This window comes from Esox lucius, chromosome 11, assembly GCF_011004845.1.
Source record: "Esox lucius isolate fEsoLuc1 chromosome 11, fEsoLuc1.pri, whole genome shotgun sequence".
In the NCBI taxonomy this organism is placed as follows: domain Eukaryota; kingdom Metazoa; phylum Chordata; class Actinopteri; order Esociformes; family Esocidae; genus Esox; species Esox lucius.
Window position 1 is genome coordinate 36556949 of NC_047579.1, and position 107424 is coordinate 36664372.

The 107424-nt window shown below is 43.4% G+C and overlaps 3 protein-coding genes across 7 annotated transcripts; 2 read left to right on the top strand and 1 right to left on the bottom strand.

The window, feature by feature from the left end:
* Positions 1 to 8465: 8465 nt before the first annotated feature.
* On the top strand, positions 8466 to 56839 carry pvalb6 (parvalbumin 6). 2 transcript variants are annotated; one of them, XM_010905437.5, is made up of 5 exons: positions 8466 to 8664; positions 54920 to 54988; positions 55438 to 55570; positions 56020 to 56129; positions 56544 to 56839. In XM_010905437.5, exons 2-5 carry the CDS (start codon positions 54928 to 54930, stop codon positions 56567 to 56569), a joined length of 330 nt encoding a protein of 109 aa, XP_010903739.1. In that variant the 5' UTR covers positions 8466 to 8664; positions 54920 to 54927; the 3' UTR covers positions 56570 to 56839. The 2 variants fall into 2 exon arrangements, with proteins under 2 accessions (XP_010903739.1, XP_012991367.1); XM_013135913.4 differs by lacking the exon at positions 8466 to 8664 and adding an exon at positions 51284 to 51453.
* A 519-nt stretch (positions 56840 to 57358) lies between these two features.
* baiap2l2a (BAR/IMD domain containing adaptor protein 2 like 2a) lies at positions 57359 to 73218 on the bottom strand. Of its 3 annotated transcripts, XM_034295219.1 has the most exons (14): positions 72946 to 73218; positions 72193 to 72278; positions 71105 to 71180; positions 70441 to 70527; positions 64032 to 64093; positions 63856 to 63927; positions 62696 to 62776; positions 62303 to 62434; positions 61560 to 61743; positions 61067 to 61286; positions 60245 to 60310; positions 59895 to 60057; positions 58778 to 58821; positions 57359 to 58684 (listed from the first exon to the last, which is right to left on the bottom strand). In XM_034295219.1, the coding sequence occupies exons 2-14, from the start codon at positions 72244 to 72246 to the stop codon at positions 58606 to 58608; spliced, it is 1320 nt and encodes a 439-aa protein (XP_034151110.1). In that variant the 5' UTR covers positions 72247 to 72278; positions 72946 to 73218; the 3' UTR covers positions 57359 to 58605. The 3 variants fall into 3 exon arrangements, with proteins under 3 accessions (XP_034151110.1, XP_012991360.2, XP_019906725.2); XM_013135906.4 differs by lacking the exon at positions 72946 to 73218 and having other exon boundaries at positions 72193 to 72880; XM_020051166.3 differs by lacking the exons at positions 57359 to 58684; positions 58778 to 58821; positions 72946 to 73218 and adding an exon at positions 58859 to 59598 and having other exon boundaries at positions 72193 to 72885.
* Positions 73219 to 73357: 139 nt separating this feature from the next.
* LOC105031164 (neuronal pentraxin-2) lies at positions 73358 to 92681 on the top strand. Of its 2 annotated transcripts, XM_029123334.2 has the most exons (7): positions 73358 to 73442; positions 74771 to 75469; positions 78049 to 78343; positions 78664 to 78905; positions 80631 to 80810; positions 81172 to 81430; positions 92156 to 92681. In XM_029123334.2, exons 1-6 carry the CDS (start codon positions 73440 to 73442, stop codon positions 81418 to 81420), a joined length of 1668 nt encoding a protein of 555 aa, XP_028979167.2. In that variant the 5' UTR covers positions 73358 to 73439; the 3' UTR covers positions 81421 to 81430; positions 92156 to 92681. The 2 variants fall into 2 exon arrangements, with proteins under 2 accessions (XP_028979167.2, XP_010903737.3); XM_010905435.5 differs by lacking the exon at positions 92156 to 92681 and having other exon boundaries at positions 81172 to 86199.
* Positions 92682 to 107424: the final 14743 nt, after the last annotated feature.

A 107424-nucleotide genomic window follows, 5' to 3' on the forward strand; every position in this document is an offset into this window, starting at 1 on the left:
CTACAGTGCTAAGCCCTCCAGAGATGAGACTTCTTCATGATCCAGCCTTGGGAGAAGTTGCTTTCTGGTGACACACAACAGCTATCCACAGAGTATGTACAGTAGATGGACAGTGTGGCCTCAAGTTCTAATGTCCTTTCCAACCCCAGCAAGGCAACATATTCAGGAGGAGCGTAGAGCATTTGTGACAGAATTCCTGAACAGGGGCGTATGTCGCATGTCACTACTTTTCAGGAAAACCTTTTTCTGGGAAAATGTTTTAACGTTCATGTGACTTAATAACAAACTAGTAAGCAAAGTGTATATACAAATAAAATAAAAAAACTCAAACCCTTGTTTAACCAGTGGAAAATACAGGACTGTTGCTAGACATGGTTGGCTGAGATAATGAAGGGGCTGGACATGCTGAGTTTTGATTGGTCACCGACTTCTGTCATAATACCCGTACTCATTTAATAAAATTGCAACCCCGGGTTATTCAAAATCCACATTGCTGCCCTGAATTTAGCTGGTGTTATCAACAAATCTCAAGTTGTGAGTTACTACTACACTTTCTGGAGTAATATAATGCCATGACTCAGAAGATGAAGAAGAAATCCCAGACTTTGATACTGTTCAAAATGATCAGGCAAAATGTAGGCATTTCATCAATGCCAATGGTGGGAAAAAAACACTGACTCATCTTGTATAAAACAACTGTCCACAGATTACATTTACAAGAAAAGAACAACCGTGCCAGTTATGATAGCGACAATGAAACACCTTGAGTTTGAACGGTAGCGAAAATGGGCGTTGTAAGCAAGGTCCACAGACTAAACCCAAACAACAAAGGACTTTGATTTAATCGGAGGATATTCAGTCTGCCGCAAAACATTCCTGGATGTATACAGTTAAGTCGAATGTTAGCTAACTAGCTACATATAATTCCTTTTCAAAAAGTTGTCAAAGTTGTTTGTATTGCTAGTTATCTAGAAATAGCTACTGACGTTATAACTGAAGTACGTACGTTTTTTGCATTAACACATCGCTATTCTATTAATCTGGATCGTGGATGAATTACTACCGTATCAGATGGTCCGAGGCCTGCATCTGAAAAACATCTGTATACCGTGTACTGCTCCTAAGGAAAAAAGAGCTGAGGCTGGACAAAATAAGGAAATGGCTACTCTCATTTTGTGGATCAAGCAGCAAGAGAGACTAGACATTTTATTAAACAAATGGAGGTTCAGAATGTAACGATACCTAAGAAAATACGGTTTAGTTGAAAAGACAGCAAATCTGGCAGATAGAGGCCCAGCGGAGTGAATATTGGCGCAGCTGCCGATCCACGATGGATGGAACTCATGCATTAAATTTGACGCTGATGTGGCAATTCTTCTGTTAAATAATGAAGTAAAGTCAACTAAAACACTAGCTACCTAGTTAATCTCACACTGTTGTTAGTAATTGCCTTATTGGTGTTAATGTGGCTAGCTTTACAGACATGGTTGTAGTTACTGTACATCTATCCAGCAAGAATAGTTAGCATATTTTGCTACTACTACCAGCTTCTAATAATGTCAGCTTGCCAGCAAGGACAATGTTAGCTGCTTAGAATTACCTTGTTAGTAATTGGCTATGACTAATTACCTGGTAAAAAAATATTGGTCTATTTGGTTACCTAGCTAACTTTCTGTAGATAAAAAGGCAATCTGCCATCTGTACATGCTGTTTGCTTTGTTTACTAGCCCAGCTAGTAGTACTGTAATAGGAAAACATTACCTGGGCAAGTTTAGACTAGTAGGTACAGTAGTTATTCTCATATTTCCATATGTTTGCTACATCAGATACATTTCAGCAGGTCGCTATCTGTACATGCTGTTTGCTTTGTTTACTAGCCCAGCTAGTAGTATTGTAATCAGAAAATATTACCAGGGCGAGTTTAGACTAGTAGCTGGCTATTCTCACCTTTCTGTATGTGTGCTACATCAGGTGGACTCCTGTCGCCACTGAGATGCCCTTCCTCCAATGCCTTTCGGGGGAAGAGTCACTGGCTTGTTGTTGTCTCTCTGTACATGCATTTATTAATTATTCCAATTGGACTCTTAATATCTCACCCTGCACAGCCAGAAGAGGACTGGTCACCCTTCTGAGCCTGGGTTCTCTCTAGGTTTCTTCCTAAATTTCGGCCTTCTTAGGGAGTTTTCCCTAGCCATTGAAATTCAACACTACTGTTGTTTGCTCCTTGGGGTTTAAGGTGTTTCTGTAAAAGCACTTTGTGACAACTGCTGTTGTAAAAAGGGCTTTATAAATAAAAATAAATACAAATTTGAGATACATTTCATAACTAAACAGATTATCAACTTTTAAAGCTGCATATCTTTCCCATAACTTTATCAAACAATATTGTATTATATACCTATACAAAGCTCTGAAACTGGACTTTTATAGTAAATATATATATACTTTTTTTTCAATGCTTTGACTAGGGCACGGAATAGGTGCAGTAGCTGTCTTTTTTCGTCAATCACACCGGGATGTCATCTTCTGTTAAAATCATGTACATTCTTCTGTCTCTCTACTCAGGCAGCCACCCGTTTCTGCACTGGTTTACACACTAAGTGGAGGCAGGGACGTGAGGAGTCACTCACACACAGAATGGAGACAAGGAAGTGAGGAGTGGCTCACTTACAGAATGGAGGCACCAAAATGAGGAGTGGCTCACACACAGAATGGAAGAAAGGAAGTGAGGAATGGCTCACACACAGAATGGAGGTACCGACATGAGGAGTGGTTCACACACAGAATGGAGGCACCAAAATGAGGAGTGGCTCACACACAGAATGGAAGAAAGGAAGTGAGGAATGGCTCACACACAGAATGGAGGTACCGACATGAGGAGTGGTTCACACTCAGAATGGAGGCACCAACATGAGGAGTGGTTCACACACAGAATGGAGGCACCAACATGAGGAGTGGTTCACACACAGAACGGAGGCACCAACATGAGGAGTGGTTAACACACAGAACGGAGGCAGGGATGTGAAGAGTTGCTCACACACAAAAAAGAAACAGCTCAAACTAATATTAAAGTGTCTTCCGGTATGAGGCCATGGTTCTTGTGTACAAGAGGATCTTCTCCCACAAACTTTCAGGCAAATTATAAACTCTAAATCCCCACCCTATTCACTCAGCCGCCTTGGGGCTCTTGGCCATCCCTCAACCTTTTGTGTTGCCAGTTCCTGACCCACGCAGTCAAAACTGTTCTCTGTCCTGGCACCCTAATCCATTGTCAAAAAGCATCTGAAACTCTAACTTTTCATAGAGTACCTAAAATAGTTTCATTACCACCACCTCTGTTGTCTTTGTAAATGTTGTTCATAATAATTATTGTCTGTATGGTATTCGTTCCTGCATTGACTTTTGGTAATAACTAATTCACAAATTAGAATGCACTCACTACTAAACTGCAGTATTTGCAACTCCCTATAAATTGCTCTGTATTAGATGTACTGGTGCCTAAGCAAGATTTACAGGTAAACAAAGTGGAATGCCAGGTAAACAAAGTGGAATAACAATGCGAATGCTGCTGGTTGCTGGCTTAATACTAGCCAGTGCAACTGAAAGCAAGAACCGCTATCTCCGTCCGCCACTCAGAATAATTTGAGCTGACGAGAAAGAGTCAGGCGACAGAGCCCAAAAAGCTGTTGTCTCTTGCCATCCCTCTTGGTGTCCCCCTCAAAAAATTATGTATGGGATGATTTAGAATCAATTGATTGACTGGGATGAATGGAATGGGGCCGTTTTGTCCGCCCGTCCGCCCCCTGCTGCTGATACATTATTGTGATTATTAGAGACGATCCCTTTTAATCTCAGGGAATTGATGTAGGGAGATAAACTATGGCAGCTGGCTGGCAGGACAGAAGAGAGTAGACAGCTCTTTCAAAGCGCCTCTGAACTTCATAGATATAGGGGACAGGCTGCACATCCACACCACTGTGGCTTATTAATTACTACTCTGAGGTCTTTGCCCTTAATTTGCTCTTTCTACTAAGCTAATATATGGAATTGTTTGAAGGTGGACATGACATGGATAATTCAGCAAATATATTTTGAATTTAAGTGCCTATGTAGATATCAGGGCTGTCAAAGTTAATGTGTAAACGCATGTGATGAATTCAAAAGTCTTAAGCCATTTCGTTGCTGCTATTAAGGCATTTTTCTTTTTGTCTTTAACATGATAGACTGTTTTTTAAACACAAAGCATTATTTAGGTTATTTAGGTCCAAAATTGTGCACATTCTAAATATGAGATTTATCGAGATTAACTACTGCAGATTATGGGATTAATCATTATTAATTATTTAAATTGCACTAGGTTTAACATTTTTATTTTATAATTTGAAATGGCAATGAAATTGGACTTAATGCTATAGCACATAGACAATGCATATCTAGTAACATGTCTTAACAGGGCGCATCTGTGTAGGTATTTTAAGTTTCTGATGTTTCCTAAAAATGAGCTGGGACTCTGTTGTCCTAGTTTAAAAGGACAAGGTAGTTCCAACATTAAAGTACAGGGGCAGTGAAGGGTTTTGACAGGGCTGATTGGGAGTTGCCCTCCCATAGGGGAGGGACGGGCAAGATTCCAGAAGTGCCAAGACGAAGATCCTTGGTAAGGATCCAGGGGTTGAGCATGGAGAGAGTCGCTTACCATTGCTTGTGCGTATGTAAGCACCTTGGTTCTGTAGTGGACGCAAACTTCAACTGGAAGCCGGTGGAGTGAGCGGAGGAGCGCGGCGACACAGGAGAACTTGGGAAGGCCGCAAACGATGCAGCAGCCCAGAAGTGGGATTGCAAGTGCTTGAACTATTAAAGGCACCACCTTCTGTGTGTGGTGAGGTTGTCCAAGAATGTTGTAGAGCATGAACTTTTACAGCCACCACCTGAATGGTCTGTAAAAGCCTGTCCTCAAGCAGACAGGCTTTCCCCCGGAGGAAGAGCTGCTCCATCTGGTTGAGTTTGAGTTGTGCCGGGCCAACACCCAAGCAGAGACGTCAGCAGGGGAATACAGAGATGTGTGCTGACAACTTGTTGTCAGAAGGCAGGAAGAAGAAACATTTTAGTTTCGTCTGCTTAGTATTGTTAGGGGAAACCCATGTGAGGATGTGACAGAGCCCAGTAAACTGGTGTATAGAGAGAAGAGGACAGAGCCCTGGGGGACACCAGTAGTTAGGGACCACGAAGCAATCACTGATCCTCTCCACGTCACAGGAAGTAGCAACCCGCCAGGTGGGAATATGTGCATCAGAAAAAATTGCAAAGACTGCGATTCAATGGAAACAATGGACAATAAATTCCTTGTGTACCTTCTTTTTCCTCACACGCTCAACATGTGCCGGTGCAATCCCAAGATACCTTTCACCAATATTGTTCCCAGTCTTATAGTCAAAGTCTTTTATTTGTCAAGTGCACCGAATTACATGTGTCATTCTGAACAATTAATTTATTGTGACATGGCACACAACATCTACGCAGTAATTAAGAAATACATCAAACAAAATAATAACAGAAAATACAAAATATACATACCAATTGTGAATAGATGCGTTTTATAATAATAATGTAGAAATGAGAATATGGACAGTATGAAATAAGAAATCTTAAATCTTATAAATGTAAGTGTTATAGTCCCTATAAATGGACACATTAAAATGTGCTAATGTACATAATGTACATAGAAAGGGAGAGTACCAAGTACAGTGGGGAGAACAAGTATATGATACACTGCCGATTTTGCAGGTTTTCCTACTTACAAACCATGTAGGTACTTTTCAACTTTGAGTGACAGAATCCCCAAACAAATATCCAGAAAATCACATTGTATGATTTTTAAGTAATTAATTAGCATTTTATTGCATGACATAAGTATTTTATACATCAGAAAAGCAGAACCTAATATTTTTCTTCTTCCTCCAAACACGGCATTTTATCCCTGATGTCCTTACACAGCTCTCTGGTCTAGGCCATTGTGGAGAGGTTGGTGTCTGTTTGATTGTGTGGACAGGTGTCTTTTATACAGGTAACGAGTTCAAACAAGTGCAGTTAATACAGGTAATGAGTGGAGAACAGGAGGGCTTCTTAAAGAAAAACTAACAGGTCTGTGTGAGCCAGAATTCTTACTGGTTGGTAGGTGATCAAATACTTATGTCATGCAATACAATTCAAATTAATTATTAAAAAGATCATACAATGCGATTTTCTGGATTTTAGTTGAAGTGTTCCTATGATAAAAATTACAGACCTCTACATGCTTTGTAAGTAGGAAAACCTGCAAAATCGGCACTGTATCAAATAGTTGTTCTCCCCACTGTAGTAGACTATAATAAACATTAGCTATGTGCTTTTCATCTTTTCATGTAGATATATATTTTTGCTAATATAACAGGCCAAATCCAGTTGACATTAGCTAGCTAACATTAGCTAACTAAAGTTTACTCATACCTCGCTTTACATTGTAGAACACACAGGTTCAGCTACCTTAGAAGAACTTGTAGCTAGATTGAAATATAATAGCATGCAGGCTAAGTCAACAGCAACCTGAACAGGTGAATGATCTATTTTTTTGAATCAATGCAACTTGTTTGACACAGTTACCGCTATTTTCCACAGCTACAGAATCTGACGACAGTAGAAGTAGTGGAATGTTCTGTGTGTATAGAGAATTAGGCTCCAAGAAGATTATTTGATTAGAGAACTGAAAATACAACACAAGCAATGGGCCATTCTCTAAGACATCATTGTGCTGCAGATTCCATCTTTAAAGTTGCACCATCTCTCTTTCTTTCTCTCTCAATCATCTCCATTCGCTCTGCGCCCCCCTCTTCCGCAATCCCCTTCTTTCTTTTACATCTCTTTTTCTCACACCCACAAGCATATAGACACACAAACACACACTCACACATACATATGCCTTCATGCTTGATTACACACACACACACACACACACACGCGCAGACAGACACACACAAACATACAGAGTTAATTAATGTCATGTGCGGTTGTGAGTCTGTGTGTTCTTCCCCTCATCAGGTCCTGTGGGAGTAGAAGCAATAATGAACATGAACATGTTGTTCATGTGTGAAAGTCGATATCAGGGTTATAAGTGTATATAAAGGGTTTTGAGACGTTTTTTGTCCCCGCTAGGGTAGAGAAATGAATGTGTGTGTGTGTAGCTGTGACAGAATATAGCTTTCACCATATATCTTTTTATAGACCATTCAGGGCTCTTTTTTATTAAAAGAGGTTGTAAAAGGAAACTGTACATCAAGTAAAATTTCTGTTTCTGGACCCAAAAGCCTTTCCAAGTCCAATCTTATCGACATCTGACACATTGCAAATCAACAGCGCGAACAAATACTTCTCATGGCTCCATTTAGCCTTTTAAATCGTCTGCAAATGAACGGCTCTTTCCGAACAGCTCTTTTTGGTGAACGTTAGGAACTGAATTGTACTGGTGAAAAGAACTGCTCATTTGGCTCCATGACTTCCTAGTTTGTTTTTCTCAAGCAATGGATTATTTGCATCTGAGTTGTTTATGTATTCAAATGTTCAGCATGCATGTGGAAAAATTACATTACAAATCAATTTTAAAACACACTATTATCATTAGATTCATTTTGGCGGGGATCTAGAATAACGAACCAACAACTACACCAAGTTGTCAAATAGCAGGTTGCTCTGGGGATATTTCAGATTTCGAAGTTTTGCGGTTTGTGGTGGAAGTTATCGTTAAGCTCTGATCTGGGAACGGCCGACCCTCCCCAGTGCCTCATCTTCACCATTAAGGCGAATAAATACAAACCTCAGCAGATGGGGAGGCGTCGTCCATCCGATCTCTGTTCAATGTCCCCCAAACACCCAACCCGGCACCCAGCCACCATCAGCACCCCCTGATCAAAACTCCCCGCAGCTCTATGTTCTACAGGGATCCCAGATTGTTTTTAAAGCCACATTCAGGCTACATCCTCTCTGCCATGACACGGATAATAGAGCTCTTTCAAGGTCATCCTTCACTCACTTTGGTCCCATCTTTCCTCCCTCTGTCCACCGACCTGGAAGCTTTTCCTCTTATGAGCCTTGACCCAGAGCCCCGGGCCAAACTCACATGTCTGGTGTCACATCACCATTGCCTCTCCCTCTTATCAGCACTTCATCTTTAGGGGCTCATCTCTCGCTTCACTTGGTACTCCGCTAACACTCATTCCCCTTTTCATTACTGTTATGCCTCAAGTTCTCTTCCCCGGTCCTCTCCATCCTTCCACTATCTCCCTCCACTGAAACCCCTCCCTCCTCACAAACATCACGCAAATCCTGTCCTATCCAAATGCAGCGCCCCCTCCCTCTGGCCCTCCCGCAGTCTTTATCTCTCCCTTCCTCTCTCTCTCCCCTTCATCTCACCTCCAGCCACTCAGTGCTCCCTCTCCCTCTTCGGCAGCACCCCCTGCTCTCTTTCTCTCTCTCTCTCTCTCTACCTTTCTCTCTCTCACGCTCTATCTTTCTTCTCTTTCTCCTCCTCTCTCCAGCTTACAGAAGTCTCCCAGGCTCCCGGTTTGTCCGTCCGTACATCTACCTGATCGTCCGGCAATCCCACGGAAGCTCCAGCACCAAGCAGAGCACAGAAAGGTAAGATAAAGGGGAAGAGGAGAGGAAAGTTCCGCTGAACTATCTCAGACGCCAGGGAAGTGAGACAGAGAAGTGAGAGAGAGGAGAGGAGTGTAGAGGGGATATTCTGACATGGTGTAGACTTACCTGGGGGAAAACTGTAGTGTAACCAGTTTGAGTTATTGGAATCTGTGTGATTTGGGGAGACTGAAAACACACACAGAGACGAGTTTACCGCAGGACTGCAGAAAAGAGAAAGAGAGCTACACATGGTCAAGAATGTGGAGAAAACGTCAGTGTGTCAGCTGTGTAGAGGCAACGAGCCTCTCCGTAAAATCCCATTCACAAATTAAACCTGAACTTGGACGACTGCAATTGGTCTGTTGCGTGTGTGTCTCCTATAACGTGTGTCTCCAATAACGTGTGTGTCTGCTCTAACGTGTGTTTCTGCTCTAATGTGTGTGTCTGCTCTAACGTGTGTGTCTGCTCTAACGTGTGTTTCTGCTCTAACGTGTGTTTCTGCTCTAATGTGTGTTTCTGCTCTAATGTGTGTGTCTGCTCTAATGTGTGTGTCTGCTCTAATGTGTGTCTGCTCTAATGTGTGTCTTCTCTAAACGTGTGTGTCTGCTCTAAACATGTGTCTTCTCTAAACGTGTGTGTCTGCTCTAAACCTGTGTGTCTCCTATAACGTGTGTCTGCTCAAACGTGTGTGTCTGCTCTAATGTGTGTGTCTGCTCTAATGTGTGTGTGCACGGTTTTCGAGCGAGGGAAGAGGGGGAATGGAATGCCCACTACATATCTCTTCTGTGGTGCTGCTGCTGATGTTGTGCTTGACAAGCTGCACCGGCATCAAACACCATGTAGGATAACGGAGAGAGAGAGAAAGAGACACAAAGTGGGTGAGTCACATAGACACAGAAAGAGAGGGAGGGAGAGAGAAAGAGAGAACGCTGGGCTTAGGTGGAAGGTACTCCCTAAAACGAGTCCTTGCCTCTCGGCCACAACGAGGCGTAATGAAGGGAGGGGCTCTGTGACTGGAGTTACTGAGTGATGTTGTCGGGGCGGCTGAGTTTGCCGTGTCATAATGCAGATCTTATAGACAGGCACGACTAGTGTGACTCCGCGAAATACTTTGGGATGCTTTCCATTCTCCTCTTCCCATACCTACTCCCTCCTCCTCCCCTCCTCCTGCTCCCGGAATGCCATGTCACTCACTCCAGATCAGTCCTCTTTAGTACGGATATTTCAGAAACCAGGTACATGCATTTGTTGGAACAATGCTGTTGATTTCTCAACTTTAAGCAGAATCCATATGACAGATGGTCTTTTTAAAATCTCAGTTCATCAACCCATTTTCTTTGCTAGTTACTGAATCCAGGTGATCCAAATTCTACAAACAAATTGAAATTAGGCAGCAATCTGGAACAGCTTTAGTGGAAGGTCAATGTACATAGGAGGAACCTTTGTACCTCTTTCAAAGTAAACTGAACCAACATTTTCAGCTCTGCATTTCCAGAACATACATACAAGTAGCTTGGATCTCTTCATATATCGTACCTGACTTGAAAAAAATCTAAATGTTGTGGTATTTAGTGACAGCAAAAACAGTTTTCATATTTGCAACCTACTCTCTTCTGGTGAAAATACTGTGTTTACGATTTTACTATTGTTGTTTTGCTAAAAATTATATTCACGGCAACATCTGTTACAAACAGAGCGCTGGTTCTGGCAGCCAAACAACAGCCTATAAGAGTAATATTCTGCTGGGGCGGGAAAAGTCAGCGGTGCGGCACAGTGCTGGAGAGTGCATGAAAGGAGAAGGACAGAGAGAATATATGGGGAGAGAGAGAGACAGGAGAGGGGGAGAGAGACAGGAGAGGGGGAGATATGGAATGAGAGGAATAATGAGTTGGCAGGAGAGACAAAAGGAGGAGGGTGGGGTTCAGTTTGAAGGTCCTAGTGGAGGGAGACTGGTGGGGTGGAGGGTGAGAGGAGAGTGAGCGAGAGGGAGGGAGAGGAGGGAGGAACCGAGGCAGAAAGGGTGAGAGAGAGAGAGAGAGAGGAAAGGGAAGGAGGGAGGGACAGGGGAAGGTAGGTAGAGCGAGAGGAGAAATGGAGACACAAAGCCAAAGAAAAGAGAGGGAGAGAAAAAGATGGGATGCTTTGAGACTGGAAGAGAGGACTTAGCAGCAGGGAACAGAAACCAAAGAGCAGTCCGCAAAGGACAGAGAGAACTGTAGCAATGCTGTCTCCTCCTCCATCCATACTGAATCTCAACTTTTTTCACATACAGCAGCTCATGCCACATCACGTATCTGTCCTCAGTAGATGTGAAGGCTTGTGAGTCATGACTCTAAAAATCATATCAGGATTTCTTTCTGGGAAACTTTTGATTTAGAGACCAGTGGCTCTTTGGATTGTGACATGCAGCCTTGTGAAATATATTGCCGGGGCATTCGTGGCAGTTGGGGCTGTGAGGCGTTGTTAGGCTGCCCAGTACTGCACGGGATGGAGGTGATGTGCACAGGGGCGTGGTGGGAGGATGGAACAGGGGCGAGATTTAGGGGGCAACTGAATTCTCCTCTCATTTGGCAATGTTTTGGAGGGCGGGGGTTTTACCTTTTAGTTCGGTTTGCTCCTTTTTCCTGTCTCTCCACCAACACTGTATGAAAACCTAGTGGTTACAAGAGTGTGTATGTGTTTGTGTGTTTGTGTGTGTGTGTGTGTGGGGTGGGGGGGGGGGGTTGGGGGGGGTGCTGCAGTCAGACCAGAACAGACCAAAGCAGGTCTTTACAGCACCACGTTTCACCACAGTTAATGAAGTGTATCTCTTCCCCGAATATTGACTGACTCAGGCGTGGGCAAATTAACAACAGAGGATGGACTCCTAAAGCAAAGTAGATGGCCCTTAAACCCTACACCTTCAGCCCTGGAACACCACACTATCTGCCCCTAAACCCTACACCTTCAGCCCTGGAACCCTACACTATCTGCCCCTAAACCCTACACCTTCAGCCCTGGAACCCTACACTATCTGCCCCTAAACCCTACACCTTCAGCCCTGGAACCCTACACTATCTGCCCCTAAACCCTATACCTTCAGCCCTGGAACCCTACACTATCTGCCCCTAAACCCTACACCTTCAGCCCTGGAACCCTACACTATCTGCCCCTAAACCCTACACCTTCAGCCCTGGAACCCTAAACAATCTGCCCCTAAACCCTACACCTTCAGCCCTAGAACCCCCACTATCTGCCCCTAAACCCTACACCTTCAGCCCTGGAACCCTACACTATCTGCCCCTAAACCCTACACCTTCAGCCCTGGAACCCTACACTATCTGCCCCTAAACCCTACACCTTCAGCCCTGGAACCCCCACTATCTGCCCCTAAACCCTACACCTTCAGCCCTGGAACCCTACACTATCTGCCCCTAAACCCTATACCTTCAGCCCTGGAACCCTACACTATCTGCCCCTAAACCCTACACCTTCAGCCCTGGAACCCTAAACAATCTGCCCCTAAACCCTACACCTTCAGCCATAGAACCCCCACTATCTGCCCCTAAACCCTACACCTTCAGCCCTGGAACCCTAAACAATCTGCCCCTAAACCCTACACATTCAGCCCTAGAACCCCCACTATCTGCCCCTAAACCCTACACCTTCAGCCCTGGAACCCTACACTATCTGCCCCTAAACCCTACACCTTCAGCCCTGGAAGCCTACACTATCTGCCCCTAAACCCTACACCTTCAGCCCTGGAACCCCCACTATCTGCCCCTAAACCCTACACCTTCAGCCCTGGAACCCTACACTATCTGCCCCTAAACCCTATACCTTCAGCCCTGGAACCCTACACTATCTGCCCCTAAACACTACACCTTCAGCCCTGGAACCCTAAACAATCTGCCCCTAAACCCTACACCTTCAGCCCTAGAACCCCCACTATCTGCCCCTAAACCCTACACCTTCAGCCCTGGAACCCTAAACAATCTGCCCCTAAACCCTACACATTCAGCCCTAGAACCCCCACTATCTGCCCCTAAACCTTACATCAGACTTTTGAATAGTACTCTACTCTACTGCATAGACGGTATGTATATAAGTTACTCACTTCTTTGCACAAATATTGTTGCCTAATTTCAAGACATGGTTTGATTTGCTTGACCTGATTAGTGATGGCACAGTTTTATGTCCTACTGTTAGTCCAGACATCTTTCTCCTGGACTGGAACTGTTTTTTTTTTTTACAGCTGCTGGCACGGTGCATCAGTTCATACTGAAAGAAAAGAAGAACAGTTTTTTTGGGTTTTTTCTGTTGCATTTATTGGAATAATAAAAGCATTTTTGTATATTTCCCAAAAAAATGGGTTTGGGGGTTAATATGTTTTTGTCTTTTCTTGGGCAAATTTTGGCGGCACTCATGGTGGTTGTTTCAACCCATTTTTCTCAGTGTTTGACAACGTTTAGTGGACACCTCCTTTCAGAAACCCTGCTGAGAACAGTTTTTCTGTTTCTGTGTTCAGGATATTATTTGGAATTATTTTGTTAGTAGCTAACTGGTGAGATGTCCCTGAGAACAAACACAGGACTTTTAATATATACCTGGGGAAATCATTTAGAAAGTTTAATGCAAAAAACATTTCTACATGGAAACGTCAAACCTGAAATAAAATGTGGAAATCATTTTTGGAAGAGCTCAGTCGGGAAAGAGAAGGCTGATGTTCCAAAGCAAATCTAACTGACATTGCAAAAACCTTTGGCATCAGTGTACAGTAACATTTTCCCAGTCAAAAGCAACGGTCAGAAAGTAGCTTGAGGCTGATTGAAAGGTTTCTGGGATAACGCTTTGTCATTGTTTCCACTGTGTTACAGGCATATTTCTGTATACCCGCTTTAGAAATTATGTTTTGACTCAGTTGACCTGATTAGGGTTGGCGCTGCTCAAATTCATATTATTAATCAGCGTGTGTTTCACCCGTGCCGTTCAACTGATTATTCCAGATGTCATTCATGCGGACCAGGTCTATGGAAATTCAAGTTCTGCTGGCCCTGTGCTTCTGTTGCCAATCAGAGATGGAGAATACAATACATTCAGTTGTTTTCTTCCACTTATTGAGATGACACAGGCCTGAAATATTTGTTCCCACAGTTGGTTTTCCTCCACCTTTTCTTTACTTCCTATACTAAAGTGGTGTGATTATTCTGATGAGCCAATTTATGGGAAAAGAAAGTATGTACTCATGATCTTTTTCAATTCATGTTCCCTGCTGTTTGGCAGGACAAGCTATCCATATATCTCTATCTATCTATCTATCTATCTATCTATCTATCTATCTATCTGCCTGTCTGTCTGTCCATCTCTCTGTCTGCCTGTCTGTCTTTCTATCTATCTAGTGATCTATCTATCTACATATATCTATATCAATGTATATCTATCTATCTATCAAATCTACTCAATCTTTCTATCTGTATCTATTTATCAATCTACATTGCTCTCTCTGTCTAAAATTTTTTTTGTCTGTTTGCATGCCTGAATATATGCCTGTCTATCTGTTAGTCTGTCTGTCAATCTACATTTTACAGTTTTACATAGGTTCATGTGGGTGCATTTATGCGTTGGCAGTGCTTGTATTTGAGTGATTGTTGGAGAGTGGGTAGCTAGCAGTGTGCCAGTGTGTGGAACGATATGAAAATGTAATGATTACTTGGAAGAAGAGTATTTATTTGTGTGTGACTGTGTGTGGGAATGGTTCTAGGATGACAGGAGCAGCTAATCATGAGCTGGCTCAACCAAAGTGAATGTTTGAATCTGAAAGAGGGCATCCTCAGAAACAAAAGCATCACTGCATTCTGCAGTCTGACTGCCATCATTCCCTCATGAACACGCAAACACACACACACACACACAGCCATGAGCACACACAGGCAAACATCACTGTAGGGTTAAATGTACAGTTGAATTGTTATTTTCAGGACATAAGTCACTTCAGAATAACGTTGTGTCATTTATCTGTTGACTTGTGTAATTACTACCACCCGTTAATATGCATTCCTGAAAGGGAATAAATGTAAACTAAGCTATTGTCACCATGCACTGATAAACTTTGGCATTAAACATTTAATTAATGCAGATTTAATAACCCCCCCCCCCCTCGGATAATTGAAAGACAGATCTCCAACACAGTAAAGAGCAGATAAAGAGAGAGGATAAGAAAGGAGAGGATTTTTTTTATCTTTGTGCTGATGAGGCAGATTGCGGTTACACTCTTAAGTAGGTAAAAAAAAAAAAAGGCCTCAGTGCCTGCCTTGCTTTTCCTGCCTGTCAGCGTCGTAAGGGCTGATCCCAGAGCAGCTTGACACTCAACCTCATCTCATTATTGTGCTGAGACACACACTTACATTAACTCCCGTTTAGTGCGTGCACACACACACACTCACTCTCAGCCACTTATAAACCCATTCACCTCATGCAAACACAGCAGTGTCTCCCACACACACACGTTCCGGAGGAGGAGGACATCTAGTTTTTACATTGCTCAGCACAAACCTCACAAGACTATCATCCCTCCCTCATCCCTCATTGCCTCCCTCCATCTCTTCATCACGCCATCCTCAACTACATATACTTTTTCCGGCTGGGTCACCAGTAAAATTCCCTTAGACCTCTCCCCTTCAGCTTTCCTCACTTGGTGGTCCTGAAGTCCGTTTGGTCGGGCTGCAGTACCTGGGAACGTTGGGCTGACAACCAAGGTCAAGGACATCAATGTTACTGAGAGTTGATTGAAGCCAGATGGGAGACTTCGTCCGATTAGGGCCGCTGTCAGGATCTAGCTGCAGTTGATCAGATCATTTGGTGCTTTAAGGGCTTGCAGATCAGTATGTCTGCATGTGTGTGTTTTTTGGTCATGCAGGTAGATTTGTGATTGAGGGGCATTACTGAAGAAGAAATTAGGACTACAGACAGTGGGATCGAGATGTAACTTTGAATCACCTGCTAACAGAGAAGGAAGGTGGTGGTATAGCCCAGACCCAGACTGTTTGTGCTGCTGTCTACTCTATTGGCATGACACTTCCTTAAGGAGTTGGCAAAGAAAAAAGAAATAGAGACTGTCACCAGGCTGGAAACAGACTGTCACTAGGCAAGTGCCAATGATGCATTGTGCTGTGTTTTCTGTGGTCGTGTCTACATTTGCTTAGATTTGTCTTCAGGCACGGTGGTTGCACAAACTCTTCCTTTTATTCTCACTTTTCCTCTCCTTCTCACTTAAATGTAAATGTGTTTCTAGGATAGGCCTTTGAGATGTAGCATCTAATTTCTGAGGGAGTCCAATAAACACAAATAAAAAATAAAACACATAGCATCAACTAACCCTCTCCCACCCATACCCCAGTCCTCATCTAACCCTCTCCCACCCATACCCCAGTCCTCAACTAACCCTCTCCCACCCATACCCCGGTCCTCATCTAACCCTCTCCCATCCATACCCCGGTCCTCATCTAACCCTCTCCCATCCATACCCCAGTCCTCAACTAACCCTCTCCCACCCATACCCCAGTCCTCATCTAAGCCTCTCCCACCCATACCCCAGTCCTCACCTAAGCCTCTCCCACCCATACCCCAGTCCTCATCTAAGCCTCTCCCACGCATACCCCAGTCCTCATCTAACCCTCTCCCATCCATACCCCAGTCATCATTATTGAATTTTAGAAGAGTCATGGCAGTAGAAAAATATGGTCTAAAACCTGATTGGGATGGAGATAAAATATTGAACTGATTGATGTACTGTGATAATTGATTAAACATACACAGATAGACAAAGACAAACATCATACACATATGCACACAAACAATGTATCCTAAAATCACACTTCCCCACATTGTTCATTTCAAGTTCATTTGATCTATTTCAGGGATTTTGCATGTTTTAAGGACAACGCATTTTTATACCGTGCAAGTCTGGGTTGCTGGGAGCTAATCTAACTTTAGCAGTGACACACAGGTCAACGCAGCGCTGCAGGAGGTAGGCCCGGCAATTAAAACATCTACAACCTCTTAAATTAGATCATTAGTGCGCTGGGATGTCTACCAGTCATCTGGGAGGAGACAGACGAGAGGAAAGTGGATTGACATTGTTATTTTTATGGGTCACAAGGGGAGGGAGTTTTTGGGTTAAACAAAAATGGGATAATAATGTAACACTGTGACCTATTTTGCCACTGGCTTCACCTAAAGTCCATATTTTTTTATAATCCCTGGATTTGGATATACACACACACACACACACACTTGCATGCGTGTTACACCTATCTATCTATACACACACACACACACACTGTGTCAACTACTATATGTTCTATCTTTACAAGTTACTGTCCCTCTCACTCCTCTGACAAATAATTTGTGAATCCTCCTTTTCCCTGTCTTCCTCTCCTCTCCTCTCAATTTCTTGTCTCTCCCCCGTTCTTGCTCTCCTCCTTCATCTCTCCACCCTCTCTCTCCTCCTTATCCTCTCCTCTCCATCTCTCTCCCTCTCTCTCATTCTCTCCTCTCCATCTCTCTCCCTCTCTTTTTCCCTTGGAGTGGATACGGGTTGGGTTGTACCCAGTGAGCTCCACTTGCCCCAGGCTCCAGTGACCAGGCCCAGTAGAGTGTAAAGACAATGTGTCAGTGGGAGGACAGCAGGAGAGGGAGAGTGGGAGTCCAGTGGAGAACTGGCTTTATGGTGCAAGGTCAATGGGGACACTGCATATATATACACACACAAAGACACACACTTCGGCTCAGCAATTCTACAGATAGTGGACCGCTAAGTGGGTCAAATATACAGTAGATTGTGCCTAATTTACACAGCTTGGTATTTTTTCAAGTTTGTCGAACAATGAGTGGGTTTGACCAGGGGGAAGTGGATGAGTGTGTTTGAACAGGGGGAAGTGGATGAGTGCGTTCAAACAGGGGGAAGTGGAGGAGTGCGTTCAAACAGGAGGAAGTGGATGAGTGGGTTTGAACAGGGGGAAGTGGATGAGTGTGTTTGAATAGGGGGAAGTGGATGAGTGCGTTCAAACAGGGGGAAGTGGAGGAGTGCGTTCAAACAGGAGGAAGTGGATGAGTGTGTTCGAAAAGGGGGAAGTGGATCAATGTGTTTGAACCAGGGGAAGAGGATGAGTGCGTTTGAACAGGGGAAGTGGATGAGTGCGTTCGAGCAGGTGGAAAGTGGATGAGTGTGTTCCCTACAGAGACCTTTTCTCTTTCAACTCCTTAGGTTCATCATGAACCCGTCACTTAATTAGCTGCCTGGTCCCTGCCTAGTCCCTGGCTGAAAAGTTCAATTTTAGATCTGCCAATCTGTGCACCTTGAGTAGAGAAAAGTAAGTAGAGGTTAATGAAATGCGAAGTGTAGAAGTAAAACTATGAATTCATTTTTTTTCATTTAGCAGATACTTTTATCTGTGGAGGGAATTATGATTTGTGCTTTCATGATAAAATAGCTAGGTAGAACAACCACAGAATTAATTCATACTACATAGTGGTACATTTCACTCAATGAGGTAGCTATCAGCAACATCAATGCTAGACGAGGCTGTGTATTCCAGTATGGGTCTTGTTTTTCTTGGTTAATACACTTTATAGTTATAGTTAGAGATATACAGTGGATATAAAAAGTATACACACCCCTGTTAAAATGCCAGGTTCTTATGATGTAAAAGAATGAGACAAAGATAAATCATATCAGAACTTTTTCCACCTTTAATGTGACCTATAAAGTCAACAATTCAATTGAAAAACAAACTGAAATCTTTGAGTGGGGAAAATACAAAACTCACAATAACCTTGCATAAGTGTGCACACCCTTAAACTAATACTTTGTTGAAGCACCTTTTGATTTTATTACAGCACTCACTTTGCAAAAGCGCTCCAAATCTGTCAGATTGCTGTGCACAGCCCTCTTCAGATCACCCCACAGATGTTCAGTTGGATTCAGGTCTGGGCTCTGGCTGGGCCATTCTAAAACCTTAATCTTCTTCTGGTGAAGCCATGCTTTTGTGGATTTGGATGTTTGCTTTGGGTTGTTGTCGTGCTGAAAGGTGAACTTCCTCTTCATCTTTCTAACGGACGCCTGAAGGTTTTGTACCAAAATTGGGCCCCAGTTCCAGCTGAAGAAAAACAGCCCCAAGTCATGATGCTACCACTACCATGCTTCACTGTGGGTATGGTGTTCTTTGGGTGATGTGCAGTGTTGTTTCTGCGCCAAACATACCTTTTGGAATTCTGGACAAAAAGTTCAACCTTGGTTTCATCAGACCATAAAATATTTTCCCACGTGCTTTTGGGGGACTCAGCCGGGCTTGGATGTTTTTCTTTGTGAGAAAAGTCTTCCGTCATTCAACCCTACCCCAATAGCCCATACATAGAAAGAATACGGGAGATTGTTGTCACACGTAGCACACAGCCATTACTTGCCAGAAATTCCTGCAGTCCCTTTAATGTTGCTGTAGGCCTCTTGGAAGCCTCCCTGACCGGTTTTGGAAGTCTCCCTGACCAATTTTGGAGGGACGTCCAGTTCTTGGTAATGTCTCTGCTGTGCCATATTTTCTCCACTTGATGATGACTGTCTCCACTGTGTTCCATGGTATATCTAATGCTTTGGAAATTATTTTTTACCCTTCTCCTAACTGATATCTTTCAACAATGAGATCCCTCTGATGCTTTGGAAGCTCTCTGCGGACCATGGCTTTTGCTCTGAGATGCAACTAAGAAAATGTAGAGAAAATCCTAATAGAACAGCTGAACTTTATTTGTGATTAATCAGAGTCACTTTAAATGATGGCAGGTGTGTAAAAGGTGTGTAACTTCTATTTTACATGGGTTTGAATGTGATTGGTTAATTCTGATCCCCAGTTATAAGAGGGTGTGCACACCTATGAAACCAGGTTCTTGTAAGGTTTTTATTTTTCATTTCTCCCCCTCGAAGATTTCAGTTGGTTTTTCAATTGAATTGTTCACATTATAGGTCACATTAAATGCGGAAAAAGTTCTGACATTATTTATCTTTGTCTCATTCTTTTGCATCACAAAAACCTGGTATGTTCACAGGGGTGTGTAGACTTTTTATATCCACTGTAGTTTGGGGAGTTTTTGGATGATGGGCAGGAACCATGGGAATGCCAGGACAAAGAAGTGCTTTGACGCATTTGAAAGGGGCGGTGGGGGCTGCCCACCCTGTTGGGGACCAGAGAGACCAGACATGACAGAACAAAGAGCTTTTTGAGCTGGAAGGTAGTCAGGGGCTTTTCCCATCTCTACTCTGTAGGCAAGCACGTTGACCTTGTAGAACTTGGGAAGGTTGAAAATGGGCTTTGACCTTTAGATAAAATGCAGGAATTTGATGTGTGGTAGAACATACAGTTGATTTGATTTTCGTGGAAAGTGACAGGGTGTTCTCCAGTGTCACGCCGAGGTTCTTTGCACACTGGTAGGGGAAACCATGGAGAGGTCAACCATGACTGAGAGTTCTTCGGAGGGGGCAAGCCCTCTCCTGAGGGAAGAGCAACACTCTCTTCTAGAGGTTATGTTTGAGGTGCTGGGCTGACATCCAAGTAGAAATGTGTGAAACATACACAGAAAGTTGTGTTGCCAAATACAGATATTTAATATCAATAACTGCTAAGACCATTTGAGCATTTGATGGAGCTGATCTTAAAGAGAGAAGAGGAGAGCTCCCAGAACAGAGCCCTGAGGGATGCTCATAGTTAGAGCCTATGGAGATCTTCTCCATGTCACCTGGTAGTAGTAGAAATACCAAAGTGTGCAGAGCCTGGGAGACCCAGCCCTGAGAATGTGGAGAAGAAGACCTGTTGGTTCAGAGTGTTGAAGGCAGCAGATAGATACAGTAGGATCAAAACAGAGAGAGCAATCCAACTGTGACAGTGCAGGGATACCCATGACCCAGGGCAGAGCTATCTTAGTTAGTTCTCTTAACACCCCCAACTGGTTAGGTTTGAGGAGAACGTTTGGAGAGAGATGTAACAAGACAGTTGGTCAGAGAGTGCTAGAAAACACAAAAGAGATGCCACTGTGTAGTTTATGATGTTAGATGGGTCAAGTGTTAGGTTTCCTCTGGAGGGGAGTGACTCTGGCCTTTAATTTGAAAGGGCTCACATGCCAGTGGTCATAAATGAGTTCATGAGCAAACTGAGCAATGTCAGAAGATCTCTAGAAATGATAGGGAGAAGGAGGTGCGGGATGAAGTCGACAGGCAGGTTGTTAGGCTGCCATACAATATCAATAGTTTAAACACATCAATGATTTTACCTCCTTTTTTCATCCTTCCCAATGTCGCGATATCCATTATGACCATGCCTTATCACAGGAAATCCCTGTGAGCTTCGGAGAGCAGATCAGCATATCTGTCCTCTTAAGCGCCTCCGAGTCATTCTGCATCTTCTTCACACTGCTAGATCAACGAGAAAATGTCTGCCTTAACCTACATGCATGAAGAGTGTATTCCATGGACAACCACCTTTTGGGAATCACTGGATGGGGTAAGACAACTCTGTCCAACATCTCCATAGTGTCGATGGTGCCGAGACAATTTGGGCTGGTCTCTATGAGTCACCGGCAATATTCTGCAAACTTGTGATCGGAATTACACAGCTGTACTGCACCACACAGAACTTTCTAGTTGAAAGATTTATTCTGGAGATGGGAGATGAGGTGCAAGATTTCATCTGGAGATTGGTGGACCAAGGTCAATGCGTGGGGTAGATCTGTGTAAGTGGGACCAGTGGTGTCAGAGCGAAATGGGGACTTCATCTACATTATTTTCAAATCGGTTGACAGTCTTCCGCATAGAAGGAGAAGGGAAGGGGGAGGAGATGGAGGATTAGGCAGAGAGGAGAACAAGGCAGTGTTTCCTGGTGTTTGGGGTGATCGAAAGCGGCTTTACCAGCTGATAGGGAAAAAGAGATGGTGGTGAGGAAGAAAATAAGATGATAAGTACATTTAGTTTCCCTCCATTTTCACTCAGCTGCACACAGACATGTTCTGTAAGCTATCAGTGAGTCACTAAGTCAAAGGAGAGGGGGTGCTGAGCCGGCCGAGAAGAGAGGGGACAGTGAGAGTCATGTGATGTGGCATGGAGGAGAGGGGACAGTGAGAGTCATGTGATGTGGCATGGAGGAGAGGGGACAGTGAGAGTCATGTGATGTGGCATGGAGGAGAGGGGACAGTGAGAGTCATGTGATGTAGCGAGGGAGGAGAGGGGACAGTGAGAGTCATGTGATGTGGCAAGGGAGGAGAGGGGACAGTGAGAGTCATGTGATGTGGCGAGGGAGGAGAGGGGACAGTGAGAGTCATGTGATGTGGCGAGGGAGAAGAGGGGACAGTGAGAGTCATGTGATGTGGCGAGGGAGGAGAGGGGACAGTGAGAGTCATGTGATGTAGCGAGGGAGGAGAGGGGACAGTGAGAGTCATGTGATGTGGCAAGGGAGGAGAGGGGACAGTGAGAGTCATGTGATGTGGCGAGGGAGGAGAGGGGACAGTGAGAGTCATGTGATGTGGCGAGGGAGGAGAGGGGACAGTGAGAGTCATGTGATGTGGCGAGGGAGAAGAGGGGACAGTGAGAGTCATGTGATGTGGCATGGAGGAGAGGGGACAGTGAGAGTCATGTGATTTGGCGAGGGAGAACAGGGGACAGTGAGAGTCATGTGATGTGGCGAGGGAGGAGAGGGGACAGTGAGAGTCATGTGATGTGGCATGGAGGAGAGGGGACAGTGAGAGTCATGTGATTTGGCAAGGGAGGAGAAGGGACAGTGAGAGTCATGTGATGTGGCGAGGGAGGAGAGGGGACAGTGAGAGTCATGTGATGTGGCGAGGGAGGAGAGGGGACAGTGAGAGTCATGTGATGTGGCGAGGGAGGAGAGGGGACAGTGAGAGTCATGTGATGTGGCGAGAGAGGAGAGGGGACAATGAGAGTCATGTGATGTGGCGAGGGAGGAGAGGGGACAGTGAGAGTCATGTGATGTGGCGAGGGAGGAGAGGGGACAGTGAGAGTCATGTGATGTAGCGAGGGAGGAGAGGGGACAGTGAGAGTCATGTGATTTGGCGAGGGAGGAGAGGGGACAGTGAGAGTCATGTGATGTGGCGAGAGAGGAGAGGGGACAATGAGAGTCAAGTGATGTGGCGAGGGAGGAGAGGGGACAGTGAGAGTCATGTGATTTGGCGAGGGAGGAGAGGGGACAGTGAGAGTCATGTGATATGGCGAGGGAGGAGAGGGGACAGTGAGAGTCATGTGATGTGGCGAGAGAGGAGAGGGGACAATGAGAGTCATGTGATGTGGCGAGGGAGGAGAGGGGACAGTGAGAGTCATGTGATTTGGCGAGGGAGGAGAGGGGACAGTGAGAGTCATGTGATTTGGCGAGGGAGGAGAGGGGACAGTGAGAGTCATGTGATGTGGCGAGGGAGGAGAGGGGACAGTGAGAGTCATGTGATGTGGCGAGGGAGGAGAGGGGACAATGAGAGTCATGTGATGTGGCGAGGGAGGAGAGGGGACAGTGAGAGTCATGTGACATGGCGAGGGAGGAGAGAGGACCGTGAGAGTCATGTGATGTGGCGAGGGAGGAGAGGGGACCGTGAGAGTCATGTGATGTGGCAAGGGAGGAGAGTGGGGTGGAAGAGGCAGAAACTGGAGAGATTCAGCAGAAGGGGGAGAAGATGGCATCAATGACGATCTTAGCATGGTGATTTAAAAAATAAATAAACATGCCACAATTTGTTTTAGGGACTTAATTTATAATTTATTAAATTGCTTTTTTGACATCAGTCTACTCACAATACCCCTTTGGTAAATCTCTAAATCTTGATTGGCGTTTTAATAATCAATATGTTTGCGTGCACTTCTAAAAACAGGATTTGTAATATTTCAAATGACACAATCGGTCCAATCAAAGCTATGGGATATATAACATGATTAACATGACTTTATACAGGGCCAGTGATTTATTGTATTCTTGTAGTGTAAATCTATAACAGCATCCAAGAGGCCAACTCAATGCTAGCACCCACGTGAGGTGCCATAGTGACTTAGCACATCCATGAGTGACAGCCCTTTGAGGAGGGTTGCAGGGAGATTAGACAAACAGCCTCTAGAAAAGATAAGGTAACATGCATTGTCTGCCTTGTGAGTGAGGGGCAACCTGGATAGGATGAGGTCAAAAGAGGAAAGGAGCAAAAAGAAATAAGTGGAATTGAATTAATTGAAGATGTCTGGATTGTTGAAGTTGCCCCGTACTATGAGTAGTGCGCTATGGTCATTAAATTAGCTTATCAAGGGGTGAAGCTCATTCAGGAAAGAAGTCTCCAAGGGCAGGTGGTGGTCGTTCGATAACAAAAATGTTTCGCTGTAGAGGATGAGTGATATTAACTAGATGGAATTAAAATGGCGAGAAAATGGCAGTGCTGTGATTATGTGAGGACATGTAAGCAGGCAGCAACTAGGAGTCAAAGCCAAAAGTAGCAGGAGCAGTATGGGACCATGGAAGACTGGAAGACTGGAAGGTTGGAAGGCTAGAAGACTGGAAGGCTAAAAGACTGGAAGGCTATAAGACTGTAAGGCTAGAAGACTGTAAAGCTAGAAGACTGGAACGCTAGAAGACTGGAAGGCTGGAAGACTGGAAGGCTAGAAGACTGGTAGACTGGAAGGCTGGAAAGCTATAAGATTGGAAGGCTGGAAGGCTTGAAAATTGGAAGACTGGAAGGTGAGAAGACTGCAGGGCTAGAAGACTGCAAGGCTGGATGACTGGAATGCAAAAATGGTCAAGAAAAAATGGCCTTCAAAACTACAACTACCACCACCCATACCTCTCAAACCCCTACTGAGAGGCAGGGAGGCAGCACCCATACCTCTCAAACCCCCACCAAGAGGCAGGGAGGCAGCACCCATACCTCTCAAACCCCCACCTAGAGGCAGGGAGGCAGCACCCATACCTCTCAAACCCCCACCAAGAGGCAGGGAGGCAGCACCCATACCTCTCAAACCCCCACCAAGAGGCAGGGAGGCAGCACCCATACCTCTCAAACCCCCACCTAGAGGCAGGGAGGCAGCACCCATACCTCTCAAACCCCCACCAAGAGGCAGGGAGGCAGCACCCATACCTCTCAAACCCCCACCGGGAGGTAGGGAGGCAGCACCAGCGTTGACGCTGCATCCCCAAAAACAGGGGTTGTCCTTTTGTTTTCCTTTCTCCCTCACCTCCTCCGCTCACCCTTTTGTTTCAGTTAATAAAATGCTCTCCAGGGCCCTGAATACATCTCTGTCTGCCCCATGTATCTCTCCCCATTACAATATAAATGGGTTGCTGGGAAGTTTGGAATAGGGATGGAAGCATTTATATTCTAGCATCTATATTCTAGCCAGAGGTAAATGTTACCTATAGAAATGAAATGAACACTTAGAAGTTTTATAGATGTTGGCAAAAAAACTAGGAGATGTTTTCTTTGAATAGGTGAGCTATGTTCCTACACCTTGAGGCTAATGTTATCTAGAAGGCTGTTTTTTTGTTGTTTTTTTAAATGTCACTTATGGGTTCCTAGTTTTCTCCAATGACCTTCCCTCATTGGACAATAATGTTTGCTATGTACAGTATATCCACGGTGCTCCCCTCGCTCAGTGACCTGTCAGTCAATCTGTCCTGGGATGGTTGGTCTAATTTGAAACACATGACTGACCACATGTTTTATTTTGTCAGCATTGAGGTCCAGGTGGTTGTAGTTTTACCGTAGGGTGTACACGAATCCTTCAGGTTATTTATGGGTAAATTATATCTTCCCTCTTCAAGGGCCAGTTTACTCTGTGATTCCGCTTTACACTGAAGACTTCATTTGGTAGTTCTCCAAAGATACCTAATCAGGTAGATAGCCTAGTAGTTATAGCTTCTGACGAGTAAACGAAAGGTGTGTAGATCAAATACTATAGCAAGCGAGGTGAAACATCTCTTATGTCGCTAAAAAAGAGCAGTTTTAACATGAATCTGCTCCCCAGGTGTTCATTGTGGCAGCTCCAGTCCAATTTGCAAATGTAAATGTTAAACACAGAATTCAAATTCCAACAGGACTTTGAGTGCACACTGATATTTATTCCTTTCTATTCAATTGTTATGCATTGTATTGTATTGTATCACGATCTGTTAAATTCTACCATATCCTGTTCTGTCCATTCTCGTATTTTCCTTTTCCATTCTATCTTGGTAAATTCTAGTATTTTTTTCAGCTGTCCTGTAATAAATCATCTTTAGCTAATTTCTATGACAGCCACCATGACGATAAGATGTTGTAGCAGTAACTGTGTGTGAGTGGCAGCTTCTCTTGACACCAGAGGCTGGTATGATTTAGAATAGTATTTGTTACAACCAATGTCCATCATATTCCCCATTAGCTGTCATATAAGGAGATGGTGAATGTTTCCCTTCCCTTCTCTTCCATTGCTTTCTCAGCCTGCTATTGTACTGCAGAAAGGACCTGGACCTTTGAGATATGCAATACCTGCCATCCTGGCCCTAATCACTGTCTCAATATGGAAATCATCCTGACTCTAATCACTGTCTCAACATGGACATCATTCTGACTCAAATCACTGTCCCCAATATGGAGGTCATCCTGGCCCTAATCACTGTCCCAATATGGAAATCATCCTGACTCTAATCACTGTCTCAATATGGACATCATTCTGACTCAAATCACTGTCCCCAATATGGAGGTCATCCTGGCCCTAATCACTGTCCCAATATGGACATCATCCTGACTCTAATCACTGTCCCAAAAGGGACATACTCATGGCCCTAATCACTGTCCCTAATATAGACATCTTCCTTACTCTAATCACTCACCCAAAAGGGACAAACTCCTGACTCTAATGACTATCCCAATATGGAGGTCATTCTGACTCTAATTACTGTCCAAATAAGGACATCATCCCAGCCCTAATCACTGTCCCAATATGGACATCATCCTGACTCTAATCACTGACCCAAAATGGACATACTCCTGGTCTTAATGACTGTTTTAATATGGAGGTCAATCCTGGCCTTTATCACTGTCCCCAATATGGAGGTCATCCTGACCCTAATAATTGTCCCAATATGGAGGTCATCCTGGCCCTAATGACTGTTCCAAATATGGAGGTCATCCTGGCCATAATGACTGTTCCCAATATGGAGGTCATCCTGGCCCTAATCATTGTCCACATATTGAGGTCATCCTGGCCCTAATCATTGTCCCAATATGGAGGTCATCCTGGCCCTAATGACTGTTCCCAATATGGAGGTCATCCTGGCCATAATGACTGTTCCCAATATGGAGGTCATCCTGGCCCTAATCATTGTCCACATATGGTGGTATCATCATTGTTTGATGTAGCACTTCATTCCTTTATATGGTTTAAATGTATGGTTTGTGCTTTAATTTGTGGTAATGTGATGTGATGTGCATGCGTGTGTGTGTTGGTGGGTCCGTGTGCGTATGTTGGGGAATCTCTGTGTGTGCGTGTGTGTCTCTCTCTCACACACACACAACAGATTCACAAACATACACACACGGTATGTGTGTGTGAGAGAGAGAGCCTGTGGCCACCAATGCCCTTTGCTCTTTCAGATTGTGTCACCCTCTCTATAGATCTTAAATCTTTATGAATGACTGAACATCTCCTATCTCTCTCCTCCTTATCCTCTCCTCTCCATCTCTCTCCCTTTCTCCCTTCCTCTCCTCTCCATCTCTTTCCCTCTCCTTTTCCCTTGGAGTGGATACGGATTGGGTTGTACCCAGTGAGCTCCACTTGCCCCAGGCTCCAGTGACCAGGCCTAGTAGAGTGTAAAGACAGTGTGTCAGTGGGTGGACAGCAGGAGAGGGAGAGTGGGAGTCCAGTGGAGAACTGGCTTTATGGTGCAAGGTCAATGGGGACACTGCATATACACACACACACACACACACACACACAAATGAAAACACACACTGACTCACTCAAAACATTCAGTAGAAACAGGACCAATCACCCACCAGCGAGTTGACACCCAAATCACCACCCATCCACCCCCAGTCACCACCCAAATCACCACCCCCAGTCACCACCCAAATCATCACCCATCCCCCCCCCAGTCACCACCCAAATCACCACCCATCCACCCCCAGTCACCACCCAAATCACCACCCATCCACCCCCAGCCACCACCCAAATCACCACCTATCCACCCCCAGTCACCACCCAAATCACCACCCATCCACCCCCAGTCACCACCCAAATCACCACCCATCCACCCCCAGTCACCACCCAAATCACCACCCCCAGTCACCACCCAAATCACCACCCCCAGTCACCACCCAAATCATCACCCATCCCCCCCCCAGTCACCACCCAAATCACCACCCATCCACCCCCAGTCACCACCCAAATCACCACCCATCCACCCCCAGCCACCACCCAAATCACCACCTATCCACCCCCAGTCACCACCCAAATCACCACCCATCCACCCCCAGTCACCACCCAAATCACCACCCATCCACCCCCAGTCACCACCCAAATCACCCCCCAGTCACCACCCAAATCACCACCCATCCACCCCCAGTCACCACCCAAATCAACACCCATCCACCCCCAGTCACCACCCAAATCATCACCCATCCCCCCCAGTCACCACCCAAATCATCACCCATCCCCCCCCAGTCACCACCCAAATGAGACAGATGCAATGTCAGGCTGATGCCATGTCAACATCTTGACAGCCTAGAAACAGCATGTAATGAAGGAAAATACAACTTTGCAGATAATCCCATAAATGCGACCGTGTGCGCCAGAAAACTAGGGAGAAGGAATTACGGCAAGTTATTACGATAACAACACAATTATGAGGCTTGGGGCTTTTGTGTCCCGGCTTTCCAGACCAGGCATTAACTCACAGGCTACTCACAGCTATGTGCTGACACTACACATCCCAAACAGGTTATTTCCGTTTAGGGTCTTTAATTATGACTTTAAAACCCGGCCCTGCTTTAAACCTCCTTGACCTCCTGGCTCCTCTCAAACACGCTGGGAAGCGTGCAACTTGTGTTGGTGGTGCCAAAAGTCGAGGTCATGAGGAGAAGGAGAAATAGGTCCGAGCGTGTCCCTGGAAGAGACTGAGACCCACAATAGAGGGGCTTAGGCAAGCCTGATGCAGTCAGCAGCCTGAGAAGATGACAACGGGGTAGAATAAAAGAGGAGAATACAAGAGGAAAATAAAAGGAGAGACGTAAGGACGAGGAAGCAGGGCCAGGGAAAGAGAAAGAGGAAAGTGGGAGAAGAGGGGGAGAAGAAAGAAAGAGCGAGAAGAAAGAAATCAATAGCTAAGTAGAAAGAAACAGGGAAAACAAAAATGGGGAGAGGAAATAAAGAGGCTAAATAAAGGAGGGAAATAATAAAGAATCAGCGAAGAAAAGGAAATCCGAGAACAAAATAAACAGAGATAAAGGAGTGTGTGATAGATGGGGGCAATGTCCTGAGGAGGTACTGAGGATCAGCATCCCACTATCTTTTTCCCTCTTTTCCTCTCTTGTTCTGGCCATCCTTCTCTGTCTCTCTGTTTCTCTGTCACCCACTTCCCCGGGCTCCTCTGTCAAATGAGATAAAATCTAATTATATTTGTTACAGGCCTGGTAAACAACAGGTGTAGACTAACAGTGAAAAAAGAAAAAATACATTATCACATACACACTCACAAATAATGTAGATGGACTAGGGTTTGGGTACATTTACTCTGTACTTTAGGTGGATTAGGATTAGGGTTAACTCTACTATATACTGTAGATGGACTAGGGTTAGGGTTAACTCTACTATATACTGTAGATGGACTAGGGTTAGGGTTACTCTACTATATACTGTAGATGGACTAGGATTAGGGTTAACTCTACTATATACTGTAGATGGACTAGGGTTAGGGTTAACTCTACTATATACTGTAGATGGACTAGGGTTAGGGTTAACTCTACTGTATACTGTAGATGGACTAGGGTTAGGGTTACTCTACTATATACTGTAGATGGACTAGGATTAGGGTTAACTCTACTATATACTGTAGATGGACTAGGGTTAGGGTTAACTCTACTATATACTGTAGATGGACTAGGGTTAGGGTTAACTCTACTATATACTGTAGATGGACTAGGGTTAGGGTTAACTCTACTATATACTGTAGATGGACTAGGGTTAGGGTTAACTCTACTATATACTGTAGATGGACTAGGGTTAGGGTTAACTCTACTATATACTGTAGATGGACTAGGGTTAGGGTTAACTCTACTATATACTGTAGATGGACTAGGGTTAGGGTTAACTCTACTATATACTGTAGTTGGACTAGGGTTAGAGTTAACTCTACTATACACTGTGCGTGTGCGGCATCAGTTTTTTTGTGTGTGTGTGTGGGAGAGTCATGTTTAGCAGTCTAATCGCTGGTCATTCTCTTCTCCTCTGTTCCACTAAAAGGCCAGTGACTCAGGCCTCAGCTTCCATCACAACACATCAGACTCACCCTGGCTGACACTTACTATACCACAGCTTACAGGAATCCCCTTCACACACAGACACACACTTTTTGCAGGGATTTTATAAAGTATAACCTGAATCACATAGATTGTCTATTTGAGTTGGTCACTCAAATCATCTGTAGCTCTCTCCATGCGGGTATATCCATGTATACGTTTTGTGTGTGTGTGTGTCTGTGTGTGGCACAATGATTGATTTCGGCCAGGCAGTTGACCTATGTTTTATCATAGTGGCCACACCACAGACATCTACACACACACACACACACACACACACACACATATGCACACAAAGAGGCATTACGGGTGCCAAACTCTGTCCTCTGTCTTGATTCAGGAAAATGAAGCTTAATAGTTCAGGGAAAAGACAAGCACTTGCATATCACTCATGCTTGGAATGAACCAAAGCTTAGAATGGACCAGTGCTTAGAATGGATCGCTGCTTAGAATAGACCAGTGCTTAGAATGGACCAGTGCTTAGAATGGACCAGTGCTTAGAATAGACCAGTGCTTAGAATGGATCGGTGCTTAGAATGGACCAGTGCTTAGAATAGACCAGTGCTTAGAATGGACCAGTGCTTAGAATAGACCAGTGCTTAGAATGGATCGGTGCTTAGAATGGACCAGTGCTTAGAATAGACCAGTGCTTAGAATGGATCGGTGCTTAGAATGGATCAGTGCTTAGAATAGACCAGTGCTTAGAATGGACCAGTGCTTAGAATGGATCGGTGCTTAGAATGTACTGCTGCTTTGAATGTACTGATGCTTAGAAAGTATCGATGCTTAGAAGGGACTGATGCTTAGAATTTATCGATGCATAGAAGAGACAGCTATTTTTTGTCCGTTCAGATAAAATAGGCCAAGCAGAAAGATATATATTGCACATATTTCTGGCTAGCGGAAAGCAAAATATCTTTCTAAATGAACAAAACCTTTTCAAAGTCTTTCTAAATGAACAAAAGTTAAGCTTCACATACAAAGACACCAATTCCACTTTTGGATCATGCAGTGGTGAGACCTAGACCTGTCACTGGAGACAAATTGAAGATTTGTCAGCAAAACACTAGGGTGGCTTGGACTGTCTCTCCTTCACTGATGCATTTTCATCTGTTCCACTGGAGATGTTACAGTAATCCCATCTGTTGGGGGTTGTTCCACGCCACTGCCTGGATGTTCAGAGCTCCAGTGTTTTTCTGAGTTCTCCTGGCCTCGTGCTGGGAGGAGGCTCGTCACACATATGGTGGGAGTCGGGCCCCTGCGGCTCCGAGGCCACAACAGGTCAGGGCTGCCTACCACTCAGCCATACTCCCCCACCCCCTGCTTGGCCGCGGCACTGCCAAGCCCACAGCTCTCGGCCTGTCTTCAGGAAGAAGAGTAGTGTGGGTGGGTGGAGGGGGCAACATGACCCAGCAGCATGAAATGGGGAAGGACGGAGGGAGGAATAGAGGAGAGGAGGCTGGACAGGAGGGATGGGTAGAGGGATGAAGGGAGATGGTGAGATGCAATGGAGGATGAAAGATGGGCAGATGGAGGGTGGATGGATGAAAGATGGAGGACAGGTGTTGGCATGGAGGACATGAGAGGGACGGAGGGGAGGATAGAAGACATGGAATGATAGAGGAAAAATTAAGGAAAAAATACAAATGAAGTGAGTTGGCGGGACGGTGAGAGGAGGCATGCTACTGATCGATATGAACCATTCACTGCCATTCAATTACAATAGACCATAAATATCAAATAGTTTTCATTGGAATAATTGCAGATTAAGCCCAAATTTGGCCAGGCAACTGTTTACGCATTACTTTTAAATCATAATTATTTATTTTTTTAAATAATAATGTTACAACGAGGATTAAATAGTTGTTTTTTTTCTGACCGATTAGCCTCATGTTTCGTCACCTCGCGAGTCGCGTACCATATCTGTCCTTCAGTGCTGCCGCCGGCTTTCTGGGTGTCTTGTTCAATCAGATTCATGGAAATCCTGGTTATGCAGGCCAAGCACAGAACCCATAGCTTAATGTGCGCTCTCCACCCCCCTCCAGTGTGGCATGATTCAGCTAGAGAGATGACACACCCCCCTGACAGGCCCAGGACTAAAACAACAGAAAGATTATTTAGCAGCCATCATACACCTAAACATTAGCTATCTGACCTGATATATTTGCATGAAAATGATGTTTTTTTTTGTGTTTTTTTGACCAACAGCGACAGTGTAACCCGACACATATGGCTTTTTATGCCACGAGACAGAGAGTAGATGAGAGTTGAAGCGAGAGGGGAAACAGGCCTTATATTACGTATTAATTTACATAACGTTTCAGTTTACATTAGTATGTCCTGTCAGCTAAGCCAGGAGAGAGAGAGGGGCTGTGGGCTGAAATAGAGGGAAGCTGCTGCACTTCATCATGCCCTTAGCCGTTTCCCCATCCAGACATAACTTCATAGGCCATATTAAGGGTGCCTAGACTAAATGTATTTATCTACACCAAGTAGAATAACAGTCAGTTGCCAACCTTTTCTGTCCCACGCCTCAATCGCCCTCAGTAATTCTGCCAAATGTAGGCCATTTTGAGTGCGCATATCACATTCTGACATGACAGTAGCTATTGGGAAACACGATGGAGATCTTACATTTTCTCACAGTGTCTGTTTTGAATCTGTTTTTGCCGGACCGCGTAAGCGGAGCCGGTCAAGAAGATCAAATGTCTCTTACTGACTGACTGACTGAGTGACTGACTGACTGACTGATTGACTAACCTACATTGTTAAATAGCGTAGTGGTTACAGAAGCAGACTTGCAAGCTACAGGTTCCATGATTGAATTTCCTTACAGTCAAAACAAAGTATGCATTTAGATTTGTTCTAGATAGACAGAAACTTCGCTGGCTATAACCTTCAGTATCTACATCATAGTAAGCCTAAAATAAAACTGTACGGTTATATTATGACTGTTTCTGGTAGATTTCCGAAGTATGCATCTGTGCATGCTTTTGGGTCAGGATAGACCAACATTTTGCTGGCTACATACAACATTCTGTAGCAACGTTATAGTAAGCCTAAACTAAAATTGTTTACGGTTATATTTTGAGTGTTTCTGGTGGATTTTCAAAGGTACGCATCTGTGCATGCCTTTCGGGGTAATAATATAGGCTTTATCAAAACCCCTTGGGCAGTAAAATAGTTGTGGTTTCCACGATTCTCTCGTCTTTTCACTTGATGAGAAAGTCAGTTATCGTCACCTATATTGATAGGTATGTATCAATGTCATTCACGAATGAAAGAAAAACAAATGTTTTTGTGCCATGAAATGGTAAATGGTCTTCTTCAGTCTCGCTAGCAATTGCTAAATTCTTATGACTATTCCTAGTAGTAAGTTAGTAGGCCTATTACTGGCTTATAAACTGTTATAACAGCCAATGGCAAAAGCCATACAGTTCATAGATGCTATTTGTGGTGGAACTAAACTTAATAAAAAACGAGTCAGTTTAACACAATGCTGAATGGTGTCTAGCCATTGGTGGAACACGTAGATCCTTGGTGTAGTGGTTAAAGACAGTGCCACTCACATGGGAGACTGGAGTTTGAATCCAGTGAGGATGGTGATATTTACTGATTTTAATTGCAGGCCGCAATAAACTGTTTACGTTTTTTTTTAAATGTTACTCCGTTTGGTTAATGGTTAATGGTGTCTAAATGGTTAATGGTGTCTAAAGAATAATGTGTGACAGAATTATATAATGTCAAAAGGCTATACCGACACTTGGCTGCTGTATAGCTTGGTGGTATAGTAGCTAAAGATACAACCTTTCATGTGGGTGATCCAGGTTTGAATCTTGGGAGGGCAACAACGAGCAATGCTTTTTATTGCGGGCCGGCTGAACTAGGCTTGCCTGGTTTCTTAAGCAGTTAAGCAGTTTGAACAAAGAGCTTTTTGGGAGCCAATGAAGAACAGAGCCATAAAAATTGCTCACAGAGAAAGACTCTGAATGCCAGTCACTGAACGTGTACGCACACACTGCAGAGAAAGACTCTGAATGCCAGCCACTGAACGTGTACACACACTGCAGAGAAAGACTCTGAATGCCAGTCACTGAACGTGTACGCACACACTGCAGAGAAAGACTCTGAATGCCGGTCACTGAACGTGTACACACACACTGCAGAGAAAGACTCTGAATGCCAGTCACCGAACAAGGTATGCACACACTGCAGAGAAAGACTCTGAATGCCAGTCACTGAACGTGTACGTACATGCTGCAGACGCTTGTTCTGCTCCACGATGTGAACCTGCATAAAGCTAGCTGAATCTCTGCTTTCAATTTGAAAACGCCATGGCAGACTCATGAAATCCAACATGGAATGTAATTATAGCGATAGGACGGTCGGAATGTTGTTGAAAACACGGCCTCTTCAATAGAGACAGTGCGTTAATCCATTTCGGAGAGAGGCTTTCTGTCAATGATAGCTGATTAGTTCTCTTTACAGAGAAAATCATATAAGCGTGATGGCATTAACGATAAATGCAAATCACACATGCCGTCTCAAGACCCATCAAATCAAATGTGGAATATCATTATAGTGATTGAATGGTCTGAGTGCTATTGAAAACCCTGCCCATTCAAAAGGGAAGAATAAATAATCCATTTGCCAGAGGAAACTTGGTAGAGGGAGAGTTCTCCCCGGCAGAAATACAGTGTATCGACCAATGACTTGGCAGGAAAACAATGAACTGTTTGCCGCAAGAAATTCACATCTGTCACCCGAATGCTTAGCCTTCACCACGCGGAGATTTAGGCTGGGGGCGCGGAGGGGCGGAGGGCGGGTTGGGGGACACGTTCCCCAGTAAAAACCTGGCTGACACAATGCAAATCAATGTCGGGCTTTTGTTCCCACATAAAGTTGATTTGAAATATTATTATGGCAGCACGACCAACCAAGGAAGCATGGCTCTACAGCATTCACTAAATAAAGGAAATTAGACTGAAGTGGGGAGAGACTGCCGAAACACATTGGGAGGGACCTCTGAAGCACATGAGGAGGGACTGCTGAAACAAATTTGGAGGGACCTCTGAAGCACATATTTTCATATTTCTTTGCCAAAACGTTTTGTGCAATAATGAATGCGACCTGAATGTTTTAATGTAAAGCCAGCAGCTCCCTCTTTGCCAAGAAACACGCTGGTTCTGGTTATTCTGCTACACCTGGAACAGACAGAGCATGAGCCCAACGATGCTGTGATGTAGAGAGAGAGAGAGAGAGAGAGAGAGAAAGAGAAAGAAAAAAGAGTCATAAGAGTGAGGGGGGGGCAAAATATAAAACCAGTTGAACAAAACTAAATTACAAAACAGTCAAATCAAAACGACATGCCCTGTTTGGAGACAGAAGCACAAAGTAAAATGCTGTGCTACCTGGCCCTAAATCAAGAACAGCATGGGAAACCATTTGACCAAGATTACTAAACAAACGTAAAGAAAACTCTTCATACGAGCTCAGTGAGCACATCCTTGCTACAGAGGAAAGTTAAATGTCTTCCTGAAGTAAAGAGGGGCTGTTAAAGATCAAGATCAAATATGTGTAAAATAAAAATATCCAGCTAATATATACATATTACATTTGCAAACATATAAATTAATTTGCAATATAAATACATATTGATCGTTAATGGAATATGGTGAATCAAATATAATTATATTTGCAATATAAACACCCAGCTAATTAGGGTTACAGTTAGGGTCAAATTTAGGAATTAAGGGTTAGGTTTAAAACTCAGACTTAGGTTTAGGCATGATGGTTATGCTATTGGGGTTAGGTTTAAGATAGGGTTGAGGTTAGGGTTATGTTTAGGCACTGTGTTTAAAACATAACCCTGTGAAAACACATAGCTACTGAAAACGTTGATAATCCTCTGCTGCATGAAATGTTCACTTATTGACCCTGGAGACTCTGCACAACCAAGCAAAAGAAAAAGAAAAATTTCCCTGAGATTATTTTTCTTAAGCCAATGGCGACTGTTTTCGAATTTACGAGCCTGTTACATTGCTCTGTTATTAAGAAGTTTCCTCAGAGGAGCATTTGGCGTCATCAAGACAATTAAATCATAACTGTCAGGGAGGCGGAACACCATTCAGCTTCCCGGACTCCAACTCCTGCTGTACTTTTGACAGATACACAGGAGTTAGCAGATTGAGGCGAGTCGTGGAGGTGACACTCAGTCCCGCAGTGCGTTTGGCGCTGACTGCTTGTGGAACGGCAGAGGGCTTGGGGGAAGAACTCTGCCATGCCGTCAGCGTGACACCTCAATCATACCGTATCAGCCCCCTGCGCTACGCAGACTCTGCCGGGTTTGGCGTATCGGCCGCCTCCACTGACACCTCCCCCTCATCCCTCCCTCTGGGTCGCTGCCACCTTGCACGCCTCGTACGTCTCTCCTAATTATACCCCCGGTTCGTCTCCCAGACTCTCCCCCGTCCCTCCTCTGCTTCCCTACCCTCGTCTTGGCACTTCCAGTTAGTTAAGGTGGCATATTGGCAGGGAGATTTCAGGTCGTACCAAAACCGGTGCCAGCACTCTGAACAGATTCCATTACCGTAACGGGAATGAAGGAGAATAGAAGTCAATGGCAGATTGGCAACTATAACGTGCTTTTTATAGATAATCATTATTCCAAAGGAGATATTACACAGGACTACGTTATTCAAAAGATGGGATTCCTTTCCAACTGTCTCTGTCTCACACTCTGCCTTTCTCTCTTTTTCTTACTTTTCCACTTAAGTCCTTCTGCTGTGCGTTCTGTAACTTTGTCTTTGTTCTCAGAGATGACAGAGGCACAAGCACAGTCGCTCGTCAGAGGTCGACAAAGTCAGTGCAACTCTTTTTTCTTTATACTGGCCCCCGAGCAAAGGAACATACGTGGAGTCCCAGGAGTGGAACAGATACCATCCAGCAATAACAGGCCTAAGGTCAAGTTATTGATCGAGCTTTAAACACGCTCACACCTCCTGCCGCTCAACAGAGCCTGACGGTCAGAGGAAGGGCTAGGGTTTGATATTACGCCCACAGCGTCAGCAGCCACGGAGCACAAGGACCCGATAATGCTCACTCATACGTTATCGCTCCAATGTATGCTAATCAGTAGGCCCGCCGCCGATCTCCCCAGTAGAACAAAGCGTTTCCTCTACATTTTCCTACAAGTCTTTCTCTGTGTAAATGGAGACATGTCAACACTGTGTAGACCAGTCCTGGTTCATATTGTAAGCCTGTATGATGAGGGGAGTTCATGACTCCTCTTAGTTTCCCTGCTCGCCGAGTCTTTGGTATGTTTCAAGGTATTTTATTCTTTTCACCCCATGGGTCTTCCCAGGCTGCAATGAAGCATGGGACCTGGATTTTGGTGCTCACATTGGTGCTATGACAGAGACCAACATGGCACCTGGGAGGCACAGCGTCACGATAGTGTTAAGATGTATGGGGTCACTGTCACCCACAGAATGGGGGCAGAGAAGTAATGTTTTATAATGTTGTATAGTGTTACTGCCTGGAAATCATAGACCTTCTCAGTCAAAGCTATAATTTATGGGTTGGTGGAAGAAGTTATCTAAGGTGTTAATGAAAAGAGTCATCTATGGGTTGGTGGAAGAAGTTATCTAAGGTGTTAATGAAAAGAGTCATCTATGGGTTGGTGGAAGGAGTTATCTAAGGTGTTAATGAAAAGAGTCATCTATGGGTTGGTGGAAGAAGTTATCTAAGGTGTTAATGAAAAGAGTCATCTATGGGTTGGTGGAAGAAGTTATCTAAGGTGTTAATTAAAAGAGTCATCTATGGGTTGGTGGAAGAAGTTATCTAAGGTGTTAATTAAAAGAGTCATCTATGGGTTGGTGGAAGAAGTTATCTAAGGTGTTAATGAAAAGAGTCATCTATGGGTTGGTGGAAGGAGTTATCTAAGGTGTTAATTAAAAGAGTCATCTATGGGTTGGTGGAAGGAGTTATCTAAGGTGTTAATGAAAAGAGTCGTCTATGGGTTGGTGGAAGGAGTTATCTAAGGTGTTAATGAAAAGAGTCATCTATGGGTTGGTGGAAGGAGTTATCTGTGTATTAGTGGAGGGTTGGTGGAAGGAGTTATCTATGGGTTAGTGGGAGGAGGTATCTATGGATTAGTAGAAGGGGTTATTTATGGGTTAGTGGATGGAGTTATATATGTGTTAGTGGAAGGGGTTATTTGTGGGTTAGTGGATGGAGTTATTTATGGGTTAGTGGATGGAGTTATTTATGGGTTAGTGGATGGAGTTATATACGTGTTAGTGGAAGGGGTTATTTATGGGTCGGTGGAAGACGTTATCTATGAGTTAGATGGAGGAGGTATCTATGGGTTAGTGGGAGGGGTTATTTATGGGTTAGTGGGAGGAGTTACCTACAGGTTGGTTTAAGGAGTTATCTATGGGTTAGTGGAAAGAGTTATCTATGGGTTAGTGGAAGGATTTATCTATGGGTTAGTGGAAGGATTTATCTATGGGTTAGTGGAAGGAGTTATCTATGGGTTAGTGGAAGGAGTTATTTATGTGTTAGTGGAAGGAGTTATTTTTGCATTGTGCTCAATTGTCAAATGCCATGCCTGGAACAGCACAACTATGAAATGAAATTAGGCTGAATTTTGGAAGCATCATGCCACACCAAAGAGACACACAAGTTAAGTTTGGTTACTGACAAAATGTTGTTTCTCTTCAAGCACTCAGATACTCTCATCTTTCACAGGCTGTCAAACTCTCTTTATCTAGCTCTATCTCTCTGTCTAACACTATCTCTCTCACACTCTCTCTAGCTCCAATTCTATCTTTCTAACTTGTTGTCTCTTGAAAAGTTATTTCACTCAATGACTGAACAACGGCCTTTTGTTTGTGGATATTCCCACTCTTCACATTCTTTCTGTGTTGGTCTTCATTGATAAAAATACATTTTAGGGAAAAGGAATACAGCCCATGCTGTGATAATATGTTTACTTGCCTTTTAAGGTACCCACTATTTACTATTATTATAGTATCAACAAATGTTGCTGTAGAAGATGGTTAAACATGATGGGTTGGAGTATATTTGTAATTTTGTCCAACAATGTTTCAGTTTTGGCCTGCAAGGACAAATGCACTCAAGCAATTGAGATAAACTGTAATCCAAATGGCAACCGAAATGTAGTACTGTAGAGCACAATCAAATCTATGATTGGTTAGATTTAGTCCAGTCTGGACCTGCTTGTAAAAACTGTGAGTCATGCAACATCATTTGAGATTCAAAAACATTTAGGATGAATACTGAACACAAAACAACTCATTATGTTGGTTTGTTAAGAGGGAGACTAACACATTGGGCTTCAGGTTTAAGAACTGTGTTCACTCTCACGCATGCATGCATACACATGGACCCACATTCACAAACACACACATTACCAAACACACACATTCCCAAACACACACATTCCCAAACACACACATTTAAAAACACATACATTTACAAACCCACACATTAACAAACTCACACATAAAAAAAAACACACCTTTACAAACACACACATTCCCATACACACACATTCGTAAACACACAAATTTACAAACACACGCATTCACAAAACTACACATTCACAAACACACACATTCAAAAATGCCCAAATTCACTAACACAGTTGAGAAAGGAACGAAAACCATAGTGACAACGTTTCTTAGCGATTTGAGGGCTGGTTGAAACAAGTTGACGGAGTGTGGTTGATGTTTTATAACCCCATGTTGGGATGACCTACAATAAAGATATCAGCCAGATTAGGCTTTCTTATAGTGCTGAAAATAGGGATGTATATTACATCTTATTGGTCCAAAGAAATATGCTAATGGTTTAAAAACAGGGTATGACAACGCTTCGCTGTTTTCCCTCTCATATCTATGTCTCATTCCACCCATAGCCAGGACTATGAAAACATCTGATGAGCTTCTATCTTTTCTTAAAAGATGAACCCGGAATATTTACATTTATTTGAGTTTAAAAGTCTTCTTTTATCTTTTTCAGACAGTGGTCCGTCCCTCTATGGCTTTTTCAGATGTAACAGCAGTGATTATTTTATCTTTTTGGTAAAAGATTCATTGTTTCAGTTTCTTCCCATAAATCATACATTATTCAGAAATAGAGTTGTTCAAAGACTCTGACACAACCCACCCGACACCCCAATTAAAACACAACGGCAGTGTGTGTGTGTGTGTGGGTGTCTGTACAGTGTGTGTGTGCAGTGTGTGTGTACAGTGTGGGTGTGCGGGCGTGTGTGTGTGTGTGTACATGCGTGTGCATTCATACGCGTCTGTAGTCCCTCGCCCATTGAGTTAGGATTGTCTCGACTGAAATACCCCCAAAAATAAATCATGAATAAAAATGAAGCAACATTGTTTCCCGGACGGGGCTGAGATGTGATATCGTGTGAATGTACTTTCTGCTGAGACTAACTGGAGTTAGCGAAGTTTCTTATTCAGGCCGTTAAACATGTCTGAAAAAGAAGACCCTCTCAACCCTCCAGATGCGTCTCCGCGGCTGAACCACACACTGCTTAGTACGCAGGAAAAATAGGACCTCCAGTGATCCCCCCCCCGACGACGCAGCTGGCAGGTAAACCCACCGCCAACAGGTGAGATGAGCACTGTAATACGTGGACTGTGTGAATCCCAAACAGACCCGGTCCCCTGAAGCGCACTGCATCTCCCCTCTGTCCTTTGGTCCCCCAGTCGGACGTAGTGTGCTTCAAATGGAGTAGGGTGTCATTTGCAACGCGGCCTAGCAACCGAGGCTGCTCTGCCGGGGGGCGTTAGTGTGTGGTGGGTCGATGCGGACGGGGGCCGGCGCTTTACCTGGAGGTAATGGCTCAGGAGTGGCCTCCTACTGGCTCCCACACACACACACACACACACACATTACACACACACACATTATACACCCACATACATTATACACACACATTATACACTCACTCACCACAAACACACCCACATACACACACTACGTACACACACACACTCACCACACACACACATATTATACACACACACACATACACACACTGCGTGCACACACACTATACACACACACATCATTTAAATACTTGATTTAAGCTCACACATCTAACGCAGAGTTAAAAGAGGACTTGAAACACTTTCACGGTCTCTGTAGTCGAGGACATTGTAACTTTGGCGTGGTGGTAATTTAGATGAGGCTCATTTCAAACCTACATCATTCATCATGTGACTGTGCTACTTCACAGTGATTATGTTTTAGTTACATGTGGGTGGATATAGGATGAAAGGGCAGGTTAAAAGCTGTGGAAGAGCCAGTGATGAGAGGGCACTTAACGGTTACACCCCCACTGTTACCTCTAAGTGCCCTGGGATCTTAAGTGAGCACAGAGGGGTGGGACACCTGTTTAATGTCCCAATGGAAAGACAGAACCCCATGAATGGCAATATCCCGACACTGACATGGGACAGTGTCTCTTATGAATGTGTCAAGTAATGTGCACCTGCACTCTGAAGGCCAGGTGCTGTCAAGTAACGTGCACCTGCACTCTGAAGGCCAGGTGCTGTCAAGTAACGTGCACCTGCGCTCTGAAGGCCAGGTGCTGTCAAGTAACGTGCACCTGCACTCTGAAGGCCAGGTGCTGTCAAGTAACGTGCACCTGCGCTCTGAAGGCCAGGTGCTGTCAAGTAACGTGCACCTGCGCTCTGAAGGCCAGTTGCTGTCAAGTCTGTGGACATGACCGACGCTCCCGAATGTCAGTATTGCACAACAAATTGCCCTATCAAGCAATGTTCTTTAGGGATAACATTAGAGGCTTATAGTTAAGCAGCTTGTCAGTAAAGGCCCACTCCACACACACACACACACACACACACACACACACCCTTCTCTGACACACACACATAGACTGCAATCACTGCCCATGTAAGAGCTAATTGATTGTCTGATCTAATAACCCGCTCAACTGAGCTCCACCAAGCACCATTCACCTGCCAGGAGACCTTGACAGGGATGCAGTTTGAACTGCAATGCGGCTGGGTACTGGGGCAGAGCCGGGATCCCTGGGTGGCCTACGTTATGTTGGCCCAATGACCTTCACCTGTGCTCTGTCTCGCTAAGCACTGATGTCCATTTAATGTTCTTATAATGTCCAACGTCTGGCAACACAGATAGCATATCTGTCTGGATGGACACAAGCCAGTGCCAAGTGTGGGCTTTTAAAGCTTTTTTCGAAGATATTTGGGGGAGTGAATTGTTTCTGGTGATTAAAAGGCTGTGATGTGGCCATTTTGAGTTGCAGTTAACGCCTGAAATAATGAACTTCAACATTTATTGCCTTGGGGGTTGAGCTGGTGTTGCTGCGCACACGTCTATAGAACTGTTCAGCCATTTCATTTGACTGTATCAAGAGAGGCACTTTGTCCTCCATCCACACGGTTGAGGGACAACTTACGCTTCTGGGTTCAGCATTTCTGATCGTTTATAAAGTGAGCATATACACACATCATTGCACTACAGCATTGATTTGGTTACACATTTTATTGTATTCTAGTCAGTTAAAATGTCCATTAATCTCGCTGCTCTCTGCTTCTGCTTGTTAACGGCGTGTCATTGCACAGGGAACTGTCCGAGGTTCACAAATGTCAGTGTAGGGCTCTTATGTGGCGGCTGTCCAAACTCTCATGGTATATTTTGCTTCTGAAGCATGTGGCCTACAATCCCAAGGTCAAACTAATGTTGGTATTCATGGCCGTAAGTGGCTGGGTCTGTGGGTCTGTGTGTGTGTGTGTCTGTGTGTGTCTTGACACGCATGATTGCATTCCTGTGCCTGTGTGACACGCTATTACAAACGTATCACTTACTTAAATACTTGAGAAACCAACAGGAACACACTGTTATTAGAACACGCAGAGAATTAGAACCAGAGAATTAGGCATCAGAACATTAATGTATTAGGATGTCTGACAATTTTGTTGGACAATTAACTAAAAGAAGACCCAGAAAACCACAGTTGGTTCAGTAAACGTTCCCATAGCGTTTTTTAGGTTGCTGCAAATGTAGTCATCACAGAGAAACTGTCCAGTTGTGTTGATGATTATAGAATAATTCTACAATTGTTAAGAGAACATACACTGCAGTAACTGAGGTTTACTGGTAATATTTATCTATTATCAGTATTGTGGTTTTAAGATTTTTTTTACATTCTTCCAAAAATGTGTTTTCCCCAAATCACACATTTTAGAAAATGAAAATATTGAAAATGGAAAATGGTACAATGTCATTATATTTGCATGGTGAGTTATAAATAGGAATTGAAAGTGTCCTTAATTTTCAGCATTTGGAGAAAAAAGCATTACTTGTTACACAAAATATGCATTTCTATACGTAACTGTTTACACTCACCTAAAGGATTATTAAGAACACTAATACTGTGTTTGACCCCCTTTCGCCTTCAGAACTGCCTTAATTCTAAGTGGCATTGATTCAACAAGGTGCTGAAAGCATTCTTTAGAAATGTTGGCCCACATTGATAGGATAGCATCTTGCAGTTGATGGAGATGGAGAGTTGTGGGATGCACATCCAGGGCACGAAGCTCCCGTTCCACCACATCCCAAAGATGCTCTATTGGATTGAGATCTGGTGACTGTGAGGGCCATTTCAGTACAGTGAACTCATTGTCATGTTCAAGAAACCAATTTGAAATGATTCGAGCTTTGTGACATGGTGCATTATCCTGCTGGAAGTAGCCATCAGAGGATGGGTATATGTTGTTCATAAAGGGATGGACATGGTCAGAAACAATGCTCAGGTAGGCCGTGGCATTTAAACGATGCCCAATTGGCACTAAGGGGCCTAAAGTGTGCCAAGAAAACATCCCCCACACCATTACACCACCACCACCAGCCTGCACAGTGGTAACAAGGCATGATGGATCCATGTTCTCATTCTGTTTACTCCAAATTCTGACTCTACCATCTGAATGTCTCAACAGAAATCGAAACTCATCAGACCAGGCAACATTCTTCCAGTCTTCATCTGTCCAATTTTGGTGAGCTCGTGCAAATTGTAGTCTCTTTTTCCTATTTGTAGTGGAGATGAGTGGTACCCGGTGGGGTCTTCTGCTGTTGTAGCCCATCCGCCTCAAGGTTGTGCGTGTTGTGGCTTCACAAATGCTTTGCTGCATACCTCGGTTGTAACAAGTGGTTATTTCAGTCAAAGTTGCTCTTCTATCAGCTTGAATCAGTCGGCCCATTCTCCTCTGACCTTTAGCATCAACAAGGCATTTTCTCCCATAGGACTGCCGCACACTGGATGTTTTTCCCTTTTCACACCATGCTTGGTAAACCCTAGAAATGGTTGTGCGTGAAAATCCCAGTAACTGAGCAGATAGTGAAATACTCAGACCGGCCCGTCTGGCACCAAAAACCATGCCACGCTCAAAATTGCTTAAATCACCTTTCTTTCCCATTCTGACATTCAGTTTGGAGTTCAGGAGATTGTCTTGACCAGGATCACACCCCTAAATGCATTGAAGCAACTGCCACGTGATTGGTTGATTAGATAATTGCATTAATGAGAAATTGAACAGGTGTTCCTTATAATCCTTTAGGTGAGTGTATGTATAAAAAAAAAGAAATTCCTTACAAACTTTCCACCATCTAACATTAGGACAGTTTTGCTAAGGATGGCCAGTCTGGCTAACATACAGCTCCGGAAAAAATTCAGAGACCACTGCACCTTTTTCTTTCCTTTCCCAAAAAGTTGAAAAGGAAAGTTTTGAGTGAGGAACAGAAGTGTTCAGTTTGCAGTGGTCTCTTAATTTCAACCCTTCTGTACCTCTCTCAAAACCTTCCTTTTTTCGCGTTTTTGGAAATGAAAGAAAAAGGTGCAGTGGTCTCTTAATTTTTCCCAGAGCTGTATTACATTTGTAGCATCGTCGCATGCAACTTGAATCCCCTAACCCCTAACCTGTCTCCCGTCACCTCCCTCTCTCCCGTCACCTCCCTCTCTCCCGTCACCTCCCACTTCCCCCCACCTTGTTCCCCTCACCCTCCTCCTGTTTTCCCTCCTTAAATTAATTTCTCTCGCCTTTCTTTCGCTTATACCCCCTCTAGATTCCCACACTCTTCTACTCCCCCCCCCCAGCATACCTCCACTCCACAACCTCACGTTGCACTGAAAGCCTGTGTCTCCGATCCGAGGGCACCTGTTCAGCGGATTACTCACCTCCCTGTGCCAAGTCCGGCACGGACCAGTTTGGATGCCCTCACCGTGTCCCAGATTACACCCCTTTTCCTATGTAGTGCTCTACGGAGCCCATACAGCCATGGTCAAACTAGTGTGCATTGTAGGCAGTAGGTTGCAATTCGACACATACCTTATTGACTGTATGAATCATTGTCTCTGTCCACGTCCAGGGTTTCAATTGTCGCCTCACCTGGCTAACATAAAGTTAATCGGGATGATTTAGTCAAAATGTGTTGGTGTGAAGCTAATTAGCCTTGGTTCCAAAATATCTTTGGGATCAAAGTTACCCATCGAGTGCCAATCACTGAATTTGCTCAATTGCCCTAAACAGTTTGCTCCAGATGACTGGTTGGGTTGAGGAATATGGAGAGATGAAAAAAACAACATAGTATTTAGCTAGCTGATACAGTGGTTGCAAAGTTTCTTGAAAACTAAACCAAGATGGACAAGGGGATGTTATTTCCAATAGGAGGCTAGTAAGCTGAGTGGGCAGAGCCACAGAACGAAAGGCAGGCAGTGTCAAGCACACCAGGAACGTCTCTGAAGCATTATTCCATCAAAGCTTCTTCACATTTGGGTGTACTGAGTGAGTAACCCAAAAGTGACTATAATTCTAACAATTTAGGATTGAAATTAACTGCAATTGAATCTAGAAAACAACCTCATCTGATAATGTTTCATCATGCATCAGAAGATGCTCGCGGCCTGCGACAGCGCTAAATCATTGCAGCGGTATGCCGTCGTAAGAGAGGGGTCCGTCCGTCTCAATGTTTCAACTGCAGACTCTCATTTGTTAAGGCTAAGGGAGGACAAATCCACCCAGTTGGAGCTTTCTTCAACAACTTTTGTCATGGCTGTCCAGCTTTCATTCTCCTCTCATTCCCAGTGTCAGGAACCATGGACGCCCCTGTCCATCTTGTCCATCTCTCTCCCCCCCTCTCTCTCCCTCTCCCATTCTCTCTCTGCCCTTCATGGCTCTCTACCTCTCCTTTGGATGACACAATCTCCTTCCAGATCTTCTCCGTTTCCATGCCTTCGCCTTTCCGTCTCTCTCTTTCTCTCTGTCTGCATTTCATTTTCTCTTCATCAGTCTCATTTCCCACTCTGTGTCTCCCTCGGAGAAAATGCTGAAACAGAGAAATGTAATAGTTGACGGCAGGAAGGTGATGGCCTGTAATGGCTCCATCCATAAATACAACAGAAGTAAAACGCTGAGTGTACCTTTACATTAGTTTAAAATGCTGCGTTAAAACATGTTTTACAGTTGCAAATAAATAAATAATACAAATAAGAACTAAAGTACAGCATGCAACACAACAGGAATTTAAAATACACCAGTGTGACTTCAGCTGAATACCTAAAAAGCTAACTTCTGTTTATATGTATTACCAGTGGCAGTCACATTGATACAAAGGGGCACGCCGTGTTAAATAACGTCGCTAAATAAGTGTATAAGTACGTGTTGCCTCTTTACTTATGTTCCTGTCTATTTAGTATATAGTTTTGGTTGAACATCAATCAATAAGAAAAGGAAAATGTAAAAAAAAAAAAATCTCATTGTAGCGTGACTAGAACCGGAAGCTCTTGTCAACTCTTATCCTCCCGTGAGGTGGGGGTGATTAGCATATCATTGTGTGGGAACTGCCTCAGTAGCGACCCCAAACGATTAGTTCTCCAATTAAAGTGTGGAACGGAGGCTCCTTGTGCGGCCGATGTTCTGGGTCTACAAAGCTGTGTCCATTGATAACATTCAAAACTAAATTCATTGGACTCGCTATCGCACCATGCGATTAACTATCAGGTCCAAACACGTTGTTTATTCTAATTCTCCCTTGCTTTCTGAGGCACTCGCTGGTCATTAAGCCTCCGGCGCCAAAGTGCCGGAAGAGTGTTTACTTTAAAATGAGTTGTGGCACGCAGGTCGAACGAACAAGGAAAAGGAACGAGACAATGTGCTGCGAGTCCCGTGTGGCCCGGCTGGCACAGAGTTTGGCTGACAACATGTACAGCACTTCTGTTTCTGTTCAATTGTGGATGTGGCGTGAATCTTCCTGGCCCTTTACTGTCCACAGTGTTATTTGCAAAAGTCTTTCTTTCTTTTAGTGGGTTTCAGAAACAGAGATTGCAAGTAATATCTCTCTGGATACAGATGGTTTAGTAAATTACCAGGGAAATAAATAAAGAGGAAATAGGTCCCTACAAAAAATCTGCCAATTTATTTATTGGTGGTATTAACACCAACTAAGTCTTGATCTGGAGCAGGGCTGATATGTGGAGAACAACAATCTCTGGCAACCCAACCTGGACAGTCACATTACTTGACTCCTGCCTCTTCAAAGAAAAATCTATTTCAAAGGGAAACTGAGAATGTCTGTAATAGTTAGGCTTTTCTTTAGGACTTTTAAAGCACCTCCCTCTGACTGTCTATCTATATTCCTCTGTCTCTCTCTCTCTCTGACTGTGTGTCTCTATCCCTCTGTCTGTCTGCCTCTCTCTATCTCGCTCTCTCTTGCTCTGGAATTGGGTTTTTTCTAAAACCTAGATTCTGTTTCCTCCTCTCTCTTTTTCTGTTCCCGAGGATAACTGGAAGTGTCTCTCACTGTAAATGGGATTGCATGAAGAGGAGAGATTCAGAAACAGAAAAATTGTGGTTTGGCTAAAGTATTTGAACCGGAGCATGATTTGGGCAAGAGCCAGCTGGAGCTGGGCTCCTTCAGATAGGAGTGACATGAGACCTGGGGGAGATGAGTTCCTGTATTTTAGGCACAACTGGGGCTATGTTCGCCAGCCACTGTAACATATAACGCTCTAAAGCCGCCCCCATGTGCCACGCTAAAGAAGAGCTCCCCCACTTCCTGAATCTTGTTTAACCTCTGATTAGAATCATATCAGTTGTAATATTAGTAATACTAGTAGTAGAAGTAGTAATAGTAGTAGTAGTAATAATACTAGGTGTAATGTACAGTATAACAAACAGGCAGAGATAAATTACAATCAAACTCACTGTGGTTTATGCGTTTTGATAAACAATATTAGATTTGACTATATAAATATGCTGGTCGGAATTCATCCTATTAGTACATCCATTGTCAAATAATCAACATCAACAAAATCGTCTTAAATGAAGCAACAGGGGTGTAAACAAAGAAGTGAAAACTGCAATGTCTATCAAATCTTATATGTTTTTGCTCATATGATTTTTATTGTGCCTGTCAATGACAATTAGAGCATTGGGATGGAAGAATTCCCCTGTACTTTTTTAAAAACTTTTTATTCACCTGATGCTCTTATCCAGAGCGACTGAGAGTTTACTGTCTTTCTTAAGGGCAGAACGACAGACTTTTCACATTGCATATTCCTTGAGGCACCCAAACCCGCCCTTGATTTACATCTCCTGATATTAGTCATAAAAATAATAAAATGCCACCGACCATCTGGATAAAAGATGGACTGGCCCAGCTGGTATTTTTCCGGAACGGCCCTATGGCCAGTTCATTCCTGCCACCACCCTCTCCAACACAGAGCACCATGGTCAGCTTTGATCCATAAAGAGAGAGAGAGTGAGAGAAGAGAGACAGAGAGACAGAGAGATGGAGAAGGGAAGACGGAGGGAGAGCGAAAATGAGAGCAAGAGGGAGAAAGAGATGGTGGGAAAGAGAGAGAAGCAGATATATTGGGATTAAGTCAAGTCTCCCATAGCACTAGAAGAAACAGAGAAGAAAGAATGAAAGAGAGAGAGAATATCCTTTGAATACGGTGAACAGGAGGCAGCAGTGATAAAAGAGTTAAACAGATAAAAGGGCTTTGGAGATCTGGACGTATTCAGGGAATAACATAACCACAGGGAAATGGGGATCAATTAACAAGCAATAACTTGCAGAGGTGTTCTTTATCAAAAGATAACTGATAAGAAATATGTCAAAATGACTCAACAGCTAATCAAACCTGTTTAACCTCATTTGAGTAATACACCCCAGTTAACACGTCTGTGAATACACGGTAGTTCAATTTGGCCAGACATCTATCAGATGTATTTAGAACATCCACCATTAACAACTTACAGTTTCTGGGAGGGCTGTGTGTCATTCAACTCTCGTCTTGTCAGTGGGTTAACACTCTCCATAGGGCATGTCTTCTGATACGTGCATGTTTTTCCAGATAAATTGTTTTTATGTACAGTGTCTACATTGAAAGATTGTCTACATGGACATCGTCACAACCTCCTCACCCCTCCACCACCTCCTCATCACTCCACTTCCTCACCCCTCCACCACCTCCTCACACCTCCTCCACCTCCTCACCCCTCCATGTCTCAGTACATGTCTACATGGACATCGTCACAGCCTCCTCACCCCTCCACCACCTTCTCATCACTCCACCTCCTCCCCTCCACCACCTCCTCATCACTCCACTTCCTTATCCCTCCACCACCTCCTCACCCCTCCACCACCTCCTCACACCTCCACCACCTCCTCCACCTCCTCACCTCTCCATGTCCCAGTACATGTCTACAAGGACATCATCACAGCCTCCTCACCCCTCCACCACCTCCTCACCACTCCACCTCCTCACCAATCCATGTCCCAGTACATATAACGCCCAAATGTCTCCACTGTCCTGGCTAACAGTGAACCCTGTTTATTGCACCCTGCAAATGCAGCGGCAGAACAGCCTTCACGTGCTACATTTCTGCCTCTAAATCTGCTCTTTCAAAGGTCATTAAGTACACACGCAACATTAAGTACACACCCAAACAACAATAAATACCCTCACATAACATGAAGCACACAAACACAATGTTAAGTACACACACACACAGACAACAGCTGACATGTGCAGTCCGTTGGTAAAGACAGATGAATCTATATGTGACCATGGAGAATCCTGAGGGGGCGTGGCCTCGTCCGCTGCGACAGGCCTTTATGTTTTATGGCCTGCTGATGCCGAGACCCTGTCCGGATTCTGACGCCACCAAGGTCATTTAGCCAGCGCCCCATATCACACCCTATCACCAGTATAGCCTAATACCACCCCGACGATATAGGGTGCCATTTTGAAACGTCCGAATCGTGTGAAAAAATAACGACGGTGGCCCAGAGATATCCGATTTCAGTTCCAGTACCGAGCATCCTTGGGCTTTGTTTTGCCGCCCGTCCGCTATATATAGCTGCTTCATTAGGGACAGGGAGACAGGAATGGGATAATGAAGGAGGATATCAAGGGATGGATATTAACTCGGCTGGCTGATGGTTTTGTGTCCCCAGTGAGAGGGACTGGCAGATGACAGGGACTTTGAGACTGAGCTGAAGTGAAAGGAGGCCTTGAGACGGGGGTGGGAAACCCTGTTCCTGTCGTACCTCAGGCTCTGTTCCCAACTAGGCGGCCCATCTGGCTCACTAACCCACAGCACAGGATCCGTTTGGTGATTCGGCGCACCTGCTATGGCAGGTCGGTCCAAACAAAAACATGAAGCAGGTTACTCTGGTTACTCACCCCAGGCTGAGGAGATGAAGAGAGGCGCAAGAGAGGAGGAGAGAAAGACAGACCGATTGAATTGTACAGAGAAAGGTATTTTTTAACTGACAGAGAAGTACAGGGAGATGTGAGGCATTTATAAAGGCAGAGGGGATTAAAAAAAAAACACCACCTGAGCGGGAGGCGTGAGAAAGTAATGTGCAGGAGCGAGGGAAGGAGGTCTGGCAAGAAAGAATGAGAGAGGGTGTGAGGTGAAATGGGAGCGAGGGATGGAGTAGTCGCTTATAATAGCAGGGTTTTGATTAGTTGACTGAGTGTTGTCTAGTGAATAGGGTTTCCATCTTCCCCTCCTGAAATAGTCAGAGGGGAGGGGTATAAAAAAGAAGGGAGTCGACCCTCGTGTCTCTATCGGACAGCCATCCATCCATCTCTGACCCCATCCTCCATCTCCTCTGTGACCCTTTCTCACCCTCATTCAGGTAAGGCGATGTGTGTTAAGGACCAACAAGCGTTGGGCCAGTTTACATATCAACTCAGAATATTCAGCTTTCAAACATTTTTTAAGTTTCATTTGTAACGTGAGACGACTGAAACTGGCTCAAACTTAAAATTTAGTAAGAGGCTGAACAGTGGAAAATGTCCCATTTTCAACACTTTAGATTTCGTCTGTTTTATAACTACTCACAAAAAAGTACTTTGTAGTAAAAGGATAGACAAAGCTGTGAGGTTAAGCACTTCTTGATGTCCTGTATGTGGGTATTTTACATGTTGAAAAACACTTTGAGTAGCTGCAATTTGTGGTGTTGCTTGTAATGACTCTCAAGGTCAAACCATAATGGAGATAAATGGAAACACAGCGGAGACGAAGAGGACATTAGCTGTGCACTGGAAATCGCTGACGCTGGGAAAATGTATTTTACTTTTATTTTTAAAACAAAGTCGCCACTCGCGAGGAGGAACCCTCTTCATGTTAAGTGTGATCAGCACACTCGTGTGGTATGCAAGTCCTCACATCTCTATGTTAATGCATATTCATGCTTTCGGTGAACTGCTTCAGCGGCCGGAGCCTCAGCTAATTAAACACCGAGACAAAAAGCATCAGCATCCCAAACAGCACACTGTTCTCTTCGTAGGTCACTATTTTAACCGGAGCCCCGTCAGGGAATAGAGTGCGATTCGGAACACGTACCGTGTCATAATCAAGTGCGTGTGCCTTAAACAGTTTAAATGTTGTTCTAAATGCAAATGGCGATTGTGTAATTTACATCTTGATATTTACTCCATTTAACCAAACTATTCTGTGTAAATTTCCCGCAACCTATTTCCGTCATTGATGTGTTTGGCATTTGCATGTAGATTATTGATTTCCCATCGCTCCAGACGATATTATTATTAATTTTATATCCGTATAATTAGATGGTGAGTCATAGCCGGGTTTACTGTGTGTGGCAACCAAGAGAGTTCCTACCCCACAAATGTCTGTTATAGTGGATTCTCGGTGCGTGTTTGTGTTTCTGGATCGAACGCAGTTTGTAATTCTCATGGGGTTTGCTCTTCTAAAGTTTTCAGTGCCGGGTTGTACTTCCGGACCTTTTATTATTGGTTCCACTGCAATATGCTCACTTAATCAAACACATATAAATGATCTGAAATTATTTTGAAACAGTATTGTTCAGTTGTTCAGCAATAATTTTTAGGGCTGTACTGAAGGTTAAGGTAGGAGATTTACGTTGATAATAAAGCAATTAAGGCCAAATTGGACACTTCTTTTATAGTGAATAAAATGTTTTAAAGGAGAAATAGGTGGTTATATATAAAAACCAGGTGGTTTGAATCCTGAAGGCTGATAACCCATGGTATATGAGAAAGTGACATCACACCACTTTTTAATAGTTAGGTGTCCAGACAGCTAGGCCGTGTTATATTGACCCTATACAACACCCCCTTGAGCCTAATTACTTACCATACACCACATATGACATGATGGTACACAGGCAATTCCAGAAATTGAAGTTACAATTACATTGGAGTGTTGTTCATATTTTGAATTGACCCCAAAACTGAACCCATAACTAAAGTCATAAAAACGGTAAGAGCGACAATGTTGTATAGTTGCTTCTGTTAAAATAGCATCCAGTCCACCATTTCTTCCTCCAGTCCTTGAAAGTGTCTGAGATGTTCTTGAAATACCAGTTAATTTACTCTTCTGCTATCATTATAGATCGTTCTGATAAGTGTTCCTCTGCACAGCAGGCTAAAATAAGAAGTCCCCAACTTACATAAGATTAGGATCATACCAGCTTGCCACCAACATTGGTTTAGACCATCAAGCTAACACGGCAAACTTTTCTCAGGGGCTCACTTGGCAGTCTAAGCCGCAGTATCTGGTAACAAAATCTCTATAATTCGATTAAAATAGTCAACGTAGTTGAAAGACATCCAATGATTTCACACCGAATGTCCACTAGCATGTTCTAATAGTCAGCTAAATACATCACCTTGAAATATGTCTGGACCTTCAGCTCACAGTGTGAGACGCCAAGTTGGTAACAGTAAATGTATCACAATTTGAGGTGTGACTTTGAATCTCTCCTTAGCGTGAACATCTGGGCTCACAACCGTTGCAGTTTGTGTTAAGAAATTGCAATAATAAAAGAAAATAAATAAATTCATATCTTTTAGAAGATAGCCTTGGTCACATATACACTGCCAGGACCTAATAATCGCATTACATTGAATGCATGGCATGGATATGTACACCTAAAAATAGGCATACTGCTTTTTATATGCATTGTTTGAAAGATCTACACTGACATTCATTCACTATATAACTGAAAGCCAAGCAGTGATGATTACTGATATGAAAAGCCTTGCTTCATATGGAACTTTATTACACAACACGACAACGTCATAACGGAACAGGAAAACAGATCAAATTACAATACTTCTACGTGTTTTTGTTCTCTTCAGAAAAGTGTACGAATTGAAAACAATACAACAACAAAAGGAGTAACACATGCATAGAAACACACACTCTCACCTGCAGATGGGACACACACACACACACACAAACAGAGACAAACACAGACACACACACAGTCACTACAAACGACCACAAACAAATACCGACACGTTATACTACAGCGAAGACGAGGGCTTTGAATTACAGGGCTCAGATTTCTTCAGACGCAGGATCTCTATCCTTAGATCTCTTATTCTAAAACACCCTGAACCTCACCCACCCCCTTCCCCAACACACACACACACACCATGCAGCTGCTGTACTGTGTACTAGGTGTAGGTCGGGTTGGGTTTCCCTCACCTCTGAGCGAGAAGGCATCCCACACACTGCAAAGAGAGAGAGAGCGTTTTAAAGGCAAAATGCAGGCACATTGAAAAGGCGGAAACGAGCAGTAGAACTCAGTAAGATGAGACTGTGGAGCCGTTCAGAAAACACCACTAACACATGTTACAGTACCAATCCAAGAAAGAGCTGTTGCGCGTTGATATTTATTTTTACTTGTGGTTAATTATCGGGAATCGAACCCAAACACTAGTTCATGTGCATGTTCAATGGTGCGACAGGGTCAACACTACATCTCTCTTATAACACCCCCACAAGCACTTCCCCAAGTTACATGTATCACACACCAACCTAAGAGGAGAGCACATCCACCAACCTGGCCCCTCTTCTTAATTTTCTCCTTCGGTCTAATTCTCCTTGCCCTGATTTCTTGCTCCAGTTCACAACTCTCACCAGTCTAACACAAGAAAGCCTCTCAGTTCCCTAATTGTTGATTTTTTTTGTTCTTCTGCCTTGTCCCGTCTTTCGTTTTTCCTTTCTTTTTTGTTCTTCTGCCATGTCCCGTCTTTCGTTTTTCCTTTCTTTTTTGTTCTTCTGCCTTATCCCGTCTTTCGTTTTTCCTTTCTCTTTTGTTCTTCCAGCTGCTGAGATGGCCATGAGCAGCATCCTCAACGCCGCCGACATCAAGAAAGCCCTAGATGCATTCGCAGGTGACCAAACACCCTTTTCTCCTTTTTAGTTTACTTACTTGCCGCTCAGTGTCCCAGACACGCGTCAAAACTAGATCGTCCATCCAACGTCTTTGACTGTGTCAGGAAAATAACCTTTTTAATTTTTTGCACATTAGTGGCCAACATGTATTCTTTATGCTGAAATCATAACAGAGAGAGCTCATTGGTTAAATAGATGTTTTTTCTGAGTGCCACACTGCTCCCTACAGATGTCTGCTTATGACCCAGAGCCTCATGGGTACTGGTACACTTCATATGAATAGGGGGCCACTGCATCATTACATCATTATTATACTGTCTTCATTTTTAGTGACCTAATCCATTTCTATCACAGGGAACCCGTCATTGTTGAGTGTGCATTTCTGTCTCGGTGTTAACGGAGCTGTGTGTTTGTGCGCATGTGTTTGTGTGTGTGTTTTCATGAACAGCGGAGGGGTCGTTTGACCATAAGAAGTTTTTCGAGATGGTTGGTCTGAAGGCCAAGTCCGCTGAGGATGTGAAGAAAGCCTTCCTGGTGTTGGACGCAGACGCCAGCGGATTCATAGAGGAGGAGGAGCTCAAGTGAGAGACACATGACCTACACCCATGGTGACAGGCAGACAGACAGGAAAATAGACAGACAGGCAGACAAGCAGACAGGCAGGAAGAGAAACAAGCAGGCAGACAAGCAGATGGACAGGCAAACAGACAGACAGACAGAGAGATAGGCATACAAACAAACATACAGAGAAACGTGCAGACATACAGACAAACCAGCAGACAGACAGTTTGACAGACATTCAGAGAGACAGGCAGACAGAAAGGCAGACAGACAAACCGGCAGACAGGCAGAAAGACAGAGAGAACAACAGAGTCAGGCAGACAGGCTTTGCCAACACACTTTTATAACCTGCAAACATGTGGACACACTTTTTTAAACACATGGACACACAAACACACATACTAACAGTTTAGGGACTAGTCAATCCCTGACTGGTGCTCTGCCTTGTCTCTTCACATTTCACCTCTAGGTTCGTCCTGAAGGGATTTGCCTCAGACGGCAGAGATCTGACCGACAAAGAAACCAAAGCATTTTTAAACGAAGCTGACAAGGATGGAGACGGCATGATCGGCATTGACGGTAACCCTCTCTCTATCCGACGTTCAGCCCAATTAGTGTTTCATTTAAAGGCCCAGTACTATGGAATACATTATGGAATATATTATTATAGAATCATTTTGCAGAAGAAAAAACGGAATGTGTTAAGCCGTATAGAGGTTGAATGACCGTACAGTTTGTGTATGTTGACACTTTTGGGGGCTAATTCGTTGGTTCCAGTGCATCAGACAAATACAAAATCTTTGCTGAAGTTTTTTAAAGAATACGGATATTTCTCATACCCGAAACTGCCCTTTGGGCTCTAGTGAAAATGAGAGCACTACAAAGGCAACAGAGTGCATTATGGGAAAGCATCAATGTCTGTGTCACTAGCGGAATCTGAAATTCCAGAGAATTCTAACATGTTGTCCCCTTTCCTTTGCTTCTCTCTTCCAGAGTTTGTGGCGCTGGTGCACGAGTAATAGACACCTCCCTAAACTGATTTGCGCTGCACCGCCCATCCCCCCGATATTCACCCCACCTGTCCCAGTCTGCAGCCGACACCCAACCCCTTCCTCCACCCTCACCCCCCCCTCCCCACGTCCACCTGCCCTCACCAACACTGAGCTCTGTCTTACTCAGCGCACTACTGCTCCTGGCCTGGTGGAGGACGGCCAAGGCCTGGCCCCACAACCCTGCTCACATAACCGTCCCCCAATCCCAAGCCCCACCCCTAGCCCCACCCCTGCCCCCGCCCCCAACCCCACCATCACCCCCATCCTCAACCCCAGCCCGACCCCCAACCCCAGACTTACTCCCAACCCCACCCCCAGCCTATTTATTTTCCACTTTTTATACAAATCTACAGTGTTTCTGTTTATGTATAGTTGTCAGACGGCCTGGAAGGCCAATCACCTTTAAAATAATAATGTTGATATTTCTAAACGAGAGAAAGTCATATCTCCTTTGCTTTTTTCTCTCTTCCCTGTTCATTCTCTCTTCCCCAGTTCATTGTTTATCTTCCTCTTTTGTTCATGTTTATCTGGACTAACGTTATGGCCCTGCTCTCCCCTCCCCTCTCCGCCCTTTCTGCTGTGGTAATGAGCTGTTGTAAAAACAGACCAAAACAAGGTAGAGGTTAAGCTGTGAAAGAACAAAATAAAATGTAAAAAATGCCTCAAGAATATCTGACTCAGTCCAAGCCTTTCTTTAACATCTGTTTGTTTTTTGTCTGGATAAACTTGTAAAATATTGACTACCACAACACCAAGTAACTGAGAACAATCTGAAAAGCAGGTGCCCTTTTTATTCTAGCAGTAGTCAAATAAAACGTCATTGTTGCAGCAATCACACACAGCTCAATACTGTCATCATTTTCACAGCTGTCCTCCCAGGCTGATTTACAATAGCTATCCACAGTGATTGACTTGAACTGGCAACCCCCAGGTAATTCTCTACAGGTCACTCTACTATGTGCATGAGAGAACAAACAGACATGTACAGATAAACAAACACAAACATATACAGATAAACAAACACATTATAGGCACTAGAAAATTGCAATGTTAAAGGTGCAGTCTAGGATTTTTGCAATTAACTTTTTGTTTCAAAACCATTTAGGATTTATGTATAATATTTAGCCCATACGAGCATCATCTTTACATAGAATCACCATCATACTTCAGTTCCAAGTTTGGAATACATGGGACATGCATTACATGGCACAATTGTATGGGAGCAGTTTTTGCTTGACAGCGCCACATTTACAACCAGTGACGAAGAAATCCCAGAAAGGATTTAACTTAAAGAGCTCAAACTCACTTGCTATGCCTTGATGTCTGGTTTTGGTTTAATGTAGCATTATTGTCTGTGTGAAGGTAACACCAGAATAAAGTTAGCCCTGAAAACACCAACACAAAAAGGATTTGACAGAACACAACTATTTCTATCCCTATATTTGTCTTAGCTGTGAAAATAATGAAAATAATAGTTCAAAAACATGTTCATTATCATGTCAGTAAATATCCCTGATTAAAAGTAATTGCAAACATGAGCTACCTCGAAAATGTCTCACTGTAATCATCTAATAGACACAATAACTGTCTGTTAAATAACCTACTGTAGAAAATAATATAGCATGTCTCACTGTAATCATCTAATAGACACAATAATTGTCTGTTAAACAACGTACTGTAGAAGCCTGGGGGCTTCGTAGGGGTGCAATCTGGGCCTCTGTCAGGGGAGTTTACGACAATAACCGGCAATTTGGGAAGGTTATAGCCCCCCCCCCCGCCCCCGAGCCTCACTGCAGGAAAATGGCTGAGATCCAGACACTTTATAAGCCTGCCAAATTTCACCATGCCTGAATAGGCATTTATTTGACAGAACAGTGAATCACATCGGAAGATAAAGCACAGTTGATGACGTGGCAAAAACCGTCGGCTGACAGGAGTGTGGGTGACCCGGAGCACGGCTGACCCGGAAGCGCAGCGAGCACCCCCGGTACACGGCGACTGATTCAACGACGGAGCCGCGGAGCCGACCTGTCATTGGTGGACGTTGGCTTCAGCTTGACAGTGGCGAAAGGGTTGGTACCCCTGTACAAGACATAGGCAGACGGAGATTACACGGATGATGTCACTTCCTGCAGAAACACAGGACTGATAAGGATTGTAATGGTTGTTCCTTACTTTGGGAAGAGGCTTAGCCCAGGGCCCCCGTGGTGATCTCCTCTCTGGATTGGGAGATAGACATAGTTTGGAAATAAGAAATACTAATTTAAAGGTGTCTATTATAACACATATATACCACTCTAATGGTGTCAATAATAACACACATTCACCACTTTAAAGGTGTGTATTACAAAACACAAGCATACCTTTAAATGTGTCTATTATAACACACATTCACCACTTTAAAGGTGTCTATTCCAACTCATCCAAAACAACTGTAAAGGTGTCTATTCCAACTCATCCACAACAACTGTAAAGGTGTCTATTCCAACTCATCCACAACAACTGTAAAGGTGTCTATTCCAACTCATCCACAACAACTGTAAAGGTGTCTATTCCAACTCATCCACAACAACTGTAAAGGTATCAATTCCAACTCATCCACAACAACTGTAAAGGTATCAATTCCAACTCATCCACAACAACTGTAAAGGTGTCTTTTCCAACTCATCCACAACATCTTTAACGGTGTCTATTCCAACTCACCCCCAACAACTTTAAAGGTGTCTATTCCAACTCACCCCAACAACTTTAAAGGTGACCGTTCCAGGCCATCTAGAACAGCTTTAAATGCATCTTTTCCAAACCATGCAGAACACCTTTTAACGTGTCTCTTCCATTAGTAAAGCATTTATTAGTGTACAACACCATGCAGAGATGAAACACCATGCACACACACCTCACCCCCCCCCACATTGTCAGCAGCTGGAACTTCCGCCCTGCATCCACCAGAAGGTGGGGTGTGGTGTCATAGAGAACAGCACAGTGCCACAATGTCCCTGCCGGTTGGAGGACAAACGTACAGCCGATTGGAAATACTAACTTCTGAAACGTTTTCGTCAAACCATTTAGGCTAAATTGAATAGTAAATGGTTACTTTTGATTCATCGATTACTATACTGTAAAAAAACAAAAAATGAACTAGCTTTTTCTGAGACGTCCATTTTGTTTTACAGTACCTAACCAAACAAGATGCATGCTGTGTTACTGTAGTGGACACTGTAACCACAGGAATAAAAGAACTTCCTGAACAATGTTGATGCTGAGCGTTAAGTAGCCCAGGCAACACCACTACCTTGTTGTCCAAGTGAGGTTCCGCTCTCCTCTCCATGTTGGGCGTGTTTGGATGCATCTCTGTTTGTCTAGTGGGTGGAGGCGGAGGTGGAGGAGGAGGTCCGCTGCTGCCTCTTGATTGCTCTGGCCGGTTGCTCATAGTGTTAAAGCTCCTGAGGGTGGAGCTACCGAAGCGTCAAAGGACAACACAAAGCCAAAAGAGGAAATGGGTATTAGTGCCGACAATAAGGTAGCCATGTTCACAACTAAAAACAGGATGAACAGTGTTCACGCTCAGAATTTGTTTATGGTTTCAATAGGGGGCTCTTGGGTGAACTGCTCCTTTACATGACAGAGGATCCAGTGAATCACCTGGAGCCAGTGGACTGACGGGTTTCCTCCAGTGGCCCCACAAAGGCAGCGGGGAACCAGCCCTGACTGAGAAGGAGAAGAGAAGAAAGATCCATAAAAGACAGAGAGGTAGGGCTGTTTTGCAGTATATTTTGCCACCATTAGAACTACCACGCCCCCAGGACTTCCAGACCCAAATGGAGCAGCCCCTGTCCTCCTGGATGTGTTGCAGATCGGGTTGCTGAATGATTATTCCTGCAGCCACTGCCCACATCCTGATTGTCCCTGTCATCCCCACCTGGTTGTCCCTGTCCTGCCCACCAGGTTGTCCCTTTCCTGCCCACATCCTGATTGTCCATGTCCTGCCCATCTGATTATCCCTGTCCTGATACCTGGTTATCCCAATCCTTCACCCTGGTAAGGCAGCGGACTTGGATTCTGTTTAAGGACTCTGGTCACAGCCCACTTGCATTTACTGACCTGCTTGTCTTCTGATCATGCATAAACATTGACCTGGCCCAGAAGATCAAGTACTCTTATAATCCTAATCTTATAATAAGAGCAGGACTGGCCATCCCTCAGAGACTGGTTCCTCTCCAAATTGTATGCAAATGCTAGTGTAAACGCTCTTCTTTGCACAGATTTAGGTCTTCCTATTACAACGTCAGGTTAAACTTAAAGTTTAGGGTAAGGCTTTGGGTTATGGTTAGGACAAAGGTTAAGGTTAGGGTTAGGAGATAGTAAAAAGTTACTGATGGTCAGTAGGTAATCTATAAAGCACCTACAGAAACACTTTTCGGACTCTCAAAATAAAGTGTCACTCTCCCCCTCCCTGTCCCTCACCGTGAGCTGCTTTCTGCCCGGCCAAAGAGCCAGCCGTTGCGGGGTTCCTGGACCAGCACGTTCACCACCTCCCCCTGGGAGAAGGGCAGCAGGTTGGGTTTGTTTGGGGGAGCGGGGTGGGCCACCAGGGCTCTCATAAGTCCCTTTCCTCCGGCTTCACCCAGGCCCAGAGAATCCCCAAAAGAGCTGGAGCGGGAACAGGTGTTCTGGGGAGACGGGCCTGGACGGTCAGGTGGAGGGGGATGACGAGGGAAGACAACGTGTGAATGACTCTGGTCATAGGAGTGGAGATGGTCAAAGTTCATAGCTAGGATGTAATATTTTCTGACAGTCCTCTGTAGCGGAAACACATTGAACCAGTTAAACATCATGTATAAGGGAACAAGATATGAGGAGAGTAAAGGAGCCAGAGGACTTTCTGAAGGCACTGTACATAACATGAATGCACACTTTGGATAAAAAGTGTCTTTTATCCTGTACTCCATGGACCTACCCCTGGAGGGCGCTTTTCCCAGAGGCTGCTCCTCTCTGCCGGTCCGTTGGCTCTCTCTGTTCTCCTCCCGCATTCTGGAAGTGTTCTCCTGGTCGAGGCGGTTCTGGGAGGCAGGTCTTCTGGTGGCGTTGACCTGCTCTCTCCACACATCAGTTATGTGCTGTAGACCTTCTCCCGCCCCGGCCTGGTGCATCGATAACAAACAAACACACACACACCCATACAAACACACACACACACACACATTAAAAATACACATGCAAACACACACAAATGCATACACACACACACAAACACATACAAGCACATACACAAACACACACACGCAAGCCTACATTATTTCTACAGACTTTATCTCCCCTCTAAGTGGTGAAACCTCTACTTATTCATCCCTTAACATCACCCCAAACAGGGGATAGGAAGGTAAAGGCAAACAACCTGCGTGTCATGTTGGAATTCAGGGTACTCTAGGTTGGATAATGTTCAGACACAGGTGGAAAACAGAGACGGTCACGTAGCTTAGTGAGGCGAAGCAGAGAGAGAGTGAATTGTGGGTCTCTGTCTCTAGACGGACCCCTGTGGTGGCCGGATACAGATACACCAAGACCAGCACCAGCCCATTCAATGATGAACGTGATTGCTAACAGTATCGGACAGCAGAGATAGTCTGTGGGTGGGATCTAAACGCACGGCCGTGGTGGAGTGGGTGCTATTCAGGTGCAGTGTCTCCGACCGAGGTCTACCTTGTTAATTAGATGGATAATGGACTGAGTGAAACCACAGTGTTTCTCAGCCAGGAAGCGGTATCGTCTCTCCTCCTCCAATAAAGCCTCGCGCTGACTCTCCCTCAGAAACTGAATGTAATCACTGCCATCCTGTGGAGAAACAAACACATGCAATTACACACACATGCTGTATATAACAAACAGTGCCATCATAATGTAAGAGATGTATGATAATGACATAATTCCTTTCTTTTTTATTAATAGTCTGAAGCAAACACACACACACACACCCACACACAGACGTGCACACACACACAAACACGTGCACACACATGCACACACACCCACACACACACACACACACACACACACACAGACATGTGCACACACACTCCAGAGCAGTACCCTGACCTGGTGAGCACCTCTCCTCAGCTGCCTCTCCAGGGTTGACGCCTGGCTTCGTACCTCCAGCTCATATCGCCTCCTGCTGCCCTGGATGACACAATACACCCCGCCCACATACATTTATACCAGGAGGTTGGGGACACTGATGAAACTCAGGCCTGAATTCATCATCAGGGACAAAAGTGTCAGTACACCCACGGAACAAATTCACTATAATGGATTTCACACAATTCTACTCCTTTTCCCATGAGACACAAAGAAGTAATGTTGCAGGAATAAAAAATACAGATAAAGATTCTTAATATTATCTGCATGAGAGTGGCTAGCACAATCAAGGGAGGAAGAAACATGACTAAAAACTGCTGATGCAACTAAAGGCACAACCAACGTACTAAATTGAACAACAGTGTATTCTGCTACTGTAACTCTCAAAGGTAAGTATAGGCACAGCAAATGTAGGCAAACGTGTCTGTGAGCCAGAAAAACTTGTAGAGATTTCAACCTGTATTATCTCTATCAATCCCATGCTGACCTCCAAGTGCATCGGCTGTATTGAAGTTAGTGATTTGCAACTGATCCCTCCTGATGGCCCAGTTGGACAGGAGTCTCAAGGTCAACCAGACAGACTAGGCGGAACTAAAGTGCAATTCACTTCCAGATGTATTTTTATACGCCACCTATTAAATGTTCGCGCCCTAGGAAAGTAGGACAATATAAGTGCCATGGCGGGAGAGCATTGAGACCAGAGGAGATAAATAAACACATTGAAAACCCAATTAGATGTTAGAATCATCGGGGGCTCATCAAAACCTGAAGGCTGCATGTTTTTTGGTCGTGGGCCAGGGCCGGGACCTATGGTACCCGGTGTAAAGATGTGTCTGTCAGGCATTGGGCTACACCAAAATAAGTCGCTGGAGAGACCTTGTAACCAATGTAAAATGTTCTGTGTTTCTCTGAGGAAACCAGACCAGAGAGCATTACAGGGATTTCACCCGCTAATAATAAAAGATTGGAGTCATCCCTCAAATGTGGGCTTGAGAAACAAACTCAGAACTCTTGAAGACGCCACCGTTTCAGCCAGAGTCAATATGTGAATTTATAACCAAGGACCCACTGAAGCCTGAGTCAAAGCATCAAACCTAGAGCCCTGCCCAGCGGCTACTCACCGCTATATAGTCCTTGTCCAGTTTGACATTGTTCTCCATTTCAAGAAGCACCTCAGAGTGAAACCAGCGGAACTAGAGCAGCACAGGGGTTAAGAACAGGCTGGACATTAACAAGGCTGTTGCAGAGCCACCGTTTAATGAGGATTATGTCATATGAGGATAGTAAAGTAACTTACAACTCCTTCTACTTCACCAATGACTCGCCTCTGGTTCTCTGAAATCTGAATCAGGACATCTCCTATAAGACACAATGACACAAATACACACACACATCTGAAATCTGAATCAGGACATCTCCTATAAGACACAATGACACAAACACACAAACACACACACACACACATCTGAAATCTGAATCAGGACATCTCCTATAAGACACAATGACACAAACACACAAACACACACACACACATCTGAAATCTGAATCAGGACATCTCCTGTGAGACACAATGACACAAACACACACACACACACACACATCTGAAATCTGAATCAGGACATCTCCTATAAGACACAATGACACAAACACACAAACACACACACACATCTGAAATCTGAATCAGGACATCTCCTATAAGACACAATGACACAAATACACACACACATCTGAAATCTGAATCAGGACATCTCCTATAAGACACAATGACACAAACACACAAACACACACACACACACACACACACATCTGAAATCTGAATCAGGACATCTCTTATAAGACACAATGACACAAACACACAAACACACACACACATCTGAAATCTGAATCAGGACATCTCCTATAAGACACAATGACACAAATACACACACACATCTGAAATCTGAATCAGGACATCTCCTATAAGACACAATGACACAAACACACAAACACACACACACACACACACATCTGAAATCTGAATCAGGACATCTCCTATAAGACACAATGACACAAACACACACACACACACACACACACACATCTGAAATCTGAATCAGGACATCTCCTATAAGACACAATGACACAAACACACAAACACACACACACACATCTGAAATCTGAATCAGGACATCTCCTATAAGACACAATGACACAAACACACACACACACACATCTGAAATCTGAATCAGGACATCTCCTGTGAGACACAATGACACACACACACACACACACACATCTGAAATCTGAATCAGGACATCTCCTGTGAGACACAATGACACAAACACACACACACACACATCTGAAATCTGAATCAGGACATCTCCTGTGAGACACAATGACACAAACACACACACACATATACATCTGAAATCTGAATCAGGACATCTCCTATGAGACACAATGACACAAACACACAAACACACACACACATCTGAAATCTGAATCAGGACATCTCCTGTGAGACACAATGACACAAACACACACACACACACACACACATCTGAAATCTGAATCAGGACATCTCCTATAAGACACAATGACACAAACACACAAACACACACACACACATCTGAAATCTGAATCAGGACATCTCCTGTGAGACACAATGACACACACACACACACACACACACATCTGAAATCTGAATCAGGACATCTCCTATAAGACACAATGACACAAACACACAAACACACACACACATCTGAAATCTGAATCAGGACATCTCCTATAAGACACAATGACACAAATACACACACACATCTGAAATCTGAATCAGGACATCTCCTATAAGACACAATGACACAAACACACAAACACACACACACACACACACATCTGAAATCTGAATCAGGACATCTCCTATAAGACACAATGACACAAACACACACACACACACACACACACACACACACACACACATCTGAAATCTGAATCAGGACATCTCCTATAAGACACAATGACACAAACACACAAACACACACACACACATCTGAAATCTGAATCAGGACATCTCCTATAAGACACAATGACACAAACACACACACACACATCTGAAATCTGAATCAGGACATCTCCTGTGAGACACAATGACACACACACACACACACACACATCTGAAATCTGAATCAGGACATCTCCTATAAGACACAATGACACAAACACACACACACATCTGAAATCTGAATCAGGACATCTCCTGTGAGACACAATGACACAAACACACACACACACACACACATCTGAAATCTGAATCAGGACATCTCCTGTGAGACACAATGACACAAACACACAAACACACACACACACACACATCTGAAATCTGAATCAGGACATCTCCTATAAGACACAATGACACAAACACACACACACACACACACACATCTGAAATCTGAATCAGGACATCTCCTATAAGACACAATGACACAAACACACAAACACACACACACACATCTGAAATCTGAATCAGGACATCTCCTATAAGACACAATGACACAAACACACACACACACACATCTGAAATCTGAATCAGGACATCTCCTGTGAGACACAATGACACACACACACACACACACATCTGAAATCTGAATCAGGACATCTCCTATAAGACACAATGACACAAACACACACACACATCTGAAATCTGAATCAGGACATCTCCTGTGAGACACAATGACACAAACACACACACACACACACATCTGAAATCTGAATCAGGACATCTCCTGTGAGACACAATGACACAAACACACACACACACATACATCTGAAATCTGAATCAGGACATCTCCTATGAGACACAATGACACAAACACACAAACACACACACACATCTGAAATCTGAATCAGGACATCTCCTGTGAGACACAATGACACACACACACACACACACACACACATCTGAAATCTGAATCAGGACATCTCCTATAAGACACAATGACACAAACACACACACACATCTGAAATCTGAATCAGGACATCTCCTATAAGACACAATGACACAAATACACACACACATCTGAAATCTGAATCAGGATATCTCCTGTGAGACACAAAGACACATTAAAATCACAGGCAGACTTAACGACACACACACACCCGTAATATGGCCACAAACATACACTTACAGTGAGCGAAAAAAAAAAATTATCCCCTGCTGATTTTGTACATTTGCCCACTCAAAAAGATTTAAGTCTATAATTTTAATGATAGGTTTATTTGAACAGTGAGAGACAGAATAACAAAAAAATCCAGAAGAACGTATGACAAAAATGTTAAATAAATTGATTTGCATTTTAATTAGTGAAATAAGTATTTGATCCCCTCTCAATCAGAAAGGTTTTTGACTCCCAGGTGTCTTTTATACAGGTAATGAGCTGAGATTAGGAGCACACTCTTAAACGGAGTGCTCCTAATCTCAGCTTGTTACCTGTATAAAAGACACCTGTCCACAGAAGCAATCAGTCAATCAGATTCCAAACTCTCCACCATGGCCAAGACCAAAGAGCTGTCCAAGGATGTCAGGGACAAGATTGTAGACCTACACAATGCTGGAATGGGCTACAAGACCATCGCCAAGCAGCTTTGGTGAGAAGGTGACAACAGTTGGTTCAATTATTCGCAAATGGAAGAAACACAAAAGACCTGTCAATCTCCCTCGGTCTGGGGCTCCAAGCAAGATCTCACCTTGTGGAGTTGCATCGATCATGAGAACGGTGAGGAATCAGCCCAGAACTACACGAGAGGATCTTGTCAATGATTTCAAGACAGCTGGTACCATAGTCACCAAGAATACAATTGGTAACACATTACGCCGTGAAGGACTGAAATCCTGCAGCGCCCGCAAGGTGCCCCTGCTCAAGAAAGCACATGTACAGGCCCGTCAGAAGTTTGCCAATGAACATCTGAATGATTCAGTGGAGAACTGGGTGAAAGTGTTGTGGTCAGATGAGACCAAAATCGAGCACTTTAGCATCAACTAAACTTGCCGTGTTTGGAGAAGGAATGCTGCCTAACAACTTCACTGCATCAAATGGACGATGGACAGGGCCATGTACTGTCAAATCCTGGGTGAGAACCTCCTTCCCTCAGCCAGGGCATTGAAAATAGGTCATGAATGGGTATTCCAGCATGAGAATGACACAAAACATACGGCCAAGGCAACAAAGGAGTGGTTCAGAAAGAAGCACATTCAGGTCCTGGAGTGGCCTAGCCAGTCTCCAGACCTTAATCACATATTAAATCTGTGGAGGGAGCTGAAGGTTCGAGTTGCCAAACGTCAGCCTCGAAACTTGGAGAAGATCTGCAAAGAGGAGTGGGACAAAATCCCTCCTGAGATGTGTGTAAACCTGGTGGGCAACTACAAGAAACATCTGACCTCTGTGATTACCAACAAGGGTTTAGCCACCAAATACTAAGTCATGTTTTGCAGAGGGGTTGAATACTTATTTCACATTTTTAACAATCTCTTGGCCCCTGAACTAACCATGACACCTGACCCCTAAACCAACCATGTCCCCTGAACCAACCATGACCCCGGAACTAACCATGAACCCGGAACTAACCATGAACCCTGTTAACCAGATAAATGGAGTCTTGCATTTGTCTGACATTCCAGCTGGCCAGTCTGCCCTAACACACAAATTAACATTTGCGCTCACACAACCCCCACTTCCAAAAAAACAAACACACACACACACAAACACACAACACACAGGATGAGGGATTGCCTTTATGATCTTCAAAAACAGCCCAAGGCTTCTCAGAAGCAGACGTCCGATCAGTGAACGCTCAACTGAATCGGTTTGTTAGCAGGGCTTTTATAGCCAACCTTAAATAAAGCCAGTGGGCATCAGATTGGGCAGAGTGGCTTGGTTCAGGCTGAATTGAATAGAGTGAACAGAACAACAGCCTAATGCACTCCATTATCCATAGAGCCCTGGAGACAGGTTCTCTAAAGTTACCAAGCAGCATATGGGGTAAATCATAGATAATAGAAGGAGGCCTTTCCATTCTGTTTCTCCATCTGTCAAGTCCTGGCATATTTGCCAGGACCTTGTTTTCAAGTGTAAAAAGAACATCCTGTTTTCAAGTATAATGATAAAAGTTAAGATAAATAATGCACAGCTCCGGAAAAAATTAAGAGACCACTGCATCTTTTTCTTTTCTCACTCAAAACAATCCTTTTTGACTTTTTTGGAAAGGAAAGAAAAAGGTGCAGTGGTCTCTTAATTTTTTCTGGAGCTGTATAACAACAATAGTATGTCAACTCCTTATTAATCATAAAAAACAAATAGACATATATTTATATATACACTGATGACCCAAAACTGTTGATCATCTGGTCCGAACCGAGAGAAGGTCTACTGTAGTACAAGTCACAGAAAGTGTTGATGATGGTTATGGGAGGAATGCGTATCAACACACAGTGCATCTCACCCTGCTGTGTACGAGGCTTTGTAGCCGCAGACCGGTCAGAGTGCCCCTGATGACCCCTGACCACCGTTGAAATCACCTACAATGGGCACAGGAATGATGGAACTGGACCGTGGCGCTGTGGAAGAAAGTCACCTGGTCCGAGTCCCGTTCTTTTACACCCCTCAGACGGTCGCGTGCGTGTGTACTGTTTACCTGAGGAAGTGATGGCACCAGGATGCACTGTGGGAAGACGACAAGCTGGTGGAGGGGGTGTGATGCTCTGGGTAATGTTCTACTGGAAAACCCTGGGTCCGGGCATTCATGTGCATGTACATTTTACATGCGCCATCAACCTAAATAACCTAAATATCGTTGCAGACCAGGTGCACCCCTTTATTGCAAAGGTATTCCCTGATGGCAGTGGCCTATTTCAGCAGGATAATGCGCCCTGCCACAAAGCAAAAATGGTTCAGGAATGGTTTAAGGATTATGATGAAGAGTTCCATGTGTTGCCCTGGCCTCCAAATTCCACAGATCTCAATCCGATTGAGTATTTGTGGGATGTGCTGGAACAAAATGTCCAATCCATGGCGGCTCCACCTCACAACATACAGGACTTGAAGGATATGCTGCCAGATACCACAGGACATCTTCAGGGGTCTTGTAGAGTCCATGGCTCGGTGGATTGGCACAGTTTTGGCAAAGCACGTTAGGACCAACAGAATATTATGCAGGTGGTCATAATGTTTTGGCTCATCAGTGTATATAGCACTAGCCAAAAGTTTGGACACACCTAATCATTCAAGGATATTCCTGTACTTGTACTAATTTCCACAGTGTAAAATAATAGTGAAGACATCAAAACTATAAAATAACAATGGAGACCTGACCACCCGGATCCACTGTTGGATCCGGACAAACACAGGCTGTCCTGTTTTCTAACGTGGCACCTACTGTTCAAGGTTGAAGCAAAGCTCCTATCCTAAAACAATACAACCTGAGCATACCACAAAAAGAAATCCCTTTCATACACCATATCAACTATCTGACCTCACCCAACCCAGGATCCGCCCTCTGCCACACACACACACACACACACACACACATTCCTTACAAAATCTCCCAGGGTATTGTGGAGGCGATTCCATTCACTACGTTCCAGACATTAATGAGCCATCCTCACACACACACACACACACACACACACAAACACTTACACGCGTGCGCACACACTGAGTGAATCGTGTTCTTACCAATGGACCGAGACGACATGGTGTGGAACGCCTGATCCCCAATCTTAGCAAGGGCACTGAAGTAGGCCTCACTAGAAACAGCCAGGGCTACACACAACACAGACATACAAGCTTTGACTGATTTTCCCATACACATAAAGGAAAAACAAGGAAAATAAACACCTGAACCTGAACCCAATGAATCGCAATAAGCTTGTTTATAACGCATCGAGATATTAAGATGTCAGTCTTTCAAATAGCAGGGATCATCACATATAGATATTACAGATTTACTGCTTAGTGTTGTTAAAGGACAGGATCCAAGCTTGGGGCGAGAACATCAAACAGGTTCATTCAGCAGCTCAACCAATAAAAAGCATGTAGATTATTATTACAATAATAAACATTCCTAGTTGATACAGCGGTGTTGTACTGTTCAGCAGCAACTTCATTAACTCAGATGGAGAGTCTTTTGCATTAATTTCCAAGAGCTTCACTGCTCAGAAGGAAGCAGAGGCAATCGAACATATTTCACTGACGGGTCAGAATTATAGCAACGCAGTACAGCCACTGAGTGATACCAAGTAGTGCCACTCAGTGGCTGTACTTCCATCTACTTTGGAAAGCCCCATAGTACCCACGACAACAAATGATTTTTCCTCATTGATGTTTCCATTTCACTCACCCTGAAAGGCCTGCATGTAGCTGTTTCCCAGACTCACCAGCTTCTGGAGGCTTGGGTTGAACCGATCCATCAGGCTCTGTTGAAACACACCATGCATGCACAGAGACGCACACCGTGGTATTTTGAAGGTAGTGGAGGTATTATAATTTTCAGTCACATTGTTCCTCCCCTTCTTATTTTATGAAGTCAAATTTGCGCTAATATGTTTGTATGGGAACGGTCCTTGCCTCATCGCAGCTGCTCCCGGTGGGCCGGAGAGTAATTACACTGGTCAACCCAACTGCACTGCTTCTAATTACACTGGTCAACCCAACCGCACTGCTTCTAATTACACTGGTCAACCCAACCGCACTGCTTCTAATTACACTGGTCAACCCAACCGCACTGCTTCTAATTACACTGGTCAACCCAACTGCACTGATTCTAATTACACTGGTCAACCCAACCGCACTGCTTCTAATTACACTGGTCAACCCAACCGCACTGCTTCTAATTACACTGGTCAACCCAACCGCACTGCTTCTAATTACACTGGTCAACCCAACTGCACTGCTTCTAATTGCACTGGTCAACCCAACTGCACTGCTTCTAATTACACTGGTCAACCCAACCGCATTGCTTCTAATTACACTGGTCAACCCAACCGCACTGCTTCTAATTACACTGGTCAACCCAACCGCACTGCTTCTAATTACACTGGTCAACCCAAACACTTTTCTTTGTCACTCAATGATAAGTATTCACCTGGCACACAAGCACTAGAGGAGGGCTCATTCCTCAACCAACTACCACTGTTGAGCTTGCAGGTGCCTAACCTACCAAAAGGAGTCGCTAGATCTTGATTAGGCAAGCTGAACTTGTCCAACACACCTACACTTAACTAACAAAGACCAATTTGGACCAGCACAGGTGACTCTGTCCCTACACAGAATTCAACCCCTGTGGTGCTTACGTTTTTTAGATCTATGGTATGAACTTGATAAAACACACATGTCCAAAGAGTTAGTACAGCTAACCAGTGCCACACCTTGAAAGATATACCCGAACTAGGCCTAGAGATTTAAACTGCGTGTATGCCTGCCACTCACCATATATATGCCCAAAGTAGAGCGATGCAACTCGTCGCTATTTAGTCCAGACATGCTGATGTTCGGAGCGTTCTCTCAACCACGGCCTGTTAAATTTGTAATATATTTACTTATGCCTAGTGAAACGTCAACATATAATCCCAGAACTGTATCGACACAGACGTTTTATCTTCAAGGGGAACTGGGTGAGGTGTGGGTAGCAAGCGTGTGCGGAACTGATACCTGGTGATAGGAGAGGACTACTGTAAATTATTAAACAAGTCAAAGTAATAAACGACGCAACCAAAACCCCAACACACTGAAACCGCGTTCTTATGTACGTAAACCTCATTAAAAAAAACTGCCAAATAGGCAAGAAGGAAACAAGAATTATTGACATGGGCAAGGTATTAGTATAAGTGCCTGCCTATTACCAAACATATTACCAGACATTTTACCAAAACACATTACCAAAAAATATGCTCCACTTCCCAGATCGTCAATTTATTTTCCAAAGAAACCTAGAATCATTTGATCCGTGATTTTTATAATACCTACAGTCTGAATTAAATGTACAGGATATCATGTTCACACCCAGGTGTGTGTGTCTGCGAACTCAACATGACTGACTAGGGGAATGAAAGGGCCCTTTCCCCCGCTCAAAGGCATGGATCAATAGAGAATAACTAGTCTGATTCTCCCGGTGCTTCCTTGCCATCTAAACAAGGTGCACAGTCACCGACCTCTCTGTTAATTTACAACCCAGACACCTACCAAGGCTCTGCAGTATTTCCTGTTTTCGTTCTTGGACATTGGTACGTTAATCTGTGACGGCGGCTGACCATAGTCCATGTATGCGCTAACAGTTTGAACAGGGAAAAGTTCCCCAGGAAAAACGGTTGTGACCCTCCACAATTAATATTATCAACATCTTAGACACCATAAAGGAGATAAGCGCTGTTCGGTTATGACGTCCGGGAGAGGCAGGGATAACGAGTGACACATTACGGTAAATAAATGTCTGGAGACAGGCAAACAGCTTGCAAACGGCGAAAAGAAAAGAAAGAGAATGAATGAGAAGTAAAAATGACTGCCTAATGGGAGCCTGGGAGAAGAGAAAAAACAGAGCGAAAGCCAAGAGAGAGCGAAGGAGGGATCTGGGACGCAGAGGGATCGAGGGAGATGAAAGGCCCTAACGCACGTTAACTTAGTGCTGTAGTGACGACAACTGTACACAAGGTGGCACCCTGAATCCGCCGGAGACATGAATGGTATTTAGAACAGCTGCGCTCTGTAGACAAGAACTGTATCGACTCTCTCATACTATATATATTTAACAACACATATATAGTGTGTTGTGTGTATATATATATACAAACAACAACATAAACACACATACAACTGCTATGCATGCATCAGATTAATCCAAAACTATTTTGTAGTTTCTTTATGTTAGCGTAATATGTTGCAGTGGTAGTAGACCAGCATTATGACAGAAATCGCCTCGGGGATCCAGTGAAACCTATATATATTGCGCATTGGATTCATTCACAGTGTATTCTTTATACAGCGGATGAAACATAAATACTGGATTAGTACAGCTAACCAGTCATATATTGAGTTCATCTGCTTCTCTCTGTGAGTATCTGATTCTAAATCTCCCCATAGAATCAGTCTGAGTGTGTTCTAGCGCCAGACTACTTTATAATTCTAGTTAAGAGCCCAGCGTCTAGCGTTGGCACACTTTTAGTCTAGGTGGCTAGGCCATTTCTTGCAGCAGATTCTTTATGACTTGAGGCACTGCGAGGGCACGAAACACCATCAGTCAAGTCCAAGGTTTCCTTGCCCATTGCCCCAAATTGGCTAGAAGAAGAGTGATGGTGGAGGTCTTAGTGCAGGGTGCACGAGAAAGCGTGATACATCTGAGCAGACGATAAATGTAGCCGAATATTAGGCACATTTAACAAGCACAGGTAAAAATGACAAATTACCCCGTAATCACTGATTAAAATGTGCCTCGAACTCAACTCTGTACGCTACACGGATTTCATTTACTTTTCTCGTGGTTGTTCTGCTCCAGTCAGGCTGAAAATAATTTTCAGGTAGAAAATTAACTACTGGAAAAAATGAGGCAACGGACCTGGTAGGGTACTGGAATTAGATATTCCATGGGTCTTGGCCTATCACCGCGCCTTGTATCATTCTCAACATCTTTGGTGCTGATGGTCGTCAAGTTAGTCCCGCCTCTCGATTATTGACTTGCGTGCTGTGGCACACACGCACACGCACGCATGCACGCACGCATACACTCTCTTTCACTCGTTGTCCGGGTAATAACAAGGTAGAGGGAACCGTCGAACATCACTGAAGACAAGGAAGACTATGTGTGATGGAAACGGTTGGAGCGAAGATCTGCATTTATGTACTAAATTAGCCAACATTAGGCGAGAAAGGAGCCGTAGTATTAACTATTTCAAGTGATGTTCCAGGATCTTTGATCTGTATTTTTTACACGACGCATTTTCAGTGTGGTTTTGAACTCGTGGTTCTTGTTTTCTTTTCTTTATAATAATTGATATCTGACGCTGCCAACCTGAAGTTCATCGTGATCATATTGGCCGCGGGGATGGTGGCCTTCGTTGGGGCGGTCATCTGCATCATTGCCGCGGTCCACACCGGCTCCGCCACAACAGCCCCCCAACAGCCTGTGGCCGAAAACCAGTCGTTGTCTCCCGATTCAGGGTTGCCGCGGGCTTTTCCAGAGGACCCGATAGCGCGAGCGGGACCGCTGGGCGCTCTCCATGGTTCTGAAACGCCGGACGGAGTTGGCGAGGCGCCCACCTTCTTCCACGTCCCAAATGTTCCAGACGGCGACGGCTCCAGGCAGATTAGCCGACTTATATGCACCCCAGTCCCCGCCGGAGAATGCAACCCCAGAAGCTTTCAGCAACAATCGGACGACCCGTCACCGTACGCCGGCGAGGACTGGGGATACCTCCGCACCACCGCGAAGGAACTCAGACAGACGGTGCTCCAGCAAAAAGACCAGATTATCACAGACCAGCGGACCATTAGGGAGCTGTCAGGCAAGCTTTTGGAGTGTGAGAGCGGGGTAGAGGGGCGCAGCAGCTCGGAGAGGAGCGCTGTGCTTTTGAAAGGCAAAAGGGAAAATGAGAGCCACCTTATGTTTCGGGACAGTGCTCGGTCGTCGAGTGAAGCACAGCGGCTCTCCACGCGGGCTGTGGACGAGCTGGAGCAGGTCATCGTTCAGCTTAAAGAACGCATAGAAAAACTTGAGGTAAGGGCGAATTGGACGAATGAATAGTAAATGTGAGTATCTGCTAGTAGAGTTACATATATGTGTTAAAAAAAATAATGTCGGTGTGATTCGTGGACTCAACTGAGACTATTTCCTGTCAAAAAACCAGGGACTGGGACAGATTTAGAAAAATTGATAGGCTTGTATAATCTCAGACCGATTTTATCTGAAAATGTATTAGACAAATACTGGTACATTTTAGTTCTGAGAACCAACCAGATAGGACAACTCATGCATTGTTCTCATACACTGTTTCGGCGGGATCCATCTGTCTGGGTCACCGCCACCGGTGCCCTTGCTGCAGCGGCATGGGTTTTTTGCATTTTGCCATTTCGCCACTACCATGTATTCTCCCGTGCTTCATATTCATTTGAACCATTGTTATTGATAGAAAACAACAGTTGCTTAACTACAGTGCTTGACTTCTAAAAGGAGCACTCTAGGACTTCTGGGATAGTCTACTTTAATGGAACAAGTCTTATTAACACATATATTTTGATAAACACAGTCTAATGAACGATTTGTCAGTTCCTGCACATATTTTATCCCAAGTCAAGTGCTGCTTAAGTAATTACACTTAGGCTTGCATTTGTCTTCCGGTCACAACTCCTGGGGAAGCAGGAGGAGAGGCGGGATGAGGGAGGAGGAAAGGGGGAATATGTCAGTTTGCACAGAAGGTCCAACGGAGAATTGGCTTCTGCAGTTAACCCAACCCCTCCGAATCGGAGAGGGGGAGGAGGGCTACCAATCGAGCAGGAAACCGCAAAGCTGCCTGCCACCATGATGTACAACACCATGTCTTCTGGAGAAAATATCATCAATTATTTATACAACCACTCACCCATATTTGTCCAGAGACCGTGTAGCTTCTGCCAGAAAATAGTAACTGTAGCAGTACCTCTGTTCCTAGTGTTGGTAAACCAGCTACCACCACTTGGCAGAGAAATGATTAGGGCAATGTTCTGACAAATCTTAATAAGTGTAACGTTGCATGTACGCAGGCCTGGTTGGTATCCCCAGAATACTATAATCTAGATAGGCCTGGTTGGTGTCCCCATAACACCATCATCTAGATAAGCCTGGTTTGTATCCCCAGAACACCATCATCTAGATAAGCCTGGTTTGTATCCCCAGAACACCATCATCTATATAGGCCTGGTTGGTATCCCCAGAACACCATCATCTAGATAAGCCTGGTTGGTATCCCCAGAACACCATCATCTAGATAGGCCTGGTTGGTATCCCCATAACACCATCATCTAGATAGGCCTGGTTGGTATCCCCATAACACAATCATCTAGATAAGCCTGGTTGGTATCCCCAGAACACCATCATCTAGAGAAGCCTGGTTGGTATCCCCAGAACACAATCATCTAGATAAGCCTGGTTGGTATCCCCAGAACACCATCATCTATATAGGCCTGGTTGGTATCCCCAGAAAACCATCATCTAGATAGGCCTGGTTGATATCCCCAGAGCACCATCATTTAGATAGGCCTGGTTGGTATCCCAAGAACACCATCATCAAGATAGTCCTGGTGGGTAACCCCAGAATACCATCATCTAGATAGGCCTGGTTGGTATCCCCATAACACAATCATCTAGATAAGCCTGGTTGGTATCCCCAGAACACAATCATCTAGATAAGCCTGGTTGGTATCCCCAGAACACCATCATCTATATAGGCCTGGTTGGTATCCCCAGAAAACCATCATCTAGATAGGCCTGGTTGATATCCCCAGAGCACCATCATTTAGATAGGCCTGGTTGGTATCCCAAGAACACCATCATCAAGATAGGCCTGGTGGGTATCCCCAGAATACCATCATCTAGATAGGCCTGGTTGGTATCCCCATAACACAATCATCTAGATAAGCCTGGTTGGTATCCCCAGGGGTACCATGTTGAGAATCACTTCTCTATGTTAGCTACAATTTGGGACTTGCTGTTAATAACATATCACACTATCTGTCAGTCTGTCTGTATTTACCCTCAGTCTATCTGTCTACACCTTCTATATTTCTGCATGCTTATACCTTCTATGTGTCTGCCTTATACCTTCTATCTACCTGTGTGTCTATATCTGCACTTTGTTTTGCTGTGTTCTTCCATGTTGGGTTAATGACTAACGACTGCGTGGGTCTTTACATGCTTGCTCCCTTAAAGCTCTTGCGCGCTTTTTGTTGTTGTTGCATTCTGCTGCACCACATTGATTGTGCTTGGTTGGAAAACAAACCTCCAGAGATTCAAGTGCTTATCTAAGAAGGCCCTCAGTCTCAGCACATTAAAAAGAGCGAATGCAACTCTAAAATCCGACTGGCTTCCATTTGTCTTTCATGTATTTCGTCATCCCCTTGTCCCCCCGTCCCTCTCCCTTTCTCTCTCTCCCTCCCTTGTTCCCTCTCTCCCTGCCTCTCTTGCTCTATCTCACTCTCTCATTCTCCCTCCCTCTTTCTTTCTCACACTCCCTCCCTACCTACCCGCCCTCCATCCATCGCTCCCTCCCTCCGTTCCTTCACATCACCCCCCCTTCCCTGCCCTCCGTCCCTCCAATGCAGTCAGACAGTGGACCGCCGATGTTCACTCACAACCAGACGGATGTGGCAGCGGCGGCGGGTTCCCGAGGGACGGGCGGTGGTGGCGGACTCTCCGAGGCCCCAGGGACTCGGGTCGGGGAAGGGCCGGGAACAGAGTCATGGCCTCGGATGGAGGACCTGGAGGGGCAGCTGGAGAGGAAACTGGATCTCCTGAAGAAGGAGAGGAAGGCTTTGCGTCACGAGTCCCAGAGACACAGGGAGGACATCGACCAGGGGATCAACTCCCTGCACCACCGCATCGCTGGACTGGAGGAGGGTGAGTGGGGGGAGGGAATGGGAGTGCTGGTGTGGTCGGGGGAGTCCAAAGGTCAAATGGGACATACATTACCTAATGTATGGCCTGGGAGGGTTTGAGACACAGACATTAAACTATGATTAATATGACAGGAACAAAACCTCCCCAGGCCAGTTTATTGAAACATTATGATGCAGAATGAAGAAGAGCAACAGAGGCGTGGGGTCAAGGAGCTTAGAACCAGGTCACGCAAACAAACGGTTATGACCGGTCTGTTTAACATGACCCGGGTCACAATGACCTTACTATTTCTGTTTGTGTGTCTCTCTGTCCCTCTCCAGGACTCTCAGAGAACAGCTACCCCGAGGGCTACAAGCTGTCCCTCCCGGTGCGCACCAACTACATGTACGGCATGCTGCGCCAGCCCGTCCCGGAGCTGCGTGCCTTCACCGTGTGCCTCTGGCTGAGACCCACGGGGTTGGGCCTGGGCACGCCGTTCTCCTATGCCGTGGCCGAGCAGCCCAATGAGCTGGTGCTACTGCAGGGCCTACACACGCCCATGGAGCTGCTCATTGACGACAAGGTAATGGAGGAGACGCCGCTGGCAGTGGATTCACAGGGTGCCACGCCCTTCAGGTTGTAGCCGTGCCCGTGAAGGTCACCTTAGGAGTTATGTCCTCGTGCTCATACGTGCCCCCAATGGGACCCTATTCCACTGTTCCACTGTTTGACGTGGTGCGGCCATGCCTGGAGGAGGTAGTGTGTAGATTAGTGAAATGTCACAATGGTAATAGAATGCTTGGTGGCCGGGGTTCTGGCGATGCTTTGGAATCACAGTTCAATGTTCCAGTAGTCCAGACAATGTGTGCCAAACAGAATGCGTGATGGTCACTTTTTCTGGAGGGTTTGGTACTGTACGTATGTACAGTTTTGTACAGTTTGTATTATTGGTTGGACCAGACACAATAACACCCCAAAACAGTGATGTCTATCCCTATTAAATCTTTGCATTGGTTTCCAGTCAGTTACAGAATATATTTCAAAATGGTGCTTTTAGTTTATAAATCTCTGAATGGTTTAGGACCCAAATACATTTCTGATATGTTTGAAGAATATAAACCAAGCAGGGCTCTTAGATCCATGAACACAGGTCAGCTAGTAGAGCCCAGAGTCCAAACTAAACATTGAGAAGCTACGTTTAGCACTTATGCTGTACAAAACTGGAATAAACTACCAGAAGATCTAAGACGTGCCCCAAACGTATCCATTTTTAAATCCTGGTTAAAAACACTTCTCTTTTCAGGCGCCTATGACTGAGCACTAAAACTTAACCACACTTTTTAGTCTTATAGCTTCCTATGTTTTTATCCCACTTTTAATCTTTATATGTATTCTTATTGTATTTGTTATCATTTTGATGTATTAATTTGCTTTGATGTTTTCATTTGAGTATTTGTTTTTATGTTATTGTACTTTCATATATTTTTCTTTGTAAAGCACATTGAATTGCTTCGATATATATATATATTGTGCTATATAAATAAACTTGCTTGCTATTGTTTATTGAGGTAATATATTTCAAGGACGCCATGCATAACATCAAAAATAGTTCTGAATATTAAAATGGTGGATAGCCTCGGGAAGCCAAATCACAGTTTCTGACAAACACACAGAGTTTAGATGAAATGCAAAATCCTATTCTTTTTATTCTACTTTTACTTGACAAATGTGTGGGAGGGAGCAGACAGAACGAGGCCGGGGACAAACATGTACAGTCCCCGTGGATTTCAACAAGGCTTTGGTAGTATATTTGTGACACTCAGGAACATTCAAAGCTTTAACAGAATATTCAGGGGCATGGATATTACAAACAGGTAAATTTGAACCCCTACCAATTTATGCAACAAAAATCCTATGACCTTTTCATTCAATTTTCAATTCAATTCAATTTATCAGGGATAAAATCTGTAAAAGGACACCAAGTCACATGTACATTTTTAAGAGCAAATGTTAGTTTCAGACATGGCCTGGAATAAAGTAATGGTGATTTGTTAATCTCCCATACAGTGAAACTACTTACTGTATAATACGTTCAGTTTTATTCTAGGTTTTTCTGTATATGAAAAACAAGGTTTAGGGTCAATCCTAAGAACTTTCGGTCTGTTTACTGTTTGTTTAATTGTAGTTTGTTTTTGTCTTGAATATGTGCAGAAACATGTCTGTATAGGTGACGGTTGCTCTGCGTGTCTTTCACCATGTCATGTACTGCACTCATACTCACCCAAACTGTTACCCTCCAAACCTCTAGGTGGCGCAGTTACCTCTGAACGTGTCCCGGGGTAACTGGCATCACATCTGTGTGAGCTGGAGCCAGAGGGGCGGGGCGTGGCAGGCCTTCCAGGGGGGCAGACTGACCGGGGAGGGGCAGGGCCTGGCAACCTGGCACAACATTAGGCCTGGAGGAGTCCTCGTCCTGGGCCAAGAACAGGTGAGAGGGTTGGGGTAGAGGTGTGGATGAATGGAAGGACTGATGATTGAAGGGATTAAATGTTGTAAGGACTGGAAACATGGCACCACAGCGGGCCTGGTGGAGGACGAGGTCACGTCCCTGATGGAGGGTTGAGGAGACAACAGCTGAATACATGAGCAAGGCTTGTTTTTTTAAAAAAGTGGACCAAGTTTGATTGTTTGTTAAGGGTTTAGGCGCAGGGGCACAAGAGGTGAGAGGGCCGTGCAGTGTTGACATGAGGGAATTGACGACAGGAAGACCACGCAGGGCAACACCAAGCTGAGTTACCAGTACCACCTGGGCCAAACTCTGAGATGTCCCCTCCCTTCTCACCCCTTAGGACACTCTGGGCGGGCGTTTTGACTCAGCCCAGGCACTGGTGGGGGAGCTGTCCCAGTGGAACCTCTGGGAGCGGGTCCTGACGTCCAAGGAAGTGTCCAGCCTGGCCAACTGCAGCCGGCACGTCCCCAGGCCGCATGGCACAGTGATCGCCTGGACCAACCGGAATGTGGAGGTGTATGGAGGGGCCTCCAAGGTGCCCGGGGGGCCCTGTACTGCCAGAAGCACACCTGCCGACACTCCGCAGTGAGATGTCGGAGGTAGTAGAGTCAGGACCCACAAACTGTCTCAGCGTACAACTGTACATGTTACCTTATTGTTTTGATCGAACAGGCAAAGCTGCTCCATTAACTGCACTCAGCTTAGTGAAGAGTGTTCCTAACATTATTAGGATGTAACCAGCTAGTTTAATGCAAAACGTAACTACTTGTTCAAATTAGTTTGTGGATCAACAATTAACCATACTTCAATTTAAATGCTAACGTTTCGTTATTGAAAAGCCTTCAAGAGCATTGGGATGTTTTCGAACATCTATCTTGAATTGACTTGAACTTAACAACCCTGTTTCAGATAGAAAATGGTAACATATAATATCCTCTTTGACATGTACATGATCATCCCAACTATTCATGACTTTTATATACCAGCAACATATATTCAGTAGAGGGACAGCAACAGAAAATAATTAGAATGTACAGTATCTCAGCTGTTAACGAAGCATTGAACAGTAGTTATGGGTCATTTGCAAATGATCGGCTCTTCTTGATGAATCTTGGGAACCAAATTGCACCGGTGAAAGGAACTGTTTGTTTGGCTCCAGGATTCCCTTACATTTTTTAAAACATTTGATTGGTCAAGGTATGTAAGGAATCAAGACATTAGATGTTTGAAAGAAAGGCCCCTCAATATTCCAGTGGACCAGGCAATCTCAGCTGAATGGAGTGAACATTCTATATTCTATTAAATGGTGAAAAGTGATATTGCTGATTTCTTGTAGGCAACACTATTGTCAACTAATTGGTGTTCTTGATCATTTTACTATTGCAAATAACTGCCTTTTAACGTTGTATCCTACAAAACTCTGTTTAATCCACACTTTAGCCTGGTCCAGTAGCTTGGTAATCTGAACTAGTTAGGCTGCTGTGTAGAGTCAAGAGGGTGAATTTTACTTGAGTAACAATCAAATTAACAGTAGTTTTACTTACAGTAAAGATTTTCTGTATTCTACCCACCTCTGCGCTAATGATGGTATTGACATAAGTTTACTAGCTTGATACGTATGTTAGCTAGCTATCTCTACCTCTTCTGGCACAAATGGATTAGTTAGCTGGTTTTATTTAAAATAAAATGTTAATATTCTGCTTGATTATAGGAACTACCATTGTTGATATTGTATCTGTACTATAGATGATCATGTTTCTTAACAACAGCAGTAGCTGACAGAAGTCAGTTGTTGTGAAGAAGCTGCTTTGTGAAAACGCATAGCTAACTGGTTACTAATTCAGCAACAGTAACTAGCTAGTTAAGTTTTGTTAGATTATATTTCATGTTTTTTTGTTGCACTTGTTAGCCAGGTCCTTATTCACTTACGTTTCATATTAGGTTTCAATTGCTGGCTCAACTAAGTTAGCCAACTAGCTAAACTGATACTCGCTAGAAGGCAAATGTTGGAAAATTTATTTTATGACTGCCAAACTTCCGAAATACTGCTAGCTAATAGGTGCACAAAAGATCCCAAATGTAAAGATTGTATGACTTTCTCATCAAAGCACGCTTGCATTTTTTAAAATCATAGAAAACAAGTGTTTGCTTGCTCCTATAGGGTTGCAACCAGTCAGGGTTGCCAGATTTCACTGGCAGTATACCGCAGAATCACCCGTGGACTCCACAAAAACAACTGCACAAACTATATTTTTTTTATACAACCCTATCTGTAAATTGACCTAACCAAGCCGATTTTTGCCCTACATGGCAACTCCCCACCCCTCCACCCCTTATCCCTGAAAATAAACATAACGTCTGATAGCGAACACAGGTCATTATGTTGGCCCTGTCACAAGCAAAAACAAACTTTTGCAACACCAAGGCTCATTGGTAATGCAGTTTTTGGTGCTCTTAAAAACCACCAGTGACATACAAATCATTTTGCAATCTTGTATAGCTATAGTATAGCTATAGCTAATATTTAATATCTCTATCGCTCAAGACAATGAATACTTCATTTCTGGAACCACTTGTTGACACCCTATTGCCAACCTCTGTTGAACCGATATGTTCCCATCTGGAATGTGTACAGGAAAATGTATCTACAATATATTTACATTTTATTTTAATGGCAATGTTGAACAGATAATTCCCATTCCTCAAGGGGAAACTTAGTCTAGTTTTTGCATGTTTTATTTATATTTATTTTATACATGCATTGATGGTTAGCAGTGTATTCATAGCTACAGGACAGAATGTGGTTAAGCCATTGGAACTGCTGCTTTAGTTTTAGTTTTTGAACTAGGTAACATTATGCTTTTTAAGTGGGACCTAAAACGAGACATCTAAGTTCCTTAATCGTTTGTTTTACAAAAGGGGTTTACTCATTTAGAAAATACATTTGGGTCTTTTAGCAGACGCTCTCACCCAGTTCGACTTACTTAAGGTTAAGTGCCTTCTCCTAAGGGCGCACAAACTGATATTTTTTTGGTCCATCTTGTCGGCTCTGGGATTCGATCCTACGATGTCATTGTTACCAGTCCAAGGCTCCATTCACTAGGCTATCTGCCAGTGTGCATTTATACAACTTTATACAACATTTTATATGCAAATACTCAGTACACAGAGTCTATGTTTCATTCATTTTTCAAGACGTTAGATGCAGATCTGGGTTTTTTCCTTTTTTGGGCCCCAGACTTCAGAAATTTAAGCTGCTGTGTATACACAGATCATGTTCAGTGCATGTCTTTATTCTTTATAAGTCTGTCTATCAGTATCCAACCACTTGTAATCTCCTTATACTCTCTTTAGACACAGTCCTTACAACCCTAAACCACCCTACACATACTAGTAATATACTGGTCAAATTCAAAAAGGGAAGACAATGAGTAAACTAATTAAAGGCGGGTTATTATTTAAAGGTAGGATTGTTCATATTGCCCCTTTAATTTTTATTTCTAATATTTGACTAAATAGAATGTCTGTTTGTTTACAACAGTCTACGTTTACATTCTTAATAGACACAAATGTTTGTTGTACAACATGTCAATCTTGCCTTTCATAAAAAATGTCAGTCTTCTCAATCGTACGACATTTTGAAGTGCGCAGAGTCCTTAGTGATAGTTGAAAAGAAGCAGGGGAAAGCAACATGTGAAACACATGAAAAGTACAGAACCCTCCAAGTGCACTGAAGCTTCGTGATCTTTAGTCTGCACAAAGATCTGAGCTGGATCTGCCAGATTTTTTTAAACATCAATTCAACAGCTTTTCATGTTCTTTTTGACATTTGTAAAAAATAACAAAAAAAACAAGTATGTTTAGTAATTATATCTTAATCATTCTCAATGACTGATTAGACAAACATAATAACTAATCTCTTTACCACTAATTGAAGTTGAATGTGAGAGGCTTTGACTTGACATTTGGTATTTCTCAAATGTATTAAAGAACTTTGTTACACAATATAGTATAGCAAATGGTTGACACTTTCTACACCACCAGCTTATTAGATATTAGGAGTCTGTATTGTCATCCTACAGTATATAGATTGTGTATTATCTAATGCTTTAACATGTTTTAACAAATGGGCTGAAATGCATGCTATTAAACTGCTGTGTTCATTTTCCTGTTTATATTTCTGCACATCCTTATGTAGTTGTATTGTGCTGAAGGAAGGCCCCCATAATCCTCCACATCTTACCCTGCTGATGTGACTCAGTGGTGTGTGCCTGTCTGGGCTCCTGCACACTTATGAAAAGTGATACCCATTCCCTTAAGGATGCGTCCCGGGATTGTCACTGTCTCTTGTTGTAAATGGGGCTGTTGGAAAAACTATAGTCACTAATAGGGTTGTGTCATGCTGTGTGTGTGTGTGTGTGTGTGTCTCTGTGTGTGTGTCTGTGTGTCAAAATGTGCCCCACATCGTCAAAACCATCTGCTTTAAAACTTGGAATTTTGTGGCTAACCGAGTTGTTGTACGTTATAATGTTGTACGTTATAACAGTGTGTGGTCGATTTTAATGTTATTGTATTCGTTATGACTGTGTGTGGTTGATTTGATTGTTATTATATACATTATGACTGTGTATGGTTGATATGAATGTTATTGTATAGCCTACGTTATGACCGTGTTTGCAATTTATGTACAAATAGTTAACAGTAGATGCAGCCAATCAACTGTTTTGCCGATCAGTCAATAGCGTTTTTAGTGTCTTTCAGTTCTTGGATAATTATTTTTTCACTTTTGAGGAGAGGGAGCTATGTACCAAATCATATGACTTGGCCTTGGAAAGTTAGCATTTGTAATAAATTGTTAGGGGCGCCATCTGGCCATCGATACTTTTCTAAATGACAGGTCTCCTGACAAGCACATTGCTCACCCACATTTTCTCAAAACTGCATGTGACACTCAATGTAAGCAAGGAGGCGGAGCCTCAGTCCCATCCTCAAAACTGCATGTGACACTCAATGTAAGCAAGGAGGCAGAGCCTCAGTCCCATCCTCAAAACTGCATGTGACACTCAATGTAAGCAAGGAGGCGGAGCCTCAGTCCCATCCTCAAAACTGCATGTGACACTCAATGTAAGCAAGGAGGCGGAGCCTCAGTCCCATCCTCTATATAAATAAAATTATTTTGTAATTGAAATGTTTTGTGTGTTTGGAAAATTAAGATGATTTACCTGTATTTTCTTAAATTTTTTCCCTTTTTTGTGTTGTCCTAAAATGTGTTGGCAAAATGTCTTCTTTCCTGTCTGCTTAGGAATGTTCTCTGTCATTGTCTTCAGTGGTTTGAAAATAGCCATGAGTAAATTCTATTTAAAAAATATGTTGTGTAACGTTATTTACTTTCTGTTTCCATCTGTGTGAACTGGAAAATCTGGTATTTGTATAACAGAAATGTTCATTGTAAACCAGGTGCATTGAATCCAGAATGCTGAATGGCTAATAGCCATAGTACAGGTGCTGGTCATAAAATTAGAATATCATCAAATAGTTGATTTATATCAGTAATTCCATTCAAAAAGTGAAACTTGTATATTATATTCATTCATTACATACAGACTGATATATTTCAAATGTTTATTTCTTTTAATTGTGATGATTATAACTGACAACGAAGCGTGCCGCACAAGCCCTGAAAAGTGAAGCCAAAACGTCTCGATCGCCCCCTGGTGAGTGGTCCCAGTATAGGTCATAAACCCCGCCCTCCCCATGTTATTCAATGGGACGCGAGACCAACTAAACAATTAAATTACCCTTCAAATATATTTTTTCCGAAGCTGGTTTCTGTCATTTACTGTAGTTTGTATCACGCTAATGTAAATTCAAGAGTTTGTTTTTAAAATAAGTTTGTTTTTAGTTAGTTATTTAATGCTCTAAAAACGGTGGTGTGACGTCGTGATTCACAGCTGTGATTGACAGCTATCTGAGCCGAGGAGCCACTGAATCTTCGGAGGACTGAGGAGATTGGAACTTTACATTTAATCTCTAAATTTCTATAATTGATATAATTTCACACGGACATAATGGGTTGTTCTGCAGTACATTGTGCTAACCGATCTGGCATTTCCAATCGATTTTTTTCGGTAAGTTAAATTTATAAGCTATTTAATTAGTAAATAAATGTAATGGGCTAGCTAACGTTAGCTAAAAGACAACAAGCCTCGTTAATAGCCATGTTAATAGCTAGCAGGTGATCGTTAGCTAGAAGTTACCAATTATTTTTGTATTAGGCCTATTCTAAATTAAGGTTAAACATGATGTAAGTTAGGCTATAACATATAATCTAGGTTTAACAAGCAAAGGTTGTACTGTACTTGGACTTGCGATTGATTACGGTGTGCGCATTCTGCGAGGGAGAGTGAGGGCGGGGCACAGGGGTGGGGCCGTTGATTTCGCGGCTTTACAGCTTTACTTCCTTCTCGCTACTGCGCATAACTACTGCGCAGAACTGGTCCCAAGATCGCTATCTGCGCAGACGCAAGTCCAAGATGTCAGCGCCGTATCAGGACACTGGTGGCTTCATTTTTCACCAATGGAAAAGAGCGAAAGGGCGTCGTCCATTATTTATACAGTCTATGCTGACAACCAATGAAAATCCCAAATTTTGTATCTCAGAAAATTAGAATATTACTTAAGACCAATACAAAAATAATATTTTTTGAAATGTTGGCCAACTGAAAAGTATGAACATGAAAAGTATGAGCATGTACAGCACTCAATACTTAGTTGGGGTTCCTTTTGCCTGTATTACTGCAGCAATGCGGCGTGGCATGGAGTCTATCAGTCTGTGGCACTGCTCAGGTGTTATGAGAGCTCTGATTGTGGCCTTCAGCTCTTCTGCATTGTTGGGTCTGGCGTATCGCATCTTCCTCTTCACAATACCCCATAGATTTTCTATAGGGTTAAGGTCAGGTGAGTTTGCTGGCCAATTAAGAACAGGGATTCCATGGTCCTTAAACCAGGTACTGGTAGCTTTGGCATTGTGTGCAGGTGCCAAGTCCAGTTGGAAAATGAAATCTGCATCTCCGTAAAGTTGGTCAGCAGCAGGAAGCATGATGTGCTCCAAAACTTCCTGGTAGACGGCTGCGTTGACCTTGGACTTCAGAAAACACAGTGGACCAACACCAGCAGATGACATGGCACCCCAAACCATCGCTGACTGTGGAAACTTTACACTGGACTTCAAGCAACGTGGATGCTGTGCCTCTCCTCTCTTCCTCCAGACTCTGGGACCTTGATTTCCAAAGGAAATGCAAAATGTACTTTCATCAGAGAACATAACTCAGCAGCAGTCCAGTCCTTTTTGTCTTTAGCCCAGGCGAGACGCTTCTGACACTGTCTTCTTCAAGAGTGGCTTGACACAAGGAATGCGACAGCTGAAACCTTGTCTTGCATACGTCTGTGCGTGGTGGTTTTTGAAGCACTTACTCCAGCTGCAGTCCACTCTTTGTGAATCTCCCCCACATTTTTTAATGGGTTTTGTTTCACAATCCTCTCCAGGGTGCGGTTATCCCTATTGCTTGTACACTTTTTTCCACCACATCTTTTCCTTCCCTTCGCCTCTCTATTAATGTGCCTGGACACAGAGCTCTGTGAACAGCCAACCTGAATTTGGGGTTTTCATTAGTTGTCAGTTGTAATCATCAAAATTAAAAGAAATAAACACTTGAAATATATCAGTCTGTGTGGAATGAATGTATACATCAAAGTTTCACTTTTTGGATGGAATTACTGAAATAAATCAACTTTTTGATGATATTCTAATTTTATGACCAGCACCTGTATTTGTATGACACTAGTGGGTGTGGTACATGGGCAATATACCACGGATAAGAGCTGATCTTAGGCACAACGGGGGGTATTTCAGAAAGCAGATTTAGTGAAAACCTAGAGTTAGTTGACTCAGAGTTGATGGAAACTCTGGGCTTACGGTTTCAAAGAGCCAGTTCAGCGTTTCTCTGAGTCAGTTACTACAGCAACATACTAACCTGCTTGCTAACCTGAAAGCTAACCAGCTCGCTAGAAGGTTTTATCCAACTAACCCTGAGTTTGTCCTACACTTTCACTGATACCTGCCATCTGAATGTGTCAGACAGGGCGTGTCCTTCTCTCGAAAAGCCAGTAGAATCACAAATTCTCAGCAGAAATCTCAGTCGGGAGAGAGTGATCGGACCCGCTTGGATGTTTTATCGTTCCCTAATGATTATCTGTTTGAGAATTACAGAATTCTTTGTGTTGCAGTGGTGTCCAAACAGTCAAGGGTGTCCAAACAGTTCCACAGAGGGCTGCTGAGTGTCTGCAGGTTTTTGGTTTTTCCTGTAAATCGGTTCCCAATTCACACCTAAACAACCAGGTGAGGGTAGAAACTAACCAATTAGTGACCTAGTTAGTCAATCAAGTACAAGGTGAGAGCGAAAACCTGCAGACACTCAGCCCTCTGTGGAACTGTTTGTACACTCCTGGTCTAAGGCAACCGTCTCTGTCAGGCTGTCAGAGATGTGACTCTTGCACTGAAACGTTTCTGTACACTTTAGTAGTGTTCCTAAGTCACAGACACACAAGACTCATCACAAAAGAATTCCACAGAATTGCAGGTATCAGTCTAAGCAGTAATCAGTATATTTAGTATGAAGCTTTGAGACTTGAAGCACAAATGAGCTAATATTGTAGGGTTTCCAGGGGTGATTGGCTGCATAGATAGCACTCATACTCCTATCACAGCTCTTTCAGTAAATGAAGGAACTTGTGTGAATAGGAAGTCCTTCCACAGCATTAATGTGCAGATAGGCCAACTAAGAATTTAGGCCATAAGGCTCCTCAACAAGCAACAATGATCAATGATCATACTGATCACACATGAACATTCCAAACACTCTGATTTCTTTCTATGTAATGTACATTAGAATATTCTTAGGCATATTACACTCATTATATTTATAATCTTCAATACTTCTACCCATATTGTTCATATTTCCCACCTTACTCTCTTTAAAATTGCTGCTAGTTTACATTTTTATGTATATTATTACTGCTATATTTTTGCTTTATATATTTCTTAATTCTTACTAAGTAGATGTGTGCCATGTCACAAGAATGTCACTGTTCAGACTGATGCTATGTTATTCGGTGCATTTGATATTTAAACTCTGAACTTGATATTACACCCACACGCTCACATTATAAAAAAAATTCATAAGTTAATAATCAGTTAATACTTGTGAATTGTCTCGGTCAGAAATGTTCTGCCACGCTAGCTCACGTTGTTTTGCTGCTGATACTGTATTGCTTTTTTCTTGAATATATACTCATATTCTGCTTGTGCATCCATTAATATCTAACTCCACTCTGGAAGTACGGGTTCCGAGATCTTTTTCTCCTGTTACCATGATGAATCACATTATCTGCGTTCCATTGATGAGGGCTTTTTATCTCCTCATGCACATGCTTTTCTTAGGGTTAACTTAACTCAGTTGACTGAACTAATTGCTACCACCTGTTCTGAACAGCTCAGAGTCATTCAACCCAGGGGTTTGGTTTCAACTCAGAGTATATCAACCCGGCGTTCTGAAATACCCCCGGATGGCAGTCTCTGGACAAAAAGCATAGTCTTGGTATATTGGCAATAATTCACAAACCCTCGAGGTGCCCTAATGCTTTTATAAACTAGTTACAAACACTATTAGAGAAATAAAAAAGATGTGAAGTCATAGCTGTTGTATACGGCCTCATATACCCCGGCTATCAGCCAATCAGCATTCAAAACACCTGGTTTGTAAGAGACCATATACCATGGGTGTTACATCAAATTTTATAATAGCAATAAGGCATTTTGGAGGTTTGTTGTATATTGCCAATACACCATGGCTAAGAGATTGTCCAGGCACTCAGCTATGCGTCGAGAAAAGTTCTTATACCTAGTGTATTCAGTTCTTAACCTGTGACTAGCCTTATAACACTAGACATGTAAAATTAAACTGGGGACATGGGATGAGAAAATAGTTGTGTAAGTGGGGATATGTGGCAGGTGCAAATGAAAATGTTAAAAGCGCATAATCTTCAAGCAATCAATGGGACCTGAAAAACAATTCACAATCCCCTAGCAATAGTATGGCAGTGGTAGAAAACGACTAAACAAACCTAACTAATACTCATTTTTGGCCAGTGTCTTTAGATTTTATGCTGAAGTCTACAGTCAATACTTTTACATGAATTATATTTATTTTTCATTCATAGATTATACTACTTTTGATTTACTCAAGTGATATTTCCATGGCAACAACCCAATGGACATGGCAAATATTTTTTTTTACTATGTAAATAGTTACCTATAATGTAGCTAGCTAGTTTAAAGCCAACCTGTTATCCATAGTCAAGCATTCCTCCTAAGAATAGCTCATTGTCCTAGTGATTTTTACAAATATATTTACTCGCTGCAACAAACAGCCATGAAAATCAACTAACAAGCCAGCCACGCTTAATGAAGGCACGTAAACAACTTGCCCTTCTGACAAAGCTACTAGCACACAGTAGACATCATTCAGACTGCGCCGGTGAGTACAATATAAATACTTCCTTTATAAAAAATGTTTAATACCTTTTCCAAAATAATGACATGTCACTCCAGAGCACAGTGACCTGGCCTGCAAACATCACAGAATAAAAAAGCAGTGCAAATGTTCCAGGAAAAATCACTGTATGAGTTTGCCGTTTAAGTAGTCAGATGTCACCTGGAATTCTAAATCATTGCTAAGCGAATTGAAAATGACAGTACTGGTAATTGAATGCAGAGTAGCAATACATGCAATTAGATAATAAATTCAATACTCAACTAATTGCATCTGCAGTATCTAAATCTTTGGCAACTATCCTGTTTTAAGATTCCTTTGTAGTGTCTCCGTCTTCAAATGTTTTGGTTCTTTAATTGTAATATGTTAAATGTAAGTTTGTTTGATTTCATAAGATCTTCCCTCTCCGTTGAGTCAACTAACCAAATGAATGTATTCCTTGATGTCTGAGTAAAGCCTAACTACCCCAGAAAACTTAAATGTCTGAGTAAAGCCTAACTACCCCAGAAAACTTAGCAAATATATTTGATGTCAATTTATTGACCCGCAAATAGCCAAAAAACATGTACCAATGGAGACTTTCTCAAAGACATGTCTAGCTAGGTAATAGTCATGTGTTGAAGAAGCAAACAAATCGAGTGAGACAAGACTGGTTTCTTTGACAACTATTGAAGAGAGTGAAATGGTTTTCAGTTGGCTTTTTTCCACCGAAAGGTGGGTGTGTTTTAGTTGCGGAGGATGGCAGAGACAACGGAGAGGAAGAAGCAGGAGGCAGACTTCCAGAGGCTCGACGGCTTCCCCCTCATTGGGGTGAGACATGCGTGGGCTACATGCACGGTGTCCCGTGGAGTGCAGGACGAGTGCTGCACTGTGTCGTTCCGCCTACAACACCAGGCAAGCTGGAGGAGATGAGAGCAGAGACTGTGGAACTGTGCGTCGCAGCCTGTGAGACGCTTGACGCTAACAATGAGATCAAGAACACAATATGTCTGCCTGCCTGTGTATTATCTGTCTGGTCGCCTGTCTGTCTGGTCGCCTGCCTGTGTATGTTTTGTCTTCCCACTAAATTTTCAAACCCGTTCAGGTCTGTATGCAACCCACCCACTCATTAAGCACCCCCCCCCCCATCCTGTCTGTCCATCTGGACTGAAGCATTGGTTGGCTTGGTCTCCGGTCTCTCTCCTTCTTTGTGTTACCATCCATCTCTCTCCTTCTCTGTGTGTTACCGTCCATCTCTCTCCTTCTCTGTGTGTTACCGTCCATCTCTCTCCTTCCCTGTGTGTTACCGTCCATCTCTCTCCTTCCCTGTGTGTTACTGTCCATCTCTCTCCTTCCCTGTGTGTTACCGTCCATCTCTCTCCTTCTCTGTGTGTTACCGTCCATCTCTCTCCTTCCCTGTGTGTTACCGTCCATCTCTCTCCTCGTCTTCCGCTCTGTCTTTTACCTCCGCTCACGTTCCTCTCCGATGTCTGATTCGAAGCGTTTCCTTGTCCCTGTCTCTCTGAGGCCTGCATGGATAGAGGTTCCAATGTGGATATGAGGCGTTTCAGCCGTATTGCTGACTCATGTCCTCTACTCTCAAATCTACCAGGGAGTTGACAAGGGCTAATGGACAGGAGCCAGGGATTTGGTTTGGAATCTGACCAAGGTGTTCCATTATTATAGGCCGAATCCCATAACTTGAGGGAACAGATTCTGGCAAAAGTCATGGCAAATTTGTAGATAAACATTTGTTTTCTGTATCTTCCCAATCACAATGATTTTCAACTTGCAGTTTTGCAGGTGGCCTTCAATGTGTTTAATATATTTTGGCACAAAGGCACCCTCTCCAGCCTCAGCAAAGAGCCCATAGCACGCCCCTTGACAACCTCCCTCCCTTGAATGCAGCTCAGCAGCTTCCCCTAAACCAGCCGCACATATCCCAATCAGACCTTGTTTAGGGGAACTTAAAGGGGGCAGCTGGGAAACAGCTGGGTCTGGGCAAGATTTGAATGTTATCACAGGTGGGCGGGATCTTGCCATTATCTCTCTCTGTCCCTTTCTGTCTCTGTCCCTTTCTCTCTCTGTGTCCCTACCTCGCTCTGTCCCTTTCTCTCTCTGTCCCTTTCTCTCTCTGTCCCTTTCTCTCTCTGTCCCTTTCTCTCTCTGTCCCTGCCTCTCTTGTTTTCTAGAAGTCCAAATGCAGCAAAGATGATGAAGGAGCTAATGGATGAAAGGTTTGGCAGCTTGTGGGGTCAAGAACCTGCTCAACATGTTCTTTGGAGGCATTCTGGCTGTGTGCCTGTGGAAGTGTTTCCAGCCCACAGCCTGGCTCCCCTCCCAGACACTCCTTCTCAGTCTGCTGCTCTCCTGCGGAGTGCTGTTATATATTTATAAACACATCCTGGATGGTTCCTACACCCTGAGCTGTGCAGTCCTTTTTGTCCGCTGACCATGTGTAGTGGGCAGATGTGGTTTATTTTGTGTGGGGTGAAGGGTTCAGACTTGGCTGTCTTATTTGAGATAGTCTTTGAAGGGGTGAGACTTACTTGTCTTAGCGAAAGGGGGATGCTGGTGTCACAGTTGGGGTGATTGGGTAGCTGGTTGGAGTGGGGAATTGTGATTAGGGAATGTAGCACAGGTGTGAGTTTTCCTGTTTCCTGTCAGTGGAGGGAGGTATTGTTTGTAGCTACCAACCTGTGGTTTTAATTAAAGGCTGAATTTCTATTTATTTATTGAATGGTGTTACAAAGTTATTTTCACTTTGAATGCCTTTTAAATTACAAGGGGTCACATTTGCAAAGATAACCTAGATATGGGCATAGTCTGTGGGACTCAACCAAAAATGCTGAGTGAGATTAGATGTAGTCATTCTAGGCAGAGAGAGGGATTAAAAAGAGACATACGAAGCAAAGAGATTAGATGGAGACATACCATGCAGAGATAGAGAAGGAGAGATTAGATGGAGACATACCATGCAGAGATAGAGAAGGAGAGATTAGATGGAGACATACTATGCAGAGATAGAGAAGGAGAGATTAGATGGAGACATACTATGCAGAGATAGAGAAGGAGAGATTAGATGGAGACATACCATGCAGAGATAGAGAAGGAGAGATTAGATGGAGACATACTATGCAGAGATAGAGAAGGAGAGATTAGATGGAGACATACCATGCAGAGATAGAGAAGGAGAGATTAGATGGAGACATACTATGCAGAGATCGAGACGGCGAGATTTGATGGAGACATACTATGCAGAGATAGAGAAGGAGAGATTAGATGGAGACATACCATGCAGAGATAGAGAAGGAGAGATTAGATGGAGACATACTATGCAGAGATAGAGAAGGAGAGATTAGATGGAGACATACCATGCAGAGATAGAGAAGGAGAGATTAGATGGAGACATACTATGCAGAGATAGAGAAGGAGAGATTAGATGGAGACATACCATGCAGAGATAGAGAAGGAGAGATTAGATGGAGACATACTATGCAGAGATCGAGACGGTGAGATTTGATGAAGACAGCAGGCAGAGAGAACAACAAATAAAATGGGAGTCATTTGAAATAGATCTTAGGGAAAAGAAATAGAAAAGGGAGGATAAATAAGTGAGAGATAATGACAAAGAGAGAACTGATGATTCAGGGAAAAGGAGAGGATGAGAAATAAGTAGTCTGCGAATCTGGGACGTTTTAGAAGAGACAACATAATATGTAAAAAAACTCATACCACTTTCACCAAATGACAGTCTGAGGAGGAATATGGAACACTAATGAAGTACAGCATTGTTAACAAACAACACTAATCTACATACAATGTAAAACAACAGATGGTTAAATATTAGACAGGTAAAAAAAGCACAGACCCTATAAAAGTTTAAAATAATTTCAGATCATCATTATAATTAGTTATAATGTCATTAATACATTAACAGAAAATAAGACATGTATTCAGATATATATTATTGAGGAACTATGCTTTACAAATCTGAGGGACTTATTGAATTCTAGAAGTTCAATGAAAAAACAACATAAAAGGAGTACTATTACCCCATTTGCCTGTATGAATACAGAATCTAAACACATTGTTGTTGTGTGTTGTAGCAGTTAAAAGGTGTCAGACCAGCCTGGTGTTGTGTTAGCCTGGTGGCTAAGGTTTGACCTTTCCTTCAACTGTCTTGACAACTGGAAAGTATTCTGGAATGCACGCCATATCAGAATGTTTTGAGAAGTGTTATTTTATTGTAATGGAAATAAATAAGTTTAATTGAAAACAAACAGAAATCGCAGTACACATTTTTCTTAACTTTCAGTATAAATCACCATATAAAGATTGCACATTTAAAAAAAACAGACACACAAGGTGACACACACAGTTGAAAATGGCAATTTAAAGGTGAATTTCCCCCACCTGTGGCTTTAAATTGCAATTAGTGTCTGTGTATAAACAGTCAATGAGTTTGTTAGCTCTCACATGGATGCACTGAGCAGGCTAGATACTGAGCCATAGGGAGCAGAAAAGAACTGTCAAAAGATCTGCGTAACAAGGTAATGGAACTTTATAAAGATGGAAAAGGGTATGAAAAGATATCCAAAGCCTTGCAAATGTCAGTCATTACTGTTTAATCATTTATTAAGAAGTGGAGAATTCGGGGATCTCTTGATACCAAGCCAAGGTCAGGTAGACCAAGAAAGATTTCAGCTAAAACTGCCAGAAGAATTGTTTGGGATACAAAGAAAAACCCACAGGTAACCTCAGGAGAAATACAGGCTGCTCTGGAAAAAGATGGTGTGGTTGTTTCAAGGAGCACAATATGACAATACTTGAATAAAAATGAGCTACATGGTCGAGTTGCCAGAAATAAGCTTTTACTGTGCCAATGCCACAAAAAGCCTGGTTTCAATAAGCCCAACAATATCTTGACACACCTCACAGCTTCTGGCACACTGTAATTTGGAGTGATGAGACCAAAATAGAGCTTTATGGTCACAACAACAAGCGTTATGTTTGGAGAGGGGTCAACAAGGCCTATAGTGAGCAGAATACCATCCCCACTGTGAAGCATGGTGATGGCTCACTGATGGTTTGGAGGTGTGTGAGCTCTAAAAGTATGGGGGATCTTGTGAAAATTGATGGCAAGATGAATGCAGCATGTTATCAGAAAATACTGGCAGACAATTTGCATTCTTCTGCACGAAAGCTGCGCATGGGACGCTCTTGGACTTTCCAGCATGACAGTGACCCTAAGCACAAGGCCAAGTTGACCCTCCAGAGGTTAAAGTAGAAAATGGTGAAGGTTCTGGAGTGGCCATCACAGTCTCCTGACCTTAATGTCATCGAGCCACTCTTGGGAGATCTCAAACATGCGGTTCATGCAAGATGACCAAAGACTTTGCATGACCTGGAGGCCTTTTGCCAAATTGAATGAGCAGCTATAACACCGGCAAGAATTTGGGGCCTCATAGACAACTATTACAAAAGACTGCACACTGTCATTGATGCTAAAGGGGACAAAACACAGTATTTAGAACTAAGGGTATGCAGACTTTCGTAAATTTTTTTCTTTGTTGCCATGTTTTGTTTTATGATTGTGCCATTCTGTCATGACCTACAGTTGAATGTGAATCCCATAAATCTTCACAAATGGTACATATATTACCAATTCATACAGAGTGTATGCAAACTTTTAAGCACAACTGTAATCTCCATCTCTGTTCAGTGTGTCTCCATCTAATCTCCCTCTCTATTTATTGTCTCCGTCTAATCTCTATCTCTGTTGGTGTATCTCCATCTAATCTCCATTTCTGTTGAGTGTTATCCATCTAATCTCAATCTCTATTTAGTATGTCTCCATTTCATATCCATCTCTGTTAAGTGTGTCTCCATCTAATCTCCATCTCTGTTGGTGTATCTCCATCTAATCTCCCTCTCTATTTATTGTCTCCATCTAATCTCCCGCTCTATTGTCTCCATCTAATCTCCCTCTCTATTGTCTCCATCTAATCTCCCTCTCTATTTATTGTCTCCATCTAATCTCCCTCTCTATTTATTGTCTCCATCTAATCTCCCTCTCTATTGTCTCCATCTAATCTCCCTCTCTATTGTCTCCATCTAATCTCCATCTCTGTTGGTGTGTCTACATCTCATTTCTCTCCCTCTTTGCTTTATATTTCCTCATCTTTCTCTCCCTCTCTTTATCTATTCAGCTGGACTGGACCAGCACTCTTTAACTTTCTTCCTCCCCCTTTTATTTTTCATGTCTTCATGTCTCTAACTCGCTACCTTGCCTCCTATACATTTCCTTCTGCACCTGCAACACACACACACACACACACACACACACAAACACACGCTGGCACACACAGACCGTCTTCCTATTTCTCCTCTTCTCCATCTCTCTCTCTCCTCTCCATAGCCAGTGACAGATTGGCCTACTGGGAGACAGGGGGGATTCGCCCTGTGCTATCCCACAAGCTGTTGCCTTGGAAAGAGGGATGGGCCTATGAAGAGAATGAGTCAGAGTGTTAGAGAAGGAAAACTATTATGAGTGTAGGATGAGGGTGTGGACTGGGTCATAATGGGTGTAGGATGAAGGTTTAGACTGGGTTGTTATGAGTGGAGGATGAGGGTGTGGACTGGGTCATAATAGGTGTAGGATGAAGGTTTAGACAGGGTTGTTATGAGTGGAGGATGAGACTTTAGTCTGGGTTATGAGTGTAGGATGAGGGTATGGACTGGGTCATAATGGGTGTAGGATGAAGGTTTAGACTGGGTTGTTATGAGTAGAGGATGAGATTTTAGTCTGGGTTATGAGTGTAGGATGAGGGTATGGACTGGGTCATAATGGGTGTAGGATGAAGGTTTAGACTGGGTTGTTATGAGTAGAGGATGAGATTTTAGTCTGGGTTATGAGTGTAGGATGAGGGTATGGACTGGGTCATAATGGGTGTAGGATGAAGGTTTAGACTGGGTTGTTATGAGTGTAGGATGAGGGTATGGACTGGGTCATAATGGGTGTAGGATGAAGGTTTAGACTGGGTTGTTATGAGTGTAGGATGAGGGTATGGACTGGGTCATAATGGGTGTAAGATGAAGGTTTAGACTGGGTTGTTATGAGTGGAGGATGAGACTTTAGGGTGGGTTATGAGTGTAGGATGAGGGTACGGACTGGGTCATAATGGGTGTAGGATGAAGGTTTAGACTGGGTTGTTATGAGTGGAGGATGAGGGTATGGACTGGGTCATAATGGGTGTAGGATGAAGGTTTAGACTGGGTTGTTATGAGTGGAGGATGAGGGTATGGACTGGGTCATAATGGGTGTAAGATGAAGGTTTAGACTGGGTTGTTATGAGTGGAGGATGAGACTTTAGGGTGGGTTATGAGTGTAGGATGAGGGTATGGACTGGGTCATAATGGGTGTAGGATGAAGGTTTAGACTGGGTTGTTATGAGTGGAGGATGATCATTTGGAGATGTCAAAATGTATAGAGTTGAGAAGTGTGTGTGTAATCGCTGAATTGGTCATGTGAAAACACGTTGATCACCACATGTTAGCAGCTCCAGCCTACATTTTAATATTCCACTCGTTGGGTTCATTTGTAAGGCAGTGAATGTTCCCCCTTCCTCCATCATAGCCTTATTCCAACCCTGTGATCTTCTCTTAAACTTTCCTTATTCATTTTCTCTCTCCATCTATCCACCCCCCTGTCACTCTCTCCATCTCTCTCTCTCTCTCTCTCTCTCTCTGTCTCTCCAGCTCCCCCCCTCTCTCTCTCTGTCCCCCTCTCTCTCTCTCTCTCTCAGCTCCCTCTCTCTCACTGAATTTGAATGAAATATTAATTAAACTGAACCCGAGCCCCCACAGTGATTCTGCCATCAAAGAGCTATACCCTCATCTCTCTAGCCACCCTGCCATCACTTCACCCACCATCGGTACCATGAAACACTTTCTCCATCTCTCTCTCTCTTTATCGCTCTGTCTTTCTATATGTCTGTGTCTCTCATCTCTGTATCCATCTATCTCTCACTCTATATGTCTGTGTATCTCATCTCTATACCATCTATCTCTCACTCTATATGTCTGTGTCTCTCATCTCTGTTTCCATCTATCTCTCACTCTATATGTCTGTGTCTCTCATCTCTGTATCCATCTATCTCTCACTCTATATGTCTGTGTCTCTCATCTCTGTATCCATCTATCTCTCACTCTATATGTCTGTCTCTCATCTCTATACCATCTATCTCTCACTCTATATGTCTGTGTCTCTCATCTCTGTATCCATCTATCTCTCACTCTATATGTCTGTCTCTCATCTCTGTATCCATCTATCTCTCACTCTATATGTCTGTGTCTCTCATCTCTGTATCCATCTATCTCTCACTCTATATGTCTGTGTCTCTCATCTCTGTGTCCATCTATCTCTCACTCTATATGTCTGTGTCTCTCATCTCTGAATCCAACGATCTCTCACTCTATATGTCTGTGCCTCTCATCTCTGTATCCATCTATCTCTCACTCTATATGTCTGTGTATCTCATCTCTATACCATCTATCTCTCACTCTATATGTCTGTGCCTCTCATCTCTGTATCCATCTATCTCTCACTCTATATGTCTGTGTATCTCATCTCTATACCATCTATCTCTCACTCTATATGTCTGTGTCTCTCATCTCTGTTTCCATCTATCTCTCACTCTATATGTCTGTGTCTCTCATCTCTGTATCCATCTATCTCTCACTCTATATGTCTGTCTCTCATCTCTATACCATCTATCTCTCACTCTATATGTCTGTCTCTCATCTCTGTATCCATCTATCTCTCACTCTATATGTCTGTCTCTCATCTCTGTATCCATCTATCTTTCACTCTATATGTCTGTGTCTCTCATCTCTGTATCCATCTATCTTTCACTCTATATGTTTGTGTCTCTCATCTCTATACCATTTATCTCTCACTCTATATGTCTGTGTCTCTCATCTCTGAATCCAACGATCTCTCACTCTATTTGTCTGTGTCTCTCATCTCTATATATATATATACACACACACACAAACACACACATACATCTCCGGACAAAATTTACCTTTTTCTTTCTTTTCCAAAAAAGTAGAAAAGCAATAGAAGCGTTAAATTTGCACTGGTTTCTTAATTTTAACCCATCTGTTCCTCACTCAAAACCTTCCTTTTGAACTTTTTTGGAAAGGGAAGAAAAAGATGCAGTGGTCTCTTAATTTCTTCCGGAGCTGTATACAGTATCTCACAAAAGTGAGTACACTCCTCCGATAGTTTCAAATATTTGATTAAATCTTTTCATGTTACAACACTACAATGCTACAATGGAAAGTAGTGAGTGTACAGCTTGTATAACAGTGTACATTTGCTATCCCCTCAAAATAACTCAACACACAACCATTAACTTTTAAACCGCTGGCAACAAAAGTATGGCACCCCTCTGTGAAAATGTCCAAATAGGACCCAATCAGCCATTTTCCCTCCCGGTATCATGTGACTCGTTAGAGTTACAAGGTCTCAGGTGTGAATGAGGAGCAGGTGTGTTAAATGTGGTGTTATCACTCTCAGATTCCCTCATACTGGTCACTGGAAGTTCAACATGGCACCTCATGGCAAAGAACTCTCTGAGGATCTGGAAAAAAAAGAATTGTTGCTCTATATAAAGATGGCCTAGGCTATAAGAAGGGGTTTACTGCCAGGGCCCAGTTCTGGCAGTACTGCTCTAGCAGGTCCAGGCTTTGCTGTAGACCATTTGCTGTGGTTGACAGCAGGCACAGGTCATCTGTGAAGAGCAGGCATTTAACTTCTGAATTGTGAAGACTAACACCAGGTGCTGAGGATTTTTCAAAAATGTTGGCAAATTTGTTGATGTAGATGTTGAATAGCACAGGGCTGAGATGGCAACCATGATGAAGGCCTCGTCCCTGGTTAAATCATTTGGTTTGTTTTCTGCCTATTTTGATGCTACGCATGTTGCCAGTATACATGGATTTTATTAGGTTAAATGTTTTACCCCCCACACCTCTTTCAAAGATTTAGTAAAACTGTATGCCAAATAGAATCGAATGCTTTTTGGAAGTCAATAAAGCAAGCATAGTTTTTATTGTGGATGTGTTTATCTACTAATGTGTGTAGGGTGTAAATGTGATCAGTTGTTCTATGTTTGGGTATAAATCCAATTTAGCTTGTACTCAGGACATTGTGTTTATGAAGGAAGTCAAGATCTCTAATGTTTTTAATACTGCAGAAAACCTTCCCCAGGTTACTGTTCACACAAATGCCTCTGTAATTGTTTGGGTCAAATTTGTCTCAGTTTTTAAAGATTGGAGTTATGAGTCCTTGGCTCCAAATGTCAGGGAAATAACCTACGCTTAGGATCAAATTAAACAATTTTAGTAAGGTCAATTGATGTTTTTCACTTGTTAGTTTAAGCATCTCATTTAGAATCCCAGTTGTTTTTTTTTATTTGAGGGCCTGAAGTTTTTTACCGAGCTCCTTTCAGTCTTTATAGATGCTTCCAATTTAATCAACTTCTCAGATTTTGCAACGTTCTGCATTAGCATGGGTTTTAACCGTGTTGTGTAGTGTTTTAAAGTGTGCTGTCCAAATGTCACTGCTTTGCGTTCTTGTTTTTTGACTCAATTAATGTCAGTTGCTTTCTGTTGTATTGTTCCTTTTTGGTTCTGAATGTACTCAAATCATTTTAAAGTCTCGCAGTAATGAAGGTGTAGTTCTGTGTCTCCTGGGTCTCTATGCTTTTGATTTGATACATTTCTATGTTTTTTTCTGATAGTTTTACAATCTGTATCAAACCATTTGTCATCTGTACTTTTTTGAGGGGGTTTGTTGGATGTCAGCCATCTATAGTTTTTGCTGTTTGCCTGAATATAGTGTTGAGGGGTAGGTTGATGCCTTCTTTACTGTGGATGTATGTGGTATTCAGAAAGTTACCTAGCATGTTTTTGGGTAACTGATTGCTATCTGGTATTCTTCTGTGCTGTTTTTGGCCCATCTGTATGATTTATTGACATTGTACAGCTTATTGGGCTTTGAACATGTCGTTGTGTCTTGGCTGTAATGTGGCTGTGATCAGATAAAAAGGTTAGTGGCTTAACAGTAAACGAGCTGAGAGAAAAGGGTTCCATGTCTGTAACCATGTAGTCTACAGTGCTTTGGCCAAGAGGTGAGCAATCGGTGGGTCTTCCTAAAGAGTCCCCCCTCATAACCTACCATTGACAAGGTACAGACCCAGGCTTCGGCAAAGCTGTAACAGGTCCCTTCCATTTTTGTTCACAATATGGTCACTGTTTTTTCTAGGTGGTACATTAAAGACATTAGTGGCACTAGGACCTGTAATGTGGCTGTCCGCTTGAGTGCTGATGTGATCAGGAAATGTTCCTGTGCGTGCACAGAGAAACACATTTTTCTGTCAGTGTAAGTTTTCTTAGTTTCAACCAAATGTGGTATTTGCCAATTTTGAGGGGCTCAATAAATGTTTGTAGTTTGGATTTGTACCAAATTATTTATCTGCCAGAGTCACTGCCTGTTTCATCTCTGGGCTGTAGTATAATTTTAATGGCAGACCGTTCATTTGCCATCTCCTCCTTTATCTGTGCTAGCTCTCTTCTTATAGCCCTTTTTCCTCCTCAAGTGCTGTGTTGAGGGGTTTCTCTCAGATCCTGGATGGAGGTCTTCAGCTGAGTCCTGCCCTGATTCCGCTGGTCCTGTAGGGGCTCAGTATAGATACGGAGCAGCTCTCTGAGCTCATTCACCTCCAGCTCTAACAGGGAGAGCTTATCTCGCAGTAGCCGGATGATGTTGTGGTCTTGGTTCCGTTGGTCATAGATAGGCAAGGGGGAAGATAGATCAGCGTCCTGGAGCTGGGGCAGGACTCGGATTACTGGAGTACCTGGGGCGTTATTCTTCTCCTTTTTGGTTCTGCTCTAGTTTATTATGGGAAAGTCTTCCCAGCAAGTAACACGCCAGTGGCCCACCGGCCCACCGGCCCACCGGCCCACCGCTTTCATTACAATGCCTTCCAACAATACCCTGATCAGCGGCCAACCAGCGACTAGCCGCTTTTATGCACCAAACCCAGTGGGATGCCTCACGTCCCAGTATTAGGCTTTATTAAGAATAATCCTTTACAATAATGTTGGTCATATCACAAATGAACTTAATAAAATATTAACAAGTTATTTCTAATAGTGCAAGATGCATACAAAAAAACATGCATTATACAGCAAACATACAAAATTAACATGTGCAAATGAATTGAAATATATATTTTTTTCAATCTAATAGTGCAAGGAAATGTGTCTAGCAACAGATATAGTAAAATTACAATATTTGAATGTGAAAGAGTACAAAATAAACATAATACAATACAAAATAAACAAGGGCTAGAATGGCAGTAATATACAATAAGTGACCTAGCATCAATCGATTGTTATTGAATATTATAGATACACCTTATGAATGGTGGCATAGCACACTACAATGACAATCAGAATTAAGAACATTCACACTCTCAGCTTTATATATATTAAGAGGATAATGCGATCATATATATAACATTGTACATAGCAGCAGTTAAATAAAAAAAGTACTGTAGCTTAGCAGCAATATTGGTTATGCTGGAGATGTCTTTCATATTCACGGCAGGTCCCTTGTACCTCTGCGACGTCTTCTCCCACCTGCAAGGTCAGCTGCCCCTTTCTGGTACCTGCGGACCTGCTTCTGGACAACCGACCTGTAGCTGATTCTGAACTAACTAGTTTTAGAGATGAACGTGTTTTAACGCATTTATTGTCAATAAAATGTTTATACAGTAGTACATATTTTACCATTGTTTTTTTTGACATTATAGGGGAAGCCGAGCTTCCCTTGCAGTCTTAAAGAAATCCCCACTGTAGCTAATGTACTGTTATTACACACGTGCAATCCCCCCAGCCCCGGGTTGTCTTGTCTGAGCACAGAGAGTTTCGAAAGTCTGGTGACGCGCCTGGTGGACAACACTGCATGGGTTCAGGAGCACTTCCAAAAACCATTGTCCGTGAAGACAGTAAGTTGCTGCATCCACAAATGCAAGTTAATAATTGACCATGCAAAGAAGAAACCACACATAAACAAGATCCAGAAACGCCTTCACCTTCACTGGGCCCAAGCTCATTTAAGATGGACTGAGGTGAGGAGGAGAGGGACCATCCGGCTTCTTATCTGTGCACAGTTCAAAAGCCAGCATCCGTGATGGGTGCTAAAGGGGCCTGCCTGCAGTACAGACCTGTCACCCATTGAAAACATTTGCAGCATTATGAAATGAAAAGTACGACTAAGCAGACCCCGAACTGTTGAGCAGCTGCAATCCTGTCAAGAATGACTGGGAAAACATTTCATTTTCAAAACTACAGCAATTGGTCTCCTCAGTTCCCAAACGCTTACAGAGTATTGTTAAAAGATGAAGTGATGCAACACAGTGGTAAACATGACCCTGTCCCAACCTTTTTGAAGCATGTTGCTGGCATCAATAATATTTTTACAGCAGGCGTCAATAAAATATGTCGCTGGATCTTTGATGCCACAGGGATATTTGACTTTTACTGCTCCTGGGGAACATGTCAAGGTTAACCACCAGATAAACTACCAGGAAGTTTGTCAAAAACCCAGATCTTACTGTAAGTCAATGAGCGCACAACGTAAACCACAAAGAAATGGTTAATTTTACACAAAAGAAAACTTTGCAGTTTAGATTTTGAGTCTTCAGACTCAAATGTCGCTATTGAAGTGGCCAGTCCAAAAGCGCAGAACAAAGGATGTGGAAATATCAAATAATCTCTGCTCTTCCAATGTCTTCTCCAATCTCATAAGAAATAGAAAAATGTCTCGGAGCCTTTATACATGCAAGGGAAAGGCGCATCAAAAACAGGGGTAACAGTGGTCTTTTGTTTGGGGAGAAATACACTGATCATTTGTGAAATGTGTCATTTTGGTTGATTCCCTTGATGAAGGAAAATATAGTCCAATGTTTGCAAAATTCCAATATCACATATTTCTTTTATTTAGTTCATACATTTCTTTTATACAGGCTCTTCATTATTTTAATCTCTGTTGAGGCAAGGTTTGTATCGAAGGTTTGAGAATCACTTTCTCTCCTTTCTCTCTCTACATTATCAGTAGATGTCTGCTGTCTGAAGTGTAACATTGGACTGGGTCACCGTTGTTATTGTGCCATGGCCTTCTTTTTAGACCAAAACAACACCTCACAGATTCATTCTCTGGTTGGTTGATAGCAACACTCTCGCCATTTATGGTGAGAATTCTGGGTTGTTTCCAAGCAACCTACATTACGCTCTGAGGGAAACAGGACAGGCTTTAAAGCTTTGATCTGTGTGTGTGTGTGTGTGTGTGTGTGTGATCCACGTCTATGTGAACGTGTGGATCTGATGTCCGTGCAAAAATAGTGAAACCTGAACAATCGGTCCCACAAGGTTATTTGTTGGGTCTCTATGAGGGGAAATCCAATTTCTGACTTAGGGGTCACGTTTTGGTAAAAGATTATTCTGGGAATAGTGTGGGAATTTGGGTTACTTTGAGTATTAGGCTGTACTGGTTATGTGTTAGAGCTGGGTTCAGTTTAGGCATAAATGTTAGATTATTGAGGTTAGAATTAGGTGTAGGTATACGCTCCTAACCCCACAAAGCAACAACTTTCCACAAGCAAACTTGCCAGGAAGACTCATTTTTGTTCGAACATGTTCTGCACAACATGCCTCAGGTTAAAAAGACATCAAGGGTGTTTTAGAATCTGTAGGGAAAAGCCTATTAGAACCACGAAATGCATTATGCATCTCATTCCTCTTGGAGCTTCTGCCTGCTGTACAGTTTGCTGAGAGATAAACTGGCCCCGCTAGGAAATCATCAAAAAGGCACGGAAGGAATTAAAGGGATATCAGGACATGAAACACTACATTTATGAGCAGGTGGGAGAGCTGGAGAGCGGGAACAGGAAAGGGTAGAATTGAGGACAGACTGATGAAGTTGAGGAAAGGAGAGGAGTATGAATATTTGATTGTGTGTGTGTGTGTGTGTGTGTGCATCTTGTTTCTGTACAGAAGAGAAGTCCTCATCTAAGTCAGTACTGTCTGCATATTAAATAAATTGTTTTCATATCTCACACTCTATCAAACACCCAAATCATATCATAGGCTAGAGAGAGGGAAGGATGACGAGTTCTTCAGTGCTCAAACCCCCCCCCCCCCCCTCCTCCCAGCAGTGGGATTGATCCTCAGAGCCATAATCCGCGACTTACTCCACTTGGCTATCACCATTTACAAGTGTAGAGCAGCTGCCAACTCCATGGTAAAAACACTACCCCCCTCCCCCCCCAACCACAGGCCGTGAGATCTTGTTGAGAGCCACGGAGTGCCAGAGGACAAAGCGATGGAAGATGAGAGCTACAGATGAGAGGCGGAATGGGAATTTGGATTAAAGAATGAGAGGGACAGAGAGAGAGTTGAAAGCCAGATACAGCAACAAGATCTGACAAATCTATGTGTGAAGTTGTGCTTTAAAAAGAATTTTCAGAACCCTCCATGGTTATTGGCACCGCTGAAAAAGATTAAAAGGCATAATAAAAATTATTACTGCACATCACTTTGACCCAGAATATTAGAGCAATCTAATGTTCAATTGAGGTCAAATGTTTTGAAGAAATTAACGAATTAAAACAGCAAAGTGATATTGGCCCCATGATTGGCACACTGGTACAGTCACTGCTTTGCAGTTAAATGCGTTACTGGAAGACCAGTGTTGGAATCCTGCTCTCAGTATAGCCCAAGAGTCCTGTGGAGGGGCCAGGTTTGGAGGGGTTACGGTTGTAATTGGTTTCCTTGTCTCATCACACTCTAGCGACTCCTTGTGGTGGCTGTAAGCTCATGGTAGAAAGACGGAGAATACATTGATTGATCAAGAAGCGTGATAGGAACCA

Bases quoted from the DNA above. Each gene is read 5' to 3' on its own strand.
- pvalb6 (XM_010905437.5), top strand. From the start codon at position 54,928: ATGGCCATGAGCAGCATCCTCAACGCCGCCGACATCAAGAAAGCCCTA. The intron at 55,571-56,019 runs GTGAGAGACACA...TTTCACCTCTAG, and splicing joins ATAGAGGAGGAGGAGCTCAA to GTTCGTCCTGAAGGGATTTG. The intron at 56,130-56,543 runs GTAACCCTCTCT...TCTCTCTTCCAG, and splicing joins CGGCATGATCGGCATTGACG to AGTTTGTGGCGCTGGTGCAC.
- LOC105031164 (XM_029123334.2), top strand. The intron at 78,344-78,663 runs GTGAGTGGGGGG...GTCCCTCTCCAG, and splicing joins CATCGCTGGACTGGAGGAGG to GACTCTCAGAGAACAGCTAC. The intron at 78,906-80,630 runs GTAATGGAGGAG...CCAAACCTCTAG, and splicing joins AGCTGCTCATTGACGACAAG to GTGGCGCAGTTACCTCTGAA.
- baiap2l2a (XM_034295219.1), bottom strand. From the start codon at position 72,246: ATGTCTGGACTAAATAGCGACGAGTTGCATCGCTCTACTTTGGGCATA. The intron at 61,744-62,302 runs GTAGACCTCGGT...TCGATGCACCAG, and splicing joins TTATCCATCTAATTAACAAG to GCCGGGGCGGGAGAAGGTCT. The intron at 60,058-60,244 runs GTGATTCACTGG...ACGCTTCGGTAG, and splicing joins CGTCAGTCCACTGGCTCCAG to CTCCACCCTCAGGAGCTTTA.